The following is a 144,179-nucleotide window of genomic DNA, read 5'->3' on the forward strand; positions in this document are numbered from 1 at the left end:
TTCACTTCAGATTGCCTTAAAACATTGTGTCAAAATACATATCTTACCTGACCGATCCTTCATTTAAGTACTTCTTCAATAAATATCTTCTAATGGGGCAAGATGATCTCATTTTGTGTCCATACCTCTCTCTTTTTCTTTCTCTGTTGTTCGATCTAACCTCTGGCATCTTTGGCCATCATGCATCACAGATTTGTAGTTTCTCCATGACATCCTCCTTATAAACTCTGAACGAACCATTCCTTTCTGAAAAAAGTAACTTCACCACAGATTCTAATACAGCCTAGTTCCCTACGATTCACTGATTCCCTGCTCTCTCAGGCCAGTTCTGCAGCACACCTCAACTTCTGCATCTGCTAATAAATACATAAGCACAGCGCAAATTCCGCATCTGGCAATCCTTACATGGGCTCCACACAACTTGTGCATCTGGTAGCTCATATGCACAACGCAACTACCGTAGCAGTCTTTTTAATGATAAACCTATTATAATATAGCAACCCTACAGAATTTCTGCTGATGGTTTCAGTCAAGAATCTTCACATGTGACTTGGCCAACTCTATTTCACCAACAAAAACTCCAGGAGGAAATTAAATCTGCACAGCTCACCTCACATGATAACACAAAATGTCAAGTAATTCCTATTGGAAATCCTGCTACTCATCATAGCAAAAGAACGTACTTCGTTATTATAATATCCTGGAAAGTTTTCTCACCCTTTGTTTGCCAAATTCCCACTCACATCCCTCTCTAAAACTCTTGGAGCTTCGATAAATGTAGAGCCACTTGTAACCTTTTCATATTTGATATTTCCACTTCGACGACTTTTGGATGTAATATCCTTCATTCTCGAAATGAGTGGCAAAACACATTAAGGAACATACTGCTAGGAAGCTTGTGTCTCTTCAACAGTTCGTGTGATTTGACTAACATCTTCTGTCTACCCTTAAGATCCATCTGACATGACACTCCTTTGATGATCTTTCTGCTTTTGTGAGCAACAATGTTTTTCTCTATTACCAATCTTACAATCTTGAATGCCAGTTTCTCCACACAGTAGGAGATTGAATTGATTCTCTAATCTTATCAGCTGATCACTTTTTTTTCCTATAAAGAATGGGACCCACCCCACAGCATCGTGAGGCAGTTCATTGATCTTATTTTGAAAACCTTTGAGGAAGATATTCCAGACTCCACGTTGGCTTTAGCAACAGAGTCAGAATAGCTTTCTTAGATGTTCATAACTCTTTGTGCTACATTGGTAGGCATATGAAACCGAGATGAACAGACGGCCTTAATCTTCCTCCACAGCAATATATTCAGTCATCTATGAGACCAGAATTTAACAGCACAGCACTACTGTTGAAAACGACCTTTTCCACTTTCTCTATTTCTGTTAGGAATTTATCCTTAAACGCCGTGGTCCAAGGCCTTGCTATGCCACTACTCAAAGGGACAAAAGTCGCCAAATTGGAATTCCATCAACACGTGCCGAAATCCATGTTGTGTTCAAGGTAAGGGGCCAGACAAGCCAGATGTAGCATTTTCCCACAATCTCACCACCCCAATCGGAAAAAATTAACTGTTGAGTGAAACAATTGGCAGTTTTGTCTCTTGGCAGGAATTTCAGGACGCAGAAACCTTCTATATCTCTTTTCCACCTCACTGGAATATGCAGATTCTCACATTTTGCTGTAGCACTTCCACGTATTAAAGTGTATCCAACTGAAGTGTGTGTTTCACTTCTAATTGTTTGTTAATTCCTTTAGGTTACACAGCATGCAATTATCATCTACCTGACTTAGTTTTCAGATGAAAACTCCATTTTTAACCATAGACAAATGCTGAATATTCGCTTGGTTTCCATCGTTTCATTTTTTCTTCACTTCGTTAAGTACGGGGTCTTTATCGTATTAATGGGCACATTCGTTGCAGTTACACCATTGTGGTTCCCAAATGGTATGCAAACAAATCAAGACAGCTTTCAGATAAGTTGTTGTCAGTTCCTCATTTTAGTCCTACTCTCACCAGTGGGTCAGAGCCGAAGTATAAACTTCATTGCATTGCAGAGCCTTAAGACTGCAATATACGTTAGTAGATGTACCAAACAGAAAATACCACAAATTAGTAAATCCTTAGACATTTGCGAGAGGCTCCAACTGCGCCACATCGGTATTCCTCCTGGTGCTGAATAACTCTTTCAGTTCCTAACCCGGGTGGACCAAGACCGGTCCGTTTATTAATGCCTACTTCAGTGCTTTAAACTCTCTTTGCGTCTCTTCATTCCAGTACAAGTTTACATCTTTGACAGTTAACTGGATCAAGGTTAGGGTCCTTTATGGTGTTCTTGATAAATCTCTTACGGACTTAGTTAATTCAATAAATGTGTGACCTCCATGTCTTGAGGCGGGTATCACATAATGTGGAATGGCTTGTAATTTCTCGGCACTGAGGCCTACATGCCCCAAAAATTTCACTTCTTGAGTACTCTAATAATTAGTCAAGGGCCTCATTATGCACTTCCCACGACTTTTCCCTATCAATACAAAATCTACGTAAAGCGTAACGTTTTTTATTAAACTCTCTGGGATTACGGTATTGAACCCTCATACGAAGGATGAAGATGACATAGTCACCCTGAATGCAGTTTTAGGAACTGATAACTGTGACCAAACCAGAGAAAAACCATGTATTTTCGTCATGGTGGGTGTAACTCGATCTTCCAATAGCTTGTTTGGAGTTTCACTGATGTGAGCGTCCTTTATCGTGAAAACGCGTGTCTCTGATGAGTCCGTCCCGGTTTCTGTTATTGTATTGATTTGCTGTGAGTCAAGAACCAGTGTATGGATCCATCTTTTTTAGGCATGCGAAGAACTGACGTGTTGTAATAAAGGGTCGCTGGTTCAGTTACCCTTGTGTAACCGCAGACTGGATTTTGACATTATAGTAGCAAAAGTTTCATAGGTATGCTTTTAACCATTTCAAATTTCTCCGCTTTTTTAACTTATGTCTCTTGGCTTCTGTCACCAGAGGGGCTGTGGGGATGACAGTAGAGCCATAATAAACAACATAATTTCTTCAGCATTTCCAAAATGTAGGTACAGACATGTCAGCACAGGCAGGCTCCGGCTTATCAGCCATATATGCTGGAAAGTTTCATAATGTTGCCGAGGTTTCTTCGAGATGGTACTATTTTTATCCTCCATTTCTGCTGCACAACATGCGAGTCAGTTGGTGTGCTGAGTTATCTGGAGACATTATGGCAGCCATCTACAGTGGCGGATGGTGATCGCATTTATGAATACGTTACCAGAGAAGACTGGGCACATGGACCCTCTGACCACAGAAGAGAGCTCTACCTTAAATTTTTTGTTTAAACAAAGATGCAGTTGTTGCTGTCCTCGTTCTGTCGCAAACGTTAAGGTTAGAGTGTCACTTTACAATGTTAGAAAGGTGGAGAAAATTGTTTACACATTAAATATGAGCATAGCACAAGTGGACTTACACTTGCGACAAGTAGACTCTGAGCTGTAGTATCACAGGAGTGGTGGAATCCAAGGATTTCTGAATTTCCCACCATTTTACCATTAGGCTATGATCGTAAACTCACGACCTACGATATCGGAAAATGATGTGTATCCCTTGGTCCACCACCTTCGACGTAAATGGCCTGACAACCATGCAGAGTGTCCTCATAATGCCAGATGACCTATATACGATTCTGATGTCTTACAGGCTGTCCTCATGTCTCCAGGTCAACACCTTGGTTATTTAAACTGCGCATCATTAAGACTATTGTTCATAGTAGTTTTAAAATTCCCACCATTTGACACTCACGTGTACTGGGCTACTTCCACAGTAATATTAGAGTGGTGGGAAAAATATGTTGCACTGTTTGTCTATTTTCAATTTCCCAATATTTCTTCTAATTTTCCATCATATTACATGTAAGTCAATTGAGCTACATCAGAGGGGTGTGGGAGGGGGAATCTGCCAACATTGCCGACTGACCTCGTTCTCTCTTAGTCCTACTACTTGTGAACATGACTGATGTTACCTAGAAAAATGAGAGTGCCCACAGTTTACTCACTGTCGTTCCTCCAGTGTAACGAGATGGATGAACCCTTCAGAATTCATCAAACACGGTAGAAGGACTAAAATATAAATGTATTTATTTACAATATATATGCTAGAAAGCATACATAACATTGTAACCTGTAGTCTCTCTGCTGTATCTCCCTCTATTCCACTAGTATTGGATTTACAATAGTCCCTGGCAATCGCAGCAGTCCTTTTCGGGGCAGAAATTTCTCATAGCACTGTTGTCCGTTCGATATGATAATATGAAGATAATCTTAGCATAGCATAAAGCCAAGCTCTGAGTCTGTCGGCTTATAGAGACAAGTAGTCCAATCACAATTTCGGACCGTAGGGTGACGTTATTTCGGCGTTCTCTGGCTGCATGTGTGACGCCACCTGACGGAGTCTGACGAGACCTCTTTAGCAGCCGACTGCGTAGATGAGGTCAGTGCGTGATGTGCTGAGGGCAGTAGACGAAGGTACCTTCGGTACAGCACTCCCCCCCCCCCCCCCTCAAAAAACGAAAGCATTGCTAACTCTCTTCGCATAACGGGGGTACAGACGACGAACGGGGTTAGTTTTGTGTTATCGTGCTGCTGATGAAACTGCATATGTCCCAAATAACGTTCAAAAAATCGGGAGGGAGGACGTCTATGCAGCGGCAAGAATCTGGTCGACTATCGGTGCTGCAGTGAAAGCAGAGGGCTTGGCAGTTCATGCACACTCTACATCCTTCTCTTGCGTCGCTGGAAGTTGCGGTGGATGCTGTTCCAGCGGCTGTGGATGTGGCGGCGGCTGCGTGGGCAGGCAGTGGCCGAGTCCCGTGGTAGAGTCGTCTGACGACCCAAGGATCTAAACGTCATGCACCAGCAACATCTCCTCGGGGCAGCAGTCTGTGGTGTAGGTAGCGTTTCTGAAATGTGAACGTTTATCGCAGGATCAAAAAATCACCAAAAGGTAATTTTGGTGTTGTCGATTGGTATCTGATTTGCCTCAAATGGTATAATGAGCCCTACCAGTCGCCTGAGTTTCGATGGCTGATTTACAGTTTTGATGCTTGTTAAAAAGACGATAGAAAACTTCGTCCTTCGTGAAGAACTTCGTTGCGAAGTTCGTGTCTGAACTAGGCTGTTGAGGTTGAAATTGATGCAGAGCAGTTACGACGACCATGTAATAACTCTGCCGGTGAGGTATCATGAAAAGGCAGAGTACGATAGGCCTTCAGGAACAACTACAAAGCAGTTTCCCTCGAGTGCGAAGCACGAGTTTTGGAAATCTGAGCGTGAAAGTGCGAACGAAACGTTTGGTTTCGCAGATACATTGAGGAGATAGTGGTACCGATCGAGTTAAGGCATGGGTGACTAAGCAATGCATCTTTAAACTTCTGAAATGTATGTTCGCATTCTCCAGTCTATTGCAACGGGGTGCCTTTACGCTGAAGATCATACAAGGAGTAGCAATTTGTGCAGCTCTCTCTCGGAATAAATTTCATATGGTAGGTCAGTTTGGCCAGAACTGCCTGTATTCTACGTTTTTAAGAGGTCCCAAATAACCACTCCTGTAAATTACACTCAAGCCCTGCATTGGTTAATACCTGGAAAAGAGGTTCCAGGTATTTGATTTGCTGTTCCGGTATTATTTTCGGAAGCAGTGGTGACATCCAAATAATTTTAACATGACGGAACTTTCAACATCACTTGTTCAAGAAAGCGCTAAATAACTTAGGAGCGGATGTGCTTCCGAAGGGAAGACACTGGTACTGATACAAGTCGACGTGTTTGTTGACCTCCATAAATTACTTTGTTTCCACATCCAAGGGAGGCTTAGAAGCACTGGCTAAATCAATTTTAGAAAGAATCGTCCACCTTCTAGGTGATCCAATAGGTCTTCAAAACGTGTAAGCGTAAAAGAACCATAACCACTGAGCGTTAGTGTCAGTACAAAGGATAGTTTTCCGATTCGATTTTTATACTTGCAAAAGTAGGGTTCAAGAGACCAGTATGTTCTGCTGAGTTCAGAAGGTACTTCATTGTGAATGGCGTGAGGCAACGGCAATGCGCGGTGAAAGTTAGGTTGAACATTGTCTTTGAGCGTAATGTACACTTGAAAACTCTTTGCATATACCAATGTACCATTGAATAAATCTACATATTTTTCTCACAACTGCTGAATTTTAGCATTCGATATTTGAGTACCAACAGAATGCACTTTGTCCTAAATATCTAATGCTACCCAACCAAATGTATCCTTGCCAAAGATGTTGGTACTCGATGGTGATCGAACTACTGTGAATAGGACTGGTACCGTCACACTTCGATATTTCGCCTACAAATTTCACTTTCCAAGAACAGAGAAACTGTCGCCGTTGTAGGCTGTAAGGCGAAAAGTGATTTTTTTATTGTGAGAGTGTCCCTGTAGCTTGTAAGCAGTTTCATTAATCAGAGTGACTGAAGCAGCAGCATCTGTCAGAAATGGTATAGATTGATAGCAAAGCGGTAATGATAAGAATAGTTTGCGGATTGTTGTCTGAGTGTAATTGCCAGTTCTCACTTTTGTAAGACTGCTTTAATCTTTTTGTGAGGCACAGAGCCTCTGTTGTTTGTCCATGTAAGAAAAACTGATCTGAATTACCCAAGTTTTGCGTTTTACGGATTTCTTTACAGTTCATGTGAGTATAGCCAGGAAGAGGGGGTTGTTGTTGTTGTGGTCTTCAGTCCTGAGACTGGTTTGATGCAGCTCTCCATGCTACTCTATCCTGTGTAAGCTTCTTCATCTCCCAGTACCTACTGCAGCCTACATCCTTCTGAATCTGCTTAGTGTATTCATCTCTTGGTCTCCCTCTACCATTTTTACCCTCCACGCTGCCCTCCAATACTAAATTGGTGATCCCTCGATGTCTCAGAACATGTCCTACCAACCGATCCCTTCTTCTAGTAAAGTTGTGCCACAAGCTCCTCTTCCCCCAATTATATTCAATACCTCCTCATTAGTTATGTGATCTACCCATCTAATCTGCAGCATTCTTCTGTAGCACCACATTTGGAAAGCTTCTATTCTCTTTTTGTCTAAAGTATTTATCGTCCACGTTTCACTTCCATACATGGTTACACTCCATACAAATACTTTCAGAAACGACTTCCTGACATTTAAATCTATACTCGATGTTAACAAATTATTCCTCTTCAGAAACGCTTTCCTTGCCATTGCCAGTCTACGTTTTACATCCTCTCTGCTTCGACCATCATCAGTTATTTTGCTCCCCAAATAGCAAAACTCCTTTACTACTTTAAGTGTCTCATTTCCTTATCTAATTCCCTGGGCATCACCCGACTTCATTCGACTACATTCCATTATCCTCGTTTTGCTTTTGTTGATGTTCATCTTATACCCTCCTTTCAAGACACTGTCCATTCCGTTCAACTGCTCTGCCAAGTCCATTGCTGTCTCTGACAGAATTACAATGTCATCGGCGAACCTCAAAGTTTTTATTTCTTCTCCATGGATTTTAATACCTACTCCGGACTTTTCTTTTGTTTCCAATTTGGCTTGCTCAATATACAGATTGAATAGCATCGGGGATAGTCTACAACCCTGTGTGACTCCCTTCCCAACCATTGCTTCCCTTTCATGCCCCTCGACTCTTATAACTGCCATCGGGTTTCTGTACAAATTATAAATAGCCTTTCGCTCCTTGTATTTTACCCCTGCCACCTTTAGAATTTGAAAGAGAATATTCCAGACAACATTGTCAAAAGCTTTCTCTAAGTCTACAAATGCTAGAAATGTAGGATTGCATTTCCATAACTTTCTTCTAAGTAAAGTTGTAGAGTCAGTAATGCCTCTCGTGTTGCAACATTTCTATGGAATCGAAACTGGTCTTCCCCGAGGTCGGCTTACAACAGTTTTTCCATTCGTCTGTAAAGAATTCGCGTTAGTATTTTGAAGCTGTGACTTATTAAACTGATAGTTCGGTAATTTTCACATCTGTCAACACCTGCTTTCTTTGGGGTAGGAATTATTATATTCTTCTTGAAGTCTGACGGTATTTCGCCTGTCTCATACATCTTACTCACCAGATGGTAGAGTTTTGTCAGGACTGGCTCTCCAAAGCCTGTCAGTAGTTCTAATGGAATGTTGTCTTCTCCGGGGGCCTTGTTTTGACTTAGGTCTTTCTGTGCTCTGTCACACTCTTCACGCAGTATCATATCTCCCATTTCATCTTCATCTACATCCTCTTCCATTTCCATAATATTGTCCTCAAGTACATCGCCCTTGTATAGCCCCACTATATACTCCTTCCACCTTTCTGCTTTCCCTTCTTTGCTTAGAACTGGTTTTCCATCTGAGCTCTTGATATTCATGCAAGTGGTTCTCTTTTCTCCAAAGGTCTCTTTAATTTTCCTGTAGGCAGTATCTATCTTACCCCCAGTGAGATAAGCCTCTACATCCTTACATTTGTCCTCTATCCATCCTTGATTGGCCATTTTGTACTTCCTGTCGATCTCATTTTCGAGACGTTTGTATTCCTTTTTGCCTGCTTCATTTGCTGCATTTTTATATTATCTCCTTTCATCAATTAAATGCAATATTTCTTCTGTTACCCAAGGGTTTCTACTAGCCCTCGTGTTTTTACCCATTTGATCCTCTGCTGCCTTCACTATTTCATCCCTCAGAGCTACCCATACTTCTTCTACTGTATTTCTTTCCCCCATTCCGGTCAATTGTTCCCTTATGCTCTCCCTGAAACACTGTACAACCTCTGGTTCATTCAGTTTATCTAGGTCCCATCTCCTTAAATTCCCACTTTTAAAACGGAAGAAACTGCAAAAAATGTGGAATGAGGGGTAAAGACTCAGAATGTAAGATAATAGTACCCTCCATTTGCTCAAACCTACACTGGTGTTCAAAATTAGAGAAAGACGGGTATTTTGCAAATTTGTTTTTATTTTGTCACAAAAAAGTATAAACGGGTGACAATAAAGTAGAAATAAAGCAAAGAATTCAGAACATAAACAACTGCAATATGCATAACGATAGACAAAAACGTTCTTCCTTTTTTCCAGCTTAACAGATTTGCACATACATATTTACAACTACTTAATGTTCTCAGTATGGGGTGTTACCGCATGTGGCAGTAATACAGGCCTCACAATGACGGGGCATGTTGCGAATGATGTCATCAGTCTCACGTTGAGGGAATAATGCCCATTCTGGCTACATAGCTGGTTGCAGTCTTGGAGAGCAGGGGTTGATGCAGACGTGAAGAAAGCCACCTCCCTAGTGCATCCCAGACATGCTCTATGGAATTCAAATCGGGAGGGCAAGCAGGCCACGTCATGCGTGCAATATCTTCCGTTTCCTGTAAAACCTCAACCACCCGTGCTATATGTGAGCGAACATTATCGCCCATCAATACAATGTCTGAGCCCACAGCACCTCGCAACAACCGCAGATCAGGTCTAAGATCTCTTCACGATACCTGACGGCTGTTAAGCCAAGACGATTCACCAATACAATGTCATGAAAAGGAGTTATAACGGTAATATATAATCTCTGCCCACACTGCTAGAGATCCTCCTCGATTCTGGTCTCTTTCCACAATGTTTTGGTCCCGAAATAGTGTTCCACGTTCCCCCCAGATGCGAATCCGTCGAGAATCACTCACCAGACCAAAACGGGACTCATCTGTGAAACAACATTGGCCCACTGTTCAACCGTCCAGGTGGCATGTTGATGACTCCTCTCTAGATGGTCGCTTCCGTGAAGACGAAGCAGAGTTAGACACAGCAGGTCTCTGGCAATAAAGGCCACTCTGCCGAAGCCTTACGCACACCGTTTGCCGTAGTACTAAGGCGGTACTGTCGTGCCCTTACATACGAATGACGGTCTTCTCTTCCGAAGTCACACTAGGTCGGCCCTGCCCTGGTCGTCGGGATACATTTTCGGTCTTTATAAATTGTCGCCACATCCGAGAAAGAACAGAACGAATCACACTATGCAATCGGGCCACATGAGTATGCGACTGACCTGCTTGCGTTCTTTGTATGGTCCTCCACCGTGGAGAGTTTGGTAAGCATCTTTACTGTGCCATACTACACCGTCTGTGACTGTACATAGCGATTGTGGATGTGGGACTACCCGGAAAACACTTCCTCATTTCATAATGTCCTGACGTCATCGTTGGCATGGTTGTCCGTTGATCGGAATTCCATTGTGCAGGACAATCTCGTACGCACATCTGGTTGACAGTTTGTTTGATTATATCGCGAATTAGCCACAGGACAGGGAGATAACGGTGTTTTGCCTTAATTTTGGACACCACTGTAGATGGAATTTAATAGAGTTTGCTTTGCTCTTCTTCAGCAGATACAACTTCCTACATTTGTCCTAATTTTGGACAGTGTTTGTGATCATGCGTAAAACACTGTTTGTGATCATGAATGACATAACACTTGACACAAGAATTCAGAGTCCGTGAATTTATCAGTTTAATTGGTGACGCGCCTCATGCCATAAGAACTCGCTTGGCTTGAGCTGTTGTGAACAAAAGCCACACGGTGTGGAGAGCATTTAGAACGAATCTCTGTGACTATATATTTCCGCCAATTCTTATACTACCTTCTTGTCGATTAATTTAGGTATATCATTGAGACAAGGATTTTGGTGCTGTAGGATAGCACCCCATATTCTGTTGTCTGCAAGATTCTAAATAATTGCACTGCATAGCGTTTCCTCTTGATAGGAAATTCCACCAGTGCTGTTGAATTTACTGTTCCGAGTCATGCCCTTGAGCTCGACGACGCGCGAGAGAAAATTTAAAATTAGCAGCTACTACACGATCCTCTCTTTAAAAAATTCATCAAGTTTGCTAATAACTTCCTAATAGGGCAGGTTACGGGTCCTTTTCTCGGGAACAATTTTCCGTACAACAAAAATACTGACACTACTAGCCAAGAAAAAAAGAAAGAATGTGGTGAGTATCTTACGACTTTGTAGACGGTGAAGTTCTGCTCGAGCTGTATCCGGTATTCTTTCCATTCCTCCTCTTGTTTATCAACGGAGCGGAAGAGACGACGCGGCACCTGGCCTCAGGAACTCTGCTCTTCAGTAGTAGAGCTTCCACGAGATTACATATGCTGTTTAGCGAAGACTGAATATGTTAGCTCTGAAACTGAATAATTGATTGTTTGTTCTACAGACGCTGGCATTGCCTACAAAATTAAAATTACTTGAAGAATATATACAACCAATCTAGGAACACTGCAATAATAGTGATAATAATAACAATGCAAAGTTCAACATATATAGAATCTTTCTTTTCCTAGCTGTTTCTAGAAATGAAAAATTTCATTTATTTTCGCCGACACGGAAAGATATATTGATTTCTTCCGTATGCAGAAATGTCAAATCGTCTTTCACAGATCTGGGTAGTCACTAATCACAAACTCGTCGTCATAAATGTCTCTTGCGTCCCCAGCGTAACCAAGTGGAGGAACATCAAACGCTGGAATAACGGGAAGACGTTAAGGACCATGCGCAGCTTTTCCATTCGGTGATATGTTTTCTCCCGCATGCTACACGAATGCTGGCAGTAATAAAGTCGCCGTAATTCATATTTTTTCCACTATGTGCAGCAAAAGCAATCCGAAAATTCAGTTTACCAAGGAGAAGTAGACAGGCGGAAGATTATATTTTCTTGAGGTACTAGTTTTCAAGAAATAAGATGGTAGCTTGGGCCACACGGTTTACCCAAAACGCACCCACACAGACCGTTACCTACACCGGGATTCGAACCACCGCCCACAACAAATGCGAGGCATCATACAAAAGTTGGCGGATAGAGCAAGGAAAACCTGCGAAACACAGCTGCTTGACGCATAATTAAACATCTCACCAACGCATTGCTCAGGAATGGTTACATGTTCAGTGAGGTGAAAAGAGTGTTAAGACCACAGCGTAAAAACTATAACGATGCTGAAACGCCGGGGAAATGTAATGTTTTCCTGCCATTCGTTAAGGACGTGACTGATCGCATAGGAAAAATCCTGAGTAATCGGAACATCTCGGTAATCAACATACCAACACGAAAGATACAAAATCACATAAATCGGCCTAGGATGATCAGCAAGCGCTGGAAAAAGCAGGAATTTATAGGATTACGTGTAGTTGTGGTGATGTGTACGTGGGTACTACAAAAAGAACTGTCAAAAAGTAACTCGAAGAGGCCAAGGGAAATTGTAGGAGAGGGCAGACTGACAAATCAGCTTTTGTGGAACATGACTTACGATCAGGAGACCACCACAATCATTTTGATAGGACTCATGTACTGGCAAACACAAGCGGCTGCCATGAAAGGCTATACAGAGAGGCCATAGAGATTGCAAAACACCCCAGGAATTTCAATAGGGTTGAGAAGGGCGTGAACTTGAATAATACTAGGAATCCGGTGCTGAAGATGTTCAGTACGAGCCTACCACTGCAAGATGACAGCAACAGCGGACGACGGCAGTCGACAATGGCCAATTTCGCACGCGTATTCAAAATGTGTGACGTCACGCCACTGAGCGCAAACTTGCGGAAGCTGAGTTTTGCTGTAGTCAGTAGCGAGACAACAGTCTCCACACGGTAGATATCGATACTCACAGTGATAGCTAAACCAATGACAACGAAGAGAAACAGGAGGGGGAAGACGAGATGCAACAGTAAATACGCATAAGGTGCTGGAGATCTAGCCAAGAAATCACTAAATATTGTACACTGATGAGCACCTAAAGTTAATACATATGATTGGCAATACTTAGGATTAACAAAACACAGTATTTACAATATTGTTTCTTTACTAATAACCTATTTTGCGTGTGTGTGCGTGTGTGTGTGTGTGTGTGTGTGTGTGTGTCTGTGTGTGTGTGTGTTTGTGAGTGTGTGTGTGTGTATTACTGGGGGTCAACAGCTCGAAGAAAGCTTTCTGAGGTATTCACCGTCAGTCACAATCGTTGATGGCAATAACAAATCTCTCCTCTTTCCTATCATCTTTTTATATTCTTCTTAAAAGACAACAAAATTTTATTTATATTTTAACCTTAAATTACTGTTATTTTGGATAGTATTACTCTTTGTAAAATGTTGTAGATAAAACAAAAGAAAAGAAAACTGAAAAAAAGATGAAACAAGTGACGAATACTCTGGGATGTCAAAGGAGGCGGATGAATGCAGTGGTGCCGGCCACTGCAGCAGGGGCTGTGGATCCATGGCGTCTTTCGAGTCTCCACATCGATCTCCATCAGTGCCTCTTCCCAGGCATGAGCCTGCGCCAGGTTCAGGGAAGGCGAAGACGGCTGGTGCAGCAAAGTCCTGTGAGGGGCAGCATGTGTGAACGGAACGTCCACAGCAGGATCACTCAGAAAAGCAAATGATTCTGATGTCACAGGTGCAGCCCAGAGGAATCATGCGCAGCGTAAAAGGATCTGCCCAAAACCCTTGTTCCGATGCCCTGCTCGCAGCGATGATAGTTACTCAACACCGAAGAGAAAACTTCGTGCTGAGGCTTAAGTATGGTGTGCCGAAGCAGAATGTAATACTCTGCTATGGGTGCACGCAAAGCATAAGCTAGCTGTTTTCGCATTCCTGGAGGATATCTGCAGGTGATCTGCCATCACTTGACAGGAAGCGATAATACAACAAAAACGTAATGAGGGCCTATTGCTGGTAGTGGGAACAGAGCACTTTATCCACCTGAGCGCAGGTTCCTACAAAATATTTAGCCTCCTCACCGAGCCGCGGATGGAATATAGTAATAGTAACGAGCTCAAGACCACTAACTTGACAGAAATACCGAAAGTCTGCTGAAGTGAACTAAAGACTGCTGTCTGATAGTATAACCATGAGCAGTCCTTTGATCCGAAAGATCGAGATGAGGTCCCCGCCATACTGACCATCATGTGGACTATATGGGAATTACGAAAACAGTTAGGTGAATACATCAACAGTGACTAGCCGATGACAGTTCCAGTAAGTTCCGGAGTAAATAGAATGAGTCTTCGCTATGAGCCACTTGGCCACGACTACACAAAGAAACACTGTGGACGAGAGGATTGACGTACCCCACATGCTGTGCAGTGGGCAGTCAACCGTTCGATCTATGCCTCCATGTCAGGCCATGTGTATTGGCACCTAGCTAACTGTTTTGCGTATATGGTGCCCCAATGACAATGATGGAACAAGTGGAACACTTCCTGCTGGAGGGACTGAGGAATAATAATCCGCTATTCGTCGTTATCCGCATGGACCACGATAACACGGAGGAGAACAGAGAGAGAGAATACCTCTGCACCAAATATGAAAAATTAGAGAATTGCGAACAGCCTTTTTACTGCGAGGCTGTCCATCACTAATGTACCGTCACTGTAATAACACCCTGAGATCAGAGTCGATATCTGTCTCCCTAGCTATCGTGGAAGGACATTGGTCTGTATAGGTACTAATGAAACTTTATCACACCATAGACAACAGGGAGCGCCTTTCTTCCGATGGATAATAGCTGCATTTAACCTTGTTAAGAAGCTTTGCACCCCCCATTAATCATGGACCTTGCCGTTGGTGGGGAGGCTTGCGTGCCTCAACGATACAGATAGCCGTACTGTAGGTGCAACCACAACGGAGGAGTATCTGTTGAGAGGCCAGACAAACGTGTGGTTCCTGAAGAGGAGCAGCAGCCTTTTCAGTAGTTGCAGGGGCAACAGTCTTTATGATTGACTTGTCTGACCTTGTAACACTAACCAAAATGGCCTTGCTGCTGTGGTACTGCGAACGGCTGAAAGCAAGGGGAAACTACAGCCGTAATTTTTCCCGAAGGCAAGCAGCTTTACAGTATGATTAAATGATGATGGCGTCCTCTTGGGTGAAATATTCCGAAGGTAAAATAGTCGCCCATTCGGATCTCCGGGCGGGGACTACTCAAGAGGACGTCGTTATCAGGAGAAAGAAAACTGGGGTTCTGCGAATCGGAGCGTGGAATGTCAGATCCCTTAATCGGGCAGGTAGGTTAGAAAATTTAAAAAGGGAAATGGATAGGTTAAAGTTAGATACAGTTGGAATTAGTGAATTTCGATGGCAGGAGGAACAAGACTTTTGGTTAGGTGAATACAGGGTTATAAATACAAAATCAAATAGGAGTAATGCAGGAGTAGGTTTAATAATGAACAAAAAGATAGGAGTACGGGTAAGTTACTACAAACAGCATAGTGAACGCATTATTGTGGCCAAGATAGACACGAACCCCTACTACATTAGTACAAGTTTATATGCCAACTAGCTCTGCAGATGATGAATAAATTGATGAAATGTATGATAAGATAAAAGAAATTATTCAGGTAGTGAAGGGAGACGAAAATTTAATAGTCATGGGTGACTGGAATGTGAGAGTAGGAAAAGGGAGATAAGGAAACATAGTAGGGGAATTTGGATTGGAGCTAAGAAATGAAAGAGGAAGCCACCTGGTAGAATTTTGCGCAGAGCATAACTTAATCATAGCTAACACTTGGTTCAAGAATCATGAAAGAAGGTTGTATACATGGAAAAACCCTGGAGATACTAAAAGGTATCAGACAGATTATATAATGGTAAGACACAGATTAAGGAACCATGTTTTAAATTGTAAGACATTTCCAGTGGCAGATGTGGACTCTGACCACAATCTATTGGTTATGAACTGTAGATTAAAACTGAAGACATTGCAAAAAGGTGTAAATTTAAGGAGATGGGACCTGGATAAACAGAGAGAACCAGAGGTTGTACAGAGTTTCAGGGAGAGCATAAGGGGACAATTGACCGGAATGGGGGAAAGAAATACAGTAGAAGAAGTATGGGTAGCTCTGAGGGATGAAATAGTGAAGGCAGCAGAGGATCAAATGGGTAAAAACACGAGGGCTAGTAGAAACCCTTGGGTAACAGAAGAAATATTGCATTTAATTGATGAAAGGAGAAAATATAAAAATGCAGCAAATGAAGCAGGCAAAAAGGAATACAAACGTCTCGAAAATGAGATCGACAGGAAGTACAAAATGGCCAATCAAGGATGGATAGAGGACAAATGTAAGGATGTAGAGGCTTATCTCACTGGGGGTAAGATAGATACTGCCTACAGGAAAATTAAAGAGACCTTTGGAGGAAAGAGAACCACTTGCATGAATATCAAGAGCTCATATGGAAAACCAGTTCTAAGTAAAGAAGGGAAAGCAGAAAGGTGGAAGGAGTATATAGAGGGTCTATACAAGGGCGATGTACTTGAGGACAATATTATGGAAACGTACGAAGATGTAGATGAAGATGAAATGGGAGATATGATACTACGTGAAGAGTTTGACAGAGCACTGAAAGACCTAAGTCGAAACAAGGCCCCGAGAGTAGACAACATTCCATTAGAACTACTGACAGCCTTGGGAGAGCCAGTCCTGACAGAACTCTACCATCTGGTGAGCAAGATTTATGGGACAGGCGAAATACCGTCAGACTTCAAGAAGAATATAACAATTCCAATCCGAAATAAAGCAGGTGTTGACAGATGTGAAAATTACCGAACTATCAATTTAATAAGTCACAGCTGAAAAATAATAACGCGAATTCTTTACATACGAATGGAAAAACTGATAGAAGCCGACCTCGGGGAAGATCAATTTCGATTCCGTAGAACTGTTGCAACACGTGAGGCAATACTGACTCTACCACTTATCTTAGAAGAAGGATTAAGGGAAGGCAAACCTATGTTTATAGCATTTGTAGACTTAGAGAAAGCTTCAGACACTGTTGATTGGAATACTCTCTTTCAAATTCTAAAGGTGGCAGGGGTAAAATACAGGCAGCGAAAGGCTATTTACAATTTGTACATAAAGCAGATGGCAGTTATAAGAGTCGAGGGGCATGAAAGGGAAGCTGTGGTTGGGAAGGGAGTTAGATAGGGTTGTAGCGTCTCCCCGATGTTATTCAATCTATATATTGAGCAAGCAATAAAGGAAACAAAAGAAAAGTCCGGAGTGGGTATTAAAATCCATGGAGAAGAAATAAAAACTTTGTGGTTCGCCGATGACATTGTAATTCTGTCAGAGACAGCAAAGGACTTGGAATATGCAGTTGAACGGAATGGACAGTGTCTTGAAAGGAGGGTATAAGATGAACATCAACAAAAGCAAAACGAGGATAATGGAATGCAGTCGAATTAAGTCGGGTGATGCCTAGGGAATTAGATTAGGAAATGAGACACTTAAAGTAGTAAAGGAGCTTTGCTATTTGGGGTTAGCAAAATAACTGATAATGGTCGACGTAGGGAGGATATAAAATGTAGACTGGCAACGCCAAGGTATGCGTTTCTGAAGAAGAAAGATTTGTTAACAACGAGTATTGAATAGAATTGGGGAGAAGATTATTTGTGGCACAACTTGACTAGAAGAAGGGGTCGGTTGGTAGGACATGTTCTGAGACATCGAGGGATCACCAATTTAGTGTTGGGAGGGCCGCGTGGAGGGTAAACATCGTAGACGGAGAGCAAGAGGCGAATAGAGTAAGCAGATTCAGAAGGATGTAGCCTGCAGTAGGAACTGGGAGATGAAGAAACTTGCACAGGATAGAGTAGCATGGAGAGCTGCATCAAACCACTCTCAGGACTAATGATCACAACAACAACAAGAAGCTTTGAGGGAAAACCATTAGTTTTCTCTGTATATCTTATTGTGTGGGAGAGCAGGGTTTTTATCTGTATGAAGATGCATCAACTGCGTGCATGCCTGGCTTATTGAGATCGTTATGAGAGAAACATCTATCACTAAACAAGGCCTCTTGGAAGTGATGAGAACCCTTTTCACAATCCTGAGATCAAATAAACGGCGTATGTTTCTGGCGTAGCTGGTGCATTGGTGCTACAATTTGCACTGTGTAAGTTATGAACATTAAGTAATAAGCTAGCTTGCACATTGCTGCTGTAGTTCTATAACAATGAGAGGGTAGGAGAGATGCATAATAGCAGACAAACAGGAGAATGCCTTGATCGTTGATAACATGTCAGATATTCTATTTCCGTCTGAAAAAAGCAACACTTACCTCTGTTAAGCTTTCAGATGTTCCAGCAAGCGTTGGAATATCACTGGAGGCGACGTGAAGCCGAAAGGCAATCTTTTGAACTGAAACAACCCCACGTGGGTGATTAAGACATTGAAGTACTAATGGCGGGCCATATAATGAGGATTACAGGTAAGAATTTCGTACGTTAGTCTTTGAAATGAATCAATCAGCACCTAATTTATCCATAAGTTAATGAGGTTGGGAGAGTGGAAATGGGTCTTTCACCAACTGTGGATAAACAGTGGACCTAAAATCTGCACAAAGATGCAACCTGCCTGACGGCTTTATTATAATAAGAATCTCTTGAGATCCTCTGATTTGCACAAACAGGAGTAATCACCCTTCTGTTTGTTGTAACCGCGACGGGAACGGTCGTGGGGTTGCCAAGAACGAATCGCGGCAGAGCCAAATGAGAGCAGCCCGCGAAGATCAAACGAACGGGATAGGACGGACATGAACAACGACGGACGACCGAGCGAGACCTTACGACGACAACAATCAAGAAGCAACGGGATGATAAGAGACAACCAAGCGAATCCACAACGTCTGCTGGTAACGAAAACAAAGTACTATAAGCGCGCTGTCTATCGCCGAGATGTCGATAGACTCCTCGAATTTCAGACTGCTTAGCTAAGCCTTTTTTTTTTCTTTATTGAGTTTCGGGCTGGCAGCAGCTGAGTATGCCGCTCTTCCGCTCTCCAGCCTACAGAATTTGTTTTAAAAAGACGAAGATAATAAATAATAAAAACAGCCGATGAAATCGGAGACTTAAATAGTAACATGGCAGAAAAATCGTGGAACTTTAAACATAGAACAAAGAGATGATGATGCTAATAAAATACACCGCTGGCCACCGTAAATGCAACACCCTGAAGAAAGCATCCGAATCAAGTGAAATTTACACCATGGGTTTGCAGCGATGAGGTATGCAACTGATAAGAATTTCAGCGCAGACGCACATCACGAGCGCCTGTGGCGCCACCTCATAGCGCCATTTAAGGCTTGGCGATTTCGACGAGTGTACGTTCGGCACGTGTGTTTACCTTGTGGTTGTTTCACAAAACGATCAGTTGTGCCTCGTAGACAACAGCGAACATCGTTTGATCAAGTATCCGAGTTCGACAGAGGAAGGATAGTGGCTTACCGAGATTGTGGATTATCATACAGAGAAATCGCTAGTCGTGTTGGACGAAACCAAACAACTGTAATGCGGATATGTGACCGTTGGATGCAGGAGGGTACGACGGACCGACGTGGTCGATCGCATTCACCTCGGTGCACCACTGCACGTGCTGATAGGCAAATTGTGCACATGGCAGTGACGGATCGCTCAGTGACATCCCGAACGATAGCATAGCACATTGCGTCTGTAACGCATCATCCAGTGTCTGCGCGTACCATTCGACGCCGTTTACAGCAGAGTGGTCTGTCTGCAAGACGTCCATTGCTTCGTCTACCATTGACGCAGAACCACAGACGTCTCCGTCACCAATGGTGTGATGACAGACGGATGTGGACGGCAGAATGGAATGACGTTGTCTTTACTGACGAGGCACGCTTCTGTCTGCAGCACCACGATGGTCGGATTCGAGTGTGGAGACACCGTGGAGAGAGGATGCTGGACAGCTGCATTATGCACCGCCACACTGGTCTTGCACCGGGTATTATGGTATGGGGCGGTATTGGATATTACTCTGGCATGCCTCTAGTATGCATTGCCGGTACTTTAAATAGCCGGAGCTACATATCCGAGGTGTTGGAGCCAGTTGTCCTTCCTTACCTTCAGGGCTCGGCCACAGCCATATTTCAACAGGATAATGCGCGACCACACGTGGCACGCATTGTCCAAAGGTTCTTCGTCAATAACCAGATTGAAGTGCTTCCCTGGCCGGCTCGCTCTCCGGATCTTTCGCCGATAGAACACATGTGGTCCATGGATGCTCAACGAGTGACCCAGATTACATCCCCAGCTGCCACACCAGATGATCTTTGGCAACGTGTGGAAGCTGCTTGGGCTGCTGTACCCCAGGAACATATCCAACGTCTGTTTGACTCAATGCCGAGACGTGTGGCAGCGGTGATCTCCAACTATGGCGGCTACTCTGGCTACTGATTCTGGCAGGAACCACATGTCACAGACGTCTGTAAACGTAATCATTTGATACTTGGTCAACATGTTATCTACAAAATAAATTTTGTTGTGCTACCTCTTGTCTTTCTTGGTGTTGCACTTACGGTGGCGAGCAGTGTACATATGAAGCAGACAGGTAAAATAATAGTCAGACAATTAAAAATCACGGCGACAGTCTGGTTTCTGTTCGCAAGAGACATAAAATTCACACCCACCGACAGAATGACTTCTGTTTGCAACACATTGGAAAGACGAACAACACTGAACAACTCTGAACACTGCACTAAAAAGTTGGCAAATACGACATACCACAGCCAAGGGCAGGTGGGGGGAAGGTGAACAGATGATGGGAAACAAAAAGGGGGGAAGGAGAGGAGAAACAGAGGTGGGGAAAGGGGGAAAGAAGCCGATGGAGGACGAAGACCCATAGGGGGGGGGGGGTTGCTGGGCCGATTCGACAGGGAGTGGGGAAAGACAGAGGAGGGGAATACAAAAGGACTTGGGGGGGGAGAAGGGTGGTAGGGAGAGGTTAGGTGGGGAGAAAACAAGATGGAAGGGGGGGGGGGGAGAGGGAGGCCAGGGAAAGGACAGAGGGACAGAGGGGGGAGTGAGGATCAGAGTTGATAGGAGGGATAAAGAGAGGGAGAGAGGGCATCATCCGAGAGGGGAAGTTGATGGAAGCCCCCTTGGGAAAGGAGATGAAGGGTGTAGAGATGGAGGGTAGGGGGGACACAACAGTGAAAACGTGGCGGGGGGTGGGGCCTAGCTCAGCGAGAGGCAGGCGCTTATATACAGGACAAGGTACGTCGCTATTGGCTGCTGGGAGCACGTTCTCCACTGTGGCGCCCCCACGTTAAATGCGAGCCACGGCATATGGTGCGATGGCTGTAGAGACCTCTAGTGGCAATCGAGATCCTTGCCATCTGGCGAGGATTCAAAACCCACGGCGCTCGGTACCAGACTGTCTTGCCATTGTTGCAGTTCAGTCGCCATTAACCAACTAACTATGAACAACACTCTATTCAAACACCAGTCTTGTTTCTGTAAACATCGCAGTTAAATATCTGCCACAATAAAGGCAACAGATGACATTAAGCTTGCCGTGAAAGCATGAGAGGAAACTACCACGTGCTTTTCAGACTTAAACAAAGCGTTTGACACTGTCTACTTGGACATTTTGTTGCCAAACCTAGTAGCCTAACTATCTCGCCTAGCGAAGTGGTCGCGCTGATATCTGACATCTCGCCAGCAATGCGGTACATCTGGTACCATGAAGTCGCAGTGGAGGCAGCTAGTATCAGTTGTCGCCCAGAGTTTGGCATTGTCTCTTCTACTCCTTTCGTTGTACATAAATGATATGTCATCAGTTTCATCGTACTGCAAAAACTACATGTATGCTGATGTCCTTCTGTTATATCTGAGTGCAAAACCAATAAACCTGAAGTCAGCTGTCGAGAATCTCAATACCGACCTTTGAGCCCTGTTATAATGTGCGCAGAATATAGGGTTAACACTCATCCTATCCGAAACCCAAACGGTAATGGCCGGACATTCTCGGCTCGCTAGCCCTAAAAATCGGGAAGGTCAATAACAACTTCACCCTTTCAGCAAAGAGTCTAGAGGTAAAAGCAGATGAACATCAAAAATGGACTGCCAGCCGGTGTGGACGAGCGGTTCTAGACGCTTCAGTCTGGAACCGCATGACCGCTACGGTCGCAGGTTCGAATCCCGTCTCGGGCATGGATGTGTGTGATGTACTTAGGTTAGTTAGGTTTATGTAGTTCTAAGTTCTAGGGGACTGATGACCTCAGATGTTAAGTCCCATAGTGCTCAGAGCCATTTAAAATGGACTGAGCACGTAAATGCACTGTGCAAGAAGGCATCAGAATCTCTCCATGCACACAAAAATTTTAAAAGCCATTCCCTCATGACCTGAAAACGAAATTTGTACAAGCACTCAAACTTCCAATTATTGATTACAATTATGTTAATCTGCAAGGGCTTTCTCAGGAAGGCTCACAGCTGCAGGAACTGGTTACGTTGATGATGTTCGACTCATTGATCACTATTCACCGTCATATGCACCGCTATCCTCACTGTATACAGAAAACATCATATAATTCCTTATCCCCTATTTTCTCCACTATTTTACGATCGAACACTGTCCTCATACTTGTCCTCGACCTTAACTGTCTTATCTGAACGACATGGCAGAAACATCAGTTTCTATCAGAAACAAATTCTTTCAGCCCCACTCCACAGTTCTGCCACTATCTTGAAGTGCATCTCAGTAGCAGGAACCCGAGTCTGGAATAGCCCCCTGCATTATATTAGAGAACTGTCAGAAGACAGTTAATGACACACCTATTAAAGTAAGAATAAGGTTTATAACTCATTGTACCCATTCGCTATCCTTGTACATCCTTCCTTCCTATCAGGCCTTCCTCGTCTCTTACCTGGTGCATCCTCCATAAATTGGCTTTCATCATAATTCGCTATACCAGAAAGCATATATTTTGTAACCCTACAACGTATTTTTATCTCTGTTACATCATTATATTAGTTAATGTTATAATAATAAAAATAATAATAATAATAATTATTATTATTATTATTATCATTATTACTATTAATGGCATCAGCTGCAGTAGTAAAAGTACTGCTAGTATTAACTTTATTAGTTCATAGTAAGTATTATTTATTCACATTGCCATTTCAGACACTCAAATAATTTTAACATCATATCTTAGGAAATGATGATGTAAAAAACGAACTGCATGTGTGAACCTGTGGTCCGATGTAACAGAGAACCTAATGGAGCTAATCAGATATGGTTAAACATATAAAAAAAACATTGCCAGGTAAACGGGCTGAATCCGGCAAAATCTAAATTGAGCACTGTGTTTCAATGCAATGCATACATCGTAATTATTGGCTTGTCATAGTCCTTCCTGAAACAAACAGGGTTATTTCTCACGTAACTTCCTGATACCCACATGGGGAATAAGAAAGCTAACCTGCAGGACGTTATTTTGTATACCGCCAGAAATATTCGAACTCTCCAGTGAACACAGCACTGTGAAGAACACTGTTTCCGTTGTATCAGAATATATCACCCGGAGGTTCCAAGCACCTAGTACTGAAATGCCATTAGTATTATACACCGAAAGTGCAATCTGCGACTTGTAAAGTTTACGACTAGCCAAGAACTCAAAGCTCAGGAGCATAACTGAAGCGCCAGTATCCAACTGTCGTCGAACACTGTGGTTAGCAACCTAGAAATGTACAAAAGGCTTGTCTGACTGTCTTTGAATAGCCTGTGACACCGTCCAGAGAATATGGTGCTTTCTGCTGCTGGGCTTGGTGAACACATCGACATCCAGGGTGAAACACGTTAAATTTGATCCACCCTGCTGCTTAGTTTCAAGTTTATGCAAAAGCACAGGCTGTAGATGGCCTTGCTTTCCACAGAAAACCACTTTGTTTCTCCGCAAGGACGCTCATTACGTTCATGCGTACTGAACCACAAAGAACAGGATTTAACGGCGAGAGCTGGGGCTGACACGTACTGGAACAGCACCTGGTTTGCCGTGCTACGTTCGGTGGCTCACAAATCGACGGGTACCAAAACATTCAACATCAGAAATAGCCGGAGCCTTCAAATCGACCTCTGCACTTTAAGGTGTGTCATGCTGCTCTATGATTTTAATCATTTGTTCTAAGCTGCAGTTCAGCAACATTCGGATGTCTGTTTCGGTTCCTACGTAGAAAACATTTCGCCTAATGCAATCTCGTGACATAGCCAAGATTTTCCTGAAGTACACTTGAATTTACGGTACCTCATCTGGCCCCTAAGTTTTTCTTTCCACTGTCTACGCAATAGGTGCGGTTTCTTCCGCATATGGAAAAACTTGAACCTAGAAGCTGCCACATCTATCTGCACTTCAGAATAATCATCGAGTCCGTGTCCCCCGAACGAGAAATCAAAAACGTTTGGAACTCACCCGATACACATCCACACGGCTGAGAGAAAATGTGATACGTGATCCCAACCTGTATTATGCACAGCAAAGTGTGCCTTACGTTAAGCACGTTATTTTGCCATTCGTCTGTTGTCAGAATTACCGGTTACTAACATATTGTGCATGTTCCTTGACTTTTAAATGACTTTTCTTAGCAATGTTGAGGAGTTTTTATAGTGTGCTTGTAATGCTGGATCTTTACCTGTTCTTACTAACAGATAAATTTTTTCATTCCTTTTACAAGTTACTTTAATCCCTCCAGTCATCCACGGCTTTTCACATGCTTGTTCAATGTCCTTTCCGATCAGCGTATGCCCTAAGCTGTTTTCAAATAATGATATGAATTTATCTTGTAACAGATGAAATTTTATGTAAGTACTTGGTTCATTAGGCAACGACCTTGCCGCAGTGGATACACCGATTCCCGTCAGATCACCGAAGTTACGAGGTGTCGGGCGTGGCCGGCACTTGGATGGGTGACCGCCACAGGCTGTTGCCATTTTCCGGGGTGCACTCAGCCTCGTGGTGCATATTGAGGAGCTACTCGGCCGAATACTAGCGGCTCATGTCAAAGAAAACCATCGTAACGACCAGGAGAGCGGTGTGCTGACCACACGCCCCTCCTATCCGCATCCTCAGTGAGGACGACGTGGCGGTTTGATGGTCCCGGTGGGCCACTTGTGGCCTGAAGACGGAGTGCTTAAATTTGGTTCATTACAAATTTCATCCGAAGTCATCTCTTGTAAGCTATTCTTAAAAGCATTTCTTGTACGGTCATTAAATATACAAACTGATTTTCGCTGAGAAGTGTAAATACTTTCAGGCACTATCTTATTTACTGCGACATACCTGTGCACCTTTATCAGACACAGCATTTGTTACTGGGTTAACAGTTATCTCATTGCTTTGTGCTACATCAAAGATAATATTATAATTTAGGGTCCAACTGTCATTTTCCATACATATAGGAAACTTAATTACTGATATTAGATTTTACGATATTGTCACATGGAAGAAGGTTTAATTAGATGAATGACGAACACTAATTTCACTTAACGAAGGTTTATTCACCACTTGCACATACAAGAGCGCGGAGCGAACTGCCTCTGGCCAGAACACACACAATATATGTACAGCTATAAAATATTCCAGTACAATGATTTTTGACAGTTGTGGATACTTCTAGAATGTAATCGAACCGAATATAGAAATTAAAATTGTGCAGTACAGGTACGTTCTCAACTCACAACCGCCCATGCAACACTTAAGTATCATAACCACTACACCACGGAGCTACTCGGCTTCTTCTGGGACAATGTGAAAAGGTTTCCAAATAATTTTTCTTATCAGAATGCTTTAGGGAAACTACATTGAAATCACCACAGAGCATTAACTCCTAGCTCCTCTCTGACAGATAGTATGGTAAGGAATCCAAATTCCCAATGATCAATTTTGGAGGTCCCGATGCAAGTCAATATACTGTTTAATTAAAAGTGAACTATATCTTTAACATTAATTCACACACATGCGCTTCTGTGTTCTGAACAGTACCGCACCTATTGGTCACAGTGTTTTTTAACTTGTGTTCTGTCTTAATGCATGCAACAACTCTTCCTTATCCTATATCAGTTCTACATGAGTAAGATGCTAATATGTAATCTTTTATGTTAAACTTCTCTAACCTTGTGGATACGTGGTGCTCATATAGGTGCAGGTTTTCTAGCTTTTCAGAGCTCTCTCAATTTTCTAGACAGACAAGAAGATCTACTCTATTACTCAATCCACGAATATTGTGTTTTTCAAACTAATCTTGTGATAGAGATAAACCTTCGGTGCAACATTGCTCATCACATGAAGTCTGCCTACCATCGGCAAACTAACGGGCTTATTGAAAACCTTGATAAGATCTTGGGCCACATGCTATGAATGTTCGTCAATGTTGAGCGGAGCAACTGGGATGAGGTGCTACCTTTTGGGACGTTTGCCTACAACACCGTCAAACAAGACACTACAGGATTTACCTCCTTTTTCCTGGTGCACGGGCGTGAGGCGACTGCGACGATGGAAACTGTGTTTCCGTAACATCCTGATGACGTGGACGACGACTACATCGTCCAGGTGTTAACCAGAGCTGAGGAAGTTCGGCAGTTAGCTCATCTCCACACGCTGCAGGCTCAAGAAAACGATCGCCGAAGGTATGAGGCGAGCCACCGCCCTGGTATCTACCAGCCTGGTGACCTCGTCTGGATCTTCACTCTTGTTCTCTCTGAGAATCTCCACAGGCGCTACTTTGGACCTTATAAGATTGTAAGACAGTTGTCTGGTGTTACTTATGATGTTGAAGATTTAAACCCTGACGCAAGACGACGAAAGATCAGAGATACGGTCCATGTCCTTCAAATGAAGCCCTATAAGGATCCTGCCACCAAAGGTAAATTCGAAGCTCCAGTGACAGGGAACAAGCGGAAAGTTGTAAGAAGATCACCGCCAGGGCGAGAATCAGTCATCACAAGTCGGAAAATGCAGGACCGATAACTCGTTCCCGGATTAGGACGACGTAATACCGATACGCTGTTACCTGTAGGAGGGAGTAATGTCGTAGAAGAAGTGTAGTAGCACCGCGGTGTGGTGGTAATGATACTAAACTCGTTACTTGGGGGCCCTTAGTTCGCAACTCTGTTGGACTGTAAAATTTTAATTTGTGTATCCGGTACGAGTACATTCTAGAAGTATCCACAAATGTCAAGCATCATTGTAGTGCAATGTTCTGTAGCTATATATACACCGTATGTGTTCTTGCCTGAGGCAGTTCGCTGCGCGCTCTTGTATGTGCAAGTGCTGAATAAACCTTCGTTAAGAGAAGTTAGTGATCGTCATTCACCTAATTAAACCTTCGCCAAGTGACAATATCGTAAAATCTAATATCAGTAATTAAGTTTCCTATATTTATGGAAAATGACAGATGGATCCTAAATTATAGTATTATCTTTGATGAAGCTCAAAGTAATGAGATATCCGTTTACCCAGTAACAAATGCTGTGTGTAATAACGGTGCACAGGTATGTCTCGTAAATAAGATACTACCTTAACGTATTTACACTACTCAGTGAAACTCAGTTTGTATATTTAATGACTGTAGAAGAAATGTTTTTAAGAATAGTTTACAAGAGATGACTTGGCATGAAATTTGTAATGAGCCAAATTCAAGCACTCCGTCTTCAGGCCACAAGTGGCCCACCGGGACCATCCGACCGCCGTGTCATCCTCACTGAGGATGCGAATAGGAGGGGCGTGTGGTCAGCACACCGCTGTCCTGGTCGTTATGATGGTTTTCTTTGACCTAAGCCGCTAGTATTCGGTCGAGTAGCTCCTCAACATGCATCACGAGGCTGAGTGCACCCCGGAAAATGGCAACAGCGCATGGCGGCCAGGATGGTCACCCATCCAAGTGCCGGCCACTCCCGACACAACTTCGCTGATCTGACGGGAAACGGTGTATCCACTGCGGCAAGGCCGTTGTCTAATGAAACAAATACTCACATAAAATTTAATTTGTTACAGGATAAATTCATATCATTATTTGAAAACAACTTAGGGCATATGCTAATCAGAAAGGACATTGAACAGCCATGTAAAAAACTGTGGGTGACTGGAGAGATTAAAGTTAATTGTGAAAGGAATGAAAAAATTCATCTGTTGGTAAGAACACGTAAAGGTCCAGCAGTAGTAGCACACTACAAGAACTCCTCAACATTGCTAAGAATAGACATTTAAAAGTCAATGAACATGCACAATATGTTACTAATCGGTAATTCTGACAACAGAGGAAAGGCAAAATAAATGTAGAGAAACGAGAGATAGTACAACTGACCAAAGGACAAAGTGACATCACTACTGAATTAAATGGAAGGGCTATAAATGAGCCAAAGGTAGCAAATGTCACTATTAATTACTTCTTAAATACTGTAGAAAAATTGGAGCAAACAGTTCAAGAGAAAATCTACAGCAGTTTGTTAAAAAAGGAACTCACATAACATTCAATCGTACGACTGTAATACCAAGTTCTCCCTCTGAAATTAAGAAAACTATATATTCACTCATAATTATAGTTGTCTGTATTTGATGGTGTTTCTAACCGAGTACAAAAGAACTGATCCTATATTATGAGCCCTGTCTTATCTGAAATATGTAAGTCATCAGTAACTAAAAGCTTTTTTCCAGAGGGACTGAAATATACTTGTGTTGAAAACGTGAATAAGAAAGAAGATATTGCTCTCAATAACTACCAATCCATTTCCCTGTTGACCTAATTTTCAAAAATTATGAGATGGTGGTCTATTCTAGACTAGTAACCCACCTGAGCAACAATAATAATCTCAGTAAATCACAGCTTAGATTTCAGAAGAGTTGCTCTACTGTTAATGCCGTTTACACTTTCACTAACCAAATTCTAGAAGTATTCAATAACACAGTAGGACTGTTTAGTATACTCAGAGACCTATCTCACAAGATATTATGACACTGTGGAGCAGTTGTAAGCTGATGTTCAGACCCACAATTGTAATGCATCACTAACACATGGTATTTTACTAGACAGGTTTTACTAGACATGCCGATGTCATGCCTCTCTACAAAAAAGGAAACAGCACAGATGTCAATAGTTACCTGCCAGTATCCTTGCATACTGCATTTTCAAAAATCGCCGAAAAAGCAGTGGTTAGCCATCTCAGAAGTAATGGGATACTTAGCAAATCACACTCCGAATTTCGAAAATGCTGTTCCATTCTGACAGCAATATGCATTTTAACTGCCCACATAATAGAGTCTTTACTAGTAATATGCCCCCAATAGGAACTTTCTGTGACTTAAGAGGGAAACAGTATTGATAGGAATCAGGGCTACAGTGTTTAGTGTGACCTGGTGATATTAGCCTCTGAAGCGACCCATACCAGTGTTGGGCTGGTGCCTGCTTTTGTGCGGCATGATTGATCAGCCCCAGTTGAACCGCTCTGTCAGGAGGGTAACCACGGAGTTTGATCAGCTGCGTAGGGCGGCCACTCTGTTAGATATTGGATTGGTTCCTGTCGAAGCTATTGATAGGGAAGATTTCACAAGGCATGACCTACACCTCAATAGGAAAGGGAAGGGTAAACTGGCAGGGTCGTTAGTGAAATCCATAAGGGAGGACACTGGTACTAATGGATGTACCCCTTTTTTAGACTAATATCAGTGTCCAGTTAGAAGTTCAGGCAGGCAGGTGCTAAAGATGTCCAAAACTCACAACATTCTTACAACAGTAAAGTAAATAATAATGTTACCATATTTATCCAAAATATTGGTGGATTAAAGAAAACAGAAGATTCTTACAAATGTAAAGTAAAAAATAATGTTACCATTTTTCACCAAAGTATTCCGGGATTGAAGAATGAAGTAGATGAGCTCCTGGTTTGTTTGGATGACATTGAATCTCGTAATGTAATAGATATACTACCCATGTCTGAGCATCACATAGTGTCTGATATTGAAAAGGTAAACAACAGTGCTTATAAACTAGCTGCACACATGAGTAGAGAGAATAAGGTGAGAGGAGGAGTTGCCATTTATGTCAAAATTTATCACTGTGTAAAAAGCTTAGAAACAAAAAAGTTTTGTCTAGAGCAACATATAGAAGCATGTGAATGTCAACTTAAACTAAAGAAGGGCTCTTTTATAATTGTAACAGTATATAGGTCCCCTTCAGGAAACTTTCATTTATTCCTGGAAAACTTATATATCTTGGTATCTGTCAGATAAGGGAAAGCAAATTATTATTTGTGGGGACTTCAGTGTTAATTCACTGAAAGAGTGTTATAGGAAAAATGACCTGGAAGTCTTTCTCGTTTCTTTCAATTTGACATCTGTCATTGATTTTCCTACTCTGGTAGTAAAGGACAGCAGCACATTGATTGATAACACTACTTTTACAGACCAAGATAAGTTTAAAAACCTAAAGTCTTGTCCTGTTGAGAATGCCCTTCTGATCATGGTGCTCAGCTAGTTGCAGTATATATCATAGCTCCATTCAGTAATTCAAAAACTACCCTCCGAAGTTGTGCATTCAATTAATGACTCAACAATTAGAATTTTCAGGGAAAATCTTCAGCAGCTAGACTGGGATGAGGTGTACAAGGAACCCAATGCTAATTTAAAATACAACTTATTTCATTATACTTGTAAGAGATTTTGAAAATTGTTTCCCCAAGAAAGTAATTAAATCAAATTATAAGAAACCATTGAAGAAACATTGTCTTACTAAAGGAATAGAAATCTTGTAACCACAAAATGGAGCCGGGCGGAGTGGCCGTGCGGTTCTGGGTGCTACAGTCTTCCAAATGTTTTAGCGAAAATAGGATCTAAATGTTCATTAGAAGAAGCAAGGCAGTTAATGGAAGAGGCCTTACCCACACAAAATGATACAACTGAAATTCCACCCACCTCTAATTCTGAAATTAGGGAGATAATAAAATCTCTCAAGAATATAAGCTCACATGGAATTGATGACATTTTCAGATGAAATTATAAAAGTTTGTTCCTATGAGATAAGTGGGATTCTTAGCCACATATGTAATAGCTCTCTGAAGCAACTACCGTGCAATCTCTCTTCTGACTGTCTTATCCACAATTCTTGAAAAAGTAATGTATTGTACAGTAGCTTCACACCTTTCTAAAAATAAAGTCTTAACAAAATGTCAGATTGGTTCCCAGAATGGTTTTTCAACGGTAAATCCTATACATACTTTCACTAAAGAAATATTAAATGCTCTGAGTAACCAGAAGTCACCTGTAGAGAATTTTTGTGATCTCTCAAAGGCTTGCGATTGTGTAAATCATGGAATACTTCTAGATAAGCTGAAGTACTGTGGTATGGACGGGACAGCGCTCAAATGGTTTAAATCATATCTCACTGGAAGAGTGCAAAAAGTTGAAATAAGCAGTTCACATAACATGCAAAAATCTGGTGATTTCTCAATCTGGGGAACTATGAAGAATGGGGTGCTGCAAGGTTCGGTCTTGGGTCCTCTGCTGTTCTTAATATATAATAATGACTTGCCATTCTATATTCTCGAAGATAGAAGGCTGGTACATTTTGCCGATGATACAAGTATAGCTATCACTCCAAACAGACAAGAATTAACTCATGAAATTGTAAACGATGTTTTTCAGAAAATCATCAAGTGTTTCTCTGCAAACGGGCTATCATTAAACTTTGACAAAACACGGTATATGCAGTTTCACACAGTAAATGAAATGATACCATTAATAAACGTAGACTTCGATCAGAAATCGGTAGTTGAGGTAGAATATTCAAAATTTCTAGGTGTATGCATTGATGAGGGGTTGAACTGGGAAAACACGTTGAAGATATGCTGAAACGTTTGAATTCAGCTACTTATGCTATTAGGGTCATTACAAATTTCGGCGATATACATCTCAGTAAATTAGCTTACCACGCCTATTTTCATTCTCTGCTTTCGTATGGCATCATATTCAGCGGTAACTCATCATTGAGTAAAAGAGTGTTCATTGCACAAAAGCGTGTAATCAGAATAATTGCTGGAGCTCACCCAAGATCATCCTGCAGACACTTATTTAAAGAGCTAAGGATTTCACTGTAGCCTCACAATATATATCTTCACTTACGAAATCTGTTATTAACAATCTGAACGAATTCAAAAGTAATAGAAGAGTACATGGCTACAACACTAGGAGAAAGGATGATCTTCAGTACTCAAGGTTGAATCTAACTTTGGCTCAGAAGGGGGTAAATTATGCTGCCACAAAAGTCTTTGGTCAGTTACCTAATAACATCAAAAGTCTGATAGACTGCCATATAGCATTTAAAAGGAAATTAAAATAATTTCTGAATGGCAACTCCTTCTACTTATTAGATGAATTTTGGATATAGTAGGTTGGTAATTTCCCCACCCTGCACCAAAAAAAAAAAAAAAAAAAGGAATTAGAAATATTAAGTGTCATGTAACAGTTTGTGTAATGTAATATCTTTTATAGACACCTTTTATTAACATGACACGTTACACATCATTATGAAGTGTCTTATTCATGAACTATTAAACAAGTACTAATCTAATCTAATCTTATCTTAAGCATTTGGTTGTGTGAACCACGGCACTGTGTTATAGAAATTACAGTTCTATGGTATAAATGGAACAGCATAAGCGCGGTTTAAGGCATATCTACAGAACAGGAAGCAGAAAGTTCCTTTATATGGTTTTGGGGATTTAAGGAATTTTGCCACTCCATCTAACTGGGGTGAATTTATATTAGGTGTTCCACAGAATTGGATCATGGATCCCCTTCCATTTTTGATATATATGAAAGACCTCACCTCTTCTCTGAAACAAAATGCTAAACTGACACTGTTTGCTGATGATACAAGAATCATTATTAATCCAGTAAAATAAACTGCAATTGAAAATAATAGGAATAATTTCTTTGGAAAAGATATTAATTGGTTTTCTACGCAAATGGGCTTGTTCTCAAATTTTAAAAAAGAAGGGCATCCATTTTTTTCTGCAAAAGTGGTACAGTTCCTCCAGTAAGTATGACACATTAACAGAACTCAGTAGCCAGGTTAGAGCATATTAAGTTTTTGGGTGTACATATAGATGAGAATCTTAATTGGAAAATACATATTTTGGTTCCCCTAAAGCGACTAGGTACAGTCATTTTTTCAATCAGAATAAGTGTCCATTTTCACTGGTCAAAATAAAGTGGTTAGAATAATGTGTGGGGCTCATTGTCGTACATCTTGTAGGCATCTGTTTAAAAAGTTATAAATTCTTACAACAGCCTCACAGTACATTTACCCAGTAATGAAATTTCTTCTCAACTACAGGGGCCAGTTTAAAAGCAAGCGTAACAATTATGATTGCAATACCAGATGAATGAAAAACTTACACTATCCTCTACTTAATCTATCTTCGACAGATAAAGGAGTAAAATAGGCTGCTGTGAAACCTTTAAATAAATTACCAGATGAAATAAAATGTCTGACGGGCAGCAGTAATACTTTCAAAAATAAACTGACGTCATATCTGCTTTACAACTCCTTCTGTGCCACAGATGAATTCATGAGTAGGGATAAACAAATCTGTGGGAATAATATATTCATTTTGCGCCATATAAGGGAATGGGGTAGGTAATAAAAATTTTTAACTTCAAAAAAAGGGTGCCTTGAATCATGTGTGCACTTCTTATGCACTTGACAAGTTCCACTTCATAATAATTACCGTGAGATTGGTCAATAGAATAGATAACGAACTAACATATTAAGTAACTTTTACTCAGAAAATCACAATATTCTCCCACATAAACTGAGCTTTTATGAAAATGATGGTGCAGCCACCATTGAATAACGTCACATTTTACCAAAAAAATTCAGAAGGTTTTACTTAGCAATTCAAGCAATACAATCAGGGATTGGGAAGAAATCACGTAAGTGGTTTCCCTTAAGCTCACTCTTAGGACTGTCATTGTTCATTTTATATGTAAACGATTTTCAATTGTATGCGCAACAGGCAGAATTAGTTCTTTTTGCATATAAAAATAGTATTCTAATCAATGCAAGCAAACATACAGCAACAGAGGAAAAAATGTTGTTAAAGGTGTCATTGAGAGGTTTTGTGCCAATAACCTAGGTCTTCTTTTCAAAAAGTCACAACATATTCAGTTCTGCAATAAAGAAGTGCTACACCTGTGATAAGCCTAGCACATGGCATGTAATTACTAAATAAGTTGGGAACTCCATGATATCCTCCATAGGTATAGTTCTCGGGATGATAGCGAAATTCCCTCCTTTTTGAAGAACAGACACTTCCTCTTCTGTCAATTGTCGTGACCACTGTGTGTGACATGTCGGGAATCGCCTTGTCGGTCTGCTTTCGGCATCTTTCAAACTTTTTCTTCTGTCGCTCGGTACAGCGCTCGAGTTCGTTCTGCATGCTCCTGTGAGTGATGCTGTCGATCTTGTCCCAGTCGTCTCGATGCATTCTGCTACTTAGTTGATAGAAAATGTGCAGAAGCTCCTGATCCGTTCTTGCCAAGTCTTTCCGTGTTGTATGTATTCGCTCACGAAGAAAAGCTCGTTCCATTCTGTCGTAGATACGATGTGCTTGGGCGGTGGTGAATAGGCGCTTACATCTCAAGAACTTCGGTGTAGCACATTCATCTCGGCACCGTGACAGAAAGGCGAGAGAGGACATCAGTCGCGCTTTCTTCTTCCGTCGTTGATCAAGGCGTCGGTACAATCTGCAAATCACCTCCCCGTAGAGGCGTAGTACTAAATTGTTAAGGCTTTCGTGGCCACTTGTTGACAAACTGCCAGAAAAGAGGCATGATTAGTACGCTCGTAACGAGAGCAGGACGAATATGCGAGCCGCAACACCTCAAAAGAGAAATGCAACACCTGGAAACTGTCCTGAGGAGCAATGGGTACTCCAAAAATTATATTAGAAGTGTAACAGAGCCAAACACTCGGCGAAGTAAGGAACCAGAAAAAGAAATGTCGGGTACGGCCTTTCTGCCATACATTCCCAGAGTGACTGACAGAATCGGCCGTATATTGGGCAAACATGGCGTAAAGACGATCTTCAAACCGACAAGGAAGATCAAAGAGTGCCTTAGATCGGCGAAGGAGAAAAGAGACCCACTTGAAATGTCGGGAATATACCGTATACCATGCACATGCGGAAAAGTTTATGTCGGAATGACTGGATGATCCATCAACACCAGGATCAACGAGCATAAGCGACATTGTAGGTTGGGACAGGTGGAGAAATCGGCCGTGGTAGAGCACGCACTCAATGAGACCGACCACGTAATAAAATTCGCCGACAAGGAAGTTCTGGCTGTAGAGAAGTACTATCACACGCGCTTGTTCAGAGAAGCTGTAGAAATACAAAAACACGCGAACAGTTTGAAAAAGAAAGAGGAAAGCCTTAAGGTCAACGGATCCTGGCTTCCCGTACTGCAGCGAACGACCGTCGCAGGTAGCAAGAGGAGAACCGCACCGGAAATGACCGCAGAGATGCCCTCGGACGTTGGCGCGCCAGGTACAGGTAGTCTGCGCCCGCGAGCTCGGCTCCAGTTCACCACCGGCAATGGAGGGTGAAGCTTTGACAATGCTAGCCACTCGTGCTGGCGAAACGTCAGAAAAATCATTAGATGAACGTTGGCCGAAGAACCCGAGACAAGCCAATCGGCAGTTTGTCAACAAGTGGCCACGAAAGCCTTAACAATTTTGTATAGAAAAGATCGTCTAATTACAAGGACTGAACCCAAAACACTATCAATGTGATCAGATTCCTCCTAGGAACTGACGTCTGGAGAGCGTGGTAAAGTCAAATTCAACACCCACATCATTAACCAGACGCAGTCTTCTCGACGAAATCCAGTACAATGACACGTCGAAGTCTTGCCCAAGGAGAGGGAATTAAATACGACAAGGGACGTACATCCTATATTGAATGTGACAACACGCAATGTTGAACTATACAGAAGTTTGGATGGTGGCACCCCAATATTTGCAATTGCTGGAATGGCATTTAATATATGTAAAACAAATCATAGGTGGCTCGCGCTATCGCTGAAATAAATTAAAATTTGAGGTTCTATCACTGGAAAAAATCACTGATGAGCTTAAGCAAGTAAGGCTTGAATCAATGTATGAAGGACACATGTTGACAGGAAATATCTTAGAGGTTTGTAAATTGGCAGCTGATCTCATAAAAGTAATGGACACCTTGAGTGACTATGTTGAATTACCTGACCTGGGATGTGGTGAAGTTACCATGCAAAGAGCAGGAATGGTACAACTGTGTTTTGAGGAACAAGCTATTCGGTCACAGAGTCTGGGAGGTTGTTTGCATCTGTGTGTTGACTGTCATAAAAGACAGACTGAGAATAATTATGGGTAGAAAGAAGAGGATGACGATTCGAGGACTGAAGAATAATAAATGAAAAGAGAAACTGAGCTTATCATCCACGAACGGGCAAATCTGATTATAAACGTAGGAGCAGAAAAGAGAAGTACTACGCACAATCCTGCATGAAAATCGCGATGAATTCGTGGCGAAGACATGCGCAATCGACAACTTCCAGTACGTGTTAATGAGAGCCAAAGAACATTATACATTCTTTGTAAATCTGATCGCTATCCCATTAGCTCACCGAGCGAAAGGGCATCAGAAAATATCGGGAATTTTACGAGAAAGTATCATTGAATATGCAGTGTCTACGTATAGTAGTCCGTTACGAGTCGTTGAGAAGGTGGATTGGTCAACTTAGTACTGGATTCCAGACAAATCAATACAATAATAACTTAGTAAATAGAACTGTTACAGAGGTTCCATAGATTAAGGATTTTTCGTCAATAGACATTTAGTAAACTTTCTGGCAACATGAGTTACACCTATCCTGAAGCACATAGCGTCATAATCTCACTCCATAGCTACAAATTTCGCCGGTTACCCTTTGGCGTAAAAGTATTTTAGGCATAATTCACCCACAGACTTAATGGTCTTCTTAGCGAGCTCGTAACGGGAGATGGGAGATATCACATGCTAAGTCGACGGCCTCTTAATCGCTAAGGGAACTTGGAAGGACCCTTCAATGTGTTGCACAGTGCATTGAAAAATCATGGAGTACATGTCAGCCTGGAAAACTAATTTTTCGGCACAGTAGAAGTAGAGCTTTTGGAACACATACTTTGCACCGGCAGATATGATCACACCTACCCCAGAGAAATTACAACCTGCTACCCAGTTTCCTACGCCTCAGACTCGAAAGAGTTACTTGATGTCGTCAACTTTTGCAAGAAATTAATACACTCGTTAGCAGCGGTAAGACTCTATGCAGTGACAGGAAAACAGACGCAGTGGATTTGGGATGAACCAGCTGAGAATTAGTCCCAGGCACAGTCAGGGGCACTAATAAATGCACCAGTATTAGCACATCCTGACCTGTAGGCTGATTTTTACTTTATGAGGTAGAGTACTGATGAAAAGTGAGAAATATTCTCCCATGACCAAGCTCACGGCCTTAGACGTGTTTGGCAGTTTCAAAACCTCAGGTACTCCTTGTTTGGATAAAAGACGAGGCTATCAACATATTAGAATTCCTTTTCACAGCCAGACTGACCTGTAATATGTTAACCCATTGGGTAGCCTATTTGCAGGAATTTGATTTCTCTATTATATATCTGTCATTAGAAACGAGTATTATTGCAACTGCACTGTCATATTCGCGAGAAGAGAGGACACACAAAGTGTTAGAGATAACCTAAACTCACCTTTTCAGCCTGTTCTATATAAGGAATGGGATCTTTGAAACCTGCTTAACGGTAACTCTGCAAGACATAGCTATAGGAAAGGAGAAGACATCGCACTGCAACGACTGAAGGATAGATAGCGAGACATGGAAGAAATTTCTGTTTGGCTGTTCTGCCTGGTACGAAAGGGAATCTTGTTTCACAGGTGGAGTCCAAGAAATTCACTGGACGGCATTGCTTACCAAAGAATGGTTCAAATGGCTCTGAGCACTATGGGACTTCACTTCTAATGTCATCAGTCCCCTAGAACTTAGAACTACTTAAACCTAACTAACCTAAGGACATCACACACCCCCATGCTAGAGGCAGGATTCGAACCTGCGACCGTAGCGGTCGCGCGGTTCCAGACTGTAGCGCCTCGAACCGCACGGCCACCCCGGCCGGCTTCGCAACCACAAACACAGCTGTTGCTGCCTGTATGAGTGTCAAGGGAACATTGACATGTAGGACTCGGGAGGAAGATTAATATGAGCCGCTAACGTCCCTCAAGTTCTAACATTAATATCTAGGTCAGTTTTAAGAGGTAAAGCAGGTTACAGGGGTACTGTAAGTGCGACATTGCTTTTAAAACGTTTCCCTTTTACCCAAGCATTACGTAACTTACATTATAGACAGCCTTTTTATTTACTTCACAGCCTGTTCAGTGATTGAGATAGCCGGCCGGAGTGGCCGGGCGGTTATAGGCGCTTTAGTCTGGAACCGTGTGACCGCTGCGGTCACAAGTTCGAATCCTGTCTCGGGCATGGATGTATGTGACGTCCTTAGGTTAATTAGGTTTAAATAGTTCTAAGTTCTAGGGGACTGATGACCTCAGAAGTTAAGTCCCATAGTGCTCAGAGCCATTTGAACCATTTGAACTGATGACCTCAGCTGTTAAGTCCCATAGTGCTCAGAGCCATTTGAACCAGTGATTAAGATATGGAAGGAAAGGCTGATAGATGATGGAGAAACTACAACATTAACAAGGAAAATGATTTCATTATGGCAATCGGCCAGTTTTGTTAGATAAACATTCAATACACTTATTTATATAATTAAATACTGAAACAGAAGTATACCAAGATGAGTAGTTTCACAGATTATAAGGAATTTCCCTACGCCTATCGAGGAAGCAATAAATACACACACACAACATTTTGTTGACCATGCCATGCGTACAGCAAAGACTCCCGCAACGACGAAACTCATAAACATGAAAGCTCTGCACGAAGCGACACAGCTGTGTCCGCTACCTCCTGCCATCGGGTATTGTCCTATTCCCAGGAGTGCTCGTCGACAGATGACGTCAGTCGTCAATCGATGGTGCCGCTCGCGGTCAACTGGAATAGACGCAATACACATAACATGAAAAACAAGTGCAGATGGATGCAAAATGCAGTCTACAGGCTGTGTGTTATTAATTTATGCAGTCTTCAGTCATAAACACTTCTTTATTTAGGGCCTGCGCACATTGTAACTTGAGACCAGTGGCTGCTTGTTCAGAGCGTCGTCTGTTAATGAAAAATATCTATGTCATTAAATTTATTTTGTGAGTTATAAGGTACTTTAAATTTGTCAAAATTTGTAGTTTAAAATAGATACAGCCAATATCTAGAGCCCCAGTTCCTTGCTTCTTTTAGAATACAATACAATACATAAACTGTCACACACTTCCTATTAATATCATTTTGCAATTAAGTATTTCAACTTTCTAGTAATCGGCTAAGAAAATAGTATTACCATCCGTTGGGGGCACTACCTTCGCCCTGTGACCAGAACAAAGGTACAAGCAGGAAGGTGTTGCAGAAACCTTTTCGCACGCAAGTCATAAAATGTTCTCGAAGAGGGTTGATCGATGAGACGACAGGGCCACGTGCGTCTTCTCGAAAGAGTTACTTGATGTCGTCAACTTTTGCAAGAAATTAATACACTCGTTAGCAGCGGTAAGACTCTATGCAGTGACAGGAAAACAGACGCAGTGGATTTGGGATGAACCAGCTGAGAATTAGTCCCAGGCACAGTCAGGGGCACTAATAAATGCACCAGTATTAGCACATCCTGACCTGTAGGCTGATTTTTACTTTATGAGGTAGAGTACTGATGAAAAGTGAGAAATATTCTCCCATGACCAAGCTCACGGCCTTAGACGTGTTTGGCAGTTTCAAAACCTCAGGTACTCCTTGTTTGGATAAAAGACGAGGCTATCAACATATTAGAATTCCTTTTCACAGCCAGACTGACCTGTAATATGTTAACCCATTGGGTAGCCTATTTGCAGGAATTTGATTTCTCTATTATATATCTGTCATTAGAAACGAGTATTATTGCAACTGCACTGTCATATTCGCGAGAAGAGAGGACACACAAAGTGTTAGAGATAACCTAAACTCACCTTTTCAGCCTGTTCTATATAAGGAATGGGATCTTTGAAACCTGCTTAACGGTAACTCTGCAAGACATAGCTATAGGAAAGGAGAAGACATCGCACTGCAACGACTGAAGGATAGATAGCGAGACATGGAAGAAATTTCTGTTTGGCTGTTCTGCCTGGTACGAAAGGGAATCTTGTTTCACAGGTGGAGTCCAAGAAATTCACTGGACGGCATTGCTTACCAAAGAATGGTTCAAATGGCTCTGAGCACTATGGGACTTCACTTCTAATGTCATCAGTCCCCTAGAACTTAGAACTACTTAAACCTAACTAACCTAAGGACATCACACACCCCCATGCTAGAGGCAGGATTCGAACCTGCGACCGTAGCGGTCGCGCGGTTCCAGACTGTAGCGCCTCGAACCGCACGGCCACCCCGGCCGGCTTCGCAACCACAAACACAGCTGTTGCTGCCTGTATGAGTGTCAAGGGAACATTGACATGTAGGACTCGGGAGGAAGATTAATATGAGCCGCTAACGTCCCTCAAGTTCTAACATTAATATCTAGGTCAGTTTTAAGAGGTAAAGCAGGTTACAGGGGTACTGTAAGTGCGACATTGCTTTTAAAACGTTTTCCTTTTACCCAAGCATTACGTAACTTACATTATAGACAGCCTTTTTATTTACTTCACAGCCTGTTCAGTGATTGAGATAGCCGGCCGGAGTGGCCGGGCGGTTATAGGCGCTTTAGTCTGGAACCGTGTGACCGCTGCGGTCACAAGTTCGAATCCTGTCTCGGGCATGGATGTATGTGACGTCCTTAGGTTAATTAGGTTTAAATAGTTCTAAGTTCTAGGGGACTGATGACCTCAGAAGTTAAGTCCCATAGTGCTCAGAGCCATTTGAACCATTTGAACTGATGACCTCAGCTGTTAAGTCCCATAGTGCTCAGAGCCATTTGAACCAGTGATTAAGATATGGAAGGAAAGGCTGATAGATGATGGAGAAACTACAACATTAACAAGGAAAATGATTTCATTATGGCAATCGGCCAGTTTTGTTAGATAAACATTCAATACACTTATTTATATAATTAAATACTGAAACAGAAGTATACCAAGATGAGTAGTTTCACAGATTATAAGGAATTTCCCTGCGCCTATCGAGGAAGCAATAAATACACACACACAACATTTTGTTGACCATGCCATGCGTACAGCAAAGACTCCCGCAACGACGAAACTCATAAACATGAAAGCTCTGCACGAAGCGACACAGCTGTGTCCGCTACCTCCTGCCATCGGGTATTGTCCTATTCCCAGGAGTGCTCGTCGACAGATGACGTCAGTCGTCAATCGATGGTGCCGCTCGCGGTCAACTGGAATAGACGCAATACACATAACATGAAAAACAAGTGCAGATGGATGCAAAATGCAGTCTACAGGCTGTGTGTTATTAATTTATGCAGTCTTCAGTCATAAACACTTCTTTATTTAGGGCCTGCGCACATTGTAACTTGAGACCAGTGGCTGCTTGTTCAGAGCGTCGTCTGTTAATGAAAAATATCTATGTCATTAAATTTATTTTGTGAGTTATAAGGTACTTTAAATTTGTCAAAATTTGTAGTTTAAAATAGATACAGCCAATATCTAGAGCCCCAGTTCCTTGCTTCTTTTAGAATACAATACAATACATAAACTGTCACACACTTCCTATTAATATCATTTTGCAATTAAGTATTTCAACTTTCTAGTAATCGGCTAAGAAAATAGTATTACCATCCGTTGGGGGCACTACCTTCGCCCTGTGACCAGAACAAAGGTACAAGCAGGAAGGTGTTGCAGAAACCTTTTCGCACGCAAGTCATAAAATGTTCTCGAAGAGGGTTGATCGATGAGACGACAGGGCCACGTGCGTCTTCTCGAAAGAGTTACTTGATGTCGTCAACTTTTGCAAGAAATTAATACACTCGTTAGCAGCGGTAAGACCCTATGCAGTGACAGGAAAACAGACGCAGTGGATTTGGGATGAACCAGCTGAGAATTAGTCCCAGGCACAGTCAGGGGCACTAATAAATGCACCAGTATTAGCACATCCTGACCTGTAGGCTGATTTTTACTTTATGAGGTAGAGTACTGATGAAAAGTGAGAAATATTCTCCCATGACCAAGCTCACGGCCTTAGACGTGTTTGGCAGTTTCAAAACCTCAGGTACTCCTTGTTTGGATAAAAGACGAGGCTATCAACATATTAGAATTCCTTTTCACAGCCAGACTGACCTGTAATATGTTAACCCATTGGGTAGCCTATTTGCAGGAATTTGATTTCTCTATTATATATCTGTCATTAGAAACGAGTATTATTGCAACTGCACTGTCATATTCGCGAGAAGAGAGGACACACAAAGTGTTAGAGATAACCTAAACTCACCTTTTCAGCCTGTTCTATATAAGGAATGGGATCTTTGAAACCTGCTTAACGGTAACTCTGCAAGACATAGCTATAGGAAAGGAGAAGACATCGCACTGCAACGACTGAAGGATAGATAGCGAGACATGGAAGAAATTTCTGTTTGGCTGTTCTGCCTGGTACGAAAGGGAATCTTGTTTCACAGGTGGAGTCCAAGAAATTCACTGGACGGCATTGCTTACCAAAGAATGGTTCAAATGGCTCTGAGCACTATGGGACTTCACTTCTAATGTCATCAGTCCCCTAGAACTTAGAACTACTTAAACCTAACTAACCTAAGGACATCACACACCCCCATGCTAGAGGCAGGATTCGAACCTGCGACCGTAGCGGTCGCGCGGTTCCAGACTGTAGCGCCTCGAACCGCACGGCCACCCCGGCCGGCTTCGCAACCACAAACACAGCTGTTGCTGCCTGTATGAGTGTCAAGGGAACATTGACATGTAGGACTCGGGAGGAAGATTAATATGAGCCGCTAACGTCCCTCAAGTTCTAACATTAATATCTAGGTCAGTTTTAAGAGGTAAAGCAGGTTACAGGGGTACTGTAAGTGCGACATAGCTTTTAAAACGTTTTCCTTTTACCCAAGCATTACGTAACTTACATTATAGACAGCCTTTTTATTTACTTCACAGCCTGTTCAGTGATTGAGATAGCCGGCCGGAGTGGCCGGGCGGTTATAGGCGCTTTAGTCTGGAACCGTGTGACCGCTGCGGTCACAAGTTCGAATCCTGTCTCGGGCATGGATGTATGTGACGTCCTTAGGTTAATTAGGTTTAAATAGTTCTAAGTTCTAGGGGACTGATGACCTCAGAAGTTAAGTCCCATAGTGCTCAGAGCCATTTGAACCATTTGAACTGATGACCTCAGCTGTTAAGTCCCATAGTGCTCAGAGCCATTTGAACCAGTGATTAAGATATGGAAGGAAAGGCTGATAGATGATGGAGAAACTACAACATTAACAAGGAAAATGATTTCATTATGGCAATCGGCCAGTTTTGTTAGATAAACATTCAATACACTTATTTATATAATTAAATACTGAAACAGAAGTATACCAAGATGAGTAGTTTCACAGATTATAAGGAATTTCCCTGCGCCTATCGAGGAAGCAATAAATACACACACACAACATTTTGTTGACCATGCCATGCGTACAGCAAAGACTCCCGCAACGACGAAACTCATAAACATGAAAGCTCTGCACGAAGCGACACAGCTGTGTCCGCTACCTCCTGCCATCGGGTATTGTCCTATTCCCAGGAGTGCTCGTCGACAGATGACGTCAGTCGTCAATCGATGGTGCCGCTCGCGGTCAACTGGAATAGACGCAATACACATAACATGAAAAACAAGTGCAGATGGATGCAAAATGCAGTCTACAGGCTGTGTGTTATAAATTTATGCAGTCTTCAGTCATAAACACTTCTTTATTTAGGGCCTGCGCACATTGTAACTTGAGACCAGTGGCTGCTTGTTCAGAGCGTCGTCTGTTAATGAAAAATATCTATGTCATTAAATTTATTTTGTGAGTTATAAGGTACTTTAAATTTGTCAAAATTTGTAGTTTAAAATAGATACAGCCAATATCTAGAGCCCCAGTTCCTTGCTTCTTTTAGAATACAATACAATACATAAACTGTCACACACTTCCTATTAATATCATTTTGCAATTAAGTATTTCAACTTTCTAGTAATCGGCTAAGAAAATAGTATTACCATCCGTTGGGGGCACTACCTTCGCCCTGTGACCAGAACAAAGGTACAAGCAGGAAGGTGTTGCAGAAACCTTTTCGCACGCAAGTCATAAAATGTTCTCGAAGAGGGTTGATCGATGAGACGACAGGGCCACGTGCGTCTTCTGTCCATATCAGGCAACAATATTTACCGGTGGACAAAATTATTAGGCTTGTTCGTTTCTTTCTTTTCCATCGAAAAAGTGATAACATACTCGCAAAGAACTGAACGCCATAACTAAGAACTATTGTGTGCTTCACATACTAATGAAGAAAGATTTTACAAACGAAAGGGTGACAGTAACGAATGTCGGCTATAAACACAAAACGTTCAACAGCACACAAAATTCGGAAACTAGGATAACGTTCGAAAGACCGGAAAATATTGTTACGACAGCTTGTATCACACATACACAAACTGAAAACCCCAAACCTTCGAAAAGAAGTCACTGACATAACGCAAGGTGGTCTCGAAATCTGTTCAGCTTCCATAACAGGAGCAGTGTGGCGACAATATACACTCGACAGCAAAGAAAGTGGGTCACGCCTGAATTCCAACGTGTAGGCTGCACCGGAATGTATGCATAGCATATCTGTGTTGCACATCGTCGTAACCCTCCACAGTACAGTCGTTGTAAGATACTTAATGGGTACCACTAGAGACTACTATAGAACACCGGTCTTTACGACAGTCCGTCCAGATAAAAAGTAACATTACGATAGTACAGAAGAGATCAGACAGTCCTTAATGTTTGTAAACTAAAGTTAATTACAATAATTGATATTTCATACGTTATGGGACAGCTAATTTTGTCTCATAAATCGTTCGGTAATCCTTGGCCACAGGTAAATATTTGAAACAGTATATGGATATATAAAGTTGTATGGCAATTGGAAACAAGTTCTTTGCTGTCTAAAAGGATTACTCAACACATGCTGAACGTCGTTCAACGTTCAACAGGGAGTAGTTTCGCATCAACTTTATATAATACTAAACAGTTAAAAGAAAACGTGATTAACGGCGGCAAGCACTCTACGGAAATCCCAACATTAACAGCCAATCACAAGTAATATTTTTGTTCACATTACTCATCGACAGTTAACTATACACAAAGTTGTACTTTAAATGACATGACCAACGTCTTCGTTCTGGATCCGGATGCAAACCTAGAACTTATGGCCATTGTTAACCAAGCAAAGCTTTGTGCCTTATCGAGACACGATCACAAGGCAGAAAGAGACGTGAAATATTGAAGTTTGCACCAGTATCAGTTATCAATTCTCAACTTCAACGTAAATGACGATTATGTTTGTACGAAACCAGGAACCCTAACATGACAATTGCCGTCTTGGTAATTAACCTCGAAAGACGTTGTATATTGTTGCATTGTCAAGGAACAAAGGATGCACATGTTTACAATTGAAGTGCTATCATGTAATGCTGGTGACAAGGATGCGAAAACAGCACTTAATCGGATTGTTGAATAAGTTCGTAAAATCAGAATGTAGATATCACAGTTTGTCACCAGTAGTGAGGTTGGAACCTTAAATGACGACTGAAGTTGTATTGCCCTACCGGGATTCGAAGCCGAAGCCTACCGCCATCCTTGTCTAACCAGGAACAAAACGAGCAATATCCATTGTTGGTCCACCAATAGCGAGATGTGCGCCCGTTTAACTAGAAATGGCTGTGAAGACACGTTAATAGTGAAATTGTTGTTCAATAGTAGCTAGGATTAGCATGTTTATTAACAAACCTTAAGGCCTTTCTCATCTCTACTAACGTGTTGCCTAACATCTGCGATGTCATTGTGTTAATTTACAAGTGGATTGAATGCCGTAAAGAGCAATGTTCTCTTGTAGTTGTGTATCATTGAGATGTAAATGAAGTGCCTCAGCAGAAAGTAATTTCCGTCGTGCAGCACGTATTGTTTCAGAGACGCTGATTACATGTTATAAGAGCAGAAATCGTGTATTATATACTATTATTTGGAGAAGCTGCCACTAAATCTGTTTACTTTTACATTCCGCTTAGTTGTCGTGGTTGAACACACGTTTGTTAAGGCTACATCTAATGCATAGCGATTACAAGAAGGAATAGTTTCCTGCGTCATGCTATTGCTAACTAGGTGAAATATTTTGTGGTAGCAATGTTTAAAATGAATGTATTTTTGAACGTATTGTTCGTCAAATATTTGAATGAATCGTCAACTCTAGGTGTGCCTGCACATGTTATAGCATAATAGCTGTAGCAGCGTTAGTTTATACTACAGACTTGGGTAGGTTAGGTATAACTTTTGATCCTTCGAGGGGTGATCGTGGCCTGGCGGCCCGGGTCTGTACTAGCAGCTGGACGCGAGCTACGGGCCAGCCAGGCTGGCCGAGGCGAGACGGAAGTGAGCGAGTTGGCGATGGCGTTGGTGGGCCAACATCACGGGACGAGGCAGCACGGCTGCGCCGCATGCCTCTTCCTCTGCCGCTCCAATTGACGTAATTATGTTTACCTCCTCTCCTGGCATCAGTATAAGAGCGGCAATCAGAAATACACATCAGGCCGTCTGCCGTAGAGGTCTATTCAGTATAGAGTCGTCGCTCTCATTGAAGAAGGATGATGATCCGTCAGAGAAGCTGGCAGACGGTATGGCGTACCACATACCATTGCAACGAGATGGTGGAGGATCTGCCTTGAATGAGGCACCACCAACAGGGCTCCTGGCTCAGCCAGGATGAGAGTGAGCTCACAGCAGGAAGACAGGCATCTAGTGTCTAGGAGCAGAGAAAATCCCTTTCCGATCGCGAAGCAGTTGCGTCGGCAGACCAACATTACCGGTTCCAGTGACACGATTCGCCGAAGGCTGAGGGACGCTGGACTTCATGCGCGTAGATCCGCCGTGAAACAAGAGCTCAGCGAAGACAACGTTTTATACCGGCTAGCATCTGCGGAGCTTCATCTGAGGGCGTCGTGGGACAACGTCATTTTCACTGATGAGAAGCTGTTATCCACCAGTAACGTTGGATCCACGAATCGTTTACAGGCCGCAAGGGACTCGCCATCGACGCGAATATGTAACCACGACGAGAAGAAGTGGCCGGCTATCTGCTACCTGCTGGGGTTGGAACTCTGCGAGAAGGGCGGGAATTCTTCACAGGATAGAAGGAACTCTGGGCAGCGTTCAGTATGCCCACATATTGGAATATGTGATGCTTCCGTCAGTGCGAATGCTGTACGCAGAAGGGGACGTCACATTGCAACAGGACCATTGCCCCTTTCATAAGTCTGCATTTGTTCAGCAGCGACTCTCCACGATTGGAGTCTACGTCATGGACTGGCCGCCAAGGGCGGCTTATATGAACCCCATGGAAAACATATGGGCTGAGGTCGCCAGAACATTAACAGAGAACTGACCACGAAACTAACCACCTATTGCAGACGCTCTTTGGGACTGCGTCCTGGAAGCTTGGAAGGACGTTGCTTCTTCAGGCTGCCACGTCCGACGGCTTGTACATTCTATGCCAAGACGAATGACAGAAGTACAAAATAATGAAGGACGCTGGATAAAGTATTAGAGTTCTTAAAAAGTTTTGTTATGTCTTCTTTTTCGTGATTTTTCGTCATTCGGAGCTATTGGAAGATCGCGTGGCAACAGAAAAGGTACAATGTGTAAGTTTTCCATTGAGTTGCCTTTTTAATTCAAGTGGGTTTCTTTTGAATATACATTTTGTTAAATATACTATTTTGATTTCATTTATACCGTGTCTAGATATTTACAAACTAATCTGATTAGATGGACTCTGTCATAGTAGTTTTTGTTATTTCAAATACATATCACTCTTCCCCTCCATCCAAGAATACAGCGTCCGTCCGCCACCCAAACGCAAACGATTTCATATTACGTTTACTCGTTGTTAGTATCTCCTCTATTCTCTCTTACACTCTCTCTGTCTGACACTATCGCCGCAACTGCCCTTCTATTCCATTCCCCCAAAACTTTATAAACAAATCTAGCGGTTTCCATTGACGCTACGTTTCTCTTTTAATTGCTGCTGTCTTTACTATCTATGATTCCTCTCAACACCTATGAAACCGTATTCTTTTATCTCCCCTTCCCTATAACCTATTCTTCGTACCGAAAACAGTCCTTCCTTATCTCTCGGTCCTAGGATAAATCGAACTGCGGCACACATCTAAGTAAGCAATACTTTGCAAGCATTTCACGCATATATTTTGCACTTCTGCACTTCTGTCCATTCCCAGATCCCGCCCTCCTTCCTGTTACCCGTCCCATGACATCTGCATCTACATCTAAATGAATACTCTGCAATTCATAATGTAGTGTTTGGCGGGGTGTTCTGTGGTCTGGTGGATTAATCTTGTATTGATGTGTAAAACGTGTAGGTTCACATCTCACGTCAGGCGTAGATTTTTGACACACTCAAGTAACTCTCCTTCACCCCTAGTAAGGCCTGGTGCAGAACGCCAGTAAGCTCCTAGTTTAATATCCGCAGTAAAGATAACATCCCTTTGCGGCCGATTGGGACAAAGCGGCATTCGTTTGAGCTGTAATAGATTGGAAAACCCCGGAAGGCCGAGACTCTGTCACCAGCAAGCCATCGTAAACTAGAAAACGTATTTCATCTAATGAACCAATGGCCATGTAAGTTCAGAAGGTTCTTACTTTATTTGAAACTGAGACGTTGAAAATTGTGGTGCTGGACTGGGATTCGAATTCGCTTTCACTGTGTTCCCCAAGACTGCAAACTCTTCTAGGTCTCCCTGAAAGGCACCTATCTGGTTTCGAATCCTTATCAGCATAAAATATCCATTATTTCATCTCATTTCATTTCATCACCACTCCGAACTACTAGTGAAAAATAGTGGCATTTTCAACGTCTCTTCGTGCGTTGTCAGCTGTAACGTGTTCGTCTCAACTCACAGACACATAATACGCTCTTTATCACAACATTACAAGATCAAACGTTTCCTTACATTTTTTCAAGTTCAAACAATCCTCTCCATCCTACTGGCGACCATGGATTTGGGTTTGACACTGTGTTCTTTGTGATCACCAATGACGATATGTTGTGGATTCAGCTTCTGGCCAGCACAGTATTTTCCATCACATCACTAAAAGTACTAACATGCCACTCCTACCTATTGCTGGAAAATAATTTGATATGTTCATTTAAGAAAACAACATCTCGCTGTTGGTGAAAACGTTTGATATTTACCTTCTGATTTTACGCTCTTCGTTAACAATTTGATTAGATGCTAGGTTCGCATCCCTGTCATAAGCTCTACATGATGGCATTTCAATTTTAAACATGTGCATACCTTGTTTGTAACTGTTATGACAGGATTCCCAGTTGAGTACAAACATTTTCGTAATTTTTTTCAGTATCAGAATTGATAACTGATACTGGTGCAAACTTCTACACTTCACGTCTCTTTATGCCTATTTATCGGATCTCAATAAGGCACAAACAAAGCTTAGCTTGGTTAGCAATGGCTCTATGTGCTAGGTTTGAATCCAGGTCCAGAACGACGACGTTGGTCATGTAATTTCAAGTTCAAATTTGTGTACACGTAGCTGCTGATGTGATACTAGAACAATGATATTACTGGTGATTCGCTGTTAATGTTGAGATATCCGTAGAGTGATTGTTGCCGTCAATTGCGTTTTCTTACTGGTTCGTCCAATATCCAGTTTCCAGAGCCACTCGTCGTTGAGTGATGTTCAGCACGTGGCCGGAAAACCTTTTCGAGAGCGAAAAACTTTTTTCCAATTGCTGTACAGCTTTGTAACTCCATATATTGTCTCAAGTATTTAATCTTGCCTAAGGATTACTGTACTATATATGCAAAATAATCCGTTTTCTCAGAACTTCTGGAATGTCACTTGTTGTAATGAAGGTTGGTTTATGGGTATTATGGGGTGTCCCATCGTTAAGAACGTGTTTTCTAATATGTTTTGTATGACGATATTAGTTGACGCTTAGACTGACTGCCCTAAAGACCTTTGGTCTCTTGTAGTCTCTTACGGTACCCATTGCGTGTAGTCGAACGACTGTACCCCATAGGGTTTTGTTGTTTAGAGGACCTGCCACACAGCTACCTTATGTTGGTTGTATTCGGCAGTAACCCACTTTTTTTGCTGTCGACCGTACCATCAGGCGTTCTTTGATATGTTTCATAATAATATGTTGAATAAAGCAGAGCGCCTTACAGTTCTGCACATTGCTCACGTCAGGTGGACGAATGGATTCAAGGAAGTTGTTTCATAATGACACCTAATAACTTTGATTCGTTTTAGTGGGTTCATGCAGGAAGAAATTTTGGATAGAATACGTCGTCTTGGAACAAATAATGGCAATCGATTAGCTCCTACCGAGTTTCGCTGATGCTGTACTTGACCTCATGAACTGTTACAATCCTTCACCATTTGAATTCATTCAGATCTCACTATTGATTCATCCTGTAAAAATATAACACAAGGTCTATGGTGCTGACACACTGTTTGCGTTTCATATCCACGGATAAGCTTAGTTTCGGAGATCTCTGAAGGCCTTAGTGTTTTTAGAGCCTGCAACTGTAAATCATTTTTGGTATCTTTCGTTTATTTATTAGATACTCTGTCATGTAGCTTTGCACTATGTAGGATACCAGAAGCCGTTATTTGTGTGATTCAGCAACAAGTGTGAAAGCTATATGACTTGTTATACTCTCGAATGATGACCAGTGAAGTGCAATACCTCCCAGCCTGGCAACAAACTTTCTTACTATTCAACACAAAATGCACATTTCTATGGCTAGTGTTTACTCCTCTCTTAAATTGGTATTTAGAACTTTAGTCTCTCCATCAATGGAGACATGTTTGTAGAAGGTGCACACTTGTTCCTCAGATTTGTTTACGCACATAACGTTTAAACTATGCAACATCGCACACTTAACACTTATCACATTACATAGTACATACGTTTCTGATTCACACTATAACCATCCACAGCTGTCTCAAGTTTCTTCGGGATTCATGCTGTCTGACGGATGAAACTTTTTCTGAGTCCCTGAAGTATTTTGAACGGCTGTGCTGATGATGCCACATATGTTTCGAAACGTCGGTCATGCATCTCTCATGTCTTTTCTGTTGTCAGGCAACAGCTAAGATATTCCATGAAGATTAGGGACTTCAATCCGATAACGATGACTTCTTGCCAAGATATAGCAGCTGACAACAATTCAGCCATCTTAAGGTGAGTGTTTTGCACTGGAGACTGTGCAAGGAAAACGATGTTGACGGCTCTCTTAAACTAATATGATCCGATGCAGTCTATATTTTTTCCAGCTAGGTTGATGGGGGGCAGTAGTACAGCTATAGACAACATTTTTATTTATTCTTCACTACTGGATGGGCATTATGTTAGTAAAAGGGTAATAGGCGTTTCAAACAATGATGAACAAATTTTAATACTAAAAGGCTTTTGTACCCAAAATTATCTCACACATATATACATACAAACTATGTAGGGAAGTTAATCCAACGGCAATAGAGAATTTTTTATACCTCGTTAAGGAACAAGAGTTGCAGGAGGTTTACAGTCCCAATAACATAGATGACAAATCTAATGCTTCCCTTAACACATTTCTTTATCTCTCTGAGAGTTGCTTTCCATTAGAACATTCAAAACACGCTACTAAAAGTAAAAGACAGCTTGGGGATAAGGATATCATGTAGAAAAAACTGTAATTTTATCAAAATGTTTGAGGAAGTTAAAATCAAGCTACAGTAGTCCAATACAAACAGTGTTGTAAGTTGCTTAAAAACGTTGTTATGAAAGCAAAGAGTATGTGGTACGCAAATAGAATATAAAATTAAAACCATGCGGTCAGTTGTAAAGGAAATGTCTGGTCAGCAGCACAAAGTCGACGATATAAAGTCAGTTCGTAGTAAAAACATTTCTGTTACTGATAAGTCAGACACATGTACAGTATTTAACAATCACTTTCTGAGATTTTCTGGTGAATTAAACAAAAACGTAGTTCGTACAGGGCAATACCATTCCGAGACTGGTGTTTGAAATACTCCTCTGTGATACTTATGATGGGGAGATTGAGTCAACAATTAAATCACTGAAAACTAAGGACTCTCATGGATATGATGGAGTGCCTAGCATAATATGAAAGTACTGTGCTGCACATATTAGCCTTGTACTAAGCCATATTTGTAATTTTTCCTTTAAGAATGGTTAGTTTCCTGAACGATGAAAGTACTCAGTAGTAAAGCTGCATTATAAAAATGGAGAAAGGAATAATGTGTACAGTTTTAGACCTATTTCAATCCCATCAGTGTATGCTAAAGTTATTGAAAAAGCTGTGTACGTGAGGACAATTGATCATTTTATGCTACATAATTTGCTATCAGATGTACAGTTCAGCTTTAGAAGTCGTTTAATAACCGAAAATACTCTATTCCCTTCTCTCAGTGGCATACTGGATGGATTAAACAAAAGGTTCTGATGATTTAACTAAGACGTTTCATTCTATTGATCACAAAACACGGCTCCAGATGATAGACCATTACAGAATACGAGGAGTGGCTCACAATTGGTTCATCTGTTATTTTAACAGCAAACAGCAAAAGGTCATTATCCACAGTGTTGAGAATGGCTGTGATGTCGGATCTGAGTGGAGTACAGTCAAATGAGGGTGCCCCAGGGTTCAGTGTTGGGGCCACTCCTGTTTCTTATTTATATAAATGATATGCGCTCTAGTATTACAGGCAATTCTAAAATATTTCTGTTTGCTGATGAAACTAGCTTCATAGTAAATGATGTTGTGTGCAACACTGGCTCTGTCTCAAATAGTGCAGTTCATGACATAAGTTTGGGGCTAGTAGAAAATAAACTAACCCTAAATCACAGTAAGACTCAGTTTTTGCAGTTTTTAACACACAATTCAACAAAATCTGAAGTTTTAAGTTCACAGAATGGGCGTATGATTAGTGAAACTGAAAAGTTAAAATTTCTATGTGTGGGGGTATATAGAAAACTGTCGTAGAAAGGATGCATAATGAGGTTTTACGTACGCGTTCTATCAGAATGCGCATTCAGACATCTAAGTTCATAAAACTAAATGGCGCTAGATGTGTCATTGGCCATAAAATATTTCATTTCTGAAGAAATTAAAGAAATGACTGGGTCCCACATCTTATGTAGTTGAAAGCCGCCATCACGGTTAAGCCTTAATCCAAAACACCAGTCTCTCACATCCATCGTTCATTTTAAAATCGAGTGTGGTAGCACTGAATTAAATTATGACCTCCCTTCACAATTATCTCCATCTTAATGCCTACCACATGTGAAGCAACATTCAACAGTCTGTTTGGTTTTATCAGTCTAGTGCTAAAATATGTGATTTAGAGCTGAGCTTGAAATGGGATGCGCGTAATATCTCATGTTTCGCATTACGTGTGATAATTAAGCATGTCCAAAAGATCACATTATTCTAATTATCAAATTTTCCTTAATTGCTGTTTCGGATTTTCGTATTTGATAGCGTTTTATTATATAAGGGAATTTGTTATTTTTCAGCTATAATATGAAGCGACCTCCTAAGAAGAGGACATTGTGTGCAGCACATCCAAATCTTGAAGCTTGATGGCTAGAGCAGTTACGTGTTATGTTTGAAGAGGAAAACACGAACGATTAACAGATTTTTGACTATTCTGATGCTGGTCCAAATTTTGCGTTAGCTATACTAATGGAGAAAAGAAGATCCTGGTGCGATCTGCATCCCACATAGTTCCTCACAGCAAATAAAGTCCCTGTATGGCAAAAATAATTTCGAATGGGAGCGTTTCGCCTGGTGCGATCTGCATCCCAGATAATTCCTCGCAGCAAATACAGTCCCTTTATGGCAAAAATAATTTCGAATGGGAGCGTTTCAGTTAATAGGAGAAATGCCTGGACCAACAGACAAAAATAGAATTTTGGGTCGATGGCGTACCAAATCTCAATCATGGGAGAATTTATGACGTGTATGAGGCGGTGTGGGTCCTAGGAAAGGAAACCGGCAGACGAGTGCACTAAACATGAATGAAACAGACCATAGAAGGGAAAACTGTGCATCCTGGGAAGTACATGGATTAGTTTCCACAGCTAGAATTAAAATGTGTGTATTTTATAATTTCAGTTCATATAATGAATAACTACTTTCATATTGTCTACAGTCTTTCATTTGCATTATGAATATCAGGGCTTGAGTAACAATGTTAACAAACATCTAAGGAGTGATACAACATGAACACAAATTATCGGGGTATTTCGTGTTCCTTTTAAATAATGTAAACAACGAAGTCCTTGTACACATTGAATAGTATTAAATTTACTTATAATATGAAGTAGCTGACTGCTTTCTTTATTTTTGTCAGTTACTGTGGAGTTACATGATTAAAAAGAAATTACGTGGTCTAAGAGACCACATGTTTCTAGTTACACACATCTGAGAGAGATGTCAGTTTAAGGGTCAATAGGACCTTTTGCTAAAAATATCTCCTCCGATTCATTATTAAGTGAATCCCCGAAGGATCTCTCCGAGACCAAGATTTATGTGACACAGTAATCCACGGAATGTTTTGTGGAGATACAGTGCTGGGCAATGGTTGAGTAACTTTCCTGTAGAAAGCTATTGTCGCGATCATGCTCAACGCAACTAGGCAGAATCTTAAGGAAACTTCATGTCAATCAAATTCCGCCCACCAACAAAGACTTGTTTTTTTATCGGTTCAGTAAAGGACGATCTGGGATTGCAGAAGGCTGGAATCTACAGACTACTGTCTCACTGTGGCCAAACCTTCATTGGTCATACGACGCAAACAGTCCGTCAAAGATGCGTTGAACATGATCGCCACACTCGCCTGTCGTAGCCCAGTAAGTCAGCTGTAGCCGGACATCGTGTCTCCACAGGACATGCTATGTATTATTCTGCCATAGAAATCTTGGCCTCGACGAAGTGCGTCTAGGATTCAATAATAAAGGAATCGATGGAAATGCAATTAGCACAAGGTGTTATTATTCGTCACGGCGGCTTTCACCTGAATAAGGCGTGGGGGCATTCCAACAGAGAGCGTGTATGTAGTATCTTATTACGCATCCGCCTGAACGCCACAGATGGAGCAATAAGCGTAGAGGACTTCGAAACTCAACCGAAGTCCCTCACGTTGCGTCTGCCTTTATCCATGCGTCTTCGTGCCAATTTTTTGGTGTAAGTGTAGTGATATGAAGAAGCAATTTCCAGTGCAAATCACTCACCTCAAGATGGCTGAACAGTTGTCAGCCGATTTATCGTGGCAAGAAGTCAATGTTATCCAGCTGCAACCCCGAATGGAATGTTCTTTACGCCGGAGAAGTTTCTAAAATCTCAGGAGAGAGGGTATTTATTGGCGGACTGCTCATTTTTTCGATTACACTCCTGTACTGGGGACCAGTCGGGAACACTAGCGCATCCGTCTGCACATCTCGTATAACGAATTGCTACAAAGAATGCGGTCACTGTCGCTACAAGTAATTACCCAGATGTCATTTAGACGTGTGGCTACGTAAGGTGTCGCTGTGTGAAAACTATGTAAACTAGCATATCAGTGTGCTATTTGTAGCATTACCAGGTCGTAGGTTAGAACGGAGTTACACGGTAGAGGACAAAGGGGAGGCGGGTTGCCGAGACAAAAACTATGCTTGCAAATACAACTGCCTCCCGTAGTGAGTAGCTAATGTTATGGTAGTGTGGGACAGGAGCATCTCCAAGGCGCACGAGGAAACTGTGCAAAAACATCTACTTTTATATAGGGAAAATTGAAGGAGTTATTATTAATACTGTTGGAAATTATTATTAACTAGCTGTGCATATAATCTCATAGTTGAACTGTTGGTACAGAAGTTTCTGTAAATCCTTAAACTGAAAGGTGGATACCAGCTACGGTTCTATTACAGGGAGGGCTAAATGAGAACGGCCACAAGGACTCTCCTATATGAAACAGACCATAGAAGGGAAAACTGTGCATCCTGGGAAGTACATGGATTAGTTTCCACAGCTAGAATTAAAATGTGCGTGCACACTTTAACAGCCATGCACATATTGTTCATCACATATGTTAAAACAACTACGTCTCGATTCGTCGTATCTGAGACGTCCATTCACGTTGATGATCGTCAGAATGGTAGGGAATGTAGAAGCATCGCGTTATTGAACTACTACTAAAATGTGCAATTTGTGAACAGTCGTCACACCAGCTATAAAAGTGAAACTGTAAGTACGCAGCCAGTCGGCCGTTATCGTGGAAGTATTCTCGATTCCATGATTTAATATTTCATACATCTATATGTTATCACGTTTCCGCCGTCGGAGGCGGTATAAAGCATCTTTTGATGCTTAGTTATAGTGAAACTACTATACCTCGTCTTAAGTGACATTTTTAGGAGTTGAGTTGATTATTACCCACAGATTCCAGTGAGAGAACTGTCGATCATGGAAACGATACTGGCGCTCACCCGTATTTTTACTTTATTAAGGGTCCGTTTAGGGGCAAAATGTGGCCACTCTTTTCCCCTTCGTTTTCACCAACTCCTGTTTGTGATTAACTAAAATCACGAATTTGGCCATAATGGACTCTTCAGTTATATCTATAGCATAGGACGTATTATGTTTTCAGAAGTTTACACTGAAATACTGTAACTCTACACTTTCGTCTTACTTTTTTGAGCCCAGAAGAAAGAGAAATTTTATAAGATACCTACCGATGGGAGAGATGCTACAATAATATTTATGCATTAGCGCAGGTCGTCTTAAGATTTGGATTTCTCAAACGAGTATTATCTTGAAACAGAAATCTTCCATGTTTTAGCTCGAAAGGATTCATGATCAACGTTTTCCCGTAATGATGGGTTTTAAATTGTTAAAAAAACTATGCTTTTTATTTGTTTGTAGAGGCATTGTCTGATCAAAAGTATTCTGACACCTGTTCGCAGCCGACCGGGGTGGTCTAGCGGTTCTAGACGCTACATCCTGGAACCGCGAGACCGCTAAGGTCGCAGGTTCGAATCCTGCCTCGGGCATGGTTGTGTGTGATGTCCTTAGGTTAGTTAGGTTTAAGTAGTTCTAAGTTCTAGGGGACTGATGACCTCAGAAGTTAAGTCCCATAGTGCTCAGAGCCATTTGAACCATTTTGAACCTGTTCGCAGAAATGAATGTGGGGTGTGCCGTACCTTCACTTTTATTATAGCTTGAACTATGCCAAGGACACCTTCAATGAGGGTCTCGATGTATGTGCAGGAATTACATTACATTCTTCCTCAAGAGACGAAACCAAAGAAGGTAGGGATTTGGACGTAAGATGTGTAGTGAAATCGACGTTCTACCTCATCCGAAGGTGTTCCTTTGGTATCAGGTCAGGAATCCGGCCAGACCAGTACATTTCAGAAATGTAATTGTCCACAAACCGTCGCTCCATAAATGCTGCTTCATGGCAGAGTGTATTGTCATGCTCACTCTGTTATCGTCTTCGAACTCTCCCCTACTGTATGCAGTACACAATGCTTCAAAATGTGCTCAAGTCCTCTCAAATTTAGAATTCTCTTAAGCTTGATAAGGGAACCACACACCAATCACGAAAAAAACTCTATACCGTAACAACACCTCCTCTGCGCTTCACTGTCGGCTACACATGATGCCAGGTAGCATTCTCTAGTCATTCGTCACACCCAAAGACTTCCATCGGATTGCCATTAGTCATAGCTTGATTTAGCACTCCAAATCATTCGCTTCCATTCATCCAATTTCCAGTGGCGTCGCTCTTTACGTGACTTCAAGCAACCCTTAGCATTGACTACAGAAATAAGTGACCTACGAGGAACTGCTCGATCACTGTCCCCCAGTCTTTTTAACACCATACGAATAGTCATTGCGGTAGCTGTACTGCTGGTATAACTTTGCAATTCACGAATAATTTCTTCGGTTGAGTTAATATAATGTTTTACAACCATTTCTCGCAGTGCTGGGCAGTCCCTGCCTGGTTTTGGTTTAGCTGTGGTTGTCTTTTTCCGTTTCCACTTCAGAGTCACAGCACCAACAGTCGTCTTGGGCAGCTTTATAAGAGTTGAAGTGTCCCTGATAGATTTGTTGCTTGTATACAGGGTGAGTTACTAACTATTGCCACTTAGAATAACTCCGAAAGTATGATGGAGAGGAAAAACGTGTGGGACAAAAGTTGCATAGTACAATGGGGGCCGTAATATAACGTTGGCTATCGAAACGAATCCACTGATGTGGAACAGTAAGGTCTTTGAAGGTCAAAAATGTGGTTCAAATGGTTCAAATGGCTCTGAGCACTATGGGACTTAACATCTGAAGTCATCAGTCCCCTAGAACTTAGAAATACTTAAACCTAACTAACCTAAGGACATCACACACATCCATGCCCGAGGCAGGATTCGAACCTGCGACCGTAGCGGTTGTGCGGTTCCAGACTGTAGCGCCTAGAACCGCTCGGCCACCACGGCCGGCCTCAAAAATGTGGATTGAACGTAAATTTACAGAAGGTGTTGGAAGTGATGACCATTGGTGTCAACGCAGTGCTGCAATTTTTGGAGCATGGATTGAGTGGTATTCCTTATCACTTCGGCACTTATCGAAGCACATGCTCTGACAATTCTTTCTCTTATATCGTGCACATAGCAAATATTCGCCGAATACGGCGTATCTATATACCGTGCCATTTACATGTAAACACCATTCGACGGTTTCGCAATACAACACTAATAGGAACGGTAAGACTAGTGTCGACGATTCAAGCAAATTTTAATGATGTATTCCTTCGAAGAACTAGTCGATATGCTTCTCATTTACGGAAAATGTCAACGAAATTCAGTGAGAGCTAGAGACTTACACGCTGAAAGATATCCTCAGCGTACTCAACCGACACGTCGTACATTAAAATACGTGTATCATAAATGGAGAACAACTGGATCTTTAACTCATCGGAAACGTATTTGGCCAAGGAAAGTTACTAACGAGGAAACAGAAATTGGTACTCTTGCCACTGTGGTTCGAGATCCTTTTGTTATTTCAAATCGCAAGGGAATCTGGCATGAGCCAGAGTAGTGTTGTTCGTGTTCTGCATCGCCATAAATATCAATCTTACCATATCAGTCTCCACCAAGAATTAACTCGTACGGCTTGTATGCGTAGCACTGAGTTCTGCCGATAGGCTCAACTTCAGATTCAGGGTGATGATACATTTATTAATTTGATTTTATTAGTGACGAGGTTACATTCACGAACCATGGAAGTGTTAGTTTGCATAACATGCATTATTGGGCAACTGGAAGTCCATGTTGGCTCCGGCATGTTGCACTCTAAAAACTGTGGTCGGTGAATGTATGGTGTGAGATTCCGGAGGACAGAATTATAGGCCCTATTCCATCGAAGGAAATTACACCACATTCCTGCAGCAACACTATGTACGTTATTGGAAGAAATACCTTTAAGAACAAGAAACAGAATGTGGTATCAACACGATGGGTGCCCGGCATATTTTTCGCTGATGGCTAGAAACGAGATGCTGAGACAATTCCCAAATCATTGGATTTGACGCGGAGATGTGTCGTGGCCGGCTCTTTCGCCAGCCTTCACGCCTCTGGATTTTTCCTTGTGGGGATTCGTAAAAGATATTGTTTATAAAGATGCTTCAATTACACCTGAAGATATGCGAAAGAGAATTATGAGATCATGTGATAAGGAATGCCACTCAATTCATGACAAGAAGATTGAAGCATTGCATTGTTACCAATGGTTATCACTTCGAACACTTTATGTAAATGGACGTTCATGAAACCTTTGTGACTTCCGTTGACCTTCAAAGACCTTACTGTTGGACATCATTGGATTGGTCTCGATAGCCGCTAACAGAAAACAAGTACCTAACTATAGCATCCCATTAAAGAAAGCGATCCCACCAAGCAACAAAAATAGTCATATTATGGCCCTCGTTGTCCCATGTAACTTTGGTCCCACAAGAGCTTCAGCTCCTATCATACTACCGGAGTCATTCTTGGCAGCAATAGTTAGTGACTCACTCTGTATATCCAATGACTTTTCCACTTCGAAATTACTCACCTAATCTGACCCCGACATCCTGGTGTTAGTGCTTCTCTGTTCACAACACAACACTCCAAGGCTCCTTTAATACCGTCGAGTCCACATCTCATGAAGTTAAGGTTTCTACTCCACATGACATACACTATTTGATCAAAAGTATCCCGACACTCCCAAAAACATACGTTCTGCATATTAGATGCAGTGTGCTGCAAACTACTGCCATGTACTCCATATCAGCGACTCAGTCATCAGACATCGTAAGAGAGCAGAATGGGACCCTCCTGGGAAATCACGGACTTCGAACATGGTCTGGTGATTGGGTGTCACTTGTGTCATACGTCTATACGTGACATTTCCACAGTCCTACACATCCCTAGTTCCACTGTTTCCGATGAGATAGTGAAGTGGAAACGTGAAGGGATACGGAGAGCATAAAAGCGTACAGGCCGAACTCGTCTGTTGAATGAAGAGGGTCGTAATGTGCAATAGCCAGACATTTATCCAGACCATCACACAGGAATTCCAAACTGCATCAGGATCCACTGCAAGTACTACGACAGTTAGGCTGGGAGTGAGAATACTTGGATTTCATGGTCGCTCGGCTGTTCCTAAGCCACACATCACGCTGGTAAATGAAAAACGACGCCTCGCTTGGTGTAAGGAGCGTAAACATTGGTCGATTCAACAGTGGGAAAACGTTGTGTGGAGTGACGAATCACGGTACACAATGTGGCGATTCGATGGCAGGGTGTGGGTATGGCGAATGCCGTGTGAACGTCATCTGCCAATAGTGTGTAGTGGCAACAGTAAACTTCGGAGGCGATTTTCTTGTGGTGTGGTCGAGTTTCTCATAGAGGGGGCTTGCACCCATTCTTGTTTTGCCTGGCACAGCACAGGCCTACATTGATATTTTAAGCACCTTCTTGGTTCCCACTGTTGAAGAGCAATTCGGGGATGGCGACTGCATCTTTCAACACGATCGAGCACCTGCTTACAAAGTACGGCCAGTGTCGGAGTAGCTACACGACAATAACATCCCTGTAATGGACTGGTCTGCACAGAGTCCTGACCTGAATCTTATAGAAGACCTTTGGGATGAAACTTCCTGGCAGATTACAACTGTGTGCCCGACCGAGACTGGAACTCGGGACCTTTGCCTATCGCGGGCAACTGCTCTACCAACTGAGCTACCGAACTGAGCTACCGGGCACACAGTTTTAATCTGCCAGGTAGTTTCATATCAGCGCACACTCCGCTGCAGAGTGAAAATTTCATTCTGGAAACATCCCCTAGGCTGTGGCTAAGCCATGTCTCCGCAATATCCTTTCTTTCAGGAGTGCTAGTTCTGCAAGGTTCGCAGGAGAGCTTCTGTAAAGTTTGGATGGTAGGAGACGAGGTACTGGCAGAAGTAAAACTGTGAGTACCGACCGTGAGTCGTGCTTCGGTAGCTGAGTTAGGTAGAGCACTTGCCCGCGAAAGGCAAAGGTCCCGAGTTCGAGTCTCGGTCGGGCACACAGTTTTAATCTGCCAGGAAGTTTCATATCAGCGCACACTCCGCTGCGGAGTGAAAATCTCATTCTGGAAACCTTTGGGATGTTTTGGAACACCGACTTCGTGCCAGGCCTGACCGACCGACATCGATACCTCTCCTCAGTGCAGCACTACGTGAAGAATGGCCTGCCATTCCTCAAGAGACCTTCCAGCACCTGACTGAAAGTATGCCTGCGAGAGTGGAAACTGTGATCAATTCTAAGTGTTGGCCAATATCGTATTATATTCCAGCATTACCGGTGGAGAACGTCACGAACTTGTAAGTCATTTTCAGATAGTTAGCCGCATACTTTTGATCACACATTCTACCGGTTTCGGGCCACTTTTCACCAAGAAGTGTTGTCGAACTATCCAACATTTTGAACCAAAGGATTCCTTTGTGTTTTTCTATATCCCATAGACATTTAGTGGATGTTTCTTTAATTCAAAGGATTAAAAATGGTTCAAAGGGCTCGGAGCACCATGGGACTTAACACCTGAGGTCATCAGTCCCCTAGCACGTAGAACTACTTAAACCTAACTAACCTAAGGACAACACACACATCCATGCCCGAGGCAGAATTCGAACCTGCGACCGTAGCGGTCGCGCGGTTCCAAACTGTAGCGCCTAGAACCGCTCGGCCACTTCGGCTGGCTCAAAGGATTAACAAGCTGCCATAACGATAAGTGTAGTTAATGAGATCATGTGCCAAGAATTAAATCGCACTATATAAGACAACCATACGGTCAGTCTGTAGTAGGTTCAGAGAACACGACACAAACTGGAAATTAAAGAAATATCATATAATAGATATAGAAATCTTACAAGTAGTGGGAAGGGTTGCAGAGTTTTCACTATAAGAAATATTAGAAATGAAGCAAATGATGTATCCCTACATTTACTGATCGACTGAATGTCTCAAATCAGTTATTCACCCTCTTAGATAACTTCAACACAGGAATGAAGCGGATGGGTTTTGGCGCCTTGGAGCCATCATTTAAGGGTAATCAAACAAATACCTATTTACGTAAGCAATATCGTGAGGCCTGTGCACATAGCTCTGTTCCAGTATATGATATGTAACACAGTAGATGTTATCCTAATAAGTATCATGAAGCTGTTCAGTAGAGATGTAATTGTTCTACAAGTAAAATATTTAAGAGAACCTGTACAGTTCAGGGCGAGAAGCAATAGATTAAAAGATCTGACGTGTTCTTTTCTTTGGTGCCATGTTTGGAATCAGTTTTTTACGGCAAAATGTTCTTACAGCTCGAAACCTAGATCGTACGAAAATAAGAAAACTGGCACAGTTCATCTTGTTATTGTTTCATTTTGTTTCGTGAGAAATCCTAAACCCTTAAAGACTGCTGCATGCTTTTTAAATGATTAATTGCCGTTAATGTATTGTTACAGCAAAAGGACGAAAGTTTGTAAAAAAGGATACAAGTGCTAATATAATCGGAAGAGTACAGACATCTTGATAGTGTTGACTGCATGTCCATTACCCCAAAGGCATTTATATTTTGTACAATACTTTTATTCAGGAAAATTTCCTCAACAATAATATAATTTTACTACTCAAGTTGTATACTGCCGCTAAGTTTGGTGCGTTCAGTGTGGCGTAGTGGTTGGCGTGCCATGGCGTGCTGCTGGTCGCCACTGCACATTTTTTATGCTTGCATAGTCTGGAATATACGATGTTTATAAACATAACAGCACTCTCTGACCAGGACGCAAGTTCTGTTTCGACTGTATGTTGATGTTAGTAATACATGTATTTGCAGTGCTAGGTATTGTATTTCACTGACGACTCTGTTTTCGAATTTCTGTGACAACTGAGACTGTGATTACAACAGCTATTGTTTGGTGAAGACGCCGAGTACTTTAGAATATCTATAGCACATGCTTCCATTTGGGTAACATTAAAGCCGTCTGTTACACAGACAAGAACCAGAATAAAAACAGTAAATCTTTCGAATGGTACGTATATTCGTGAGACCAGCGGATTCCTAGACAGCTATAAAATGGTTCAAATGGCTCTGAGCACTATGGGACTTAACTTCTGAGGTCATCAGTCCCCTAGAACTTAGAACTACTTAAACATAACTAACCTAAGGACATCACACACATCCATGCCCAAGACAGGGTTCGAACCTGTGACCGTAGCGGTAACGCTGTTCCAGACTGAAGCGCCTAGAATCGCTCGGCCACACCGGCCGGACTGCTCATCATGAAGGACTGCCCATACCTCTTCTGCATGGACTACCTACAACTGAGCAAAATCGTAAATAATTATATGTAGCTACTGACACCCTGGACTATTAGAAAAGGCGCAACTATTTATCAGCTATGGAGATGGAAATAGGCTGCTGGCAAATAGATGTTGACTGGGAACAGACTACCTTCGTAACTCCTGACAGTCTCTGTTGGTTCAAAGTTATTATGTTAAGACTGTGTAACTCTCCCGCCACATTTGAATGTATGAATGTATGAATGCTAACCTGCTTGGACATCGTAAATGGACGATAACTCTCTGTTATTTGGACAATATTGTCGTTCCTTCGGAGACATTTAAAGACATCTAAGTTAGAAGACAACTATGATGAAGTGCGTTCAGTTGGAAGACATCCATCTGAAAATCAAAAAGTGCCTCTTCACCACCAAAGAAATAATAATCCTGGTACAGATAATGAATAGCAAAGGAATCCATCTCGATTTAGAGAAAAATAAAAGCAGTCACTCGTTCATATTGTGAAATGTTTTCTCGCAATGTGACCGTACTGCTGTCGATTCATAAAAGTTTTTGCATGAACGTGTATCCCTTATAAGTACTACACCAGGGAGACGCCTAATTTTCCTGGAACGTAATATAAGAGAGGCCTTTCCTCTCCTTAAAGAGGTGCTAATACCGCCCTAACTAGCATTGCTTTAATATTACAAAAATATCGCGACACCACTTCACATCGCTGCTAACAAATGTGGGATACGACCAGTTGTAATGCTAATTTAGGGAAGTACAGAAAAGCCAATAACTTTTGCGTGCAGTGTACTTTGAGCCACAGATGACCTGGCATACAATTGAGAAAGAATGCCACACAGGTACTTGGGCCATCAACAACTTCCAGTCAAATTAATTTAGTGAATTAGTTACCGCTGTCATGGAATACTATTCAATATGCTAGGTGACTAGACTGAAAGATCTGTAGGATCAACTTGCGAGATGAGCACTGACGCTTCAGGAGTACGATTTTACAGTGGTATACAAAAGTGGATGCAAACATAAGGACGCCTACTGCCTTTCAAGGAATCCTTTGATAGAAAACAGCAGCATGGATGTAACCTCAGTTGTCAATTTGTCAAATGACATTGCTGCTGAAGAAATAGAATATCCAGCACTGCTGAAAACGATAGATGCCCTGAAGGAGGATCCAGCCAACGAGAATCCCAATTAATAAACTGAAAATTTCAAGAGAGGAACTATGATCCAGTGGAACAGAAATGATTGCTCACCATTCCAGCACGTCTAAGTCCAGCTGTCCTGAAGTATTTCCGTGATGCTCCAACATTTGGTCACCTGGGATTCGTGGAGGCTCAAGACAAAATCAACACAGGTGTCACTGTCCAGATCTCTACCAATCCATTAGTCAGTATGTGAGTTACTGTAAGGAATGATAGTGGCAGAAGCATGTAGTACAATTATCTCCAGTGCATCTGGTACCACGTCTTCCGGCAGCAGAGCCATTCCATGTAATTGTAATCGGCCTGTTGGCGAGGTTCCCGAAATCGACCAATGGAAACTGATCGATACTCAGCACTGACTCCTTCGCCCGCTATGCTGTCACCAAGCTGGTCTGACTGCTGGAGCTTTGGAAATTTCGAAGTTACTTTTTGAAGATACCATTTTCAAGCCCAGACTATCCCACGTGCAGTTCTCTATTCACAGAAAAATTTCCAAGTCGAGACTAGTATCAAAAATAATTTCACTTTGCCACATCCCCCACAGGATGACAACTGCCATCCACTGTTTAAACCCCATTCGCTATTATAGAGAGTGAGAAATGACGCTGGTTAGTTACCTCTCTAGATATCTCACCTAGTTAACCACCGTAGCTGAACTTTTGACAACAGAGGTGATGAATGCTAATTTTCGGCCCAGCAATAGATCAGTGGGTGGGGTAATGACATACTTACGTTAATTATGCAAAGAGCCACTAGCTATAAAATGAAATTTATTAGCACAAATTTATTTGGTTTAAGACATTGCCACGTACTTCAGTGAAAGTTACTCGAGATGGAACGACATTAATTATAAAGAAAAAACAAGACAAAACTGAAGTGAATTACGGTTGGCAGAGTTCATAAAGGAAAACATATGATGGTAAATTCAGCTGTCTAACATGTTAAACTTTCCGAGAATCAAATCGACGACTCGTCAACAGTGGCTGCATGCATACTTGGAATATGAGTCGTAATGTAACTGTGCCATCCCAGTACAATCTACCCGTGACATTATTACGGGTTATTAAATCCAGCGCGATATACACCACCTGTGCAGCCAGTAAATTTCACCATGCTGTGACTATGAACGTGCTTGCTGCAGGTGGTGACGATGATTCGCTAAGTGTGCCTGTGTGTACGCCGCTGCTGCATTGTCCTCAGATCTGCTGTATTGTCTTCAGATGACGTCTGAGCCAGAAATGTCCTCTGCAAAGTCACCGCTCAGAGATGTGTGTGGAACATGCCGTGTGTCTGCCGAGTGTAAAGGGCGAAGAGACTGCTGTAAACAGAGGCCGAAGTGTCCGCTCTGTAAGAAGTCTGAAGTCACTCTATCCGTAACTCAATCCGAAGTGAAGTTAAAAGCTCAGAGGGCGTCGATTTTGCAGACATTTACCGCCTTTAAAGTAGGAATTTCGGATCAGAAAGTAACATTTTTGTTCCTCCAGTGAAAAAATTACTCAGACGATTCTGTACTTCCACCACTGTAAGGAGAAATGAGGCTCTTCAAATCAAGTGTATTAAAACCGTTCTTCCACAAATTTGCGTGTAAAAATTTTATATCGTGATACTCCAGCCGATCCAGATGTCTTATAACTAGTTGCTGAATAGGGGGCCGAAGCTTGTGACCCCCATTATGAGGGACTCCCTGTGTCTGTTACAAAGCTTTCTAGATCGATAAGTCGCCCAGAAAGTTTCCTCTAGACGTAATCAAAAACTGTCCATTTTATCAAATCCTCTTTCCACTAGGAAATCGTTTCGCAGACTGTATTCAGTAGTATAAAGATACAGAATGCACGGCACTAACAGTCTCTCCAGAAGCGGAGTCTACTTATCCTGTTCTATAGGTATGTCTTGCAGAGTTACCGTTACGCAGTTTTCAAAGACCCCATTTCTTTTATAGTACAGGCTGAAATGGTGACTTTGGTGATCTCTAACACTTCGTGTGTCCTCTCTTATGGCGAGTATGACAGTCCATCGGCAATTAATACTCGTTTCTCCTGGCACATACATAATAGAGAAGTCAAATTCCTGCAAATAGGCTACCCAATGGGTTAACATACTACAGGTGAGTTTGACTGTGAAAAGGAATTCTAATATGTGGTGGTATGTTGATATCCTCATTTTTCATCCAAACAGGTAGTAACGGAAATTTTTAAACTTCCAACCACGGCTAAGGCCTCGAGCTTGGTCTTGGGGGAATTTATCTCGCTTTTCATCAGTACTCTACCTCATAAGTCTGCCGATCAGGATGTGCTAATACTGGTGCATTTATTAGTGCCCCTGACTGAGCTTGAAACTCATTCTCAGCTAGTTCGTTCCAAATCCACAGCGTCTGTTTTCCTGTCAGTGCACAGATTCCGAGCGCTGCTAACGAGTCTATCTTTATGAATTTCTTGCAAAAATTGAATGCAACAAGCAACCCTGTAAAGTCTTTCCGTGTCTGAGGCATAGGAAACTGGGTAGCAGGCTGTAATTACTCTGTGTTCGGATCGATCACTTCTGCCGTTGTAACGTATGTGCTCCTAAAGTTCAACTTCTGTTGTGCCGAAATATGACTCTTCCAGGTTGGCAAGTACTTTATGATGTTTTAATGCACTGAGCAACTCATTGAAGGGTCCTTCCAACTTCTCTTAGCGATTAAGAGGCCATCGACGTAGCCTCAGGATGGGTGTAGCTCACGTTGCCAGAAACTTTACTGAAGGTCTATTGACGAAAAACCGTAATCTATAAAACCTCCGTAACAGTTCTCCCAGCTTTTTGGGGTCTGTCTATTTTCAAAGTTATTATTGTATTAGTATGTCTGGAATCCAGTACCAAGTGGTCCAATCCGTCTTCTCAACGAAACGTAACGGGCTGTTGTTCTTAGACACTGCATATTCTACACTATTGGCCATTAAAATTGCTGCACCAAGAAGAAATCCATATGATAAACGGGTGTTCATTGGACGAATATATTATACTAGAACTTACATGTGATTACATTTTCACGCAGTTTAGGTGCATAGATCCTGAGAAATCAGTACCCAGAACAACCACCTCTGGCCGTAATACCGGCCTTGAGACACCTGGGCACTGAGTCAAACAGAGCTTGGATGGTGTGTACATGCGGCTTCAACACGATACCACAGTTCATCAAGAGTAGTGACTGGCGTATTGTGACGAACCAGTTGCTCGGCCACCATTGAACAGACGTTTTCAGTTGGTGAGAGATCTTGAGAATGTGCTGGCCAGGGCAGCAGTCGATCATTTTCTGTATACAGAAATGCCAGTACAGGACCTGCAACATGAGGTCTTGCATATCTTGCTGAAATGTAGGGTTTCGCCAGGATCGAATGAAGGGTAGTACCACGGGTCGTAACACATCTGAAATGTAACATCCACTGTCCAAAGTGCCGTCAATGCGAACAAGAGGTGACCGAGACGTGTAACCAATGGCACGCCATACCATCATGCCGGGTGATACGCCAGGATGGCGGTGACGAATACACGCTTCCAATGTGCGTTCACCGCGGTGTCGCCAAACACGGATGCGACCATCGTGATGCTGTAAACAGAACCTGGATTCACCCGAAAAAATGACGATTTGCCATTGGTGCACCCAGGTTCGTCGTTGAGTGCACCATAGCAGGCGCCCCTGTCTGTGATGCAGCGTCGAGGGTAACCGCAGCCGTGGTTCAAATGGTCCAAATGGCTCTGAGCACTATGGGACTTACCATCTGAGGTCATCAGTCCACTAGAACTTAGAACTACTTAAACCTAACTAACCTAAGGGCCGCACACACATCCATGCCCGAGGAAAGATTCGAACCTGCGACCGTAGCAGTCTCGCGGTTCCAGACGGAAGCGCCTAGAACCGTTTGGCCACCGCGGCCGGGGCAGCCATGGTCTCCGAGCCGACTGTCCATGCTGCTGCAAACGTCGTCGAACTGTCCGTGCAGATGGTTGTTGTCTTGCAAAAGTCCCCATCAGTAGGCTCAGGGATCGAGACGTGGCAGCACGATCCGTTACAGCTATGCGGATAAGATGCCTGTCATCTCGACTGCTAGTGATACGAGGCCGTAGGGATCCAGCACGGCGTTCCGTATTACCCTCCTGAACGCACCGACTCCATATTCTGCTAACAGTCATTGGATCTCGACCAACGCTAGCAGCAATGTCGCGTTACGATAAACCACAATCGCTATAGGCTACAATCCGACCTTTATCAAAATCGGAAACGTGATGGTACGCACTTCTCGTTCTTATACGAGGCATCACAACAACGTTTCATGACGCAACGCAGGTGAACTGCTGTTTGTGCATGAGAAATCGGTTGGAAACTTTCCTCATATCAGCACGTTGTAGTTTTTGCCGCCGGCGCCAACCTTGTGTAAATGCTCTGAAAAATTAATAATTTGCGTATCACAGCATCTTCTTCCTGTCGGTTAATTTTCGCATCTGTAGCACGTCATCTTCGTGGTGTAGCATTTTTAATGGCCAGTAGTGTATTATCCCTTCTCGTAACATTCCCAATATTTCCTGATGCTCTTTTTCTCGGTGAGCTAATGGGAAAGCGTACAGAGTTACAAAGGATGTTTGATGTTCATTGGCTCTCTTTAACACGTACTGGAAGTGGTCGGTTGCACATGTCTTCAGCAGGAATACATCGCGATTTTCAAGTAGGGCTGAGCGTAGTTCTTCTGTCTTCTGTTCCTATGTTCATGATCCGATTTACCCGTTCGTGAATGGGAAGCTCAGTGTCTCTTTTCATTTGTACTTATTCAGTCCTCGAATCGTCATCGTCTTCTTTCTCCTCATAACTATTCTCAATTTGTCTATTATGACAGTCCACACATAGATGCAATCAACCTCCCAGACTCTGTTCCTCTCTGCATGGTAACTTCGCCGCATCCCAGCATCAGTTAATGCAGCATAGTCACTCAGGGGGTCCATTCCTTTTATGAGATCAGTTTCCAATTTACAAACCACGAAGAAATTTCCTGTCAACATGTGTCCTTCATACATTGACTCAAGATTTACTTGCTTAAGCACATCAGTGATTTTTTCAAGTGACAGAACCTCAAATTTTTATTAATCTCAGCGATAGCGCTGGCCACGTAAAATTAGTTTTACGTCTGTTAAATGCCATTTCTGCAGTAGCCAATATTTGGGTGCAACCATCCAGAATTCTGTATAGTTTCACACGGCCTGTTGTCAGCCTGAATACAGGATACACGTCACATGTCGTCTTCAATTCCTTCTCCTTGGGTAAGACTCCGACATGCATTTTAATGGATTTCGTTGAGTATAATGCGTCTGATTAATGATGTGGGCGTTGAATTTGCATTTACCACGCTATCCAGACTTCATTTCCTAGGAGGGCTCTAATCACATTGATGGAGTTTTGGGTTCAGTCCTCGTATTTAGACGATCTTTTCTATCTTGTGGTCCACCACACCACTTTCGTTTTTATCTTCAAAACGTTCTCCACATTCATTATTCCCAGTCTGCGTCATCTGCTGTTTCACAGTTATCTCCAAGCTTCTCTGATTATTCCAATCTCTATTATTTCTTCTTCCACCATGCCCATCTCCATTATTTGGCCCATGATAGTTCCTGTAACCTTCATTCATCTAATGGTTTCCATTTCTGGAATATCCGTTCAGGTAATTATAATTATCTTGCCTCCATTAACATATTGTTTTGCGAAAGTGTCCTTCAGAATCGTGCCTCCGTGCGCAGCTGGGCTGAGCGTTAAACGCAACCTCACGTTCACGTAGCATGTTGCAGAAAGCGTTTATGTCAACATTGCATCTCCCAGCAAAAAATTGTTGGTAATTAAGAGGAAGTGTGCTGTAGAAGTGCTTGATTACTCCCCTAGTTCGCATGGCATGTCCAGAAACTGATATGTCTTGATCGTGAATTCTAAGAATTTTGCTGGTCTCTTGAATCCTGATACTACACAATCTTACGTTGCTATGTGTTGTTGACTCCACTGCGTAATTTTGAAATTGCTTCATGACTTTTCTTGTCAGTTTTTTTACTATTTGTAAACGCTTCATTCACTACACTTTTTGCTTCGTCTGCTTTGTTTGCGGCCTGATTCACATTTTCCTGAGATTCCTCTGCAATTTGCTAAATTTTTTTGGTTTCTATCATCTCTCGAATACAGTTCGTTAGACTCTCTTCTTTCTGTTTATTTTTATTTCTGACCTTCTCCACCATGTATTTAATGTCTTGTCTACACTTCTCCACCGTATTTTAATTTTTTATGGTCTTCCAACTGTGCTTCCTTTTGTTTTAAAAAGTCTTTTAAGTCGAAGTGATAACCTCCTTCCTTACTACTCCTATCTATTGAATGTGACGAGTCAGTGTCAGTTGCACCAAGTTTCAGTTCCTGTTACTCCATCGGATTACGTATGATCCTCACTTCCTGGACATATAGCAGTACAGCCTTTTTGGTAACCTCTTGCATATTCTCGTCCTTCAAACTGTCATTGCTTCCTAATTGACGGTTATTTGCAATGTTACAGTCATGCTCATCACCAATCGGATGTGACTGCTCTGCTGGATGAACTGTATGTTCCTCTCCTGACTCACGTAAATTCATTTTTCATGCAGTTCCATCATATTATCAATTTTAATACAATTCCGTTCTAACTCGCGACGTGTCTTGCTCCTTGTTAACATTCAAGATTTAATTAACCTAATCCCTATACATAAATTACTACATCTCTCCTACCATGTAAAGGAAAAAGAAGAAAGAATCGGCTTCTCATATTCTACCTGCTGTCCTACACATAATAATTCTCCTCCAAAATTTCAGTGCTGGCTTGCAGAATGGTGAATCCTCAGTTGTCGGACGGAACCCAAAAGAGCTTTATCAGAACCTACAGGAAAGAAAAATACAAATTGAAAAAAGGCGCCAGCTTTGACTACAATAAATGCACAAAAATTTGTTGTCTCTTCGTTTAGTCACCAACGTGTGTGTAAAATTTATAGAACTGAAAGTCTAAGTGGCCACAAATTACGATAGTACTTTGATCTTTGAAGCTGAATATTTTCCTCACAGTCGAACATCAGTCGTACACCTTGTCAGACTGCATGAACTGCGCAATTAACGTAACTGACTGCTTCCCAGAGAATCCTAAACTCAATCCTGGCACAGAGACACCAATTTTATGCAAAAGACAGCTTTGAAAAACTTTCTTATCCCTTTAAAACTAACTTTGGGCAGACCACTTCCTAAAGAAACTACCTATAAATACTTGTGCACAAAGTTAAACAGATAACAAGAAAATCAAAGCCGTACCCTTAGCTCTTAATGTGGATAATTTACAAAACAAACATCTCACTCTGACTAACACCGTCTGACTGGAGTAAAACGCTGGTACAGATTCTGAGCTGATTGCGAATACCTTCCAGGATACACATTAGTAACCTACAGAAACAGAAACTATTATTAAAATCAATATTCGCATTTATCCTTAAAAACACGTTTATGAGTTCAACACATTAATGGATTATCAAAATCTGTGATAATTAACTGAAATGCAATTTATGTAGAGATTGAATGGAACGCAGTGCCACTCCCTTAACAATTATTACTACAACATCTCCAAAGAATTTATTCCTTCCTGGTGTTCAGTGATAACTGATGACTATTGAATCACATACAGGTTGATTGAATTACTGACTGGAAGTCGACGATTAAAAATCCAGGAAACCACAAATTCATTACCAGTGCAACGGAGATGAGAGGCGATCGTTCAGAATTCCACAACTGTGAAACCAATTTCACTACTTTGCCGGTGCTGCCAATTATGTTCACTATAAGTAAGTCTGGGATGTGCCGAGCGGCGTTGTGCAGACGGGCAGGTCCTTTCATGACGATGGAAGCGACAGAACCTGAGCAGAACTCAAAGATATGGCACCCTATACTATGCTGATATGCCAAGTTGATCTAGGAACCTTTGCGCCCAAACAGCCAGCACTTCTACGATGTAGACACCTTAATGTCCTACGGGACAGTAATTCTTCGATGTGGGCACCTTCGAGTCCTACCAGTCAGTGCCTCTCATGTGAAGCTACATCCTGCGTATTCCTTGCGGTCAAAACGGTGCCAGTGGTCTATCGCCAAATAACAGACCACTGCAGTTCCACAACGAGCATTCTCTCCAACAGAAAATCCTGCCAAAAATAGATCGCCTTAGCCAGCCTCCAATGAAAACATAAAGCTCTCCACAACTGCAAGAAAACATTCATTTCAACACCGGGATCTTACGTCACACTTCTTTAAACAAACAAACACGTTCTCCCACCAGTCTCCATAGCCCCACAGCTGGATTTAAGAAATTCAGAGGCTAGAGATTGTTAGCGGTGTGAGTGGGCAGTGTATTTGGGGCTAGGTATGTTTAGGGGCTCAGAGCTTCGGGAGGGTGAAAAGCAAAGATAAACCACCAAAGAAACGAGGGCCTGGTGATGACCCAGAATTTAACTTACGCAAAGACTTCATTCCAACTTCAGACGACGTTTCGTAGCAAGCCCTTCTTTATTTATAGGGAGTAGTGCAGGTTGCCAAGTTTCCTCCACTACTGTTTCAGTGTTTGCATAGGTATTGTATTGCCGAGTGCCTCATAATCACTTCACAGCTGCTCTCTGTGACACATCATGAGTAGCAGCTTATTCGACGAACGTGATTCACCCGTCTTGCACAGTAAGGACACTGACCATGGTATTGTTACAGTGGCAGTTGCCAGTATGCTTTACTCTGTGACCAGCCCTTATGCGGACGTGCCGGGCGCTGTGACCGAGCGGTTCTAGGCGCTTCAGTCTGGAACCGCGCGACCGCTACGGTCGCAGTTTCGAATCCCGCCTTGTGCATGGATGTATGTGATGTCCTTAGGTTAGTTAGGTTTAAGTAGTTCTAAGTCCTAGGGGACTGATGACCTCAGATGTTAAGTCCCATAGTGCTCAGAGCCATTTGAACCATTTTTTTGAGGATGTACTTAATGTGGAAATAGAGGCTGAAAATAATGAACCAGCCAGGCGGTTAGACAATCAGCCGGTTATTGAGTGAATAGTGGCTACGGAATGTATAATCACAAGAATCTTAGCGGAAGATGTTTCCACTCAAACGATCTCTACACAATCTCATGAGAAAGTTTATTAGTGCAGCTGTCAGTATACAACACTACCGGATACTGTTGATATAAAATGTTTGGCCTGTGAAAGGATTTTTGTTTAGTGACCGTGACGGTGTATAATGTTAGGGTTCCCTTAAGGATTTCTGCCGAAAGGGAGCACTAGATAAACGGGAACCGAACCCAGGTTCTATTAGTGATTAAGTAAGCTGTAATTACGTGAAAGGAAACGGTCGTCAGCCTAGTTAGCCAAAGGCGTAAACAGTACTATCATGGTTCAGAAAGAAAATTAACTATTGGGGTTGACTTTACTTTTCACTGAAGTCCTGTTCTGCTGATAAGATACAAGACAGTAGAACAATTTAGAAAATAATGTACCAGTGATTTGACATGTACTACAAATGAGTATTAATAAGTTAGGCAACAACTGACTCTCAAAACGCTTCCTATCTGTACATTACAGTAGGAAGATAATGTTAGTTATAGGAAAATGATTCCTAATGGTGGCACACTATTGACTTTAACAAGAGGTTTTTTTTTAGTTTAATTATAAGAAAACACCGCTGTTGAAATAATGACGAAGTAATGGTATCTACTGCGTACTGTTTGCATTCTCAAGGAACATTCACATCGTTATATTATTTAGATCAAGTGGAAGGTGTAACACATGGATAGTATAGTTTGAATATTTTTAACTCGTTGCTTGTTCTTGATTGCTGTTATTGTAATATCACATTTAAATCTGACTCAACTATTAGCATGAGGACCCAGAAAATAAACTGTCGGTAGACTCGGATAGATGCTGAACACTTTAGTCACAAAACAAAATGGGAAACAGTGTTAACCAGATAACAAATGAAATTGTAGACACTGTTATTCCAAAAAAAGTCCTTGAATTCAATACATTAAATCTTGTCTTAGTAACTGCACTTCGATGATACTTGGCCTGTTCATTTATGCAAACTAAGTGGAGCATTCCAAAATGTTTGCTCACTATGTAATTATGCACTTTGCTGCTTCAAAAAATCTGTAACTTTTGTTAAAGAAGATAATTGCTTTTTAGTTCAGTAAAATAATGTACTCTGATGTATCGCAGCACTTGAGTTAGAATCCTGTCTAGTTAAATAACTAATCATAAACACAGTGACTCAACACAGAGTTTACAGAGCACAAAATTATTACTGAAAACGAAACCACAAAACTGGTTCACGCCCTTACACAGTACTCAACTGATAACTTGAAATGACGACTGTAGCAGAGTCGACCTGCTGCGCTATTCAATGTTTCTATGGCTCTTCCTGTGCTACAAGCGCTGATAATTCTCTTCTTAGCTTCGGATTTTCATTGTACAAAGCTAACCAGAGTATGCCATGAATACTAAACCGCATTACTTTCGCATCCAAGACTATATTACATAATCATGCATTCATTCTCCCCTCTTTCAGTCCACAAGATCTACATCTACATCTACATTGATACTCCGCAAGCCACCCAACGGTGTGTGGCGGAGGATGGATGTAAATTCAAAAGTAGTGTGCTGTAAAAGAATGTAAAAATTAATACTGCTCTTGTAATATTGGCTCATGCATAGGGAAAATAGGCTTGCTTACTAACCGCCGACTTACTCATCCCACACACGAGCCTTGCAGTTCGAACACCAGATCCACCTTTTCCTATTCCCGCCTACCCAGTTCCGTTGCGGAGGGACTTCCTCCAAGTTTTACATGATTACAAGCCTATTTTCCCTATGCATGAGCCAATATTACAAGAGCAGTATTAATTTTTACATTCTTTTACAGCACACTACTTTTGAATTTACATCCATAAATTAAGTACAATAACATCAATTATCATAAATAATGAATAAAATACTTACACGGATGTTACATCAAAGAGCATAGTTATATAGAAGTCGCATTAAGTAAACATAGACAAAGAAGTTCGATAAGTCCATTATACGTAATTTCGATAACTTTGTTTCAAGCACAGCTGCTAATGAAAGAGGTGCTCTAGTTACTGAAAACAGGATAAACCAAATTACTGTGGTCCTTGCTATGTGTAGTATGGGCAAATAAAAGTGACCCAGACAAGTGGATACGACTGGAAGTGAATGTATGCATATAACCACACCACGTAACGCGCACACCACATGTACGTCCTCCACGTTATCCACACCGGTTCAGAGCGTAGTGCAGGCTGAGTTAGTGTGAATGGAGCAGTGCGAAGTAGGCGACGGTGCTCGCAGTGGAGCAGCGGGATGCCGTTGTGGAAAGTTACGTGACAACAAGTTGTGGAAAAGGTATGGCTAGTAGTTTGCTGAGAAGTTTTGTGGTGTCAAAGTACCAGCAAAGAATGCCACGCAGCGCTTAGTCCCAAAATGGCATCAGACAGGAACTGTTTTGAACAAGACAAAAATTATTACGAAACTTGCCACAGAAATTGTGGCTGCGTTCACCAGAAAATGCTTCAGAGTCCTAACAAATCAACTATTTCCCTTTACTCTACCTTGTTTCTTGGTACCCCAGAACTTTTATTTTCCGGTTACTTTTATTTGTACCGCCCTGGACGTACTGAAAGAAAAACGGTGTTAGTAAGATTACATCCATTGCGAGTTGGGAAATTAGACTACTGGGCTCTTACTGAAACTAAAGGTAATATTATTAACTTTCGTAAAATTTACGATTACAGTAGTGTATAAAACAGGACATTTAGTACTTAATTTTATACGTAACGTACCATTGGAGATCTAATAACTGTAATTAACTAATGAATAACCTATAACTTGTGTTCCTTTGAGTAAAATTTGAAGTAGTAACATTTACGAAGATTCAGTAGCAATGTAAATTTTTCCTCAGTTGAGGATTGTATGGTTTATATTAGTTCTGCCCGTAACATCAGGATCGAAGTGGAAGGAATGATGGCACTCTCAGCGAAACATTTACTATAATCTGATTTATTTGGAAACCAAATTTTGTGGAATTCGCATCTACTTACGTGGGGCGTCAGCACAGTGTTATTCGAAGAGTAACTTGCCGCCCGGGATTAGCCGAGCGGTCTCAGGCGCTGCAGTCGTGGACTGTGCGGCTGGTCCCGGCGGAGGTTCGAGTTCTCCCTCCGGCATGGGTTTGTGTGTCTGTCCTTAGGATAATTTAGGTTAAGTAGTGTGTAAGCTTACGGACTGATGACCTTAGCAGATAAGTCCCATAATATTTCACACACATTTGAACTTTTGAAGAGTAACTTTGTAATCTGACGAACAGGAAATACTTTCAGAAATCGAATCATCTGTTAATGTCATTGGCGAGAAAATATTATCCAGGAAAGTAATTAGTGACGGGGATTCAGCTACTAGCTGTAAATCAAACGCATGGTCTGACCTTTAATTCACAGATTTTTCCAAAATATGTTTATCTCCCGGAGACTACGTGTGAATTGCATTCATATCTTACGCCTGCCCGCCAATTTGATAAAATCCTCAGTTTCGGGTGTATCAGCAGGCAGTGCCGTTCAAATGGCTCTGAGCACTATGCGACTTAACTTCTTAGGTCATCAGTCGCCTAGAACTCAGAACTAATTAAACCTAACCAACCTAAGGACATCACACACATCCATGCCCTAGGCAGGATTCGAACTTGCGACCGTAGCGGCCGCTCGGCTCCAGACTGCAGCGCCTAGAATCGCACGGCCACTTCGGCCGGCCGCAGTGCCGTAGTCTCGACCAATGTAGCAAATGTGACAGAGGACACCCGTCAACTGACTGTACAGCTACTAATTTAAAGTTTTTGCATTGTTTAGGAGGCCACCTGGCTACAGTTAAGAAATGTCCTGTTTTACACTGGTAGTACAAGTGAAGCGAGGTTGTCACACTCTGTAACATTTCGTTCAAAGAAGCTGAAGTCAGAATCTGTGAAAATTATATACCGTTGTCGCAGGAGCCTCTCTGATTGATAGTAACTATTAACATATATTCAATTCCCAAGTGTGAGGTGACATTTTTAGTACACAGAATTATATGTCATTCCATCCTTTTCATTGTCCTGTTCATGAGCAAGCTAATTCCTCTTCTATCATAGATACCTCAACACATTCCCCTGACATTCAAGGGCACAAAGTGTTTACCAGTAAATCGACAGTTTAGTAGACGTGGTGGATTCCAGAGTATTGCAGACTCTGGAAGCTTGAATGCTGTTCCTCGAGTGGAGAGGATGTGACTGAAATCATGTCATCCCTCAGACACTGGAACAATTAGAGGCAGTAATCAACCTACAGAGTACACCTGGTGTCTAATGCTTATTATTGTGTGACACTCTCTACCAGGGCTGAGTTAGACAACAAAGATTTCCTTATAGTAAATATAAGGATTATCGTGGTTTTCAGGATCGTTCAGTGGAATAGTCTGTCAGCCAGCAAGCCATAGCCAATACACAGAGCCTGCTAAGAGAACCGCAAAAAAAGCTTGTAATTCCGAAACGTGGGTCTAACTGGACGGACATATCAACTTATAAGATTCCCTATTTTTTGGTACTTTAGACCAGACGTAAAAGGAAGCGTTGCTATCCTGCTACGTAGAGAAGTTACGTTTTCTGAAATATAGATGAAATCCACTATCACAGTGCTGACTACAGTAGTCAGAATTAAATGAAGCTCTGTATCGTTTATTGTGTTATCGGAGTATTGTTCCCCAAGTGCGTAGACGAGCGAAGCAGTCCCAGTTCTCTGTGGAGATTTCAAAGCCCACAGCACGAGTTGAAGGAATTCGTACACAAAACCTTTGCGTATGTAATATAAGATCATCAGCTTATATTCCTCAATTATGGTTCTCCTACCCTAGTGTCTCTTCCCCGCGAAAGTGGCTCTGTTGTAGTTGTCACATCACGCTCGCAAGTAATCCTGTGTTTCCACTTGATAGATACGGTATGACACATTAGAATAAATTATTTCCATGCCAAACTGACGATAGAAGTATCAGCAAGAGACGTGGCATTCTTTCCTAACACAAACTGGAACTTTAACAAAACATACTGACAGTCATACACAAAAGCAATAGAGAATATGATTGCTGAAGTAAGAGAAACAGGCACGGCACACGTAACTTTCTACGTATTCTTCAAAGTATATAATGGTGTGGCAGATCACCCTATCCCCAAGCGACATCCTAATTCGTTACAGATTAGAAACTTCGTGATATGGTGAAATACGAGGGTTATTCGGAAAGTAAGGAACGATCGGTCGCAAAATGGAAACCGCTGTGAAAATCCAATGAAGTTTTGCACAGGTGTGTTGGTAGTGTCTCTAGTATTCCCGTCGATCGTGTTAGGTCGTTCTTTTTTCTTGTGACCACATAGGGAGCACATAAAGATACCTAGAACAATAGTGTCTCCCGCCAAGTACAGGACCTGGTGAGAAATTTCGCCTACAGCTATGCAGCCAACATTACGTAACTGCCGTGCGTTGTGTTCTTCAAGACAATTCTCAGCCGCATTCTGCAGGGACAATGAAGATGCCCCTGCTTCGTTTTCAATTGGGAATGTTTGATTGCCCACAATACAGCCCTTAATTGACTCTCTCTGAGATTCAACTCCGCTCAAATGAACCGCTGGCTATGAATACAACATTTTGGCAACGACAACCAATTGTAGGCCAGCGTAGAGAATTGGCGGAAAGCACTGGCGGCTGCCTTTTATAACGAGGGTATTGGAAAGTTGGTACAACGCTACGACAAACGTCTGAGTCCGATCGGCGACCATGGAGATAAGTAGCTGGGAGGTGTAGCTAAATGTTGCCAATAAAACAGTTTTGATTTTCGCCGTGGTTTCCATTTTGTGATCTATCGTTCCTTACTTCCCGAATTGCCCCCGTACGAGAATTTCTCGAGTGATTCCCCAACTTTGATTAATACGTAAGTATTACAATATTTCCTCATCTTGGTAAGGTATTCTGCAATACCAGGAGACAGAGACTCAATCTAAGAGACATTTTTAAAAGTTAAAATTTATAGCTGGATAAGTTATTGTGAAAAGGTGAATATAGATACCAAGACGTCGATAAGCAAGCTCAGAAAATGTAACTCGAACCTCGACCAAAGCGAAATGAATGGCAACTGGTGGGAAGATGTACTTGACAACTTGGCTACTCGTTATGTCTTCTGTCCTGCTACTTCCTCAGTAGCCATAGTATTCGACAATTTCCTGTACTGATGGTTTCAGTTGAGAGAGTTAAAGAAAGTACGGAAGTCATTGATGAATTCTACAATCGATTATGTTCACTATGCTACGCTCTCCAACGTGCCATATCGTGCACTGAATACACTTCTATGAATGTTGAACAACTTATAGATGTAAATTCTCTTTAGGAAACAGATAGAAAACCATCCACAGCTGTGTGCTGCATCCGCTCTGCCCCTCTCGGAGTGCGGCATCAGAGCCCTACGCAAACCAATGGTAAATGGAACGGTTCTTCTGTTGAACTGCCCTTGTTTATCTGCGGATTGCAGAGCACGCCGGAATCGCCTTACCCATAGTCGATGCAAATGTCTAAAAGTGTCAGGATGGAAGAAAAGGAAGTAATATCCAACACATGGATTTAATCTGAGATGTTATTGATTTGTATATCAAATTCACACAAATTTGCATTTAAAAATAATGGCTAATTTGAATGATAACGTATCGCCAGAATGAAAAGACACGTGGCATTCTGCATCGTTGCTTTTCACATTGGGTGATCACGTATCTCATTTAGTCAAGAAAACGGAAAAAAACATTAACGTGATGAGATTTGTAGCTGCAACTTAAAAGGGCGCAGACGCTTACACTCTCTTCACTATGTCCAGGGTCTTTGTCCGCTTGGTCAACGATTTTGGATGCTCCTAGCATCAAACGCTGCTAAACGAGCACTTCATGAGTTGCACCTGGTACAATTCCGATGCCTGTGGACAAGTCTTGGAGCAATGAGATCGATTTCGACAAATAACTTACTGGTAGCAGCCGCTGAAACCCAACTATACCCTCGAGGTCAGTGCTTGGCTGCAGATTTATTTGCGAAAGGAGTGAGTAACGCGGTAGTAAACTAATCAGACTCCCACGATAAATGAAAGACGAACTTCCGCTCATAGGGTCAGAATCGAAATTCGGAAATCTTTGTCCTGTACTGTGGACAGCAGGAGACTCAGTCTGTGCCATCGACCGTTGGACTGAAACAGACAGCAAAGTAGACCCATCTGGTATTCCTTTCAGATAATAGTTTGAAAACTCGATATTCACTATCAAAATTTTTATGAAACATTTGTTTGGCACAATCATTTCGAGTTTAAGTGCTTAAATTAATCTTTATTGGACCCACTTTGTTCATGTGTACACTCATAGCTCAAGATATCAAGGGTCTTCAGCAGTAAGATGACCATTTTTTTCTCCTAACTGTAATATTCCAAGCAGTTTCACCTACCTCCCTATGGCTCAATTTTTACGTCAACAACGATTCGAGAGCTTCTCAAATCTGGTTCTCAAGCAGCATTCCAGAATTTACTGATTTGTTTCAGACTCAAAGATAGTTATGCGACTCATTATTATCCTTAATGGAACAGTAAAATTAATATTCAGATATCGGATGTTTTACGAGAATCATTGCTAAATAAACGAAGGGCTATGAGAATTCACTTTCTACAGTATCCTGCTAGGATGGAACTGGTTCACAATTATAAGGGCGACTAGATGCAAAGATTGCCAGTGTTTTTGGTCTTGTCATGAACGTTAGTCTGCCAGCTTCATATTTCATGCTGCAGAAGCGGAAACTGATTGAAGACGCATGTGCAGACGGGGCTAGCGCCTATACATCTGCTATAGACATGGACTACACTGCGGTAGTACTAGTAATATGAAACTCCTCCCGTGTTTCAATAATTATAGGTGAGCACTAAGTTGAAAACAAACTACCTACCAATTCGTAGTAACTATAGTTCACATCGATCTCGCTCCCTTGATTTATGTGTCAGAATGAATAGTATTTAATAAAAATAATGCATCCGCAAAACATCTTCATACGAAAATATTTCGTGTAACTTCTATGAACAGCGTTTTTAGAGTAATTCAGTAGTTCACTTACAGACAGTACATATTATTTTTATCTGTCATACGGTCTAAGGCATTTAACAAGGGTACATGCTTCAGCACCACTGTTGAAAGAATAATTAATGTGCACTTTCCCCCTGACACAGTTGTGTTTTAGTAACAGTTTCCAACAAAAGGAATGGCCCACTACATACCTCTTTAAAACGATACCCTCAGATTAACTTTAAGTATCTATAGTTCATCTGCGATGTCCATGAACAATGTGAATGCGAAAGAACAACTGCCGTATCGCGCCCAGCTTTTAACGATTACTAGTCTAGTTATTTAAAGCTCTTCTGCCTCTCTTAGTTCATCTACAGTATATAAGATGACGGTGAACCACTGTTTTAAAGTGAGCGTGCTTCTGCTCATTCAGTTCTCCCTAATAACATTGTGTATGCGCCTCCACAAGTCACTTTTCTTATTTGAGTCTTTCCCATTAATTTCATTTAGCTTAAAATAATTATTTTCCGTAAGTATAAGCCATTCACAACTTGGAAAAAGAAGGCGGAAAAAGGTCTGTTAAAATATTTATGTTTTTAAAAAACCACGATTGGTTCAATTTAGTGCCTGTACATATTTTCATTTATACCAGATGTCTCCCCCAAAAGCCGTCAGGCGCATTTTCTCAGTTGTTTCAGCTAATATTTGCCATTTCGTATCTGCAACGTGCAGCTGGTGTCAGAACAAAGAGACGCTGATCATCACATGTTTCATGCGATGCCCATCGTCGACAGAACGTGTTTATTTGTTTCCCCTTTTAATGTCCTTGTTATCACATATCCATGTAATGAACATCGCACTAGACCAAATTGGGACTGCTCTGTCCAATAGCCACGTTAAATTGCACTTCAGAAATGATTTTGTTTGTAACGGGAAACAAAATAACGCGTCGCATCAAAGAGGTGATTAGCAGCATTGAAAATACAAAACTGCAGATATTTGCTGAAACGCTGTAAAAAAAATGCCCTTGTCGTTTCTTAATAGAGACACTGTATATCTAAAAAATGCTTATTAACAGTAGCAACTATATCAATATCCACATGATTTCTCTACAATTCAGACTTAAGTGTCTGGTACAGAGTTCATAAAACCACTTTCAGACTGTTTCTCTACCGATCCACATTCAAATACCATATGCAAAAACTAAATAGCGATATCTTTCGGTGCGAGCTCTGGTTTCTCATATTTTATAACGTGGTCTTTTCTCCTCCGGTAAGTGAGTCAAAATATTTCAAAATTCGGAGGAGAAAATTGGTGACTGAAATTTCGTGGAAAGCTTTTGGCTGCAATTGAAAATTGTCTTGTTTTAATGCTTGTCACTCAGCTCGATGATCATATTCGTGACCCTTTCATTCCCCCCTATTTCGCGATATCACAACATGATCTACCCCTCTTCGAACTGATTCGATCTTTTAAGTCAGTCCTACGTGGTATGGATCCGCTACCGCACAGCAATAATACAGAGGTGGATAGAACAGCGTGGTATAAGCACAATCTTTAAGATTACTTCGTCGTCTGAGTATTCTGCCAGTAAATTTCATCTTCGGTTTGCCTTCCCCGCAGTGTTTTCTACGTTATCTTCCAATTGAAGTTGTTTAGAACTGTAATCGCTAGGTATTTAGATGCATTTACAACCTTTAAACATGTGTTATTCATCGTGTAACTACAATTTAGCAGACTTCTTTTACTACTCACGTGAAAGACATCTCTTTTTTATTGTTCAGGGTAAATTTCCAGTTTTCACGCCATGCATACATCTTGTCTGAATCATTTTGCAATAGTTATTGTCTTTTGAAGACTTTACTAGACGGTAACTGACGGCAACAACTGCAAAGGTCTGCAGTTGTGTAAGAGGTCTGCTCAGATTGTCTCTTAAATCCTTACATAGTCCGTGAACAGCAGAGGGCTTAAATCCTAAATATACGTTTAACTATACGACTTCCTATCAGTTATTAGTAACTGTGACGGAATTGCGTACGCATTTGATCTTGGCAGATAGTCGACACGCGATGTCTTTTTTTAATTTGTAATGACTATAGTAATGGTTTGCAGAACATCTTTCATTTGCCAACAAACACATGTAACCTTGACTCCATTTAGCGCTTAGTGCACTTCACTAAACGACGCAGCGCATTCTTCGCACTCAGACACTGCAGACCATGAGGCTGCTTGAATCTCTTAATAGCAGGTTTCTCTGTTGTTTATCTCCTTCATCCAGCTTTCGACACTCTGTTATCTGTAAATACCCGTCACTCGTAGTACTGCTGATAGCAAAAATGGGACTCGCGTATAGTTAATTAAACAGGCTTTGTTGAAGTTTACAATGCAACTACCTATACTATACCCGGCTGTTGAACAGCAGTAGGAGGCCCTCCCCGTCCCACTCACCTTTGGTCAGCAACAAAATGTGTACAAGGTGTTGCACAATCCTCCTGAAGTCTTGCGGTAAATCCTCAACATTTTCTGCTCCAGAGCTGAATGCTTGATATTGGGTGCTAGCTATTTCTCGTCATATTTACTAAGCAGAAATATTCGCCATTGTTTCCTAACATCCCTTTCCACGCCGTTGCCATTGACGTTACAACAGTACTGTCAGTACTGTGGCCCACATTCTGTCCTTTATCAATTTGCATCGAAAAGTTCTCATCTGTTTGTCACTAGTTAAAAGACAACGCATACATTACTCAGTACTCTACATACTCAAAATTTTTTCGATAAAACGGTTAATCAGTTCTGCCACTTTCCAGAATCACATTCTCCTCCCACTCTATAAATCATGTATTAAAATTTTTCCCAGCTAGCATCGCATGATTGGACTAGCTTTCTCCACTTTTTTCCTTGAACCAGCCTGCCACTATGGCACAGAAATGCTAAGTTTTTACCCACGATTTTGATGTTCAACTCACACACTTTATTGTTGATTCGAATCAATAACTACACAAGACATGAATGAGTTTTTTTTATTTTTTATTTTTATTTTTTTTTTTTTTACAGGAAGGAATACTTAGATATCAATGGTGTTCAGCCAGTACCCGTGATGCGTAATAACATTCCACTTGATAGCTTAGGTTGTTTTTAGAGGAGTTTCGACAAACTGTTATCTGACACAATACTGACATTCTCTCTCTCTTACTTACAAAGACGTCCGTACTCTTCTGTAAATACTCTTCTCTCACAGTACTACACTAACTGATCACGTAAGACGGCAGAGAGGTTTTATCACTCTAGGCTACAATGCTACAAGTAGCGACGCGCAGGATTTAGCGACACCGCTGACTGCTGCCTGCTGTTGCTGCAAAGCTGACCTCCCCTGCCTTTCTGCATTCCTGGAAATGCGGCGCCCGGAAGTGTCATTTATCCCCACATTTCTCTATTCAGAATTAATTTATTAAATAATTTTACTTATTAATTATTTGTAACAGACGTAATATTTCGTTCTTGGTCAGGAAAAAATCAATAGCCTGCTCAAGAAAAATGGAAGAAGGACAATGTATTTTAAGTCTACCCGAGGTTCAATATTCTATCAGTCTATCTATGACCTATTCCATAATCAATTCTTGGTGAGAGTAGAAAGTAATATACACTATCTACGAAGATAAATGATCCTGTCTACATAAATAAATAACTTGTTATTCCTTCAGAACTACCCTGTACATTGTTACTCTTAACAACAGGCTCCCAAGCTCTTCTTCTTGGTAAAGCAACATGCAGTACCGTCACGGTTTCACTCGGAGCGTAGAAAACTCAAGCAAAATTTTGCTTCTTCATAGTTCTTGTTGCTACTAAGCTCCGTCACCAATCACACCGGATTCTCTAAATTGGGTCGCACGAGAGCCGCCATTGATCTCTTCTTTCATTCCCTCCCGAAAACTCCAGGCCGAGCCCTTGTAGAACTTTTAAGTCTTTTGACCTGTGCCACTGTTATCGGGCGTTATTCTGCAAGTTGCGCAACAACATACGTTGCAACGAGTAGCACGTGGACCTGCATGGAATGCTATTGTTTGGTTTCGAGTGGTTCGTGTGTTCTTGTTTCTCTTTCTTTCTTTCTCTTTCTTCCGTCCTTACCTAGTCAGTGAAGGGTTTGCGACCCCTAGTCACAGCGAGTCTGTGGACTCCTGACCAAGATCAACAACACAGGCCAACGAAAAATTTATTTGAAAAACTTTTTTTTTTTACTTTGATAGCTAATCTCTATAGATTTTTATGAGCCGAATCCAAATGTAGCATTAGTTATTTTGTATCACCCATAGTTCTCGAGCAATATGCTATACGGTAAACGTGGAAATTAATGAAAAGCTTTGTTGCTACATAAGCATGGTTTGTATTTACAGTGAGCTACTTTAAACAATGATATTTGTTAATAGAGGTTTCACTTGTCAGCTGTAATTTGTTTGTATTTTCTTTTTCTTTTTCCTTTGAAGTTTCTTGTGTAGCTTCTTCTACTATGAGTCGCTTGCTGAAATTCTCGGTGAAGTAACTAACAGTAGTCCCCCATCATGCTGGTGGTCCAGATGCCTTGGTAGCGTTTTTCCATCACTTTAACGTCTTGGTGAAAAACTCTCCTTGCTCCTCACTCACATCTCCCATATCGTCCAGGATAAATCAAGGTGATTGTTCAAAAAGTGGACTTTGGGATTCATTAAACACCCAAAAGTCTTAAACCTCTTTAACATTGTAGCTGTAACTGTGGTGTCACCACCAGACACCACACTTGCTACGTGGTAGCCTTTACGTCGGCCGCGGTCCGTTAGTATACGTCGGACCCGCGTGTCGCCACTGTCAGTGATTGCAGACCGAGCGCCACCACATGGCAGGTCTAGAGAGACTTCCTACCACTCGCCCCAGTTGTACAGCCGACTTTGCTAGCGATGCTACACTGACTAATACACTCTCATTTGCCGAGACGATTGTTAGCATAGCGTTCAGCTACATCATTTGCTACGACCTAGCAAGGCGCCATTACCAGTTTATATTTAGCTTCTTATTAATGTACCGCCAAGAGCGATGTACACCAATTATGGATTAAAGTTAAGTATTCTACCAGTTACCTCCTGTTTTGCTAGTCTTATTTCTCTGACCTGTTTCAGACCTCGCGCCAGTCCGCGTGTAATTAAACGTGTGCATTTCAGCCTCCTCTAGCAACACGGTGTTGGCTCTTCTGCCAACACAGCACATGGCGACGAGTGTACAAATGGTCTTCTTCTTTATACTTGCTTAAATTACTTGTGTCATGGCTTCGCCACAATCTCCAGATGTACTGTCCGAATTTTATCGCTTGCAGAATCAGCAGACCCTGGCCTTATTGGATGCCCTTGGACAGCTCGTCCAGGGTCAACGTGCGATGCAAAATGATGCGGCAGCCGCTGCTCCACCGCTACCACAGCCACAACACGCAGTTGCACCACCTTTTCGTCCTTTTGATGCGGCACTGGAAAGCTGGACGGTGCGGTCACGCCAATTTGGATTCCATCTCGCCGCCTACAGAATTCAAGGTAACGAGTGGCAGCCTTTTTTGTTAGCATCTGTCGGAGTATCCACGTACCGAGTGATAGTGAAATTGTTTCCCCGACGCGACGTAGCAACTCTGTCCTACGACGAAATTTTGTCGGCATTAGATGCATATTTCAAAGAATCAGTCAATGTAGTTGCAAAAAGGTATACTTTCTTTCGTACCAAATGTACGGCAGGTCAGACTAATTGCGAGTGGGTTGCAACTTTGCAAGGCCTTACTAGGGATTGTGCTTTTGAGTGTGAATGTGGACTCCCTTATTCAGATACTATGGTGCATGATGCAATTGCACAGAACGTTTCTGATGTTCGTATACGGGAACAGATTTTGAAACTAGTCAATCCCTCCCTTCCACAACTGATGGACATATTGGATCGGCAAGACACACTTGACTTTGCTCAGGAATCATTTGCAACTTCGCCAGCCGTGTGTCACGTTAACCGGCCCGCCGGGCGCGCTGCACGGAACAGTAAACAGCTCTCGCGCCCGTCCACGCAGCTGCCGCTAAGCCCTCCGCAACGTGTGCCACGCCAGCAAGCAAATTAAGTGCTAAAATCATGCCCGCAGTGTGCATCTAGACATTCGCGTGAGAATTGCCCATCACGCCAAGCTATTTGCTTTTTCTGTAATAAAAAAGGACATGTTCAAAGTGTTTGCCAGAAAAAGCTTAGATCGGACACTCACAACCATTCCAGGCCCTTTGCTTTGCGCTGGAATCGGAATCGAACCACGAATACTCAGGCTCGTGAACCTTCACCCATGGACATTCATGTAGTTCATTCCACTCCGCCCAGTGCCACTCTCTCTAACAGTGACTATGTTTGTCCCACAAATAGTGTGCGTCGACATCGACGGAAATCCTGTCAAGTCGCAAGTGATTCTGTATCAGTGTCAGTTTCTGTTGCACGAGGCAGTCGCTCTTGTCGTCAGCAGGACCATAAACTTTTTGTAGACTTGGACATTCATGGCCACGTGATACCATTCCAGCTCGATACCGGAGCTGCAGTTTCATTGATCAATAAAGACACGTACAAACAACTGGGCACCCCTCCGTTGCGTGCCGCAAATGTTAAGCTAACTACATATTCAGGTCACAAGATCCCTGTGTTAGGACAGTGCAGCCTTCTTGCAACATACAAGGGACAAACAAAACATGTGTCATTTTACGTTCTTCGTTCTTCTTCTGCAGTGAACTTGTTTGGTTTAGATTTATTTCAGTTGTTTAACTTGTCTATAGTCAATCAGGTCCTATCAGTGAACCAGACTGTGCCTTCAACCAGTGTTTCTGGTCTATGTGAAGAGTTTGCTGACATTTTTGCACCGGGCCTGGGTTGCGCTAAGAACTATAAAGCACATTTGGAACTGAAAGTACAGGCGCAACCAAAATTTTTCAGAGCGCGCAATGTTCCCCATGCATTGCATGATGAGGTCGCACGAACGTTACACAATTTGGAATCACAAAGTGTAATTGAACGTGTGCAGGCTTCTCTCTGGGCCTCACCCTTAGTAATTTTGCCAAAACCTTCAGGAAAATTGAGACTTTGTGTAGACTTCAAGGCAACGGTGAATCCACAACTAGTGATTGCAACTTATCCTTTACCCCGCCCAGAAAATCTTATTGACAAACTGCACCCGGGTAAATATTTTTCGAAGTTGGACCTAGCAGATGCGTACTTGCAAATACCAGTGGACGACGAATCCCAGCGCGTCTTGGTGGTTAACACGCATCTTGGTTTGTATCGATTCAAAAGACTGCCATTCGGATGTGCATCTGCCCCTGCTTTGTTTCAGCAATATCTGCAAACTGTTTGTGCCTCGGTCCCTACTGCAGCAAACTATCTGGACGATATTGTGATCTTAGGAAAGACAGAAGAAGAACATTTAGCCCATCTAAGAACATTATTTCAGGTCTTGCGACAAAATGGTCTTCGCTTGCGGAATGACAAATGTGTGTGTTTTGCTCGTGACTTACCCTATCTGGGTCAGGTAATCAATGCTCAAGGCATACATCCCAGTCCAGAACACCTCGGTGCCATACAACACTTGCCTTCGCCGCAGAATTTGAAGCAGCTACAGAGTGTGCTGGGAAAAATTAATTATTACCACAGATATGTGCCACATGCCTCTTCCATTTCAGCTCCGCTTCATCGCTTACGCCGTAAAGGTGTTCCGTTTGTCTGGACGACGGAATGCGAACGCGCCTTCCGCCAGTTGAAATCGGCGTTGCTTTCCAGTACTTGCCTTACGCCATTCTATCCCCAGAAACCCCTTTTGTTGATGGTAGATACATTGGATTTCGGGATCTGTGCTGTGCTTGCGCCCAAAATGCATCGCATGAACGCCCTATTCCCTTTGCGTCAAAATTGCTCTCGTCTTCGTAAAGAAATTATTCACAGATCGAGAAAGAAGCCTTGGCTCTCGTATTTGGTGTTACAAAGTTTCACGATTTCTTGTGTGGTCGTCAGTTTACCATCATCACCGACCACAAACCCTTGACGTCGCTTTTTAATCCGAACCAGCCTGTCCCTCCACGTACAGCGCAGAAATTCATTCGCTGGTCTATTTTGTTCTCTCAGTACCGCTACGATATCTTGTATCGGTCCACTGCTAAGCACGGAAACGCCGATGCGTTGTCCCGTTTGCCTGTTGTTGAGGATTGAGCATTTGATTCGTCCGAACTTGCTTGCATGCTCATTGATGCGGAAACCGATGACATGGTGGAATCGTTTCCGATTGAATTTCGTTGCGTAGCTATAGCCACAGCTGCTGACCCTGTCCTTGCTCCCGTTTTGCGTTTTGTTGCTACACAATGGCCCTTGTCAAAGTCACGGATCGAGGATCCGTTGGTTCGCCGATTTTTTGCTCACAAGGATAGTCGTTTTGTTCGACATGGTGTTTTGTTGTTGCGTTCTGATAATGATCAGTCCATTGTCGTGGTCCCACGTTCGTTACAGTCCTCTCTCTTACGGCTTCTCGACAAAGGACATTGGGGTATAGTGCGAACGAAACAACTTACTCGTCAGCGCTGTACTTAGTTCTGAATCGGTGCTGCGATTACGAATATGTGTTCTTCTTGCATGGCGTGTGCCGAACAACAATCCGCACCACAGCGGAAATTCTTTGCATGGCCAAAAGCCACTTCCCCTTGGCAACGCTTACACATCGATTTTGCTGGTCCGTTCTGGAATGCTCGATGGTTGGTTGTTGTCGATTCCTTCAGTAATTTTCCTTTTGTTTTCCGGATGTCTTCCACGACGTCATCTGCCACCATCCAAGCGTTATCCGCTATCTTTTGCATTGAAGGTCTTCCACAGACTATTGTTTCCGACAATGGCCCACAATTCATGTCCGCAGAATTTCAGTCATTCTGCAAGGCCAATGGTATTCAGCATCTGACATCCACGCCGTTTTCGCCTCAGTCAAACGGTGCCGCTGAACGATTGGTTCGGACTTTCAAGTCACAGATGTTGAAGTTGAAAGAGTCGCATTCTAGGGAGGACGCGTTATTGCTCTTTTTGTCCTCGTATCGCTCTCAGCCCCGAGATGGTCGCTCGCCGGCTGAGTTGCTCCACGGTCGTCCTCATCGAACCTTGATGTCTTTGCTACATCCGCCGCATCAGGTTCCTGTGCAGCGGCAGCCACCTGCTTTTGCTCCAGGCGACGTTGTATACTGTCGCAACTATCGCGGTTCACGGCGTTGGCTCACAGGGCGCATTCTTCGCTGCCTCGGCCGCGCTATGTATCTGGTTTTGGGGGCCTCTGGTGAGGTGCGTCGGCATCTCAATCAGCTGCTCCTCTGTAGTCGCACGGGTTCTGCCGCTCCCCGTCTGCTTTCAGCGACGCTGCCGTCCGGTCAGCGCCCTGGGGACCCATCTACTGGCTCGCCTCATCCCGAGGTGTTACCGACGATGCCTTCCATTTTGCCCCATGGCGACGCGCCGCCGCCGCCGCCGCTGCCGCCGCCGCCGCCTGTTCTCCCGCCGGTGCCGCCCGCAGTGGACGCGTCGCTGCAGCCGCCGGGCGCCTCCCTGGGTCATGCGCCGCCGATCGCTTCCCGTGACCAGCTGTCTTCCGACATGGGACTCTTGCCCGCTCCGGACCAGATGGCGTCTTCGCCCGTCGGGTGCCCCGACGCAATGGAGGTCGTCCCTTCGGCCCCTCCTGTCTCTCTAAGGGCGCATACACTGCATGTTGGCGTGCACCCTGGACTAGGTTTTCAGGCGTTTCCTAGCTCCCCTCGGATCGAATGGCCGGGTGCGGGTGGCACAGCCTCGCCTGTTGTTAGGCTCCCCACCTCGTCGCATACGTCAACATGGGGTCCTCCCCACGGAGGGCGGAAGCCTTATAACACCACCGTTCGCCGATTTGCGGGGGAGGAATGTGGTGTCAACGCCAGACACCACACTTGCTAGGTGGTAGCCTTTAAATTGGCCGCGGTCCGTTAGTATACGTCGGACCCGCGTGTCGCCACTGTCAGTGATTGCAGACCGAGCGCCACCACATGGCAGGTCTAGAGAGACTTCCTACCACTCGCCCCAGTTGTACAGCCGACTTTGCTAGCGATGCAACACTGACAAATACGCTCTCATTTGCCGAGACGATAGTTAGCATAGCCTTCAGCTACGACATTTGCTACGACCTAGCAAGGCGCCATTACCAGTTTATATTTAGCTTCTTATTAACATACAGTCAAGAGCGATGTACACCAATTATGGATTAAAGTTAAGTATTCTACCACTTACCTCCCGTTTTGCTAGTCTTATTTCTCTGACCTGTTCCAGACCTCACGCCAGTCCACGTGTATTTAAACGCGTGCATATCGGCCTCCTCTAGCAACACGGTGTGGGCTCTTCTGCCAACACAGCAGTAACAGAAACCTATTCTGGGTCTTATTCATGCCCTAAGAACTTTCTAACGATTTGCTTGAGTGATAGCTATGCTTCATTCTCATTTAAGGTCATTGTGGATTCAGAGTTAACATCTAATATCAATTTTCTCCTTTTAGTTTAGCTTCTGAAAGGTGTGGAAGCTTGTGGCAGATATACTTAAAACATGGTCCATCTTTAGGCAAAGCCTTTACAAACTGTTTCATTAGACCTAATTTTATATGTAGAAGTGGTAAGGAAGGTTTTTTTTATCTACAAGGTTTTTGCGTAGAAGGTTTTTCTCGCCAGGTTTTAAAGACTCTCTCACAGGTCAATTCTATCTGCACCAGTGTGGATCACTAGCCCTACTGTCCCATTCACATAAGAAATATGAAAATTTGGTAAAGCCGCCTTGCTGACCAAGGAGCATTCATGGTACTTTTAGATCGCCACGTACCATCGAGTCCTGAATAGAATAGCCTATTTCATTAAGCACGATTTCTAGGTTTTCATAGCTTACTTTCATATGAACACAATGTCCAACAGGTATAGATGCATACATGTTACCATTGTGTAATAAAACAGCCTTTAAACTAGTTTTGGATAGATCAAAAAAGTCTCCAGTCTTCCTTTTTTTATTCAATACCAAACTCATTCATCAGACTGGGAATGTCTGAGCAGTACGCTAAATCTCCTCCGTGTTGAAAAAACTTGGAAAATTGCTGCTCTTTCTTTCTATACATGTATATTCCGTTTACAACTGCCAAGAGTTTCTTTACTTTTAATCTACAGCCAAACAATTCAGCTTTTCCTATCGTTAAGCCCAGATACCTAACCAAATCTTTAAGCTCGGTCTGAGTAAACAATCTGGACTATAGACTCTTTGTATTACAGTGGAATTCATCATCATCTTGTTCATGTGAATCAGATTTACATAAAGAAATACTTCTGCTGGAATGAAATTTAAATCATGTGGTGGTTCAGGAAGCAGGAGTTCTACACCATGCCCTACAGGTCGGATGGGGGAAGGAAGGTTAGAGTAGCTTATTACCTACTTGTTTTAAGAATTACGACCAGTAATATCAACACTGCAAAAGTAGCTATCATCGGAATGATTTCTCGGCTCCCCCCATATCAGAGGAACAGCAAAACTAAAGGGTTTTTTTCTCCTTTTTGGACCATTTTCTCAGATGTTCAACGCACACACATAACATACCTTACGTGGCGTCCGAGGTTTATTTTTATCACCAAGTGTAGATCCAAAGTATGATGTATAAACTTTTTACAATGTCTGTAATGTTTCTTTGGTGCTTTTTAATAGTAAATTCACCTCAAATATAACAAAAACTGTCATCAGAGCTTTTATAACTACGATTAGACATTGTACTGAGCACATGTGCAGGAAACGGAAAAGTGAGGTTTGGTTGACAGTAAACAAAACACCATGCGTTACTAAAAAATAGCATCGACCTTTTTTGCCAGCAAATTTTTTTCAACAGTGTTACCAACGTATATAGTCTACATTCATTACTCCTCCTTTTTAAATTATTTTAACTATATAAAAGCTGTTAAATTCTTTAAGAAATTGCTTAATTTAATAAATTTAATTGTAAAATGTGAAGAAATGGTGGGTAATACAGATTTTTAAGTATCATATTTGGATTTACCACCATAAGTAACGTAATAATAAGGTATCTTCTGCAAAAAAGTTTTACCATCGTTGGCCTGTGTAATCTTTATGGGGTGTCTTTCCTAACATTGAGGTCGAGCAGTACCCTACAAGTGAAGTATTCGTGGACGTATTCTCCATGGAATTCCAGAAACTACTCACTGTTATCCCATTTACATCTATCTATATCTGCACATACATACATACTCCAAAATCAGCATCCGATGCGTGGCGGAGGGTGTCTCGTACCACTACCAGTCATTTCTTCTCCTGTTCCACTCGCAAATAGAGCGAGAGAAAAACGATTGTCTAAATGCTTCCGTAGAAACCCCACTTTATGCTATACATCGTAACGTTAGTGACGGAAAAAGCAATCGGAGCTCTATATACACATGGAGAGAAACAGTTTGAAAAACTAGTAACCGTGCTGCAGGATAGGTTGTGCTGAGAAATAATTGTAAAAAAATCTGAAGTTAGTCTGTCAGGCCATTGCGTTTACTGTAAAACGATCTTCAAGGGTCAGAAATTTTGTGTGATGTTGTTGGTGTCTGTGAGGGTACTTGTTTTGGTATAGCCGTGTGGCCTCTCGACCATTTCCATCTGCTTGGCTATACAACATCTTGGTTTGTTCCCAACATGAATGCCATCCTGTTATTCATGTCGGGAACATGCCAATGTGGTATTTTTGTACGGCCAAGGAGATGGAAATGGTCGAGAGGCAGCACGGCTATACCTAAACAAGAACCCTCACAGACACCAACGACATCACACAAAATTTCAGACCCTTTAAGATCGTTTTACAGTAAACGCAACGGCCTGACAGACTAACTTAAGAGCTTTTTTTAGACAATTATTTCTCGGCACAACCTACCCTCCAGCACCGTTACAAGTTTTTCAAACTGTTTCTGTCCATATATACATATATACTTTCTGTTGACTCTGGGGCACATACAAAACGTTACGAGTGGTAGTTGTCTGGGCTGACTCAGCTTCACAGTGCCAAAACCAAATAGCAAATATCTGCCGAAACACCAGAGAAGATAGGCCTGAAGATTCACAGGAGAGACATGAAACGTAATATAGAGAGTGAACATAATAAAACCGACAAACTGCGGGCACGGAATCCCGACTGAAAATGGAGAATAAAAGGTCCTATGAAATGCCTCGTTGCCACGGTAGATGACGCTGATGAACAGCACTTCCTCTGACCACGTGCGGTGTGTTCCTTATGTGGTGTGGGATGTGTGATTGACGCGAATCCTAGTACAAAGAATACCTAAGTGGCCGCCAAGGAACGATTGTGCGTATCCTGCATAACAACCGCTACCATCTCGATCACTTGCAATCCCATGAGCACCTGTTGCGACGTAAATGCGATGAAGCTGTGCACCGTGTTTCAGGAAGATTTGTTGTCGTTGCACGTCCATTTCTGGACACATGTCCACAGGAACTTTTTCCTCCATTTTTAGTTAGGAAGCTGTCCCTGCAGTTTGTCGAAATTAACTGAAACTGGAAGGCAATGTGGCGAGAGTCTGCTGTTGCATTGTAAACACCACCTTCAAAGCACTCATCCCAGGCTCTAAGGTTATATGCAGCAACTCAGGCTTACGATGCTAAGACCACTCATTTGCTATACGACAAATACCGGATGAGCGATGAGTGTTGTATCCACAACAACGACATATGGTAGGTTCTGGCATTTGAGATGGGGCCTAGGACCACTATTTCAAATACCTGTACGTTTCCCGGTTTTTGTAGGAACATTAACTTTACGTCTGGCAGATGTCCATTTACGAGTAAATCCACCGCATTGTTGTTCGCTTGTCAAAGCCGAAACAGTAACGTCGGTCGTTCATATTTCATTACGGGAAAAAAACTGCTGTAATAACTTTCTCAGATTTACAGAAACCAAAATAATACCTGACTTATCTTTTCCTGGAGACACGTGAATGCTTCTTAAAGGTAGAACAAGTCCTGTAGTACTCATAATTGTAATTACAGTGAATACACTTTAAGTAAACTAAATATTTTATTCAGAATGACAAACGACATGGCACCCCCAAGAGAAATATTTTTCAACGAATTATAGTTTTATACTTCACTTAAGCATGTGCTCAATTTGTTTATCATCGACTACTAGGCAAATTTTCAACCACCGTTCGAGAGATAGACGAACAGAAGAAATTACCCTGGATGATATGCCGTTACGTGGTATGGCGATTGTACTGCGAATGTAGCCTGGCGTAGTTGGAGCTTCATGATAGACCGCATCTTTCAGTTCTCCCCATACAAAGAAATCAAGAAGTCAAATCAGAGGAACTTGCCGGCCATTGTTGTGCAGTATTTCATCCTGTCCAACGATTAGGAAACTATTCATTCAGTACTAGAGTTGCAACACGCGAACAGCAACCTGGGCAGACGTCGTGTTATAAACACATGTACTCTCACTTATCTAGTGGTACCCCGTCTAGAAGAGCGGGTAGAAAGTTCGTAAGAAAGTAAGTGTACATAGTTTTCTTTAGCACCACTGGCATGAAGTAAGGTCACACAATGTAATTTGCATGGAGCACCATGTTGGAAAAAACGTAGAGCCGTGTCCCAGACAGAGAGTGAACCCATAAAACTCTGTATCACGTTCAAAGTCACGTCTTAGAGTTACTGACATAGTGACATATCATTAAGGAGGGTTTGGCTGATGATGCAAGATACAAATGACACTCGTCTGGCTAATCCCACATTACTTGCAGTACATCTCGTGCTACAATGAGGAGTTACAAGCGTGAAAGCTAGAACAGCTTCTTCATGTGCTCTGTCAATTGCACTCTTCGTTCACTAAGTGATGTTGAAGCTACCTGTTAGCGCTAGTGAACCAACAATTAATGCATGTGCCTGGCGCGACGGACAGCGACTATCAGGATAGACATTCCTATACCGTTGGATCAATGCGACAGCATTTCTTTGACATTCGCCGTATGAAAGTAGCATGTCTAACTTCTTCTCATTGGTGTACATGTCTGTATACAAGGAATGTTGAAGCAGAATAGACCTGCAGGTAGAAGACACAGTTCCTGCTAGTTCTAAAATGCAAACAAGTAAATGATCGAAAAACCTGAAACCACGATCTAGCCTGGCCTGAGCGTGTTCACAACGCAACACCGATTCCGGCCGACACACCTTTATATTTCAGAGTACTTCCCGGATTCTCTTACGTTTCAACTTCAAAATTAACAAGCCTTTTTGCTAAACAAAGCGGCCTTGGTTCAATTCCCGGCTGGGTCGGAGATTTTCTCCACTCGGGGTCTTGGTCTTTTGTTATCCTTACGTTCATATCATCGTAACTAACGAATTGGTCTCCGATATGCTATCGTATTGCTTTCCATTACTGACATGGCTGAATGGGCACGACCCTAAATCCAATGAATTGAAATAAATAAAGATGTACATTATAGATCTGTACTCGTCTTGTCAAGCGCTTCCGAATGTCATTAGCAAAAGTATATGACTCTTATCTAAAAAACTATATTTCCTTCCATATCTGGATCGATACAAAAGATAAGGCTCTTTATCACATATCGAAGTTCGTGACCCTTTGCGTACTATCTTTTGAAAACCTCTTTTCGGTATCTGGAACCGCTAACGAAACATATGCAGCGTTACGTCTTACATGACTCACAATATACACAGGGTGTGCCACCTAACTTTGTCACATCATACCTTTCCTAAATGAAATGACACTTGAAAAATGCAACAGGCCACGGATACACCTATGTCATGTGCTGACACTGTAAGCAGGATGCACAACCGGTAGGACGACGGTTCAATCCCGCGTCCGGCCATCCTGATTTAGGTTTTACGTGATTTCCCTAAAATCGCTCCAGGCAAATGCCGGGATGGTTCCTTTCAAAAGGCACGGCCGACTTCCTTCCCCGTCCTTCCCTAATCTGATGAGACCGATGACCTCGCTGTCTGGTCTCCTTCCCCGGTACATGTAAATAAATACCACTTTCAACTCAAAGTTACGTTTTTTTTTTAAATCTTACATTACTACAGATATGAAAATCAGAGGTACAATTAGTGATGGCATACTTGGTTTCACTGCTCTAAATGTTACTTACACCTTCTGGAATACTTACTGGAAATAACGGAAACGGTGCCACAGTATCTGCCTTAATGCGGGTTGCCTGCAATCATTAGAATCAAGCTGTAGGCAACCCTTGTTCTGCGCATTACGGAAGAAACTGTAGGTCCGTTGCCATCCTTTAAAGTCTACGAATTTCAGGAACTATGACGTCTAGAACAGTGAGAGCAAGTCACTAACTGTACCTCCGTAGACAAAACATATGTACCACTAAAACACGTAACTTTTTTTAGTATGATGTTTGTTTACATTTAAGGATTGTGAATGCTTATCCATTGTGTCAGCCACTGACATCGGTGCATCCCAGGCCAATTGCATTTTTCAGTTTTTTTTTCTCGTATCGGAAACATATGAGTTGTCAGACACACTGTAAAATATGAACATACTATGCTATTGTAGATATTAGAACACACGAGATCTCAAGTCTTCAAAATGCTTATCAACATTCCACAATTCATTTGTTTTTCCTTGTAGAGCAGTCTGCTTTCCTCGTAATTTTGTCTCGGTGTACATCTCTTCTTAAACAACTTGAGAACTTCAACAATTGTATGTTTTGTTTATAGAGCTCGCATGGTTTTTTTTTTCTCAGCCGAATTCAGTTACACTGGTGGAGAAATATCGAACGCTTAAACGACTGCTAAGTCGAAGCTACAGTTCCATCTCAATGTGCATAATAACGTCTATTATTTACTACATTACAAACAATTTTTCACAAGACGTAACTTAATAATAAAATTGGTCAGTGACGATACACTGGCTGCTTATGTGCTGAAACTTTTCTACAGAAACGTTGACAGATTGTAGCGAAGATGCGCTACTTGCAGAATTTTTCCTACATTGACAGGAAATCTGAATACTGAGAAAAAAGGGAGAGTTCTTGTTTGTACAGCACTGATTTGTGGAAGACACCGTTCATACGTGGATTCGGAGACAGTAAGCATTGATTCAGGCGTCTGATATTGACCATCGCTTCTGCAATCTTCGGTTCCTCCGCTTGGCATTTGCGTGAGCACTTTGCTATACATATTAAACAGTTTTTTGACTGGCTGTTGATTACAGCTTTGCTGTTAAATTTAATTCTTCGTAAAAACTGTATGTATTTCTCATTTTGTTCGGAAGTAACTAAGGACTAAGGTTTCACCATTCCCGTCTAATGTCCGTGTATCCAGAATGGTTTCTTATCAGTTAAATGAGGAGATTCACCAAGAAACTAAGTGTATCCAACTGTAGTATGCGTCAAACCCTGACCTCCAACGTGAATCCAGGTTCTCGAAAATCACCCTCACACACAGTAAAACAGCGAGCTGCAAGGGGTGGCGTACGGGCCGCTTCTGCTGGATCGATAGGGCAGGTTAGCTGCAGTGGGTGAAAACAGATAGCGCGCAGAGAACAGTGGCCGGCGTGCCACCTGTTGCCTCCCGCTGCTGGCCTGAGTACAAGAGCGACTCTCTGGCTTCGTCTCCAGGCCTTGAGGAAAGCTGTAACGTTGCCCCAATACCTAACAACCAATCGCAGTAATGCTACTGCCCATTAGCGCTTCCACGTCGTGAACATAGAAACCATAAATAGTCATAGCATAGCATAGCTGCGTTCACACCTCGCGCCGAGCCAGCACCGCGAAGAAGGGAAAAATTCACTTCCTTGTTTTCAAGGTGTTAGACACTCTTGGTGGTGTATAAGACTACACCACTTCGTTTTATAAATAGTGTATTTCTTAAAAGCTTTACTTACCTAGTAAAAAAAGAAAACTCTACAACTTTTGGTCTTGCGTGATTTCTTAGTAGCGTTTCTCAGTCGATTTTGAAAAATAATATTCACGTTAAAACATTTGATTTTCCTGCACGTAGAGAGAGTAGCATCGTAGTTTCGCCTCAGCGCCTGAGTTATACGTTTTATTTGTGAAGGAGGCTTTTATCACTCTCTTTCAGGGAGGATCTCTTAACCTTATCGACCCACTGAGGGGTTGGCAGAGTACTCTGTTGCCTCCTCTGACCATACCGGGCTGCAGCTGTCAGGGCTTTGTGGTGCAGCCCGGTCCTCATCCAACCTGCTCGTTTAGTCTTCTTCCCCCCTCTCACGTGGTCTGTTACACAAGTTCATACGTCGTTTCTCTTTGAGTATCTTACCCTGTCCTTGTTGCTAGTCTTTCCTATGTAATTTCAGAGTGGGGTACCTCTGCTAAGTGCCGGGGGCTGTGGGACGTAAATTCTGCGATCAAAAGTTTCCGGACACCTGGCTGAAAATGACTTACAAGTTCGTTGCGCTCTCCATCGATAGTGCTGGAATTCAGTACGGCGTTGGCCCACTCTTAGCCTTGATCATAGCTTCCACACTCACAGGCATACGTTCAGTCAGGTGCTGGAAGGTTTCTTGGAGAATGGCAGTCCGTTCTTCACGGAGTGCTGCACTGAGGAGTGGTATCGATGTCAGTTGGTGAGGACTGGCACGAAGTCGGCGTTCCAAAACATCCCAGAGGTGTTCTGTAGGATTCAGGTCAGGCTTCCTTGCAGGCCCGACTATTACAGTGATTTAATCGTCGTTAACCACTCTGCCACAGGCCGTGCATGATGAACAGGTGCTCGATCGTGTTGAAACATGCAATCGCCATCCACGACTTGCGCCTCAACAGTGCGAAGCAATTAGGTACTTAAAATATCAATGTGGCACGCAAAACAACGAAGGCTGCAAACCCACTCCATGAAAAACACGACCACACAATAACACCACTGCCTGCGAATGTCATTGTTGGCACTACACACTCTGGCAGATGACGTTCACACGGCATTCGCCATACCCACACCCTGCCATCGGATTGCCACATTGTGTACCGTGATTCGTCATTCCACTCAACGTTTTTCCACTGTCCAATAATCCGATGTTTACGCTCCATACTCCAAGCGAGGCCTCGTTTGGCATATACGGGCGTGATTTGTGGCTTATGAACAGCCGCTCGACCAAGAAATCCAAGTTTTCTCAGCTGCCGTGTAACTCCCACAGTACTTGCAGTGGATCCTAATGCATTTTGCAACTCCTGTTTGATGGTCTAGATTAATGTCTGTCTATTACACATTACGACCCTCTTCAACAGTCAGCGGTCTCCGCCAGTGAACAGACGAGGTCGGCCTGCTCGCTTTTGTGCTGTACGTTTCCCTTCACATTTCCATTTCATTATAAGATCGTAATCAGTGGAACTAGGGATGTTTAGGAGAGTAGAGATATCACGTACAGATGTATGATACAAGTAACACCCAATAACCTGACCACTGTCAAAGTCTATGAGTTCTGCGGAGCACACCTTGCTGCACTCTCACGATGTGTAATATCTACTGAGGTCGCTGATATTGAGTACCTGGCAGTAGGTGGCAGCAGAATGCACCTAATATGGACAACGTATGTTTTTAGGGGTGTCCGAATACTTTTGTTCACATAGTGTATGTCCCCTCATTTCGCTCAGCTTTCTGGCCTTCCGGCTGATAACTCGATCTGGCCAGTCTTCGTCCCTACCTCTATATCCATTTCTTGTTTTTTGTCCCTTATCTCGCCTTCGTTGAACTTTCGTAGACCTTGGAGTTTCCATTCTCTGGGTTTTGCGCGGTGTGGTACCACAGACCTGCAGTCATTTTGACCTGTCTTCTCAGCGAAAAAGGGCAGACGACCTAGTAGTTATATCCCTTTAATCATCCAATCAGTGTAGCACCTTAGTTTCCTAATAAACCATTTACCTTTTCATAATTCGTAGTAGTCATTGTGACATGACGCTATTTGTCAACCACGTGAACCTTTTGCTTTTCAAATGGCGTACACAAATACATGTCTTCTTTCAGATGTAAATGAGATTTATTGAGTGACTTTAATGCCGTGATCGCGAGCCCACGGAATTTATTTGGTTTAGCGTAGTGTAAAAACAGCAGAATATAATTAAACGGATTACTAGCGATTGGTTTAGCCCTAGTGTCGATCCGTAGTCTTGTTTTAATGATCTATGTCTTGCAAAATCGAAAAATATACCAATTTTTCCTCCGCCGATACAAGGGGCCGCACATTATATTATAAAATGCAAAAAATTATTTTTGGTCCACATCCTACAATTACCAGCATGCACACATAGTATTGCCAATTAGAAGAGAAGAAGAAATTTATCTCAGATGAGATTTTGGTGTTGATGGACTACAATAAAAGGTTGCAACATTGCACTTAATTTCTTTCTTGTTGGAGATGAAAAACTGCAGATGCTGAAAAACATAATTACATTTATAGATGTTTCTCTGCCTTAGTTTGACTAATACGTGGGATGTGCATTTTTAACATTTTCGCTTTTGTAGTTTTGCGCAAGTGCTGTACAATACCACATGCTGTAAGTAATTACATGCTTATATTGCCACTAGCTCAACTTTCAAATAACTGTTTATAGCTCTTGCGAATAGTATTCATTTTAGGAAATTCATGCAATGAAACCAAAGCTAAGTGGAATTACGTTTCAATGCATGCTTTTCTGGATCATTCGATGACAAAACTACGACGTTCTCGGCATCTCAAAGGTGCTTACATTCCGATTTTTTTTTACTTTAACTGCAAGAAAAATGCGCGGGTTCAGCATAGCCCCGAACACTGCCAAACAGGTAAATTAATTACGGTCAACTGTTGTGTTACATCGTGATGCAGTTCAAACCAGTTTAAAGGATACGATTTATGCGTCACTGTCTGTTGCTGCATAGTTTTCCCCGGCTTTGTGGACTTGTCCGCAGCGCCAAAACATGCACACTGTTTCACAGCTGTACGGTCAAAGTAAGACAGGTGCTGCCAGATTTGTTGCGCCACTATCCAATTAGTGCCATCTTACACAACAATGATTTCATTATTCTTTTTGTTTCGTTTTCACATTTTTGTGTCTCATCGAATTTTGAGGCACATAGGGAATGGGTGGTTATGGCCTCGTCTTATGAATACTGAAAGACAGATAGAGTTTTCTCCCTATGTCCTTCAGAAACGAGTAAGAATACGTTTCAGTATGAGCTGAAGCACATGGAAGACGAAAATTTCAAAACATAATATATTTTTACGGGAGTACAACGCAAGGAGCGAAGTTTGTCTATAACGACGAAATAAGTTGGACTAGTGTACAGTCATTGTTTTAAAGCAGAACTTTTTACTGAACTCACTGTCTCCTATTCATTATACACATTTTCGAGTTTTAAAACCTCTTCTTCAATGTTTGACCCAGTACTTTTTTTCTTTTTTTTAGTGATGCTGTACTTCACAACACACTGACATCTGGTAAGGACGCTTTTCGCTCCCACACACATATAGCCGGCCGCGGTGGTCTAGCTGTTCTACGCGCAGGTTCGAATCCTGCCTCGGGCATGGTTGTGTGTGATGTCCTTAGGTTAGATAGGTTTAAGTAGTTCTATGTTCTAGGGGACTAATGACCACTGATGTTAAGTCCCATAGTGCTCAGAGCCATTAGAACTATATATATATATATATATATATATATTACAAATGATTGAAGCGATTTCACAGCTCTACAATAACTTTATTATTTGAGATATTTTCACAATGCTTTGCACACACATACAAAAACTCAAAAAGTTTTTTTAGGCATTCACAAATGTTCGATATGTGTCCCTTTAGTGATTCGGCAGACATCAAGCCGATAGTCAAGTTCCTCCCACACTCGGCGCAGCATGTCCCCATCAATGAGTTCGAAAGCATCTTTGATGCGAGCTCGCAGTTCTGGCACGTTTCTTGGTAGAGGAGGTTTAAACACTGAATCTTTCACATAACCCCACAGAAAGAAATCGCATGCGGTTAAGTCGGGAGAGCGTGGAGCCCATGACATGAATTACTGATCATGATCTCCACCACGACCGATCCATCGGTTTTCCAATCTCCTGTTTAAGAAATGCCGAAAATCATGATGGAAGTGCGGTGGAGCACTATCCCGTTGAAAGATGAAGTCGGCGCTGTCGGTCTCCAGTTGTGGCATGAGCCAATTTTCCAGCATATCCAGATACACGTGTCCTGTAATGTTTTTTTCGCAGAGGAAAAAGGGGCCGTAAACTTTAAACCGTGAGATTGCACAAAACACGTGAACTTTTGGTGAATTGCGAATTTGCTGCACGAATGCGTGAGGATTCTCTACCGCCCAGATGCGCACATTGTGTCTGTTCACTTCACCATTAAGAAAAAATGTTGCTTCATCACTGAAAACAAGTTTCGCACTGAACGCATCCTCTTCCATGAGCTGTTGCAACCGCGCCGAAAATTCAAAGCGTTTGACTTTGTCATCGGGTGTCAGGGCTTGTAGCAATTGTAAACGGTAAGGCTTCTGCTTTAGCCTTTTCCGTAAGATTTTCCAAACCGTCGGCTGTGGTACGTTTAGCTCGCTGCTGGCTTTATTCTTCGACTTCCGCGGGCTACGCGTGAAACTTGCCTGCACTCGTTCAACCGTTTCTTCGCTCACTGCTGGCCGACCCGTTGATTTCCCCTTACAGAGGCATCCAGAAGCTTTAAACTGCGCATACCATCGCCGAATGGAGTTAGCAGTTGGTGGATCTTTGTTGAACTTCGTCCTCAAGTGTCGTTGCACTGTTATGACTGACTGATGTGAGTGCATTTCAAGCACGACATACGCTTTCTCGCCTCTTGTCGCCATTTCGTCTCACTGCGCTCTCGAGTGCTTTGGCGGCAGAAACCTGAAGTGTGGCTTCAGCCGAACAAAACTTTATGAGTTTTTCTACATATCTGTAGTGTGTCGTGACCATATGTCAATGAATGGAGCTACAGTGAATTTATGAACTCGCCTCAATCATTTGTAACAGCCCTGTATATATATATATATATATATATATATATATATATATATATATATATATATATATATATGTAAATATACATATATATATATATATGTGTGTGTGTGTGTTGTGGTGATTTTGCGGTGAGTTCGGAGGGTGCATACACATGCAGAAAGAGATGATCTGTGCCACAACACTAAAAACAGTGGTTTATGAAACATGAGCTGTAGTAATACATTATAATTAGTGCAGGTTATCAGATAAAGTTTTCCAATAAATGATAGAATGCCAGGAATAGAGTATTTTGCTGTAGAGTTGATGCTGTAACTGTTCTACAACTTAAATGTTAAGAAATTTGTGGATAAAATAAATTAAAACAAAACATGAACTTTTTTTCGTCTTCAGTGAGACCTATTGACGAAAACTGCATGTTGAGTGACAAAGGCTTATTAACATTTGGTGTGATATTTGTGACAAAACAGATGGGAGACATGTTATACGTTTACTGCAGAGCCTGAAGTGTAGCTCCACTGGCATGCACGGGCCGCCGGGTCAAGAGGGGAATATTCAGGATTCTGGCTGCGGCCCGCGCCGCTCGGTTCGGCTATTGCTGTGCAAGCGCGGCCCGGCCGCAGCGCAAGTGTGAACACTGCTCTGCAAATCAAAGGGTTTACAATCGAGGCGCGTCCTAGCCAGCCCTAGCCGAAAGGTGATAATGACACAGGTGCTGCCAGAGGTGGTTCTCCGCTATCCAATTACTGCCATATTACACAACAATGATTTCATTATTCGTTTGGTTTTGTTTTCACATTTTTCTGTCTCATCGAATTTTAAAGCTCATAAATTTTGAGGCCCATGAAGTTTCAGCCTGGGGTGCAGGGTGAACACACTCGTAAGATGTGACGTAGCGGCGACCAACGGAAGATGGCACTGTAGGAGCTGCGCTCAAGAAGACACGTTTTGCTGTATGCTGTTACCCTATCCGCAAACCCCATTCCCCTATTTTGATTTCAGAGCGTGGGGAAAGCAGCAAAGTTGACAGGTTCACCAACAGTGATAATGAACACATTCTAAGCATCACGTATGAAAATCAGAGGTAGCTGAAGTGTGCTCATCTCATAGGAAGAACTCCTCCTCTTATTGGCGGGAAGAGGGAAAAGTGGTGTCTCTTATTGGCGGGAAGAGGGATATTACTATATGATGCTAGTGACTAGTAATATCTACTTGTATATAATGAGCGATGGATCACAACAGCGAACACGCCATTACCTGCACAGCTCTATTCTGCCAGTATTAATTCGGCTGTCAAAAACTGCTATATGTCCACACCCACAGGCTATTGCGTGGAGAAAGAAAAACTGATGAAGAAGGAATCCGACTGGAGCATACATCATCTTATTCCGACTTAAGCTACTGTTTTCTCCATAATGTTGGGATATCACTTTTACTATCTTCGATACAGTGAGTGCTTTCAGTAGCACTAATTACGTTTCTGTGTTTTTCATACATTGCCTAAGTTATTTAGGACAAATAGATATCAGCCAGATTGGATCCTTTGGAAATGACATGGCCAATTTCCTTCTGCATCTTTGCACTCTCAGTGTCCCATCATCTAAGTAGTTTTGATTATTATCTCTTTCCTCCCTTCAGAAAACCAACACACATATACTCTCTCTCACTTTCTGGGTCTGTGTAGGAGGGTAGCTAAAAATTTAGCACGCTTCTGATGGGAAGGGTTGGAACCATGTGAATCTTTCATTATGATTACAATGTGAGTGCGTTTACAGGTGCTCCCAGTAGTGACGCCATAGCTGTGTGTATTAGCGATCTTATTGCCTACCTTGATGTGCTTAATTTTTCAGTGATAAGGTGTTTATAAAAATGCTTCCCGGTGAACACATGAATGAAAAAGATGAAAGAAAAATTAGAGTTTAATGTTCTATCGAAAGCGAGGTCATTAGAGAGTTGCAGATCGATGGAATTTGTTAAGGATGGGGAAGGAAGCTGGTCGTGGCCTTTGAAAGGAATTATCCCGACATTTGTCTGTAGTGATTTAGAAAAACAGAAATCTTATTGACCAGACGACGATGTCAACCATCACCGTCATGAACGTGAGTCCAGTGTGCTAACCATTGTGCCACTTCACTCATTGTGAACTTTTGACAATCCTCTCTAATAACAATAATGGAAGTGAGGCTTCCAATTACTTTGATTGTTTCCCTCAATCAATTCCGATTATGTCCATAAGGATAAGTTAATAATTTTATACAAGCATCTAAAGTGTCTCCTTGTATCACAAAACAATTAAATATACTCCCACACCTGACATGTGTAAGGCACCACACGGACTGAGATGCTGCTGGTGGTGCTACGGTTATTACCACTGGAATTAGCAATGATGAAATGAGATACACAAGCTCTGTTCAAGAAGGGCGAATATGATATGGTAAAGAACAAACTGGGCTCAAGAGCCACTTAAAACGAGGAAATACTATCATACATTGATAGAGAAATGAAAGAAAGCTGGGACCAGCTAAAATCGGGGTGGAGAACCTACTAGTTCCTTCCCAACATAAAATGAAGGCTCAAGAATGTCATCCATCTTTCTGACCAAGGAAGATACATATTACCATTCGGGATATGATCCCTATGCCAGTTACTAACGAAATGTATGGCAACGTACCACAGATATTTAACAATACACTTGTTTATAACATGGTAAGGAATGTGGAGCTTTGGCACAAACTGGACTTGCTGACAGCTAAAATAGCTTTCGATCAGTATGTCTACATGGCCTAGAGAGACAATAAAGAAGAGGCCACACTTCATGATAACTGGAGCACACAACAGGAGAACATCAATTAACAGCTTTCCAGAGTCAGCCACGAGATGGCCTTGGGAATGACCAGAAAGGATTTCCTGAGACACTGACAGCTACCTCCCAATCTCGTCAAACTTGGGTAGCATTCCAGTACAGCCACTGTGAATTCTGAGTTGTGTCTATGTATGCCAGGGGCTAATCACCCAAACAAATTGAGAAATCTAATATCACCCTGATACCATGTACTGGAATGTAATGAATAGCGTAGTGTAGTGTTGTATAATATAGTGTAATCAGGAATGATAAATTTCAAAAACTGTAATATAGTATTGTAGCATAGTACATGAGACCAGTGGCATGTGCCTTCTAGATTTCTGATGCATCTGTGCATTTAATGGTAAAGGGGTAATCTGTATATTTTTTAAATTGTGGAGATATTTTAGCTATTTTCAACAACATAATGCCCAATTATACTGACTCATTTGAAATAATGCTAAAAATTTAAATGTGCAATATTTGGCGTGTTCTTACACCTAGATAACAGACTAAAGGAAAATGGCAAATAAATAATAAATAAATTCATCACTGTTGTTGTGGTCTTTAGTCTGAAGACTGACTTGATGCAACCCTCGGAATCTATCTCAGACATGATCTTCATCTGTACATAAATAATTCATACTGCATGTACCTGAATCTGATTATTATAGTCGAGCCTCAGGTCTTCTCGACAATTGGTGGCCCCCACTCTTCCCTCAATCATCAAAGCCAATGTTACCAGTGCTTCATCTTTCAGGTTGTGTCCTATCAGCTTAACCCTACTTCTAATCAACTTGAGCCATAAATTTCTTTTCTTCCTGATTGGTTTCAATGTCTCTTCAGTAGGCATCCAGCCTTTTCATGTAACCTTCAGCATTCTTCGGTAGCAACACATTTAAAAGATAAGTAAGCGCACTACGGACTACTACGCGTGTAAGATTTATCGAGCGAGACAGGGACAGGGAGAGCCAATTGCGCATTGGGGAAGTCGAATTGACGAGGTGCAATAGAATTAGTCGATTCGTTAGAAAGAGCCCGTTTTATGCAAGGGTTAAGCAACGAGAGAATCCAAACGATAGTAAGAAGCAGAGGCGATGAAATTACGCTAGCGGCAGCAGTGGAGTTAGCACTGCCAGAGCAGAGTGCGGTACCGTCCATGAAAGAGAGGGGACTAGCTCCGAGAGCAACCTTTAACCATGGAAGGGAAACGGCGGCGAGCTCTAGAGATATTAAGGAATTAAAATCTTTCACCTGCTGTTTGAGAGGTCATATTGCGAGCAAGTGCAGGAAGAATAAGCCAGAGGGTAGAGTACGGGCAACGACGTGTAAAGAATTCACCAACATTTGCTACGGGTACAACCAGCCTGGGCACACCGATGCAGAATGTCGGGTGAGGCTAAGAAAAATTCATTCGATAGAAGTAAGAGATTTCAAAGGCAACAACAGAGAAAGCGATGGACGTTTACGGGAGTGTAGATGTCCACATTGCAACTTACCATGTGACTGTGGAGTAACGTGTACAAGAGTAAAAGACTTAGCCTGCTTTAAGCTTAAGCGGCATGGCCGCTGCGCTGAAGATTGTCATGAAGAGTCCTGGCACGCCTGCAGAAAAGACAGGGTGACAGTATCTAGTAGAACCCGTAAAGTGGTGCAGGGAAACTAAGAGGCGGCAAGGCCACACAGTCGGGGCTTGTTGCGAGAGGTAAACCCACAGTTAGGGTAATAGACTGTGCAACAGAGGCCGGCCGCGGTGGTCTCGCGGTTCTAGGCGCGCAGTCCGGAACCGTGCGACTGCTACGGTCGCAGGTTCGAATCCTGCCTCGGGCATGGATGTGTGTGATGTCCTTACGTTAGTTAGATTTAAGTAGTTCTAGATTCTAGGGGACTGATGACCACAGCAGTTGAGTCCCATAGTGCTCAGAGCCATTTGAACCATTTTTTTGTGCAACAGAGAAAGATGTTTTAGTATTGTACTGCATAGAGTTAAAAGTATAATTAAAGTTACTGACAGACACAGGAGCACAGTTATGTTTACTAAAGAGAACAAGTATTGCAGTGAAGAGTGCAATTAGAATTAACGTAGCAGATAGGCTTCGGCTGAAAGGCTTAACGAGTGAAGCCGTGAGTACGATAGGTGCAGTAAGGATACAACTAAATGTGGAATGTGCTGGAAAACTCGGGCACAAGTTCCATGTGTACGGATCGGGATTAGACATCCCGTACGACGGTTTAATAGGCAGAGATTTCTTAACAGAGCATAAGGTTATTACAAGACTGCAGGGGTGAGATATACCCTTGACAGTAGTAGAAGAAGAACCGAAGGGATATGGGATCTAATCGGATTCAGGATTAGGCGGGAGGGGAAATAGGGCCCCGAGAGGAAAGAATACTGTTATTAAGGGTGGGCAGAAACGTACTACAGGAAAGCGAAAAAGAAATGATTATTCCAAGACAGGAATTTGCACAGGTGGTGCATGTACCTGAACCCTTGGTGAAAGGGCGAAATGTTAAATTCATAGTGAGGGCATAGAACTTGTCAGAGGACAGAGTTCATTAAAGAAACATCAGGCTAATGATGGAAGAGTTAGAAAGACTCATAAAAGTACGTGAAGTAAAAGGTAGCACGGATGTCGTAGGAAAGACGGAAAGTCGTGCTACTGTTATGCGAAAGCAATTAAGATTGCATCACTTGAATGCTGAAGATAAAAGGGCCCTAGTGGAGGTTAGCGTGGAGTACGGAGATGTATTTCATTTACCAGGTGACAAATTGTCCTATACTTCGGCAATAAAAAGCACAGTATACCAATTGCGTCGGCACATGAAGGGAAGGTAATAAAAGCCAGACCATATCGGATCCCAGAGCGGAGAAAGAACTGGTAAAGAGCAAATAGAGCACATGTTAAGAGATGACATAATTGTCGAGAGTAGGAGCGCCTGGAACGCACTGTTACTATTGGTTCTTAGAAAGTTAGATTCCAGTGGCAAGCAGAAATGGAGAATCGTAGTGGACTACAGACAATTAAATGACATAGCTATATGTGACACATTTCCACTACCGAACATCTCCGATATTTTGGTCCGGCTAGGGCAAGCAAAACACTTCTCGACACTTGACCTTGTAAACGGATACCATCAGATACTGACGGACGAGAAGGACAGAGAAAACTGTGTTCCGTTCGAACTATCAACATTATGAATATAAGAGAATGCTGATGGGACTGAAGGGAGCCCCAGGATGTTTCCAGAGATTAATGAACACAGTTTTGGCAGGTTTGCAAGGTGTGAAATGTTTGGTTTACTTAGAAGACAGAGTACGTTATGGGAAAAACCTGCAAAAGTATAACGAAAAGCTCCGGGAAATATTTGATACGTTGCGAGAGCACAAATTGAAGCTGCAATCAGACAAGTATCAATGCATGAGGAAGAAAGTAATCTTCCTAGGTAACTGTATTACTGACAAAGGAATAGCGTCGAATGTGGCAAAGTAGGAGAAGGTAAAGTTCTTTCCACAGCCAGGAACAACGAAAGAATTAAACGGCTTTCTCCGATTAATAGGCTATTACAACCGTTTCATTGCACAATTTAACAAAATTGCAGAGGCACTTCATGAGCATTTTAACAAAGGAGTTGGGTATAACTGGGGAGAAAAACTGAACAATGCGTTCGAAGAGCTGAAGGAGAAGCTGATAAATCCTCTGCAACTCCAGTTCCCAGATTTCATGAAACCGTTTATTGTTACAATGGATGCGAGTAACGCTGCCCTGGGAGCCGTGTTATCGCAAGGCAAGAAAGTTGGCGAAGACTTGCCCATTGCATATGCGTCTAGATCTTTGAACAAGGCAGAACTAAATTATAGCACAACAGAAATGGAATTGTTGGCCATAGTGTATGCAGTAAAAGAGTTTTGACCACTTATATATGGAGGAAGGTTTACAGCGGTAACAAACCACAAGCCACGGACATGGATATTCAGTGTAAAAGATCCGAGTTCGAGACTCCTGAAGTGGAGACTAAAGCTTGAAGAGTATGAATATGAGGTAATATACTAACCAGGAAAGCTAAATAGTAATGCGGAGGCGATAAGAAGACTAAGGCACTAAAGGAAGGAAGAGATAGATACGAAACAGAATATGGAGACAGAGAAGATCTCTGTAGCACAAGCAAGTGGGGAAGAAAATTACGTAAACCTGCGGCAAGCACAAGTCTCGGCATAAATCGAACAGGAAGCAGATAGCGAAGAGGAAATTGGTCCGGAGGAAAAGGAGAACATACTGAAGGAGGGGCATGTAAATCCTTTGGGAGGGCTCCAGAGAATGATCAGGACATTAGAAAGAATCAAGGCGTACAAGTGGTGGCGCGGAATGAAGCGCGATATTTAAAATTACATACGGAAAATTTCCGTCAAGTCAGAAAAATAAAAACACGCAGATGAAGACGAGAATGCCTTTCCAGATTACAGACACTGCAGGGACAGTATTTGAGAAATGCTCAATGGATATAGTAGGTCCTCTATATGTATCCAGCACAGGCAAATGTACATGTTAACATTTCAGGACAACTGAAGTAAGTTTATACAGCAGTTCCAATTGAAAGGCAAGATGCCGAGACTGTAGCTGAAGCACTCGTGGAAAACATTGTATTAAGGTACGGAATTCCATCAGTATTATTAACGGATCATGGTTCCAATTTTGTGAGTGACGTTTTTAAAAGAGTGTCTAAACTGCTGAAAGTTAAGCGTATACATACTACAGCTTATCACCCAGAATCAAATGGTGAGCTAGAAAGAAGTCATAGGACACTTGTAGAGTACCTCAGGCACTTTTTAGCAGGCGATCAAAATTCTTGGGACAAACGGTTTCCGTATACAAATTCTGCGTTCAACACTACACCACACAGCAGCACAGGCTACACACCATTCGAACTACTAAATGGGATAAAGGTCAACATACCGGGAGTACTGCAGCAGGAATCACAAGAGGTAACCTACGATTATGAATCATGTGTAAATAGGCTAAGAGCCAGAATGCAGGAAGCCGACAGAGTGGTTAGAGTCTCGATTATAAAGAGTAAGAAAACCAGTAAGAGACAATATGACATGAAACAGAATCCAAAGTAGGAGGTAAAGCGTTACTGCACGATGAGTCGATGAGACGTGGTAGATCTCTGATATTAGACTAACAGTGGAAAGGTCCATTTGAAGTATTAATATTTCTGACACTTTGTCAAAGGAGAGATTTTCCATTGACAACAAAGTTAATCGAATCCGTACAAAATGAATTCGTTCCTTTTAGTAACATTGTAAATTTCTTTATTTACTCCAAGTATATGTCTTGTAGACAAACTGCCCCACAATTGTTGTAACTGGCTCTTGCTGTCCTTGATGCTTTAACGTTCAGACTAATTCAGCACAGGTTTTTTTATTACAGAGCTTTTGTAACTTTCTGGCCGTGGGAGTACCTGAACATCACGGAGATTATTCATAGAGACGCTTACCATGCTGTGCCGATGAGTGGCACATTCTCCTATTATCCGCCCTTGACCCTCGCTGGTAGCGCCAACGGGAGTGGTAAAGGGGAGGTGTACGCAGCCAGTGAGAAGTCTGCTGGTGGAGACCGGTGCGGCAACGCAGTGGTGTCCCGGTAGGCATATGCGAGTAGTGCTGGCTATCGAAAGTAATTATTTGGCGAATAACACTGGTTTGGGTTTAAGACTACCTGGTGCTTACCTGGACTAATGGCTTAATCTGCATGCGGAGATGTCTCCTTACAGGAGTAATATGATTTTATACGCGTAACCAGAATAGGATTAATTTGGTAGGTCAACTTCAATACTACTACATCTAATACTTCTGCGATGTTGATAAACTTCAGTCGTTAGGTGGTTTAAGTTATTCATGTATTAGAAGTGAATTCTGATTAATGCTATCACTGTAATTACATTGTAACTCGGGACTCGTGGTGGCTATCAGTTGTGACACTTTTGTTTTCAAAGTTTTAATTATTGTTCGTTTCAGACCGTGTAAAGAAACGTCTGATTTATAAGGTGTTGGGTGAGCAATGGAGGTCCAGAAAATGTTTGGCTTGAAAAGATCCGATATCAGTTTAGCATCGACAGGGGAGCCACGGCTGTTAGCAATACCAGGACCGCAGCGAACTGGGACCGCTTGATTGTGGTGACTGAGGTTCGGTCACAGGAAACTACCTTTCTAGGGCAAAGTCATGCATTTTATAACAGTTTACACCACTGTCATTGCATTTGATTCTGTTGTAAGATTTGAATATTTGCTTGCTTAAGGTGCGTAAATGATATCTTAAAATTTATTGTTTAATATTTATTTAATGTTCATGGAGTTTGTTTCTATGAATAGGCTCAGATACAAAAAAGAAGAGAGTACCTTTATAAGAGTGGGATAAGAATTTAAAAGTTTTACAAGAAGTTTTTGATAAATTTGTTCTTCTGTCTCTTTTAAGATTTTGGTTATAAATTCCACTGATTGTAAGTAATTTTACTTTAAAAGGAATTTTCTTTTAATTCGTCCACTTGGACCTGCAGGCCTAGAGAGGTGCTATCAATGTTTAGTTTTAATAAATGTTTGAAAGTGGTAGTCTGCCTTTCGAGACTCAGTCCTCGCTCCACCGCCCACTTGGTACCAAATGGTAACAGTGCGAAAAGATTGGGTCGGGTAAAGCAGGCTAACAAGTTATTATTCATCTTACTGTTTTTGCTGTTCTGTTTCAGTTTGACTATGGCTACAGTGAGAGGCCACACACGTGTGTGGAGGTTCAGTTCTTGTACAAAATTAGGAGCGGTATGAATTCACAAGAAAAAATGGCTCTGAGCACTATGGGACTTAACATCTGTGGTCATCAGTCCCCTAGAACTTAGAACTACTTAAACCTATCTAACCTAAGGACATTACACACATCCATGCCCGAGGCAGGATTCGAACCTGCGACCGTAGTAGTCGCGCGGTTCCCGACTGAGTGCCTGAACCGCTAGACCACCGCGGCCGGCGAATTCACAAGAAACAATCAATGAATTGGTACTGCAATTAAGACTAAGTATGGAAAAGGCCAATCGTTATTACAGTTCCCCACAGAGATGTACGTCAGGGCATCGAATCTGTTCACGCTTTGCTTCGCGGGTTTGAAATCCAGAAAGAGCTGTTTAGTGAATCAGGAACTACTGCTGATCAACTTACGCGATTGCTAGCGCGTTTCTAACATTATGAGGACTGTTTGGCTGATTTTTTTGGAGTTGTAGAAAATGTTATTGGCCCATTACAACAGAGAATGAGACTGCGCAAGGTTATCAAGAAATCAAGGGGAGCTGGTGACTATTTTTGCAAGGTTACCTTAACTTTCACAAGAATAAATCCTACAGTCTAAGGACTTAACGCACCACTAGGTAACTTGTATAGTTGAATTTTAAAGTTATTAGATGTCCAAGAGAAGGGAAAGGAGATGGGCTTATCTCAAGTGGAACTGATACAAATCTTGGCCATTAACCTTAGAGGAGCCTTGGGAAAATGGATATTAGAAGTGTTAGATCACAATCGGAGGACTGATGAGCAGCGAAGGGATATTTTCGAGAGGGTAATTCGACATAGGGACTTAATAAAACATATACCAGATGGGATTAAACAGCAAGATAGGAGACTGGTTTTTGTACAACACCTAGGACATTCCAGTAACTTAACGACCTAGTAAGACAAACGCACATCATAATTCAGTGACAAGAGACGAAGTAAGAAGGAACATAGAATTTCTAACACGGTGGTACGTTTTCATTGTGGACAAGAAGGCCATTTAGAGCCGAGGAGTAATAGTGTTATGCAACAAGAATTACGTAAGTATACTACTGAGATAAAACAGAATGTGCAGTGCTGGGTGTGGATAAAGAGGACATGTGCAACGTACATGTAGACGAAATAAGATGAGAGGCTAAACTGATTGACGGTATCTAAAAAAGATAATGTAATGTGTCTCTCAACTTATGAGTATACGGGCAATTCCTACCAGAGAACGGTGGAATCTCCCTTTTGTATGTTGCAATAATAATGAATAACTTATTTGTGCATTGCTTTATTCGGGAAGCACGATAACACATATGAATGAACAATGATTTAAGACAAATAGTACATACAGCAAGTGGCCTGCCGTTAGTAAGGAAATTGTAAAGTGTACGGAGCTAATAAGACTTGCATGGAAGTAGTTGAATACATAACAGGAAAAAGTAGGATAGGGCAATAGGGCGGCAAAAAGGGAACAGTAAGGCGAGTCTCATAAAATCTCTTAGTTTTACATGTATTTTAGGATCTGATTTCATGGGTCAAGTCAGTCTGACTAATAATTGGGCAAATAATATATCTTGGGATCGGTTTAGGCGAGATTGAAAATTATTCTTTTGTTAACATAATAAGAAGAAAGACTTGGAGAACAGAATAACCGAAGAAAACATTACAAAAAATTAGACAGTGTAACTCAACAGAAACCGGATCCATCTGAGCACTTACAGATGTATGTCAAATGTAACGTTATGCGAATATGAGTACGCCAAAACTTTCCTGACGTACCCACAACGAAAACAAGTGTTACATACTTGCATGAATTCACCACTGAAGAGCCGGCCGGCGTGGACGGGCGGTTCTAGGTGCTTCAGTTTGGAACCGCGTGACGGCTATGCTCGCAGGTTCGAATCCTACCTCGGGCATGGATGTGTGTGATGTCCTTAGGTTAGTTAGGTTTAAGTAGTTCTATGTTCTAGGGGTCTGATGACCTCAGATATTTAGTCCTATAGTGCTCGGAGGCATTTGAACCATTTTTCACCACTGAAGACACCGAGAAAATTCCATAGTGGTAACCACCTTATCGATTGACCCCGCCCCGTATGAAAGTACTAAAACAGTCAATTCTGGAAAAACAGGAAAAGAGGAGGTATGACCTTTGAAGTCACATTACGCAGCATCAAAACGTAATGGTGGAAGCCGGCTAGTGGTAATTATAAAGTATCGAATAGAAAAATTTTGCCCGCTCAGTTCCACTTCCAGATTTACATTACCTTCGGCTGGTTCAAAGACACTAAAGATTTTACCACATTACACCTTAATCAGCGTGTAATCAAATTCCATTAAATGAGAAATCCAAACCTCTTGCTGCATTCACTACGGAGTGGAACATCTATGAATTTAATCGAATGTCGTTTGGATTGTCGAATGGAGACACAGTTCTTCCTCAGTTGATGAATCTTATATTCAATGATATAAATTTTAATTTAGGACATAACTTTTTAGTATTTTGGTGATCTACAGAATGGATACTGAGATACGTATGTTAGTTGTGAAAGAAATATTTCTGCCTTTACTACAAGTGGACCTAAATGTAAATCCGGATAAACTGCAAGTAGCCTATTCCACCGAATAATTGCCGCATCATATAATCACTCCCGAAGGGCTTATCATAGACTCTTAAAGAGTAAAGACCATATAACACTTCCCATCTCTTAAGATTCCAGCAGATTAGCACGTTTGGAACTGGCGCATTTTTAACAAAAGTTATTTCAGATTTTGCTAACAGAGTTGCACCATTTAAAGATCTACGAAAGAAAGGACATAAATTTGAATGGAAGCAAGCGCAAAGCGCAGCATTCCAGGACATCAAAGAACCACTGAGTACTGCACAAATTATGATGCTCCCTGATTAAAAAAAAATATTTTGCAAACGTATGTCTCAATGAATGGTATTGGAGCAGTGCTTCTGCAAGTTAGTGATGAGAAACGTCCACCTACAGTTTGTGCGTCGAGGGCCCTTATTGATCTTGAACAGAAATATTCCGTTCAGGAAGTAGCAGCATTAGCAGTCCTCTTAGGACCAGAAAAAATTCAATATTACTTAACACACACTCATTTCCGTTTAGACAGACAATCCGACATTCATCTGGGTCTTGCGCAGATCAAGAAAAACTGAACGCATAGCAAGATTGGCAGCGCGTAAACTTGCATTTAATTTCGTCGTCGTCAATGTTCCCGAAACGGCTGATTTAGTGGAAGATACTCTTAGAAGGATGTCTGAAGTAGACAGTGATTAGGAACAACAATGATCAACAAAGGTAAACTTGATAATTACTGACGTGCCACCGCTGCTTAAGGGAATGTGGGAGTGTAAGGACAAGGACATGGAAATCCGTAGTATTAAAGTGTAAGTACAAAGGAACGAAATGGGTAAACTCTATTCATTACGAAAGAACATCTTTGTTGTGTTTCACGTTACGATAAAAGAAGCGAAAATTGTGGTTCCCTCTTTTGGGAAATGAAGTACTAGAAGAAGTATGCTTGTCGTGCTATATGTACCTAAACACTCCTCTAACCGCTGTACAGTGCAAGGTGCAAGGTATGCCATATTAGTATTTTTCTATTCCATTCGTGTACTGTGAGAGGGAGAAATTGTCTAAATCCCTCTGCACGTGCCCAAATCCGTCTTACCATCTTCTTATGACCCCAACTAGAGGTACATGTTGTTGGTACCATAATTGTCGCACAGTCTTCGAATACAGGTTCGTTAAATTTACGCAACAGATTTTCTCGAGAACTGCGTCGTCTTTCTTCCAATGACACCCTTTTTAGTTCTCTGAGCATTTTTTTTTTTTTACGCTTCGGTACGGGCCACACCGATACTAGCAGCGCATCTCTGAATTCCGCGGTGTCTGTTGCCGCGCATAAGTGACAGGGACTCCAAACACTGAAATAACATTATACAGTTGATCGAACTAGAGTCTTGTACACAATTACCTTCCCCATAACCTTTCTGTTTAATACTATCACTTTTATTTGTGTTGTTTAATATTAAGTTTACATAATCTTCGCCTTCGTTATCGGTTCTCAGTAGTACCCCAAAATAAGTACACGATGTGGTATGCTTGGCACGTGAAGAAGTGTTCTTGTAAAGAAATATTACACGGGTCTTTCTCTTTGTTATAATCTTTACCTTAAATTTATAGTTATTTATGAAGAACTGCCGTTCGTTAAACCAAGAGGAAATGTTAACCAAGTCTTTCCGCAATTTATTGCGATGATCCAACGACGGCACATAACAGCATTATCTGCGACTATTCTTACAGTGCTGCTGATCCTACCCTATAAATCTAGGCACATATTGACATTAATAATAAAATTTGGGGTCATATTACATTTCGTACAACCAGTCACATTACTCCATCGCCATGTATCTTCAATAATAGTCGATATAGTGGTACAGTTTAGAAAATCTAGAAAGATTCAGTCCCCCTGTTCAACTGCATCTATTGTTCGTAAAATGTCGCGAATGAATAAAGGATGCTTTGCTTCACTCGATTGTTCTTGTTTTCTGATTCCGTGCTGATGCTTTGAATGGACCTGCTTTCTTCCAGTAGAGTAATGATTTTTATGTCGACAATACGCTGTTGGATCCTGCAAAATATTGAGATTTGCGATACCTGTCTGTGATCTTATGCATCCGATCTGTAACTTTTTTTTTAAACAGGACCGACTTGTGCTCTTCTGTCACACATCACTTTTCGCTACCCAAGCGATTATCTGTTAGTTCGAGCTACGAAAGGAGCAAATCCAGTGGCATATTCAATGTAAAATGTAGCTTGTATTCCTTCTGGGCCTGACTCCCTGATCTCTTTCATCGTTTTTCAACATCAGAGGTGCTATTATCGATATCTGTAATTTGTGAGTCTTTGCGGCGGTCAAACCATGATACGGTAGTCTTCTCATTCGTGAATACATTTTTAAATCAGGAATTTGAAATTTGAGCTTTCTGTCTGCAGTTCTCATTTCCGACACCAGAAGGATCCGTGGGAGATTGAGTGGAATGATTGTATCAGTTCACTAATTTTATGTATGACCAGAAATTTCATACTAATGTTATTCAGCTATAGACTTCAGGCACACTTGTTTCCGCTAAATGACGAAATCTAGCATTTGAAGCAGCATAAAATTTTAACATTTGATGTTTCCTCGGTTCACCAGTCCCTTCAGCTACTAGATTATCTTTGGATGTAAAATAAAACAGAAAAAATGGCTGACTCAGCAACTTCCGTAATTATAGAAGATAATTTTCGCTATTGTGGACGATATCGACAAGTCTAGTATTAGGCTCTTTTATTTTTTCCAATGTCGTTCGCTGTACATCATATAGCCATGGTCAAGGAATGTCCTTCTTTGTCCAAAGCACACACATCCTCTTAACACCAACTTCAGATGTACAATTTAAATATCAAGTTATACGTCACGGCAATAATTTCTGCCACATCCAGAGCGCAGCTCAGTGTGTTATGACTTCTTGAGCAAATATCTGCAAATTTTCTCATGTGAAAAGATTTTTTTTAATTTTTTGAGGAAAACTATTTTTGCAGTAATAATTTGACACCCGGCATCGCTATGCAAGTCCTACCCTCCTTAGAATGGGTATTACCGTCTGTGTGAGTAACGGAGTCAGATTCTTGCAACGTAATGTCTCCAACAGAAAATATCACGTTATCTGTCACCCACAGAAAATGAAGAGAAGTTCTACGTGGTGAATGTTTGCATGAGCAAGATCTTCTGAGACATTGTCTGGACTAATAAAGGTCTATGACAATTCGATGTGTTTTTCCTCCGTATAAGGTTTTCCCGCACCTGCTAAATGTCCCTCTGACGATTGGTTTTTGCATAAACTGGTCGTTAAAGGAACTAGTTAAAGAAAACGCGATAAACAGCGGTAAACTCACTATAGAAACCGAAAAATTAGTGGAGTATAATCAGTAACGTCACTGTACTCATTATTGATGAGGAACTATTTGCCCACATGTTTGAACTATAAATGCCATGACGAAATTTTTTGTTCTGGATCTGGACAGAAACATAGCAGACGTAGCCACTACTAAGTAAAATACACTTTCGCACCTGCCCGGAACTTGATCAAGGCAACGATCATCAATGCTGACTAGCCGTAAAGAGACGTGAAATATAAATGTTTTCACCAGTATTAGTTAACGCATGTGAACTTGAAACGAAATGACGAAATTATTTCTACTAGGAGAGACTGGGGCTGGTTGTTACACGGGGCAAGTTGTTACTTCACAATAAAAATTTCCGCGCTAGAGCAGTTTACTCGTTGCTCCGCCAGATGGTAGCACTAAGAGACCCCCTCCTCCCATCCTACCTATATCAGCCGTCAGTTGGTAATAAGGCGCCAGTGACAGAACACGCTTTCTTCCTGTGCCAGAATAATTTTTTTACTCTGTGTGAATTTCTTCATAGTTCACAGGAAATTGCTGATTTCATTTTAAATTTTGCAACATATCAGCGTCCAAAATTCAGGTACGTAGTAGTATACGTTAAACTTCCAAACAAAAAATTTATATTGTTGATTTCGACAATAAGACGAAATGGCGTAGCATGGTGTCAGTTGTTACAAGGGCGCAGGGCAAGTTGTTACGGTGTTACAAATTTCCTTTAATGTAAGCAATTATGTCTACCTACATGTATAATGCGTAATTATAAAAAGAAATCTGACAGAGGCTCTATTCCCAAAGGAACATATGCTGAAGCGGCAAATGAAGTTCTAAGTGGCTTTTTTCACTGCGGAAAGCTGCCCAAAAGTACAATATAAATTTTATGACGCTGCAGAGGTCTTGTAAGCGAATGGAATCAACAAAGGGAGGCAGGCAGCATATTTTTCATTGTCAGTGTCGCCAACTTTCGCGTTGTAGATTGTTGGTGTTACACAGGGTGAGTCACTTAACGTTACCGCTGGATATATTTCGTAAACCACATCAAATACTGACGAACCGATTCCATAGACCGAACGTGAGGGGATGGGCTAGTGTAATTGTTTAATACAAACCACACAAAAATGCACGGAAGTATGTTTTTTAACACAAACCTACGTTTTTTTTAAATGGAACCACGTTAGTTTTGTTAGCACATCTGAACATAGAAACAAATACGTAATCAGTGCCGTTTGTTGCATTGTAAAATGTTAATTATATCCGGAGATATTGTAACCTAATGTTGACTCTTGAACCCTCCGACATTCAGTTGCGTGTTGTAACAACCACGGGCCACGGTCGGCGAGCAGCATCTGCTGGGACATGTTTACGATGACGACCGTGTTTACGAGTGTGGCTGCAGTGCACTGTTGTGGTTTGGTCTAGCTGTCGCAGTGTCCGCATGTAGCGCTTGCTGCTATTGTTATTCTGCATTCGTCTCCGCACGCAGGCCAACTGTAGTACACCGTGTTACCAGACGTCTGTGATAGTGTAGTGTTGTAGGAACTGTGACCATGGTGTATTCGAACTATGAAAAGGCGGAGATGATACTCATCTATGGCGAGTGTCGACGAAATGCAGCTGAAGCCGGCAGGGTGTATGCAGAACGGTACCCGGACAGAGAGCATCCAACGTGCCGCACATTGCAAAACATCTACCGCCAACTATATGCAACAGGTATGGTTGTAGCACGCAAACGGGTCCGTAACAGGCCCGTCACAGGAGAAGCGGGTGCAGTTGGTGTGTTAGCTGCTGTTGCCATGAACCCACACATGAGTACACTGGACATTGCGAGAGCCGGTGGACTGATTCAAAGTAGTGTCATGCGCATACTGCATCGTCACCGCTTTCACCCGTTTCATGTGTCGCTACATCAGCAATTACATGGTGATGACTTTAATCATCCAGTGCAATTCTGTCAATGGGCATTAACAGAGAATGCGTTGCAGTTCTACCTGTTTACCGATGAAGCGGGTTTCACAAACCACGGGGCAGTGAATCTACGGAACATGAATTACTGGCCCGTGGACAATCCTCGCTGGCTCACACAGGTAGAGTGACAGCGACCGTGGACTGTAAGTGTATGGTGCGGAATCATTGGCGGCCACCTCGTTGGTCCTCACTTTATTCCAGGGGCCCAAACAGCAGCAACATAAAAATGGTCCAAATGGCTCTGAGCACTATGGGACTTAACATCCGTGGTCATCAGTCCCCTAGAACTTAGAACTACTTAAACCTAACTGACCTAAGGACATCACACACATCCATGCCCGAGGCAGGATTCGAACCTGCAACCGTAGCAGTCGCGCGGTTCCGGACTGCGCGCCTAGAACCACTAGACCACCGCGGCCGGCAGCTGCAACATACATCGCGTTGCTACAGAATGATCTGCCAACGTTGCTCGAAAATGTCCCACTGGAAACGCGTCGACGTATGTGGTATCAGCATGATGGTGCACCTACACATTCCGCAATTAACACTAGGCTGACCCTTGACAGGATGTTCGACGGACGTTTCATAGGACGTGGAGGACGCATAAATTGGCCGGCCCGTTCTCCTGATATTACACCTCTGGACTTCTTTCTGTGGGGTACGTTAAAGGAGAATGTGTACCGCGATGTGCCTACGACCCCAGAGGATATGAAACAACGTATTGTGGCAGCCTGCGGCGATATTACACCAGATGTACTGCGGCGTGTACGACATTCATTACGTCAGAGATTGCAATTGTGTGCAGCAAATGATGGACACCACATTGAACATCTATTGGCCTGACATGTCGGGGCACACTCTGTTCCACTCCATAATTGAAAACGGAAACCACGTGTGTACGTGTACCTCACCCCTCATGGTAATGTACATGTGCGTCAGTGAAAAAGACCAATAAAAAGGTGTTAGCATGTGGACGTAATGTGCTGTTCCAGTCTCTTCTGTACCCAAGGTCCATCACCGTTCCCTTTGGATCCCTACGTAATTCGGTGCTCTCTGATCCACACGATCGAACAGCGGAGGAGTGGTAGTCAAGCGCCAACTTTAGGTTACAATATCTCTGGATGTAATTAATATTTTACAATGCAACAAACGGCACTGATTACGTATTTGTTTATATGTTCAGATGTGCTAACAAAACTAACGGGGTTCCATTTAAAAAAACGTAGGTTTGTGTTCAAAAACATTCTTCCGTGCATTCTTGTATGTTTTGTATTAACCAATTACACTAGCCCCTGTCCTCACGTTCGGTCGGTGGAATCGATTCGTCAGTATTTGATGTGGCTTCCGAAATATATCCAGCGGTAATGTTAGGTGACTCACCCTGTATAACGTGCAAATACATCAATATTTCTAAGCAAATTAATCTCTTCTGACATAACAGATCCGCGCAGGAAAACGTAGCCTATAGCAGCCTGTTACAGCTGGAAGAATACATTCAGAAAACTGCTAAGCTCTACTATGGAATTTCTGCGAAGAAAGTGAGGAGTCTAACATTTCAATATGCCGTGAACAATAATGTCAAGTTTCCCGTTGGTTGGAGCGATGTAGAACTAGCTTCCACTGACTGGTTTGGAGGATTCCTGAAACGAAAGAAAACGCTTTCCATCCGCTCACCAGAAGCTACCAACCTAAGCAGGGCTACAAGTTTCAATAAGCACATTGTAGGCAGATTTTTTACAAATCTAAGTAAAGTTTATGATCGATACAAATTTCAATGTCAAGAAGTGTATAATGTGTACGAGACTGCCGTCACCACGGTACATATGCCTGCCAAAATTGTAGCAAGGAAAGGAATTAAACAAGTCGGTGCTATAACGTCTGCTGAAAGAGGAACTCTAGTTACTGTTGCCTTGGCAGTAAATGCGTCTGGAAACTCAGTCCCGCCTTTCTTTGTGTTTCCAACAAAGAACTTCAGGGATTATTTCCTTCGAAATTGGCCAGAAGGTAGCGCAGGGTCTGCAAACGAGTCAGGGTGGATGACAGGGAAAAATTTTTGCTTCTTCATGCTTCATTTCATTCATCATTCCAGGGCTACAAGAGAGCAACCGGTTCTCCTTCTTTTGGACAACCGTCAATCGCACCTTGATATTTCAGTGTTGGACGCAGCCAAAGAACACGGGGTTGTCCATCTCTCTTTTCCGCCACATGCGCCTCATTAAAAAAAAAATGGCTCAAATGGGTCTGAGCACTATGCGACATAACTTCTGAGGTCATCATTCCAGGGCTACAAGAGAGCAACCGATTCTCCTTCTTTTGGACAACCGTCAATCACACCTTGATATTTCAGTGTTGGACGCAGCCAAAGAAAACGGGGTTGTCCTTCTCTCTTTTCCGCCACATACGTCTCACTAATAAAAAATGGCTCAAATGGGTCTCAGCACTATGCGACTTAACTTCTGAGGACATCAGTCGCCTAGAACTTAGAACTAATTAAACCTAACTAACCTAAGGACATCACACACATCCATGCCAGAAGCAGGATTCGAACCTGCGACCGTAGCGGTTTAGCGGTTTCAAACTATAGCGGCTAGAACCGCACGGCCATTCCCCCCGGCCGTCCCATAAATTGCAGCCTTTAGACAGAGCTGTGTTTGGTCCATTTGAAAAATATATTAACTCTGCATCAGATGCGTGGATGAAATACAGTGATGGAAACACTATGACAATATATGACATTCCATTTATAGTTAAACAATCTTTGCTTAGCGCCAAGGAACATCAAGGCTGGATTTCAAGTGACTGGAATATGGCCATTTAACAGAGACATTTGTACAGACGATGAATTTTTGCCCTCTGCCGTGACGGACCGTCGATACAGGGAAGATAAAACTCTGCTTTGTGTGTCTCTTACGAACTCAGTAGGAGAGGACGTTCTCAGCACATCAACAAGTGTGGAATCAAGTCCGACGCCTTGCACCTCAACAGTTGGTTCTGCAAAACTCCATACACACACATGTGCCACCTGAAGAACTAAGGCCTTTCCCGAAAGCTCCTGCCCGCAAGAAAAGAGTAAGATGGAATAAACGAGTGAGTGCTATCCTGACTGATTCACCAGTAAAAGCAGCATTGACAGTTGAGGCAAATAGACAAAAGAAACCTGCAAGACGACGACTGGTGTTGGCGCCGAAAAATAAAAACAAGAAAGCAAAAACGGAGAGACGAAAATGTGAGATCGTAGAATCATCTGTTGAGGGAGACGACTGCGTGTGTATTGAGTGTATGGAACCATACTCTCTGTCAAGACCACCAACCACATGGCTACAGTGCACAAGATGTAAAAGGTGGGCACATGATAAAAACCTGTAGCTCTGATAATGAACTTGATATTTCTTCATCAGATCAATGATGACCGTATGTCAATATTAGTGCTGTCTTTCAAGTTTTATGATTTGTTACCACCTCTTGCATTAAAACTAATGATTAAATAAATCTGTGTTATGGAACCAAAAATATATATTTTCTTAACTATTATGTAACAACTAACCCCATATAGTGTAACAAACTATTATGTAACAACTAACCCCATATAGTGTAACAAGATGCCCCACAGTGGGGTAGGTTGTTACATCATGCAAGTTAGCAAAAAAGTTGATATAGCGCTTAACAATCTGAGCTTACATTTATGACAAAAATTTCATTGTGAAGACTAAATGATGGGCTAACTTTTGGCGTCAGTCCAATCGACATACGTGGTTTGTGTCGAGGTATACGAGATTCCAAAAAATTTCTAACTAGCTCCGGTATCCCCTACGTCAAAACCATAATCGCCCTGTTAACTAACCACTAAATACGTTTAATATACTCTCCTTCACAAGTAACCAAGTATGCATGTGCTAAAAATTGGAATGCTAGGGCGATCATGCGTCCCGAAATTCGATGCATCTACCATCAACAAAAGGGGTTTCTGGGGATAGAATGGCGTAAGGCAAGTATTTGAAAGCAACGCCGATTTCAACTGGCGAAAAGTGCGTTCGCATTCCGTCGTCCAGACGAACGGAACACCTTTACGGCGTAAGCGATGAAGCGGAGCTGAAATGGAAGATGCATTGCGCACATTCACTCACACCTTGTGATTCCAAATCATGTAAGTTTCTCGCGACCTCATCACGCAATGCGTGAGGAACACTGCGCGCTCTGAAAATTTTCGGTTGCGCGTTTACTTTCAGTTCCAAATGTGCTTCATAGGTCTTAGCGCAACCAAGGGCCGGTGCAAAAATGTCTGCAAATTCTTCACATAGCCGAGAAACACTGGCGGAAGGCACAGTCTGATTCACTGATAGGACCCGATTTACTATAGACATGTAAACAATTGAAATAAATCTAAACCAAACAAGTTCACTGCAGTAGAAGAACGAAGAACGTAAAATGATACAAGTTTTGTTTGTCCCTTGTATGTTGCAAAAGAGTGCACTGTCCTAACACAGGGATATGCTGTCCCGAATAACTATGTAACTTAACATTCGCGGCATGCAACGGAGGTTTGCTCAGTTGTTTGTAAGTGTCGTGATTGAGCAATGAAACTGCAGCTCCGGTATCGAGCTGGAATGGTATGACCTTGCCATTAAAATCCAAATCTACAAAAAGTTTATTGTCCTGCTGATGACAAGAGCGACTGTCTCGTGCAATTTGAACTGATACAGGTACAGTATCGCTTGATAATTGACGCGATCTCCGGCGATGTCGACGCACACGTTGTGTGGGACGAACACAGTCTCTGGTAGAGACAGTGGCACTGGACGAAGTGGAATTAACTACATGAATGTCCATGGGCGAAGGTTCACGAGCCTGAGTATTCTCGCTCCAATTCCGGCGCGAAGCAAAGAGCCTGGAATGGTTGTGATTGTCTGATCTGACCTTTTTCTGGCAAAAACTTTGAACATGTCCTTTTTTATTACAGTAAAAACAAATAGCCTGGCGTGATGGGCAATTTTCACGTGAATGTCTAGTAGCACACCGCGGGCATGATTTCACTGCAGTTGTAGGCTGTCGTGGCACACCTGGTTTAGAGCCTGGCGGCAGCTGCGCGGATGTGTGGGAGGGCAGTTTACCAGGCCGTGCAGCGCGCCCGGTGGGCCGGTTAATGTCACACACGGCTGACGAAATTGCAAATGATTCCTGAGCAAAGTCAAGCGTGTCTTGTCTGTCCAATATGTCTATCACTTGTTGAAGGGAGGGATTGACAAGTTTCAAAAGCTGTTCCCGTATACGAACATCAGAAACGTTCTGTGCTATTGCATCACATACCATAGTATCTGAATAAGGGAGTCCACATTCACACTCAAAAGCACAATCCCTTGTAAGGCCTTGCAATGTTACAACCCACTCCCTATTAGTTTGACCAGCTGTACGTTTTGTACGAAAGAAAGTATACCTTTGTGCAACTACATTAACTGTTTCCTTGAAATAGGCGTCCAATGCCGACAAAATTTCTTCGTAGGACAGAGTTGCTACATCGCATCGGGGAAATAATTTCACTATCACGCGGTACGTGTGCACCCCTACACACGACAATAAATGAGGCTGCCGCTCGTTACCTTGAATTCTGTAGGCGGCGAGATGAAATCCAAACTGGCGTGACCACTCCGTCCATGTTTCCACGTCTGCTTGAAAATTACGGAATGGTGGTGCAACTGCATGTTGTGGCTGCGGTAGCGATGAAGCGGCGGCGGCCGCGTCGTTTTGCAGTGCACGTTCACCCTGGATGAGCTGTCCAAGGGCATCCAATAACGCCTGGGTCTGCTGATTCTGCAAGCGATAAAATTCGGACAGTACATCTGGCGAAGCCATGACACAACTAAATGGAAGCTAGTAGAAAGAACAAGACCCTTTTTGGACTCGTCGCCAAAAAATGTTGTGTCTAGACAAGACAGCGTAGACACAATGAGAGGAAGCCGAAAGGCACGCGCTAAGTTAAAGCAGGATGGCGTGAGGTCTGAAACAGGATACGTAATGAATGCTTCTGGAATACTTAACTTTCATCCATCCTTTTGGTACATCTGTAGATTGTGGCGATACAAGTGAGACTCTTTAGATACATGCAATGTTACTAATGGCGCCTTGCTAGGTCGTAGCCATTGACTTAGCTCAAGGCTATTCTAACTATCTGCTCGGCAAAGGAGCGAGGCTTCGTCAGTGTAGTCGCTAGCTACGTCGTCCGTACAACTGGGGCGAGTGCTAGTCCGTATCTCGAGACCAGCCTTGTGGTGGCGCTCGGTCTGCGATCACACAGTGGCGACACGCGGGTCCGACATGTACTAATGGACCGCGGCCGATTTAAAACTACCACCTAGCAAGTGTGGTGTCTGGCGGTGACACCACAGTGACGGTATTTTCTACCCAGCACTTTATCGGATTGTAACTAAGTAAAATCAGAAGTTAGAAATCGAATTTATTTACCAGTAGCGAACTGTATCAATATGAGATAAGGGTAATATTTGTTTTACTTGGCCGGGAATCGAACCCGGCGTGTACTGTCGCCGTTTCCCATCCATAAATAGACGGTAAGTATCAACTGCTTGCTCACCAGAAGTGAGATGCTAGCATGTTTCACTAGAAATAACGGTACCAATCGTTATATTGTTGAGTATTCACGAGCAAACATTAAATATGCCAATTATTTTTCGGTCGTATGTCATTATGCTCATGCTAGGGCGTAAAATGAAGTTATGAATATGTTTGTGCTGGACCAGGATTGCAGCTCAGATACGTTCCATTCCTAGAGATTCGAATTCGAATTCCAGTCGAGGACCAAAAATTGCAACGTCTCAAGTTCAAATTATATATGAACACTGTGAACGAAATAACCATTCCTAAATTAAATGAAATAAACTTTCTAGTGCTATATTACTTGCGACAGAGTTTGTGCCTTCGGCGGCTGACGCCTTTGTTATGGCGCCATTTAAACAGGCTCTGACGCTGTTGGTAGTGAAGGGATATTGAGTTTAAGGCGGATTCTGAACCACTGAGCGACCTAACACTCTGTACTTGGTGTTACCATAGGTGAATTAGATCCTTTCGTGATTGTTAAGAATGGACGCCATGAGTCAGAATCGAACCTATAATCCACAACTATCAAATTACGATCGACGCCGCAGACGACTGCCACTCATAGTTAGCAACGTCCTGATTGTGTTGATGTGTCCGGCGATGCGCCTAGACGGTGTGAAAACATCCGTCTCTCTCGATTAACGGGTTAATTACCTGCTAGTATCTAATGCGGCCATTATTCTAATCTCATGACAGCGTGGTATAAGGACCATTCCATTCTTCATAGCTCAGATATGATGCCAACATGAGTTTTTTTCTATGAAAACTAATGTTTAATTCGAGAAATACATTGTGGCAGAGCGGTTCTAGGCACTTCAGTCTGGAACCGCGCAACAGCTACGGTTGCAGGTTCGAACCCTGCCTTGGGCATGGATGAGTGTGCTGACCTTAGGTTAGTTAGGGTTACGTAGTTCTAAGTTCTGGGGGACTGCTGACCTCAGATGTTCAGTCCCATAATGCTCAGAGCCATTACAACCATTCAAGAAGTACAACTGTAGCGTGTGAGGTTACCAGATAATTAGATCATTACTGTCATGATTGCTATTATTATCTTCATAATTCTGCTACTACACATGTGACTGAATGAAAGGTATATGCTCTTTGATCATTTTTAGCACCATCTGCCAAAATTTAGTAATTATGTACTTCCTTCCATGTAAAGGGAATACTTTTCGTTTTAATGTCGGAAATCTCCAATTCTTCGTTAATCACAGTAAAATTAAATTAATTGCTGAAACCTTTATTTGAGAGCAGAAATCGTGTTACTTTTGTCTAATTATTTGCGCTTAGCAACGATGCTTGTAAAATGTGAAATTTGGAGGTAAAACACTATTCAAAATGCAGGGATGTTAATGTCTGCCGTTAAATGTTAAGAGTATGCTTTACAGATGACTTGGTCAGACTGTTGTGAATTATATGGGAGTTACATTGATGCTGATTAATATCTCCATCATTTTGGTCTGCCGTGTTTAATGAACTACCGAAAAGACCATATGCATTATGGAATATAGTAATAAAATTGTTTACAACTTATGATAGCGGTACAGAAAAGTCTGCCTTCTTAAGGCAAAATACCCCAAATCATTACGAATTAGCAAGAGAAAGTAATAAAATCATTCAGTGCCACACTTAACATTATTGACAGAAGCAGAAAAACAGAGATTAATACGTGTGCAGTTCTGTAAATGTTGTGTCTATACATCCACGGATTAGAGAATAGAGGTAGCGATTTAATGGCGGAGAGTTTATCATTCGATGTGATTACTGATTGTTGATCTGCCTTCGAGAGTCTATTTTACAGAGGAGGAAGAAGCATTGTCGAAACAATTATTGGGACCGACAGCAAGCTCAGTTTGCAATTTCGTGTCCAAACACTTTACCACTACGCTAGCAGCCATCTGCAATAAGTCGTGCCTCCTTGTCGCCTCAATCGTTGATTCTTCAGCTAAACAGTAAAGTAAATAGGGAAAACAGCTGTAGTTTAGTTTGAAATGACCTTCCTGAAATCAAAATCATTCATTTGATACCTTCTATATCAAGGGAGAATCATTGAGGATAATTAATGATGATAACATATAATGAGTGAATTTAGTAAGAATTTACGGGGCCCTTCCTTTAAGTACCTGTCGCAGCCATTTTTGTTATTATGTCTTGTAAGAACTCCAGACTAAAAAAAAATTATTCTTCAGAAGCGATTAAGTTCTGTAGTATCACCTGACGCCGTTAGCAGAATGATTAAATAATATTCCTTTTGCTTTTAAATACGTGAAAAGAGTTTTATTACGTAGGATTTCTTTGGCACTACTGCTGACACATAATAAAACAGATGAAACCACAACATGAAACTGATTAGAATAGGTGCATATCAACAAAGACATATCACAAGCTGCGAATAACACATTGTTTCATCCACATCTCACAGGCCGTGTTACGGTGTGTGATAGAGGACACTTCCTACATTACTCTCACTTCTCCAATTTTTTGCTCCAGTCATGAATGCTTCGTGGGAAGGACGTTTGCTGGTAAGCATCTGTGTGCATTCCAATCTGTCTAATTTTACCTTCACGGTCTCTCTTCGAGTTATAAGTAGCAAGAAGCAATTTATTGCCAGACTATTCAAGTTACCCACTGTGTAGGTATTAAACAGTAGACCATACCGCTGTGGAGGCAGCCTCTTTTGAAGCGTCTTCACTTGGAATTGAATGAGCAACTCTCTGACACTTTCGTGCTTACTAAATAATCCAGTAACTAAAGGATTACTTGGATCTTCTCTATTTTGGCTATCCTACGTGTTACCCATCTCAGAATGATGAGCAGCATTTAAGTATTGGTCAAGCGATTGTAAGAAGTCAATATTGTAAGAAGTCAAAGTGCATGGCATCCACTGGTCACCTGTGTCTACTGTTTTCTAGAATCTGGTGAGCGAACAGAGCGTTTTGAGATGCACACGATCCTTGTCTACGGAAATCGTGTTGATACTTACAGAGAAGATTTTGAAACTCCGTAACTTGTTTAATGTGAGAGCATGAATCATATTACGAAGTTCTACAACAGACCGACGTCAGAAATGTAGACCTACAGTTTTCTGCATCTTTCCGACGATCGTTCCTGAAAATGAGAATAACGTGTGCTTTTTTCCAATCGTCAGAATGTCTCATCAGGACATCAACGTTAAAATGATGTTAGGAAAGGAGCCAGTTATTTTGCATACTTTGTGTATAATGCAGTTTGTATACTTGCAGGCGCAGTGCCCATTCTTCTGATGAATGATTTCTGTAGCTTTACTATCCCGTGGTCACGTAGTTCTATATCTATTTTGTCGTTCATGCGGTGATTTATAGGGGGGACGATGTTTCGTTTACAGAAGTAACTGAAGTCCATATTTAGTATGCACTATACTCAGAAAAATGAAATACAACTTACCACGATAAAGATACAAATAACGTCTGTCTGATTGATTCAAATTACCCCTAGTCGTGAAGGATCATCAACAGAGTATGTAAATTCGGCCGCGAAATGTTCTTTGTCTACGTTCAGTCCACAGTCATACAGGAGCGTCACAGAACTACAACAAAAGTTTGGAATTTAGCAGTGTGCGCAGATACATAAAGTAGTGAAGTGCAAGTAAAGGAATAAATCGGAAAATTGTTGATTTGTAATGATATGGTACGAATAAATACATTTTCTTTACCATTTGTTATCCATCTGCCTGTCTTTCCGTCTGCTAAGACCTCTTGTTCTCAGGACATGTAAAGATATGAAGTAGAAATTTGTGCCAGGTGCTAAGGTCTACGATCCCGTGGCTGTGTAAATAAATTTAAGCTCAGCTCCTAAGTTACTTCTCTCGAAAGATACAGCCTGGTATGACAAACGTTCTGATCCTCGCAAACGTAATCCATAAAAGCTACACACGAATATTGGTCGGAAATATTGGGGTTGTTGGCTTAGAGGAAAAGCGCGCTCCTGCAATTAGAAAAGTCTCGTGATTGAATTTCCGTTTATACCATGGATCTTCATTTTATCGTAGTGTTCACCTCTCAATGAAGTAACGATTGACCAGAAACGTCGCATGTTTCGGTTTATCCATTTAACTGTACTTGGCTTCTCCCCGCTTGGATGACTGGAGTAGTTTAGGGATACAGAAGTCACCGAAGTGGTGTCCACTACAAAAACTTGCACCAGGGCATTAAGCAAAAGGAATTACTGTTATCTAAGTACGTAATTGTGTTTGTACAGAACTCACATAGTGCGAGTCATATTCGCACTTTTCTGGTAATTTGCTTTCGGTATTGTGTTTACCAATCGGTATTAATTAAATATATACTCTCTTTTATGCTTCCATCGGTATTGGAATCCTGCCTGCACAAATAACTCAAAGTAATATGCCTTCTCATTGACGTCAAACAAAATTAATTCTTTCACTTTGATGGCCTCATGGTATTTGACGTCATTTGCCATGTGCAAAAAAATATGGTTCCCGTAGTCATCTTGATCTTCTTGATCAATGATCACAAAATAATTTAAAATCAATAGTCCTCTGAATGACTGAAAAAGGGTAAAATGGACTAATTAAGCCATGTGTATATTCTGGTCTTCTTATTTCAATTAAATGTCTTAAATGGTGATCATCAATCGTTTTCGTTTTAGTCATATTACACCCTCATTTGAGAAAAGTTGAAGACAAACACATTTTCCTTTTGTTCGTAGAAACGTAAATGCTCAGTAAGAGTAATCGAACAGTCATAAATTTTCCTCCGTAATGACACAGTGGATTCAGCATCGTCTCCAGTTTCCATCCTCCTCTTCAACAGCATTTAGCCGCCGGGAAACAGAGGCTACCAGTTTTCGGATGAATCTGTTGTTCTGCGACAGCTCTTCCCTATGAATCATGAACTGCTTCGGACAGCGATGCTTTGGTTGTTGGTGTAGGTCTTCTACATCTAATAATTTTCTCCATCTCTGCCCAAACGTGCTCTACAGGACTGTGGTCAACATCTTTTGGAGGCCAGTCCAGGAGATCGATGTCTCCATTCATTTGAAACCACTGTTTTACACAATTCGCTGTATGGATTGGGGAATGATCATGTTAGAATATTATACTGTCCCCCGAAAACCTCTGACGAACAGAAGGAAGCATGATGTTCTCCAGTATTTGGCAGTAGTAATGACTAGTAAGCGGACGATCCAAACATCTGCTGATATCCATTCCCAAGCTGTGACAGAAGTTCGGCCACACCTTTGCCTCTGATGAACTTAATTTCTGTCAAATCTCGCTCCACGTTGACGATATAGAAGGAAAGAACTATTTGACGCAGTTGAAAACACCTTCTCGTCCGTAAATATAACTTGTCCCAGTATGAAAGTGACTTATTCCTGTACGACAGAGCGAAGTTTAAACTGGCAGCCCTATGCTGTTCTTTCAACATTACCAGAACCGCGGATTTTCATCCATACCTTCCCTTCTCGATGAGACGTCGTCGTATGGTCGACCTGCTCATGCTTAGCTGAAGGATGATCCTTATTTCTGTGCTGGTCTTTAATGGGTCATCATCACTGCATTGGAGCTTACTATTGTCTTGATACTCCGTGGCAGTCCGTGGACGCCCAGGGCGACGTCCGCTGTTGATGTGGCCTTCATCCGCCATCCTCTTTACCCAGAGATGAACCGTAGATTTGCTGTATCCTAACGCACGGGAAATGGCGCTGATATAGTATTCTTCTTCATAAAGCGCAAGAATGCTACCTTTATCGAATTCCTTGAGCTGAGACACTGCAGGTAAGAACCTAGTGACAAGGCAAGTGCAAACATAGTGCCATACAAGTGGGACGCCACTTTCTTCTCCTCAGAAGTCACATTCATTACCGTCTACGTGCTACGAAAAATACGAGTTCATAAATAAGTTCCTATTAATTATTATTTTGAGTATCATGGCAATTATTTTGTCGCTAATCTTCATACATAGAAATAATTAAATCGTTTTCAGAGATTTTAAGCAACATTTAGATTCATATAGTTTATCAGGTCATCGTGCTCTTGCTAAAGCACGCCATACACGTCTGTAACAACACATTCAGCCAGTGGCGGGTGAGCGTAGTGGCTAAAGCGCTGGGTTTGAAAACTATTAGAATGAGATACGATTCCTGCCATTAGAGTTTTTTTTTAATCTGATGTAAACAGCCAGTTATTAATTTAGATGGACAATGCTACTTTTTTCGTTTACATTATTTATAGTACTGTGTGTATACGCCTTCGCTTGCTCTGTGGAGGGAATCAAGAACATTTAATCTCCAGTAGCTTCCGTATTATACATACGCCTCAGTTTCAAGATGAACTCAGCCTTCAGTATGTAATACTTCTGTATCTCTAGCAGTACCATACCTACTCTGCTTCAACTAATGATTTCTACGGCTATACGAACAGAACTTGTGATGCCTCTTAGGATAAGTACTTACGTAGTGCGGTCAGACGAAGAGGTATACCTCCCCCAGACTTTGTGGACTTTGATTTATAACTCTTCCTACCTCGACAATGAGCATTTCATATTTGGGAAATCAGAAAACGTTGTTGCCTAAGACGTTTCAAGAGGAAACTAAAGTCCTTCACCTACAAAAACATTAAAATAGCGGGCTGTGGATCTATTACAGGCCATATTTTGTCACATTTCGTTGGCACGAAGGAAAAGAGCTGGTCAATAAGAAAACAAATCTCCCAGCAGGAATGGAGGAACGGAATTAAAACCTCTCGTGTCGGGAGGTTATGTGATTTTATTTCAGTGATTACAGAATCAAGTGAAAAGAACAATGCAGCTGGCATCACGAGCACACTGCTGGTGTATGAGGTTGCACTACCTGAACTCGAATTGATGCAGAGCCTTAACTTCCTAAATTCTGCAGTCGGTATGTATCCATTGAACACGAAATTACTGTTACTGTATAGTTGTGGACCCTAGTTTGATAATTGCGTGGTGTGGGTTCGATTCTCACATCGGTCGTTCATTTCTAACACTCACTAACGGGTCTACTGCATCTCTGGCAAGCCCAAGTGAGGAATGATATGTCACACCATAGTTCAGAATCCGCATTAACACCATATCCCTGCGCCAGAAAGAGGGTCAGAGCCTGTTTAAATTTCGCCACGAGAAAGGCAGTAGTCGCAGAATACAGAAACTCTGCTCGGGTAAACATGCACTTAAATTCTGTTTTCATTTAATAACCCAGTGGGCATTACGTTTACAGGGCTCATATTTAAGGTAAATTTGAGACGTAGAAAATACTGGTGATGGAGTGGAGTTCGAATTCGGTTCTCTATGAATGGAATGTATCTGGGCTGGAATCCTGGTCCGGTACAAAAATATTTATAATTTCTTTGTAAGTCATAGTATGTACACACCGAAGTATCAGCGAAAACTTGTCAACTGTAACGATAGCTGCCATTATTTCTAGTCAAATATGTGAGCATCTTACTACTGGTGAGCAAACGGGTAATAGTTTATGTATGTTTATATATGGATAAGGGCGACAGTGGGTGCCGGGTTCGTTTCCTGGGCAGAAAATTAATTTATCGCTATTACATATTGATGAATCTCGCTGCTGGTGAATTCGATATTTAACATTTGATTTCACTTAGTTATCCATGCGATAAACTGCTGGATATGAAACCCTGTCAGAAAATTTTACATCACACCATTGAAATTTTCAAAACGTACTCACGTGGCTACTTGTGAAGGAAAGTATATTAAACGCTTTTCGTTGTTAGTTAACGGGGAGATAAGGGACTTGATTTAGCGCAAAAACTTTCGTCATTTAGTTTCAATTTCGGGTGTGCTAACTGATAGCTTACAAATCAATCGTTTGACAAATACTTAAAAAATTCTCATCATTCTAAAAGCCAGACAAGGCCAACACCGTTAGTTACACTATTAAGCACGGAAGCTTCAGAGAGATGCTAAGTCACTTTTAGTTGCAGACGCTGAAACAGAGGGATCCCACAAGGCAATATGCACAGCTGTGTAATACCGAGAGCTTACGACACTTGAACTGTTTGCTAATGTAAGGATTCCTCCTACTTACATCACGCGGAAAGACCATGGGGATGGAATTAGAGATATTCTTGAGCACACAGAAGTCTACTAACAATCGTCCTTCCTACGAAATATTCGCGTCGGGAGTAAACAAATGGGAAAATAATAGTGGTATATATAGTACCCTGTATCACACACCTTAATGTGGCTTATGAAATATAAATGTACATGAAATAATGTGTTATTCACAGTTTATGTAATGTGTTTGCTGATGTTCACGTTTTTTATTCAGTGTCATGTTGTGGTTTCATCTGTTTCATTATGTCAGCAGCAGTGCCAAAAAATCCTTCGTAATGAAAGTTATTTTCCAATATTTAATAGCAAAAATAATGTTATTTACTCATTCTGTTAACGTCGTCAGGTGATACTACAGAACGTAATCGCTTCTGGAGAATATTTTTTTAGTTAGGAGTTCTTATAAGACATAAGAACAAAAATTGGTACGACAGCTTCTTAAAATGAGGGCCACGTAAATTATTCACCCGATATTTGTATCTGATGTTCAAGTTGCAATCGGTAGCTAATTGGCCTTTACGTCTGTTAATTTAGGTCCCCGTCAACGTGGTAATAATCGGCGCAAGAGCTAACGCCGATCCTGCCACGTCTGTGTTGCGCGAGCTTGTCCTGTGGTTACAAGCGGAAGAGATATCTCGCTTTACCAGGTTTCTCTGGAATGTCACCAGTGTAATGAAGAATTGCAAACATTGCATCATACACTTGGGAGCAATGTGGTTTCGAATTACTTCTTGAACTGGTGCAAAAGTTTCCTTCGAAATTCACTCGCTAATGTCTTATAATTCTCATTATATATCCTGAATGATTCTCCCATAGAGTATGATATAGAAGGTATAAAATGAATAACTTTGATTCCAGGAGGCTCGTTTCAACCGAAACTGCAGCTGGTTTCGCTATTTACGTCGCTGTTTAGCAGACGAATCTACAACTGAGGCGACAAGGAGGCCAAGCTTGTTGCAGATCGCTGCTAACGTAGAGGTAAAGTGTTTGAACACGAAAATGCAAACTGAGCTGGCCGTCGGTTCAGATACTGGTTGTGGCGATACTTTTTCCTCCTCTCTGAAATATAATCTCGAAGGCAGATCAACAATCAGTAAAGACATTGAATGAAAACTTCTTCACCATTATATCGCTACCTATATTCTCTAGTCTGTGGATGTACAGACACAATATCTACAAAATCGCACACATGTTAATCTCTTTCTTTCTGCCTCTTTCAATAATATTGACTTGAGTGTGGCATTGAATGATATTTTAACTGTCTCTTGCTAATTCGTAATGATTTGGGGTATTTTGCCTTAAGAAGGCAACCTGTTTGTGCCGTTATCATGATACGTTGTAATCAATTTTATTACTATATTGCATGCTGCATATAGTGTTTTTGGTAATTTATTAAACACGACAGACCAAAATGAGGGAGACATTAATCAGCATCAATATAACTCCCATATAATTCACAACAGTCTGACCAAGTCATCTGTAAAGCATACTCTTAACATTTAACGGCAGACATTAACATCCCTGCATTTTGGATAGAGTTTTATCTCCAGATTTCGCATTTTACAAGCACCGTTGCTAAACGCAAATAAATAAGGATAAGCAACACGACTTTTGCTCTCAAATAAAGGTTTCAGCAATTAATTTAATTTTACTGTGATTAACGAAAAATTGGAGATTTCCGACATTAGAACGGAAAGTATTCCCTACACATTGAAGGAAGTACATAATTACTAGATTTGGGCAGTTGGTTCTAAAAATAATCAAAGAGCATACACCTTTCCTTCAATCACATGTATAGTAGCAGCATAATGAAGATAATAATAGCAATCATGACAATAATCATCGAATTATCTGGTAACCTGTCCGGCCCTGCTAGCTGAGTGCTCAGCGCGATGGAATGTCATACCTAACAGCCCGGGTTCGATTCCCAGATGGGTTGGAGATTTTCTCCGTTCAGGGACTGGGTGTTGTGTTGTCCTTATCATCCTCATTTCACCCCCATCAACACGCAAGTCGCCGAAGTGGCGTCAACTCGGAAGACTTGCACCAGACGAACGGTCTACTCGACGGGAGGCCCTAGACACACGGCATTTCCATCTGGAAACCTCACACGCTGCAGTTGTATTTCTCGAACTAAAACATTAATTGTCACAGAAAAATTTTCATATTGGCATCAGATCGGTGCTATGAAGACTAGAATGGTCCTTATATCACGCACGCGTGAGATCAGAATAACACCCGCATTAGAAACTAGCAGATAATAAACCAGTTAATCAAGTCAGCTTCTAGGCGCATCATCGGACACAACACTATCAGGACATTGGCAACTGTGAGTGGCAATCGTTTGTTGGGTTGATCGTAGTTTGATAGTTGCGGGGTATAGGTTCGATTCTCACTCATGCCGTCCATTCTTAACATTCACGAAACGATCATATTATGTCGCTCAGTGGTTCAGAATCCGCATTAAACACAATATCCCTTCACTACCAACAGCGGCAGACCCTGTTTAAATGGCGCCATAACAAAGGCGGCAGCCGCCGAAGGCACAAACTCTGTCGCAGGTAAACTAGCACTAAGACGTTTATTTTATTTAGTTTAATAATGATTAATTCGTTCTCAGTGTTCATATTTAATTTGAACTTTAGACATTACAATTTTCGGTCCTCAATTGGAATTCGAATTCGGGTCTCTAGGAATGGAACGTACCTGAGTTGCAATCCTGGTCCAGCGCAAACATATTGATAATTTCTTTTTACTTACTAGAATGTGCACACTGACCTACCACAGAAAAATAATTTGCGTATTTAATGTCTGTTCATGAATAATCAACAATAACGATAGCTACTGTTATTTCTGGCGAAACATGCTAGCATCACACTACTAGTGAGCAAGCAGTTGATACCTAACGTCTATTTTTGGATGGGAAACAGTGACAGTACACTCGGGGTTCGATTCCCTGCAAGCAAAACAAATTGTACCCTTATCTCATATTGATACAGCTAGCTGCTGGTAAATAAATTCGATTTGTAACATCAGATTTTACTTAGTTAACATTCCGATATCGTGCTGGGCAGAAAATACAGTCACAACATTTTAAATCACAGCATTCCAATTTTCAACACATGCATACTTGGTTACTTGTGAAGGAGAGTATATTAAACGCCTTTCGTGGTTAGTTAACAGGGCGATAACGGTTTTGTTGTAGTAGAAATAATTTCGTCATTTTGTTTCAAGTTGAGATGCGTTAACTAATACTGGCGAAAACATTTATATTTCACGTCACTTTACGGCTAGTCAGCATTGATGATCGTTGCATTGATTAAGTTCCAGGCAGGTGCGAAAGTGTATTTTACTCAGTAGTGGCTACGTCTGCTGGTATTCTGTCCAGATACAGAACAAAAAATATCGTCATGTCATTTATAGTTCAAACATGTGGGCAAATAATTCCTCATGAATAATTACTAGAGTGACGTTACTGATTATACTTCACTAATTTTGCGGTTTCTATAGTGAGTTTACAGCTGGTTATCACGTTTTCTTTAACTAGGTCCTTTAACGACCAGTTTATGCTAAAACCAATCGTCAGTGGGACATTTAGCAGGTGCGGGAAAACCTTGTACAGAGGAAAAACACTTCGAACTGTCATAGACCTTTAGTAGTCCAGACATTGTCTTAGAATATCTTGTTCATGCAGTCATTCACTTTGTTTAAGGATTGCTACATAGTTTATGTGCCATAGTTAGTTGTTTCAGATTGTAGTGAGATGGAACGCTTTTGAAAACCATTGTAAACTGTACAAGCTTTAGGGTCTAACTTATCTGTAATTACGTGTTTTTCTAGGTTTTGCAGTATCCTGGTGTGATGTTACATCTCACTGATTGTCTTAAAGTACAGTGTTGTCTTGTGGTTTCTCGTGGTATCCAATTAGTATAGTCGAACGACTGTACGCAAAGCGTTTAGAGGACCCGCCAGACAGCTCCGTTTCGTTGGTTGCATGAAAATCAGGCGGATAGCAATTCAGGTCAATCGGATACTTTGGCGCATGATAGTACAGTGTCCCATGCGATTTTAACATGAATAATTGCATATGTTAACGGTGTTTGCGAGATATAAAAATGTCTGTCACTGGGATGCACAGATTGGATCTTACAACCAAACAAACGCATGTAAAGCCGAACACGGTAAGGGTTGAAACTCTTTTCTCAACCACAAACACAACTGTTGCTGCCTGTAAGAGAGTCTATGGAACATAGACATGTAGGACTAGGGAGAAAGATCAATGTGCGCCGCTGCCGTCCTTCAAGTTCTGACATTAATATGCAGATCAGTGTTATGAGGTAAAGCAGGTTTTGAGGGATAACTGCAAGCCCGAAACTGCATTAAAAACTTTTCCTTTTATCCCAGCGTTACGTAAATTACATTATACACAGCCTTTTTGTTCACTTCACAGCCTGTTCAGTAATTCAGATGTGGAAGGAAAGACTGATAGAGGATGGAGAAACTAGAACATTAGCAAGGAAAACACGAGGAAAATGATTGCATTGCGACATTAATCGGCCATTTTTTTTAGATAAACCTTGAACATACTTATTTAAAAAATTAAATAGTGAAACAGAAGTATACCATTATGAGTAGTTTCACAGTTTATAAGGAAATTACCTGCCGTTTTAGGTACAAACGAGGAAGCAATAAATGCAGACACACAACATTTACTTCACCCTGCCATGTGTATAGCAAAAAGTCCCGCAACGAGGAAACCCATAAACAAGAAGAGCTCTGCACGAGGCAAGACAGCTGTGTCCACTACCTCCTGGCATCGGCTGCTGTCCTATTCCCGGGAGTGGTCGTCGAGAAATGACGTCATTGTCATGGCAACCGTCAGTCGTCGATCGATGGTGCCGAGCATAGTAAAGTGGAATAGCCGCAACACACATAATATGGAGAACATGTGCAGTCGGATGCAAAACGCTGTCTACAGGTTGTGTGTTATAAATGTATCCAGTCTTCGGCCATAAACACTTCTTTATTTACAGCCTAGAACATTGTGCTTTGAGCCCAGTGGCTGCTTATTCAAAGCGTCGTCTGTTAATGAAAAATGTCTACGTTAATAAATCTATTACGTGAGTTATAAGGTACTTTACGTTTATCAACATTTGTAGTTGCATACACAAATACTGCCAATATCTAGAACCCCAGTTCCTTGCTTCCTTTACGATACAACACATAAGCTGTCACACATTTGTATTCTTATTGTAGGTATCCTATTAATATCATTTTACAGTTAAGTATATCAACTTTCTATTAATCAGCTAAGAAAATAGTATTACCGTCCGTAGCGGGCACTACCTTCCCCCTGCGACCAGTGCAAAGGTCTGTGCTCTTACCTCGCCGTACAAGCAGGAAGGTGTTGCAGGAAACTTCTCGCACGCAAGCAGTAAATATACTGATAATGTGTAGGGGGAAGACAGTAACCGTAGAGAGAGGAAATGTGACGGGACACGGAACATTTTTGTATAAATTTGAGTAATTTGATGCAGTGTAAATTACATCGTGAGGCACGTGATACTTGCAGAGATCCGAATAATTACACTAACAAATGACGAATGCTGACATTAAACATTCCATTGATTACGCAAGTAAATGTGATTTCATGTAGCAGTTTCTGTGACGCCGTGAAGAATATTAAGAGATACTCGTTCTCCGAAAAGTTCATCTCGTTTGTTTCAACGAACTAAATTTCCGATGCAGCAGAGAAAGTCACAGGGACATACGCCATATAGATTTTTAACAAAGTACTGTATTTCGGTCGTTATGTGTGAACGACAAAGCACGGTTAAAAAGCATGTGTATACTACATTACATTATTTCAAGAGAATGAAGAATCAGAGTTTAAGAGGTCAATACGGAAATGTCCCGATCAGTGATTAATTACATTATTAAACAAGATGGAGGCACCAGGTGTCTGCGAGTAATACTTCCGCCTGCTTCCTTCACGATACAGGCACAAACTGGTGAAGCTACTAGCAGTATTCAAAAATTGTTGTAGACCATGGATACCAGCTCGATTGTACACAGAGTACGCGAAGGAACTTGCCCCCGTTCTTGCAGCGATGTACCGTAGGTCTCTAGAAGAGCGTAGCGTTCCAAAGGATTGGAAAATGGCACAGTTCATCCCCCTTTTCAAGAAGGGACGTCGAACAGATGTGCAGAACTATAGACCTCTATATCTCTA

Source organism: Schistocerca serialis, chromosome 3 (assembly GCF_023864345.2).
Source record: "Schistocerca serialis cubense isolate TAMUIC-IGC-003099 chromosome 3, iqSchSeri2.2, whole genome shotgun sequence".
Lineage (NCBI taxonomy): Eukaryota > Metazoa > Arthropoda > Insecta > Orthoptera > Acrididae > Schistocerca > Schistocerca serialis.